The following is a 144,179-nucleotide window of genomic DNA, read 5'->3' on the forward strand; positions in this document are numbered from 1 at the left end:
AAACCAAGAAGCTTGTAGACTGCAGAATGTAGTCCATACTTTTGTCTATATTGGAGGAAATGCTCTACATAGAGTAACCAGGTTTAAATTTCTTGAAGTGACTATGACTGATGAACTGAAGTGGGCAAAAGAAGAACCCCCAGTACTGCTTCTTTCTTGGTGGTATGAGGAGACTTAGATTTCTCCAACTATTCTCATTAAAGTCTACAGGTTCACAATAGAATCCATCCTCAGCTACTTGGATCAACATCAAAAAGTAGTGCAGAGGTTGGTGATGGTGGCACTGACCTTAGAAAGACAAACGGTATTATCAGCCATCCTGCACAGTTACTTTCCTGAGTCCTTTCTTCTGCTACAGTCGATTCAGGGGACAGTTTATATGCAGAGGTCATAAACTTACTGAACAATTAACAAATACTGTATGTAGTCTTATTTATGCTGTACATTGTATGATATACATATAGTATATTTTTATTTCATGTATGTTTGTTTTTGTGTTTATGTTTGTTTTTTATTTTTTGTATTCCTTTCACTGTTGTGAGGACATGTGCAACTAAGAATTCCATCTCACTATGTACACATGACAATAAACAAACTCTTTCCATGGACTTATCTGATGCTATACTTCATTTTCGATTGCTTGTCCTTTAGCACCACCGCATATTATTTTATGCTATTCTTCTACATTCGGCTGACATCTTTCATTCAGGGAATCTTGAATTTAAAGAATATTGTATAAGGGTTTACAGAGCTGACTGTTTGAGTGAGTTGTTCATGGTAATAGAGTGAGTCATTAGCAACAACTGAGTCAGCAACGTAAGGATTTAATTTCTTAGCCACTGCACCACATTGCCGGCCTTTTTAAAAAGGAGAAGAATGATGAGAGCTCAAAACAACACAACAGATATAAATTAAAGTGTCCATTATATTCAAAAACAATTCCGAACAAACTATTCCAAGGAAACCATAAACAGATGCTGTCTGTTGGCTCAAGCAGTAAGTTGCATGAAATCCCACAACTGTAAGTCAACTGTCGATGAGATAGCAGGGTACAAGATCTGAAAATAACCAGAAGCAAGCCTAAAGGATATCTTCAGTAACAGTACAAAACAACAACTTTAATTTCCTACTTTAAAAACAAGTACAGGAATTCTTGGCATAATAGTTATACATCTACCAAGTGATAGAAATGTTTACAAAATATTAAAGCAAAAATGATTTGTTTTAATCATGAGAAATATAGTAATATTTGGTATACATTACTATGAAAGCAAGTAAGTAGAGTAGTGCTTACATAATTAGAAATGATTAGAAAAAGTTTACTATTATAATTGTATTAGTTTTATTTTATACCATGAAATGAGGGCTAATGGCTCAGGCAGTAAGTTTTAAAACACGCAGGCTCCCAAAAGGAGTCAGCTGGATTTTCTGATGCTCTTGATGAATCTTATGACTGCTGAAAAAGGCAAGTAAGACCTGCTTGTAGAACACTATAAAACTGAGGGAGAAAAGGGGTTCAAGCTCTTTGATATTATATTTATAATAAAACAACCCCATTCAGCAGTGAAAATATAACTTTTCATTCTGTACAGGATCACAGTATCTACATAATGGTAATTAAAAAGGGCATAAAGAAAATACAGTTACAATAATACATTGAAAAAAATGATACCCTAAGTATGAATAACATCAGTTAAATACAACATACAACAAAACACTTTAACAGACAAGTCCTCTGAGTTCAAAGTACCTCCTCATTGAAAGATGAAGAAATATATTGGCATAAAACCAATGGCAAAAACACAACTTAGCTGCATTTTACAATTTATTAAGTACATAAGGCATGTGTGAGACCTGCATTTCTTAGCAGATTCTGAAGGATCCCCAGGGTGTGACGTCCTTGGCACATTCCATCATTCATTTTTTTTGTTGAAAAGTGCATGAATACATGGGGCCATTTTTCTAGCACAACCAATACACTTCAGTTGTCCCAGTAGCTTTAAATGGCCCTTAAATGGCCAGGTGACCCCCAGATCTCCTTCACATAATGGCTAGCAGGGTGCCATGTAGATAAAATGCACAATGGGCTTCCCCATATCATACTGGTGGGGCTTCTTTTTTATTAATTGTTGTCTCCCACTGCTCTTGAAATAAATTCACACTCTCTTGTTGTGATTTGTGTTGTCAATAGTATACTAATAAGCAGTGCCGCTGCACTCATTCAGTTGGGTAATAAACAACTTACTTCTGCCCCAAACACCACTAAAGCACACACTTCCCAAAGTGCCAAACTGGCCTCTTTCCACAATTTTAAGTAACTTACTTAACTGGGATAAATCACTAATAGTTAAAATTATTATTAAAATGCCATCCTTTACTAAAATAAAACATTGTGTTTTTCTCATTAGCAGGCTATTTCCAGCCCTTGCAAAAATTAAATGCATTTAATATATAATTTTAAATAACATACTGCTATCAATATGAATATATTTTAAAATATGTTACAACATACTTCAAGGATACATCCATTCATCCATCCATTTTCCAACCTGCTGAATCTGAACACAGGGTCACGTGGGTCTGCTGGAACCAATCCCAGCCAACACAGGGCACAAGGCAGGAACCAATCCTGGGCAGGGTGCCAGCCCACCGCAGGACACACACAAACACACCAAGCACACACTAGGGCCAATTTAGAATCGCCAATCCACCTAACCTGCAAGTCTTTGGACTGTGGGAGGAAACTGGAGCGCCCGGAGGTCAAGGATACATATACTACAATATTGTACAGTATAAGGAAATATATCGTAAAATAATGGCATGTTTTATACAGTATATTGCAATATATTTTCCAAAATTTTAAAATATTCCTCAATACATTTTAAAATAAGTATAATACACTGTAAAACATGTATATTACAACATATTTTTAATATACTGTAAATTCTACTTATAGTATACAATATATTTTACAGTATGTAGCTGTTTCACAATAATTTAATATATGTCATTGTTGTATATTAATATTCCACTAATAGAAAATTTGCTTAGGAACAGATTGTCTAATGTTATAGAAGTAGTTATTGTTGTGGTGTGAAGTTTTGTATACAAGTTGATAAATATTTTGTATGTCTTTATTTGTAACTTAGACAAAGCATATTAGAGCAATATTAATGTTATACCTTTGATAAGAACAGCAATGGATTGATATTTAAGAACTCCAAGTCTTTAGGACTGAGTCTTTATAATTTTATGACAGGGTTGAGGCAAGTGCCTAAAAGCAGTATGGCAAGTGATTCTCTGCAGGACTCTCTCAATCAACCTCCACGGGATAGCCAAATTACCTAGCTGGCAAGCATCAGCCCAACAAATGGTTTAGGGGCAGGTGTGAAAGGTATTGTGTGCCCCCATTGGTCTTAAGTTTGGGGTTGGTTTGAATCAAAGGCCATTCTGTAGCACAATGCCCTATTGGTGTTAGGATTTGGACAAAGAATGTATAAATTCGGTTGCTTTACCCCACCCTCTCTCTCTCACACCATCATGATGAAGGAGCATCTTACACACCATGAACTGAAAAGAAGACCAACTTGACAGCCATATTGAGACAGGTATGTGGCCTGTCCTGAAGAAAGCCATAAAATGATGACTTAAAGTAACTGCAAGTCTGTGTGCCATCTGAAACTTATTTATCAGGTTGTATGATTGCCAATATTCAAATGTACTTTGCTTATTGTTATTATTTTATGAATATTACCAATAATACATTATTTAAGTTGTAACTTAACTCCTGCTTGTCTTTTTCTCTATGTAATTGCCCAAGCTTATAGATGTAGAAGGGAAGGTGGAGAGAAGTTATAAAGTACAATACCTCATAAACAGTGGTAAGTCTATGGGATTTGAGGCATTCTAACAAAGGCTACACATTAAAGAATACAAAAGGTGAAAGTAGAGTAATACAGAGCTCTACCAAGACAAAACAGTTATAGTTAAGGTTGTTAGACAAACAGTAGGTTTATTCATCTTTAGAAAATAATCCTGACGAGATACACATTTAACAAACTGCTAATTTTTTTCTTGGCATGTCGACAAATGATCCTGACAGTTGTGGCTGAAATCTCGATTGGTCTACCTGACCGTGGCCTGGTAACTACAGAACGCCTGACTTTACATTTCTTATCACAGTGTGGACACTACTGACAGGCATTTTCAGATCTCTGGATATCTTTGTATATCCTTTTACTGATTTATACAATTCAACAACCTTTTCTCAAAGGTCCTTGATAGTTGTTTGGCCTTCCCCATGGCTTAGTGTTCAGCATAGTCAGTGCAGCTCTGCATGAATTTAAATTGACTTAATTATACACAGATATTTAATTACAATCAAAGAGGTTACAGGTGTGAACACTCTCCATTAAGTACCCTTAATTTGAACCTGTCTGTGTCAACTTGTGTGAATATTATCAGCCGCAACATTCAATGGTATGTAAACTTTTGATCAGGCCCATTTTGGTGATTTCAGTTATCATTATGATTTAAAATGTGCACACACAATCTTTTGATAATAAATTGCTTCCCCTCAGTACACTCCCCAATTGAAAAGAAAGCCTTTACCATGATTACTTATATTTTCCAAACAATAGTCAAAATTTCACAAATTCTGCCTGGGTCTGTAAACTTATGAGCACAACTATATGTTTACATATATGTTTGTTACAATATATTAAGGGTAATGTATATTTGATCATATTTCAAATCTTAAAAAAATATATTTGAACTACATATTGTCACACACATGCACTTGGGAGGCAGCTGAAGGGCTCACAAAGGGATCATTTCGTGGCAGAGTGTACTGATACCTTCCTCTTTTTCATCGGCAGACCAACCACGGGAAATTTCGCCTGGACTCAGCGATGTCACTTCCAGTTCACAGCCTCGATGACGTCACTTCCATTCCAGCCTGATGATGTCTCTTCCCCTGCCCGGCTTTAAAACCACCATGTTTGCCTGTCTTTGTTGTTCTATCGTTGAACTGAAGTCTGTTGAGATCTGTTGTTCATTGAACTAAACTTTCATCTTTGGCAGCCTATTTCATGCATGTGGGCGGCTGCCCCCAAACCTTTTGCTGTGTTTGTCAAATCCTTTCACAATATATTTTACATTATATTGTTATGTGCACATAATGAAAAGATATGTCCACATTTTTTCTGTATATTGCAATATATTTCATTTCCATAAGGGAGGTAGACACATACCCAAATATTCTAACAGAAACACCACCATCACATTTCACTGACCTGATTGGTTTAAGGCTTTAAGGTACAAACTCCATAAAGACAATGACTGAATCCAATTCAATGTCAGGCTGAAGAGAGGGCAGTGGCTATGCTGGCCGCCGAGTTACTCGTCCTTCACAGAGTGTGACATTTTGTTCTTCTTTTCTTTTGTTCTTCATTTGTTCTCCCAATGCTACATGATTGACTGCAGCTTCCTTTGACCGTGTACTACAAAAAGGCAGTTGTACTAATGGTACCTGAACATAAACTGAACAAATAAAAGCAAACATTTTAAAGCACTGCAATTTCAAATAATAACTGATCTTTTAAATGTCAGGGCTAGTTAATTCACAGTCTTCTTCCTGGTTATTTTGACCAAGAGTCCTATCGGAAATGTCATAACTGTTAATATTTCCTTGTCTCACTGTGCATTCATTTTTTATTCAATATTATTTTTCAGTTACCTCTTTTTTAATGTTTTACACATTTTTAACATAATAAACAAAACTGGAAATTTAGAAGTATGCAGTAAACGGACTAGATAAATAAAAAATTGCTGATTTTTTTCAAGATGGAGTGATAAATTTGCCAAAATAAATCAAGAACTTCTTTCGCAAAAAGCTCTGAATTTTCAAACTGTTAAAAATAAATGTAAAATGTACCCGAATAAAAAGAAAATAATACTGCCACTGTAGAGACCAAAAAAAAAGAACAAAAAAAAGTATAAAACATTTCTCCATGTAAGCAAAGTGAGATTTCTGTAGCATATTTGAGTGTATGAGCTGTCCTTACTTTTGTCCTTCTAACATATCGTAGTGTAAATTTTTTTTAGTGCGGATTGTGATAGAGCTGATGGTGAAAGGTGCAATATAAAGATTGACTGATTGCATCATGATTTACAAGGGCTAAAGAGGTCATCACAGGAATAAAATGAGTTAACACTGAGCCCAACTAGAGAAATCTGATTTAAACTCTTCAGCTAAAACAGTCAGGGTGATAAAATAAATAATGTGCTCAGCATACTGAAAATGCCACAATATTGTGACTTAAATTGTTTTTTTTACTTTTCAGAGGTTTTTAGAAAAACAGGAAAAAGAAAAATAACAGCCATCTAGCAGATTTTTCTGCCAGCTGAAGCAAATAATTACCTTTAGTAAACTGTTTATTTAGTAGTGCGCTGTGACCTCAGCCTACTGAATGCTGGTTGACATTACAGATGACAAACACCAAATGTTTTTGAGTTGCAGTCCATTGACTCACACATTCTCAGTTAAGTCCCCGCATTAATTAAAACAGTAAGCTGATCAGAATTCATCTGTGTTAACCCTGTTCAGTGTTTTGTTGCACCTAGTGGGAGTTTGTAATGTGGGGCACTGCCCAAAATTTTAATAACTCTACTTAAATTAATTAGGTGATGTGAAATAATCATAAAAAACAATTAGAAATTGGTTATGACTTGTATTTGTTTAAATTCGGTGTGAACAAAAAAAAGAAATTCTGTCTGAATACCTATACTTCCAGAGTGAAGAACGCCGGCCAAATGAGAGTCAATGTAAGGTTTTGATGTTTTGGCAAGCAGGAGCTTGATGCTGCCCTTTAATTGGTTGATGTCAGATTTTTCTGGGGATGCCGCTCTCTGCACCCCAGAAACTCCCACATTTATTGGCTGCAAATTAGTATTGTTTTTGTTTTTTTTAATCTATTGTGATTGGACAAATGTCAATGCACTATTTCAAGTATGTGTCAATAGTTCACAGTTTACACCTGCCATTAATGTAACTACAGATGAGCAAGTGCGACTTTGAGAAGATGGCAACTTCAGAAATCAAAGAAAGTTTGGTTATTTCTTTAATGAAACACCCCTTCATAAATCGTTCACTTGAAGAAAAAAAGAAGATAGAGAAGCTTGGACTGGACAGACCTGACTTAAGAATTCAGTTGCAGGCATGTGATCGATGATGAGCTTACGCATAATCTTTTTCCAGCTCTTGTTATGACAGACAGAGTGGGCTAACTTTGCGAGGTGTTAATTCATGCAGAATTAAGTAATGTAGCAATGGAAGAGACACCTGTGACACTTCTTTGCAGAAACGTTCATTTTAAAAGAAATGTTTCAGACGACTTTCTGTGTAAAAACAAAGTAGTATGCACACACTGCAATGAAGAGCTGGCCATATTAACATCTGCAGAGTTTTGATAAGCATTCAAAATACATGTGACAAGTAATCACAGAAGAAATTCATTGCTGTGCTAAGTAACATTATTTATTTCATAAAATAGAAACAAAATATTAATAAACACAAACTAGAAAAATTATTTGCATACAACCGGACAATAAACTTGGGATAGTGTAATACAGGTGGTTTGTTATTCTTTGTTATTCTTACAAGCATTTCAAAATCAGTTTTTGATGTTCTTGTTACATGCTGCATTCTGCAGCTGCCTTTTTTTTTTTTTCATATTGTGCACTAAAAGAGACCTACACTAGCATCTGAAAATGTGAACAAACTTGTGTGCCTTAGCAACTGGTTGAATGTTAAGAAGGAAAAAAATGATGACAGTGGCCTTGAGCAGTGTTACAGACATGTCCAAACTATTGTGTTTTGTTTGTCATAATTTTGACAATAAACGGAATTTCTGAAATCCTCTGAGAATTATTTCCAGTATCTCATGACAGTGACATTATATTTATAGCTGATCTGATGATGAAGTAACTGTACATGTTTACATAATTCATAGTATACTGTTATACTAAACACAGTCCTGCATAATTATAAAACATGCAAAGACTCTGTCTTTTTTCTTTATATACATCATGTTTTTTTATTCCCTTAGTGTGCTTTAGTAATAGGCCTACTGTTAGTTAAGATCATGCAGGTTAAGAAGGTTGAACAGAGCGAGAGCTTGAGAGAGAGCAAAATTTTCACATGACAGTGTTGTTCACCATAGGCTATTATTGGTGCCTGTAGTTTGGATGCTATCATGCCAGTTGAATGTTTTTTTATTTGTTTTGTTTTGTATTGTTTTGTTTTTCTGCACCATTGTAAGGCCATACTTTTAGTTTTCTTCTTATAATAGTCAAGAAGGATACATTTTTATTTTTAACAGCTGGGTGTTTGAATTTGTGTGCGTGAATCTTCCAACATTGTGTGCATTACTAAGCAGGGTTTTATTACAGGATTCCCCTCCTTTGGCTGCTGATGGTAAAGTTCTAAAAACCATCTAATCTGGGTAAAATTTTATTTGCCCATCTAGTTTCATTAATGCCCACCCACCAACAAATATCTGGCTACGGTACTAGTACTACTACTACTAATAATAATTCTTTATATTTATATTTTACTTTTCTCACTACTCAAAGCACTCTGTGTGTAGACAACATTAAAATTTGTGTATGTGTTTTTTATTTTCTTTTCCCCTGAGCTATGAAGTACTGCTTCAGTTTTTCCCCTCCAAAAAATGCATACCCAATTGTTTTACACCAGGTGCCACTGATCACACCTCATCACATAGCAGGCACTACAACAACCATGCCATGTTTTAATGGTTACTGTGCCAATAATCAAATTACTTTTGGGCACATTGTCTCTTCCTTTTATTTTCACTGACTTTTGTTCAGGGCTTTTGGAAAAATTCTAAGGAAATCTTTCATCCATTTTTGAACCCTCTTAATCCAATCCAAGGTTAGAACCTCTAAAGTTTGTTCTAGGTGCAATAGTAGTCACATGTACAGACACATTAGATGTGGCAGGCATTCATGGGGCTACTTTAGATTTGCCAGTTAACCTACATTTTTTTCTGGATTTGCTAGGAAAACTGCAGTATTCAAGACAAACCCCAGCAAATCAGGGAAAATGCATAAACTGTACACAGGGACTGATGGGGCAGGAATTGACAACCAGAACTCTGGTGCTGCACATCCCACCACCCACTAAGCTATAAACATTATAATTACAGAAATTATAAAACAATTGGTAAAATGACTGGAATGAACAAGGCTGAGAGTAGCAAAACAGAGAAAGCAGGACACAATTATTTGCAGTGAGCTAACAAAGGTCCCTGAGAAATGAGTTCAATGTGGTGTAACACTAAAGATGGTTGTAAGTATGTAAGGTTGCCTTAGCATTTCCTAAAGATGTGTAAAAATTGAGATTCAGTACTGAAATAAGCCAAGGAAAAGATCAAATGTGTGACAAAGGGAGGCTGATGACTGTTTTTGCTTATTGTTAGCCTAATCCAGTATACTTTATGAATAACCTGAGTTTGAAACAGTGAAAACAATAAATTGTATTAATCCATGACTAGTTCAGATTGACCAGGATAACATTTTTCAATGCTGGATTTCTGTTCATTCTCTGAGAATGTGATTGTATGAACATACTGCTGTAATTGCTTAAAGGCCATCTGAGGATACTTGTCTTCATAAATATTAGAAATAGTCCTTTTATCAGTAAGATTATTTTGTATTAGTATCTCTATAGCAGATAATGTTCATACAGCTGGAAATTAAGTCATGTCAAATTTGTAAAGAATGGAAAAAACACTGCAGTGGCAAATAGTATTTTTCATAGACCTGCCCAAACAGTGCCAAATTCTTATTGATCTGTAATCGTCTACATGGGGTGTGATGGTTCCCAAGTGCCTAATGGGCCTAAACATAGGGATTTACAAGGGAAGGCTATAGAAGATGCCAGGGAACTCAAATATTGGTCTGCTTCCTCGACAGTTCAGTGGTCTTTGAATCCTGGCTAACTCTATCAATCTTTCTGCCTTCTGCCATTTTCACTTCTCAGTCATTTAAAAGGTTCTCAGCAAGTTCCTGAAGGTCCTCACAGGTGGCGCAGTGGTAGTGCTGCTACTTTGCAGTAAGGAGACTGTGGAAGATTGTGGGTTCGCTTCCCAGTTCCTCCCTGTGTGGATAGCGCTTTGAGTACTGAGAAAAGCGCTATATAAATGTAATGTATTATTATAACCATTAGTGAAGTGCAACACGTGTTAAACTATGTCTTTGGCAATCCAACATGGAGAATTTACATGTTGTGATGTCAATGAAACCTGCGGCCAGCAACAGACCATACAACTGGTCCAAAACTGCAGCATTAATGGAAAGGAACAATTGGAAAATTGGGCCACGATGACATCACAAATATATAAATGAAAATTAAATTAAAAATACAAATAAAAAATACAATTAAAAAATACAAAAATGGCGATGTCCATTGGGATAAAACATAACCATATACACTTACTACGATATAACAAAACAGACTTTAAATTCAGGCTCTTCATGTCTCTAAACCTGATATTCCACATATATTGTAACTGTATAAAAAATTCAGACGTGAGCATCAGTAGGCTTTGCGCCCTAGGAACCAAATTACCCGAACTATTCTATAACATTTCAGTAATTATTTACCACTCTAATGCAAATCTTTCTGATCATAAAACAGGACATTATGATAACAATTGACAAGAAGAATTCATAAGTAATTTCAGAATTACGGTATTTGAGGGTTTCTCTAGAGTGCCGCTCAAAAACTAATCAGCACATCGTCATCTCTTAACAGCCTTAAGTTTTAACTTTGGCATTTTTACATCCAGCCGTTTTAACTCTAGACTGTCCTCAAGAAACTGTGACACACAGACACACACACCCATTATGAAGATATCAATGTTTTTGGTATCAGGGGACCCTAAAACATTGAGCTCCATTGAAAACCGGAGATCAAAGTTTTTGATAAATCTAAAGCTTTATCACTCCTACTCCATAGACGAAAGGTAGGTAGATGGTAGGGTAGGGCACAAAGCAAAAATGTATAATTTCCAGAGATCATAATAGCATCCTGGCCAGAGCTTTTCCTGGCATTGTGCCTGTGGCTGATGGGATTGGGTCCTATAATCATTATTACTATCATCAGTGAGTGAATGTTGTGGTGTGTCATCCAGCAGTTGTTCCATTGCTCCCATACTGACTGGGACAATCAAGACCAACAGATTTAAATTTAGAGGCACATGACCAGCATCTACAAAAGGGGCAAAACAGAAGGTTAGAAATGAAGGTTAGAAAGACTAATGTTTGAGAGCCTTTAGAGGGATTGTATTCTGGGTCTTGCGCTTAGTGCTACCATTGTAGGCTCTGGCCCCCATGACTCTGGGATTGGGACTATTATGTTATGCTGTTATTACTTTTATCACTGTCTCAGTTATTAGTGTTATTATCGTTATTATTAATTACTGATTATAGTATGACTTTGGCATCAGTTACAATAATTAATAGATTTTTCCCTTTACAAATATGAGGAAAAAATAAATGCTTTATCTGTTTTTGCCTCATTTTGATGGTTGCCATTGCCATGTACAATGAAAGGACTATATCGTGTCAAAGTCACAAGGGAAGGCACCTACTGCTTGTGGCTATAGATGACAATCTGACATATTAGGAGAAAACATTGCAAGCTTTGCATCTTATATCCACACTTCTCTTTCTTTCCAAGTCATCTTGATATTTATCTTGTACTAAATGTGTAAGGTTATTGGGAAGCATCCATCTATCTATTTTCTACCTGTTTAGTTCAGAGTAGCAATGAGGCCAGTACTTTTAGTTTTATTTTGTAACTGATCACCATCCATGATGAAAGGCACCAGAAGGTATGTAGGACAACTCTATGAAATGTTTTACACTAGCACATTACACAATAGTTACAAAAATAAAGGAATTGTGCAAATTCCACAAAAATGTAATTCAAGGTAGGAAAATTGAAGGACTGATGAAGAGTGACCTCTTGAGGGCGCCGTTGTTTATTTTTTCAATACCTTTTAAATAGTATGTGCTTTACTGTACAGTTAGAGAGGACCTGCTATGCTGTGCCAATATTTAAAAATGGTAAAATAAAATAATACAAAAAAAGTTTGAACACTTGCTTATCTATCTATCTATCTATCTATCTATCTATCTATCTATCTATCTATCTATCTATCTATCTATCTATCTATCTATCTATCTATCTATCTATCTAATATCATAAAGTGCCTTTAATATCTATCAATGTACCTATCTATAGTACTTACAATGTCAAGAATCTGTTTTCTTGATCAATACTCTTAAGCTCTTTTACTTAAGCATGTTCTTTTTTTGTGCTCTGGTGCCATCGTGAGTATGGCAGTGGTTATCATTACTATGTTAACTAATTCAAGAGGATCATATTTGACAGTTTTATGCACACAAACAGAGAGTTCTGCAATATCATCTTGTTTCAAGCTGACATATTCAGTTTGTCTACAATGTACACCTAGAAGCAGGTGATCTTACTTTAATTCGGGGCCTTCACAGGCCCAATAAGAAATGTACTTAGTCTTTCTTTTAGCCATCTGTATTTAACACAGCAGCTCTGAAAGAACACCTTAACTTAAGCAAGTCAATATATGTTCCTGAAAATGAAATGTGTACTTTTCCCAACCTAAAAGTATGTAAAACACTGCTGCAGCTTAATAAAGAGTGACATATTAAAATATATGTAATCACCCTGTAAATTTGCAGGAATATATGGTTGCTTTGCTGACTGCCTGGCCATACAGTAGATATAACAATACAAGTAAACCATTGGCTGGTGAGTGGACACTGTGTGCAGAGTCAGAGTTTGTAACACAGTGTATACAAGTCAAATGTCCAAGGGCTTCATCATAAAGTCCTGGGAGGACTAGACCACCGTGTTCCCTGTTGGACCCTAAAATCAAAGAAGTCCCAGTATCTCCTAACTGGGATTCTCTGCTGCCAAGGGCTGGACATTCCATAAGCCCCCAACAACCTTCCTGTGCTCCCTCTATTTCTGATGTATTAACTACTGATGAAAAAATAAATAAAACAAACAAAGCAATAGATAAATAAATAAAAAAAAATTACTGCCACCACAGCAGAACCATTTTGCCTTCATTGTGCGCAGAGTTTCAATCAGGGTTCATTAGGACCCCCCATCTTACTCCTAATAAATCTCTGCCTCCTGCCCTGCCTGTCAGAATATTTTATAAAACACTTTCTGTAGGATTTACATGAAAAGACCAATGCAATGTGACAGCACAATGAATTCACCACTGCAGCCTTTTTGTTCCCCAGTAAAAACAGTCCCTTTGATTTAGGACTGAATGACCTCTACTTGGACACTAGGTTGCCTCCTGCAAATATCCTCCATACATTAAAGGTAACGCAATCACGAGGTGGGCTCTTTCAAGACGTGTGCTTATCAGTGGTAGAAAGGCAAAGGCAACTGTTTCAGTAATTTCAACCCTTTGTGTTTTTTTAAGAACTACAGTTACCTGTTCTCAGACCATTCAAATTTCTTTCAGAAACAGTAAGTACTAGTGGAGTTTATATGACACATATTTACCATTATTAAGAGGTTTTAGGATATTAATGTATTTATTGTTTGTTGTGTAAAACATAATGATTTCTTTGATTAAATATACAACCTTCAATTTTATACTGTAACTTGCTCTGCCAATATGTCAAACATTTGGGTCAGACTGAGACTTTAGCTGATACTCTCTGCAGTGACAGTTACTAAGGTAAAAGAGAATCGCTGTGTTGCCGATTGGTTGCATTACTCTGATGTTACTCTGTCCTTTTAAGTTGCCAAATAGATAGATAGATAGATACTTTATTAATAGAGTCTATCTATCTATCTATCTATCTATCTATCTATCTATCTATCTATCTATCTATCTATCTATCTATCTATCTATCTATCTATCTATCTATCTATCTATCTATCTAAATAAAGCTGTTGGAGGTTTTTTGGGTCAAGAGAGTAGCTTTGACTTACAAGTCAATTTCAACGTGTAGTTTAATCAGATTTAATTTAGGTAACAATTTGCAATGAATACATGCTGTCTTCAGAATTTGTACCCATATTGAAGCTTGAATTCCTGGAATCAGCTTATGTTCAATAAAACATTGTCACAGCAAAATTAGTTGAGACTGCAAAGCACCAGTAACAGCTATTTAAATTATTATAATTGGAGAACCCTATTTTGAAGAAAGTAATTAAAAAATGGGTCATGAATAAGAAGGAGTGCAAGGAAGGCTGAAAAAGGAAAAGGGAATGTATATAGTACCCCTCTGTGTTTAAAAACTAAATGGTCCACCTAAGACGCAATTCTAAAGGCAAATAAAACTAGTCTGTAATCTAGAAATCCAAAAAGCAAAGACAATGTCCATATATACGGTGGGTTGGCGTCCTGCCCAGGGTTTGTTTCCTGCCTTGTGCCCTGTGTTGGATGGGATTGGCTCCAGCAGACCCCCGTGACCCTGTAGTTAGGATATAGTAGATTGGATAATGGATGGATGGATGTCCATATACCAAAGAATAAGAATAAAAAGCTCTTACAAAAGCAGAATCCAAACGCTAGTCCAAAGATGAGCCGAACACCAAGTAAAGCACCGAAGCTCGCACTGATGTACGTAGGCCTGTTAGTGGACCACTGCTGCAGTGTCAGGGGGCCCCACACCCCCTTAGGCTCAGCATAAAGGCAAGGAACACAATACAAAGAACTAATATATATCTAATTCACATAATACAATACTAACAAATAATTAAATAACAATGTAGTATAAGAAAAAATACAAATAGAAAGCAATATGGTTTAGCCAGGGTTGTGTCTCTGGCTCAAGTAAAACTTTCTTTAATTTAATATTTTTGTTCTCTTTTGACTGTTACTTTGTAATGATTTATTATTAGTTTTGTCTTATAATGTTTTTTAGTTAATATTTATTTATTATTTTGCCATTCTGTATTATGGTAAAAATTGATATTTTTACTTCCTCAAAGTGGAGCCCAAGGAGGCAGGGCCACCTGATGTTGTGTCCCAACTCTTTTTGTGTATTTACTGGATTTTGACTCCCACTATTATTCAAGATGCTGCTACTGGATTTGTGTTCTTGGTTTTGCTTACCGTTAGGTTTTTGACTTAACAGCAAAAGCTTTTTTTGGCTTTTTCTTCTTTTTTTCCTGCTTGACTATTTTATTCTTTAAAATACAGGAAGTCTGCCTTGTTATTATAGGCCAGAGTTCTGATGGCGTTCCTCCTGGCTTTGTTAATACTATTTGGGACTGTTTTTTTAATTTTAAAAACCTGTGCCCCATATTTACAAAATAATGTTTAAAAAGAACAATCAGACCATGCTACTCCATAACAATAATTGGTAGATGGGAAGTAATTGAATCATCCCACCAGGCAGACAGAGGTTCGAGATCTGTATGGTTAGCATCACAATGCTGTATGGCTCTGTTTCTGCTGTTTACCATTTGCTCTCCATGTGTTCATCTGTTCCTCTTGGTTCATCTGTTAATATAGGCATCCTTTTTATAGTTTTGGTGACCTTTGTCTTAGTCTAGATGGAGAGTGCTACCATGAGTACCCTCTACTATCCAACTATCTTTACGATTTTCCATTTTTTGTCTTTCTCATTCTATTACAGTTCCTTGTGGGAATCAGAATATGTCAGATATGCAAGAATTTAACTGTACTCTGTACGTGTGACAGTTCTACCCACACTACTTCTATATATTTTGTAATTACTTGCAAAAAGAATATAAACATAGCAAAAGAAGATTTACAGTATCTGATATGAGTTGATCATTATCTTTTTCTAACAGGTTTTGGAAAGAATCAGTTATGACCCAAGATGACATTTCTAAAGCATTCGAGAAAGTTCTCCGTGACTACTTTAGAGAAGTCCTCGTGAACAGCACTTCTACCAAAGAAACACTGCACTCCATAAACATGGCTCAAGCATCTCAAGATGCAGTAGTCTACATACTGCTCTTTCTGGGAATCCTTTTCTTTTTCATTGTGGCTATGCTGGTGAGCATCATCAGATCAAAAGAAGAGGTGGATTTGGGGGATTCTTAACACAAATAGCAGGAAGTGAAAATGTGTGGTGTTCTTCACATCACCATGTTCAGGAAAGTACAGTCACTAGTCCTTTCAAAGTGTATCTTCATCTTGTCTGTATTATTAATGAAAGGGCATGTAAACAAACAAGCAGTCTACCGTTGTTTTTGATAGCACATTTACATACTGCACATCAGGGGTTCTTTATTTACAGAGAAACAGTATGACTGTCCCCATTAATTTCTAACCACCGGGGCACGATTCGGATCAGGTGACTTACTCAGTGATTCAATGGTGGGAATGGACAATCCAGTGCCTTAAGTGTCCAGACAATCTGGCTGAAGCACCGCTGGAGTCTGCCATGATTGCCACATTTTTACTACCAAACAAACATAATAAATTATTTGAAATATTTAATTCAAAATGTTCTGTGTCCTGCTTTGTGATTAAAAAGGAGGAAAAGTGTGAAACAGAAGGGAACAGTCAAATAAAAATACATTACAGTTTGGAACAATGAACCATTCACTTGTGCCCAAACTAGGCTACTGGAATTTACTGGGGCCTTTCACTTCATCATGAAAATCAGTTTTGTTAAATAAATTATTATTGGAATTGGAAAATTTTATAAAAACAATATAAATCACCTTTAAAAATATACACTGATACACTCTGCATAGGAAAATCTTTTGGAAATTGAATGAAAGGTGGAAGCTAGGTAACCCCTATGCACAACCTGTGATTAAGACTAGTATACGTGAATTCAGAAAATGAATAACTCACTGACTAAACAATTGTAATTCAAGGCAAAGCGCTCGACGGGGTACTGAATTAACTGGCCTTGCATTGCAATGAAGAAAAAGGAAACAGTTAAGCCTTTGAGTTTTCTTGGAGACGCTTTCCACACCTTCCTGATAAGACCACTACAGACAACTCAAGTGATCTTCAAAAACACAGCAAACAAGCATTTCTAAAGATTTTATTTGTTCTTCTGAATGCTTGCTGTATGTGATCATTAGGCATTTCTCATGAATGCTTCAGGCAGGCAGGCAAGGTGCCCTATGGCTTATCAGAGTCTTAAAGAGCAATGAAAGGAAAGCCGGTGCATTTATTAAAAAGTAAATGGTGCTCAGAAAGATCAGCAAAATAAGCAAAGAACGTCAAACATGGAAAGGGCACTCTGCTTTACTGATACTGTTACCATTCTAAAAAATGTATACCTTACAATTTCTTGCATTATTTTATTAAAATCAGATATTTAACACAAATGCCAAGTACACCAACAACTGCAGTGTTTCACAAGGATTATTTATGAAATCTAATTTGTTCTATGATGAGGTGCAGGTTTTCTCTTTTCAAAGTTACACATTACTTTGGGGTCTTCAATACCTGACCAGGACCACCTTCGAACTTTTGTCAGTCCTGATGTAGTACTTACATACTTTTAATGACTCCTGCACGTGTTTAGTAAAACTTTTATTGGTGCCATCACGGGCAACAATCTTTTGTACACTTACTCCTGCACTAGCATCCAATTTGAATATTAATATAAGAAATTTAATATGCAAAACGTGACAATTTAGCTCCTTAAGCTCCTTAAGTTGACAAAGACCAAATTCTTATTCAGATGTGTTTAAGACTTCAGGGTGTCTCATTCAACTACCCAAATGGTTTCTGTCTTGATCATGCTCGCCATCAGAAACATTTTTAAGTGTTCTGTTGACTATCTAGTCCAAGGGCGACCTGCGCTACTAAGCTTCTTATTTTCTTCTCTGTTGCCTGGTAATACTGCACTTTCTTGACTAAAATGTAAATGTACTGTAAATGCATTGATTTGTTGGTGGGTCACATTGGATAGAGGAGTCAACAATAATAATAATCATGATCATCATAATCATCATGTTATTGTGCTGAATCTGAAATGACCCTGGACTCATTAGAGATAGTTACAGAACAGAGGATGATGACAAAATGAGAGGCCACTGTGGCTAGCTGCTACCTACCTTCTCCATGTAACACCATGTCCTCCATGTAACACATTGTCCTGGAAAACCTTTAGTCAATGGCTCACTCCACCCTCAAACATCAGGCCTTGTCAGTTATAACAGACAGAATAACATAAGGGTTATACTTCTATAGGGACCCTAGACATTAAATGTATACTGGGCGCATCATGTGTATAGTTATGAGCTTTTCATTTATGTAATTGTTTACACTTTGTTTTTACTATTTTGTATTATGATGCATAATTTTGCTGCTGCTAGAGCAAAAAAAGAATCTATCTATCTATCTATCTATCTATCTATCTATCTATCTATCTATCTATCTATCTATCTATCTATCTATCTATCTATCTATCTATCTATCTATCTATCTATCTATCTATCTATCTATCTATCTATCTATCTTCCTGCCAACTACGCTATCTATCTGTCTGTCTGTCTAAGCTCAATGCTGTCCTTACTTATTACATTTACAGGTGCTGCTGCTTATATTTAATAATACATCTGCACCTTTTCATTTTTAAAATAAAATTTAAGCAACAGGATATCACTTCACATTATACACAATGGATTCAGAAAGGATTTAGGCTCCTTCACTTTTGGTACACTTTACTGTGTTGTAGATTTAATTTTAAATGGAGAATTTTTTTCCCATCAATCATCAATCAATAGCCCATTTTGACAAAGTGAAGACATGTTTTTAGAAAGGTTTGCAAATTTATTAAAAATCAAAAACTAAAATCTGTCATTTATGTAACTGTTCTGACCCTTTGCTGTGGCACTCCAGATTGTGCTCAGGTTCTCCCTATTTGCTTTAACTATCCTTAAGGTGGGTCTACAGCTTGATTGGAGACCACCTGTGCAAACTGAACTGAGTGGACATGGTTTAGAAAGGTGCACACACCTCTATATATAAGGTCCTACAATTCATACTGCATGTCAGGACAGAAATCAAGCCACAACATCCAAGGAACTCTCTGTAAACTCCCAAGATAAAGCTGTAGTTAGGCACTAATCAGGTCAAGGGTATAAAACATTTCTGAAGCTTTGGATGTCTCCAGGAGCGCAGTAGCCTCAATAAATGTGAAATGGAAGAGGTCTGGAACCACCAGGAAACTTTACAGAGTCATAGAGCCAAAGTGAGTAACCAGACAAGATGGGCATTGGTCAGGAAGGTGACAAGGAACCCAATCGTCACCCTAACTGAGCTTGAGAAGTCCTCTGCTGTGATGGGAGATCCTATCTGAAGGACAACCAGCCCTACATCAATTATGCTTTTATGGTAGGCGGGCTAGACAGAGTCCACTTAAGTAAAGGGCATATAAAAGACCGCTTGGAGTTTGTCATGTGGAATTTAATGGAATCTGAGAGCATTTATAAATTGATTCTGCGGTCTGATGAGACAAAAACTGAACTGTTTGGACAGAACTCCAAGCACTGTGTCTAGTAAAGACCAAGTACTGCTTATTAGTTGCCTAATACCATCCCTACTGTGAAGCATAGCGATGGCAGAATCATACTCTGGAGATGGTTCTTGGCAGCAGGGATAGTAACACTGGTTAGATCTGAGGGAATGAATATTGCAGCCAAATACAAAGAAGTCCTTGTAGTAAAATTATTATAACCCAAAGCATACAGACAACACTGGAGTGGCTTCAGAATAAGTCAATGGCTGTCCTTTAGTGGCTCAGCCAAAGCCCAGACTTAAATGCCACGGAACATATCTGGAGAGACCTGAAGATGTCAGTTTACAGATGTTTTGCATCAGTTCAAACAGAGCTACAGGGAATCTGCCATGGGTTAAACTGCCAATGGAATAAACTGCACACATCAAAGTGTGCAAAGCTCATAGAGACCTAGGAAGACATAATTGCTTCTAGGGGATTTCTACAAAGTACTGAATTAAGGGTCAGAATATTTATATAAAAAAATATTTTTGTTTTTGATTTTAATAAAATTGCAAACATTTCTGAAAACATCCACCGGGTAGTAAAATGCACATTTAGTCAACAAAGAACCTTTTGTATAATAACCTTGAGTCAGATGATAAAGAATTACAAGGAGCAGGAGTAACAATGTCCTCAACCAATGAGATTTTTAAGCAAACATACCAGCTAGATAAGTACTGACCTAGACGGTGCTGTCAGAGTGAAGCTTTAGGCTTTCAGTTCACTTTGTTAGGCGTTAATGTCTACTGGATTCTTCAATAGGACGTGAGGGGTGAGTAGCAGTGGCTTGAGACAACTATTACAGACTATAAACTTTATCTATCTATCTATCTATCTATCTATCTATCTATCTATCTATCTATCTATCTATCTATCTATCTATCTATCTATCTATCTATCTATCTATCTATCTATCTATCTATCTATCTATCTATCTATCTATCTATCTATCTATCATATTTTGCCTTTTTACTTTTATCTATCTACCTAGCGATCGTATATTGCCTTTTTATTTCTGTCTATTTATTTACCATGAAAGGCTTATTACAACCTTTCAACCTTTTTCCAAGACTCTCTTTAGCATTCTTTTTTTATTGCATATTTTATTCATGATTTGTTTTATATTGTTAGGCATTGTATTTGCAGTAAAATATAACAGCAACTCATTGTCAATATTTTTTACTCATTATTTCAAAATATACGGTATACTATAAGTGGTAATTTAGTGCATAACAAAAGCAGTTCATGTCATGTATTAGTACATATACTGTACACTGTATATGGAGAATGAGACAACAAAGGTCCTTTCAATTAAAAAACATTTTCTTTTGCATGTTACTTACCCCATGTAGTTTGTAGTGATGACTGAAAAAGAAATTTTAATCTCATGTTTTTGTAGTGAATGGCGGTAGCAACATTTGTGATAGAACGGGAGCCCAGAGTGGCCAGTGCTGGACAAAAGCAAACAATATCAATATAAACAGATAAACAATACTGTAATAACAATATAGCTAATGGAATGAAGACGTTCAATTCAAAAGTGTTATCCAGCATAAAGGGGCTTCTTGTTTATGGAATACTTTCATTTTTTGGACATATTTATTTACCAATATTTTAGCAAAAAACTAATATGTTTTACAGGTTATGAGTATACCATTTGATGACTTTATATATGGCTCAAGCAATATGAGTAATGGGAGATTTTTTCATTAATGTTTTTCATAGTGTTTGCTGTTGTCCAGCGTTGGTCAGGATTGTATTCTGTTCTATCCAGAATGTTATTTCCACTCTCCATGAAAACATGACATAAAAATTTTTCTCAGCCACCACTACCAACTACATATTGAAATTAACATACAAAAATAATATCATTTTTGATTGGAGTATTTCTTTAAACTAAATTTTTTATTGATATTTACCAAACTGGACTTATACTTGGTAGCACACTATATAAGAATACATTAAATGGAATTAAATGCATGAGATTAGTGACATTTTTTGTATGCTGTTTAACTGCATTCCAGCAAGAGATAACTACTATTATTTCAAAAATGAACACAAATAAACAGTATGCTTTTAGAGTACATGGCAAAAAATAATTGCACTGCAATAAAAAATCTGGTACAATTTGCCTGAAGACCAGCATGGAAAATCCAGCAATGTAAAGGATTAGGTCTGCATGACTGCTGTGCCTACAAATGCCATCGTCTGTACTGGAGCGAGTGATCACTGGATTTGCACATTTAGTCAAGTCCAACCTCACTGCAATCAACAGAACATTCTTGAACAACACATTGCTGGAAATTTGGAGATCATGGTGTGCAGCGCCACTGTCTATAATAGGCAGTTATTTAGGCTGCTTGATAATTGCAGTTTAACTACGTAAGACTGCTTTGTGGTGAGCCATTCACCCATTGTGCAACCTTTCCTGCAAGGCATCCTGGGTGTCATTTTCAAAAACAGATAATGCTACACACAGATGAAGGCTCCTGGGAATGTTTATATGACATCAATGTTCTTCCAAGTATGAGACAGTGTTAGACTCCAACTACAGTTTGTTCCACAATATATCAGCAACATCTGTGGGTCGCTGGAGGTGCTTTTTTGATGCATCAGATGCTGTTTGGCTTCCATAATGTTCCATATCAAAAGAAACTGCTACTTATACCACTACTCACAGGGGTTCCACCATATGCTAATGATTGCCACAGAAAGTTCAGTTCTGAACAAATAAGACATTCATATGAACTGGATCTAGAAATATTTCTTATGAAAGTCACCTATGCTGGTTTTCATGCAGATTGGACCACTCGTTGGGGATGCCACTGTTTTCTTTCGTATGACAAGTTGTCTAACTGTAAAGACAACACTTAGATTTGCATTTACAGGCTAACATAAACATGACGGAGTCAGTAAACCCAAAAGTAACCTGAGTAGTTTCCTTTTTCGTTTGACAGCACTCTTACAAAAGGCATTACTCAGCTAACCTAACACAGACTTTAGAAGATGCATGTAAGATCTTCCTTAACGGATTGAAGATATAGGAAAAAGTAAGGTGAAATGACACCTTTTATTGGCTATCTTTTTTTTAATTTAATTGATTTTATTATAATCATTCCATACAAATGGATCAATTTTTACAAAAAATAGGATTGAAAACAAATCAACCCCCATCCCGAGAAACAGAGCATGGTCAACGGAGTAAAACTTAAAGCTAGTAAAAATAAATAAGTTGATGAGTTTAATAAGCGGATAAAGATAAATGGAGAAGAAAAAGAAATTGGAAGAGAATCTGCTTCCTCTGTGCTTTAAGAGATTATTCTAAAATGTTATTGATTAGATCCTGCCAGGTTTTGAAAAAGTTCTGCACAGATCCTCTAAGTGATAATTAGATTTTTTCCAATTTCAGATAGTCAGTTACCCACTGACTTAAAAGAGGAGAGTTAGGATTCTTCCATTTTAACAAAATAAGTCTGCGTGCCAAAAGTGTAGTGAAGGCAATCACAGTTTGTTTGTCCTTCTCCACTTCAAGTCCGTCTGGAAGAACACCGAACACATCTGTTAATGGGCTAGGAGGGATTGTGACACAAAGGCTGTCTGAAAGGCACTTAAACATTTTTGTCCAGAATGATGTTAATTTGGAGCAATTTTGTACAGTTCTCATCTGCTAATAGAAGTGGGTTAAGACGCCATCTGCAAGATGAGTATGTGGGGCAAAATGATTTTAGCTCCAAAATCAGAGGGGCATGGTTGGAAATAACAATAGCATCGTAATTGCAAGATTTAATCGTAGGCAAGAAGTTATTATCTATAAAGAAATAATCAATTCTTGAGTAGCAATGATGCACTGGTGAGTAGAAAGAATATGTTCTTGAGTTTGTGTTTAGAGACCTCCAGGGGTCTGATAAGTTGTGGTCAGTTAAAAACTGTGTAATTGTCTTTGCAGTGTTAGATGTCATCACCACTGTGACAGGAGACCTATCTAAGAGTGGATTTAAAACACAATTAAAGTCCCCAGCCATTATAATTTTATGAGTGTTCACATTGGGAATGGATGTAAATACATTTTGCATGAATTCCTTATCATCGACATTGGGTGCATAAACATTTATCAAAATCATTTTACAGTTAAATAGATTGCTCATGACAATCACATATCTCCCATCAGGATCAGATACTACATTCGATGCTACAAATGAGACTGTTCTATGTATAAGGATTCCCACACCTCTAGTTTTCTTTGTAAAGCTAGAATGCTAGAATGCATGTCCTTTTGCACCTGGAACTGATCCTTGCTTAGTAAGTGGGTCTCCAGGAAAAATACTATTTTAGTGTTTAGACCTGTTAGGTGAGAGAATACTTTCTTTCTCTTTAATTCGTGATTCAGGCCTTTAACATTCCAGCTCTCAAAGTTGACTGTCCCATCATGGAGACATTGATTCTGAATTTTTGATGTCATTTTCAAGTCTTAACTGGAAGTAAGACAGCTTTAACCTTAATTTCCAATTTTCCCACGAGTTATTGCCATGCAGCCTATTGCTACGTTGGTAATTATAATTATAAGGATTAAAAGGATAGATTAGATATAGCTTGCTGTCCCCCCCCCCCCCCCCCCCCCCCTTATCCCATTGGCTAACTATTTTATTAGCCTTCCTGGGTTCCCATCTTTAAGGATCTTGGGGAGCATGTAGAAGTTTCCCACTTTTGGTTCCTCAGGGATTTGACTACTCATGTGGTCCTTGATGTTAACAGGTAAGTTGCTTAACAATTTCTTCAGTTCTTTCATGTAAACATCAGTGGGGTCCTCCTGTAGTTTGTAGTAATAAGTGGTATTATAAAAGCTGCCTCTGTGCCTCTTTTATATAATCAGATGTGTTCATGATTACTAAGGCACCCCCTTTATCGGCTGGTTTGACAATGGTCTCTGTGTTTTCCCTTAGTGAATGTATGGCTTGCTTTTCTTTAAAAAGAGAAACCTTACAGGACTTTCTCTAGTGATGGTTAGCTTATCTCTACATTTTATTAGTTCATTGTTCTCTTCTTTCAGGGTTAATTCATCTAAGGTTTATTAATTTTGCTAACATTTGAACAAAAAGGTTGTTAATTTGAAATAAAAAAATCACTTTGCTGTCCCAATATAAGCTAGAGTATTTTTCAGTTTCTTTGTTACACCTTGCCTGATGAAGAGGCCTTAGCTGCTTTGAAAGCTTGCATTTGTAATCTGTTTAGTTAGCCAATAAAAGGTGTCATTTCACCCTACTTTCTCCTGTATCAATCTACGGCTAACACGGTACAACACTCTACTGCTATGGATTGAAGATATGAAAGTCACCTGTTCTACGGTAGATGCTGGTTTTCGTGTAGATAGGACTTTGGGATGTGGCTATTTTCTGTCATAAGTTATTTTGTCAAACTGTGACAACAACATTTACAGTTGCCTTTACAGGCTAAAAGATACTTGATGGTGTGAGTGAACCCAAAAAGTAACCTGAGTGGTCTCCTTTTTCATTTAACAGAACCCTTAAAAATGTCCAACTCTGCTAATCTAACACAGATTTTGGAAGATGCATTTAAGAAGATCTTCATAAACTACATGAATGAGTGGCGCCAGAATGAAACTATTAACCAGAAATATGTGAAAAACAGACTGGCAGCCGAGAATTTCGACAATGTTATTTGGTACCTGATGGTTATGATTGGGATGTTCTCCTTTATAATTGTGGCAATTCTGGTGAGCACCGTGAAGTCAAAGCGAAGAGAACACTCTGATGACCCTTATCACAAATACATCGAGGAGGACTGGAATGCCAAGCTTAAAATCCAGATATTAAACATGGACTACATTCAGGAAAACCTTGGGGCAAAATCATATGCTGAACCCTGCTCACCATAAACAGACACATGTGGCACACTTCACTGCTGGGCCAGTGATCTTATTGTTTAAATTTGCTGAAAGCTTAAAAGAAAATGACTTAATTTTGTAAGCAAAGGCCACAATGATTAAGTAAAATAAAAAAATGGTCTGCACTTTTTTGCCTATAAAGGAGGGGATTTCAGATATACTGTTATTATCAGCGCACCATCACAATGTGGTTTACAAAGTAAATAGGAGTGCAGCCTAAAACAGAGTCTTTTCATAATGCTGTTTAATTTATGTGGCTTTGTATTGTTTACTAATGATCAGTCACTCTTTGTTTCACCCTTTCACTAAATGAATTCTTTTGCTGGCTTCATTGAAGCAAGTCAATAAAGGTGTTTGCGTCTCATCAGAAATGAACTTTCTCCACAAAGAGTGAAGAAAGTTCTTGGAAAGTCACAAAAGAAAGATTAGCTGCTTGTGCGTATTTGCTTTATTTCTCTTATAAGCCTGTGATCATAAACAATTCCTTGAAAATGATGTACTGCAGTGATTTTGAGGAACACCTCTTTCCTGCCTCAGTCATTTGCAGCTGGAGCCTATGCTGGTAGTAATGGCACAAAGTCACGCTGGGATGTGAGGCCAGGTCATCTACTTTACTTCAAACATGAGCTTCAATGTAAAGGAACTATCTGATGCAATCAAAATAACACTGGATAAATATTATATTGTTATATTATATGGGTACCAGTAATGGCGCACTGCATGATAACATGCAGTGACACTTGACTTGAGCATTTATAGTTTTCATCCTTGAGTGCCTTGAGCATGGGAAAGGTGCTATATAAATAAAATGTATTATTATTATTATATTTTTATCCTCTTTCTCTGTACGTTTAGCATTCGTTTGCTCAGAGGTTGATACACTTGCTGCTTCCTGAGCAGCTCTTCTTTTCTCCACCCTAGCGGCCCACTTCTTCTCTTCTTTTCACTTTAAAATTGATTAAGTCAGTGTTTGTGTTGCAATTACTTAGTATGTTTTCTTTAATTTTTCACTTAAGCTGGCACTTAAGTCTTCAATCTGCCTCAAGAATGATTTAAGATATGAAGAGGTAGGGGAAGAGATGGCAAAGGTGGTAGGGATGAGAACTGCACCCGTACACATGTGCCGCACAGCTGCCCTGCTGGCCGCTGCCGATAGTTGATTCTACAATAAAATAAAAATAAAAAGAGGAATAACCTTGGAGGTCAATCATCACCCCGCAAGCGAATAGTAGATGTCACGTAGTATATGTGTACTAAATTTCAGGTCAATAGGTCAAATGGTTTGTTAGCTACAGGTGATTTAAATTCCTGGACAGACAAACAGACAGCCACTGTAGCATATTATATAAGAAGATACCCAATACCAAGGCGTGGTATACAACCATTTAATTACCAAAATAAAATTACAAAAACACCCAAGAAGTCCTATCCTACTCTGACCACTCATGTTACATAATAAAATTTTGTTTAAAACTTCAAAATACAAAGACAAGCCCAGAAAATGACCAAAATGCCCATATGCCCCTGGCTTGCAAAAAAATGACAACAAAGTCCTTATAAAAATGAAGATGTACTAACAGAATGGAAAAACCTACCAAAATATTATAGAGGAAAAGAGATTTGACTAAAATACAGTCCAAAGCAAATAAGTCCCCAATACACAATCCAAAGGCTGAAAATCAAAAAGAAAGCAAATAAGCCACAATAACCAGAAAATCCTTAGAAATGGCAATACTTACAATACCCCTTACAAACTTTATATGCCACTGCTGGCGTCTTCTTTCTGGCTGACTTACATATCCAGCAGCAGTGATGTCATGGTGGTCCCATCTGCTAGAGCTCCATCCACAGAACACATGGAATGGGAGCACATTTAAAGTTACAATATACAAATAACAAATAATGAACACATCTAACAGAAATAACATAAAACCTTGAAAAATAATTAAAAATTAATAAAACAACTTAAAAACTTAAAAAATTAAGTTCAAACAAGGGTAAAGGCACAGCAGTGCAAACTATAAACAGACAACACCCATGCCGAGATCTGAATCCAGTCTTACATATCAGGCTAATCTCCATATTAAAGGTAACGCAATCATTTTCTTGAAAGAATGTAGCATTAAAAAAGCAAAGTTCATGAAATAGATAGATCATATTTTGGAAAAAAAGATATAAAATGTTCTAAATCATAATAATGAGAATAGAAAAAAATATTTGGTCAAGGTGAACATGAAAAAATCAGTAGGAGAACAAACAAATTTGGTGTAAAGCCAAACCATCAAAGCCCCAACACTTTGTATGCTGACTTGTTTCTCACGATGGGCAGCAGTTAGCACCAGCTTACTGATTGGATTCAAATCCTGGCTTGGTCAATGCCTGTATGGAGTTGCATATTTTTCTGTATCTGTCCTGATTTTAATCCTGGCACTTTGGCTTCTGCTGACATTCCAAAGATGAAAACGAGAAGTTGATTGGTGACTCTAACATGGCTCTGTAAGGATCGCTTGTTGGTGTCTCTTCTGATCCCATGTGAGTGGTATTGCCAGGACGGCCCTGCACGTATCAATACATTATGCAGGTTCAGTGACATAAGGACATGTATCTCAGAAAATCAGCAGTACTGTAATTTGTGTCCTCTTCGTTATTTTTATGAGATTTTCAACTTGACATTTCACTATAGCCATTTTTGCCGCCAAATTTATAAATTTTGGTCCAGATTTCTAAGATAATAAGTCCGATTTCTTCACAGATATTTTCAGCCTAACTGTCAAAACTTCAATATCAAATGATTCAAAAATCAAATCAAAGAGAAACTTTACCTAATATTAAACACATAAACAATACTGATTTGATGGATAGGACTGTTGCACAATGAATTAGCAAAAAATTATTGCACCCTTGTGCACCTTAGCATTTTAATTGTATCGAGTTAAGTTCAGATTCTGATTCTACAAAGTTCATAACACTGATTTTAGAAAGGTGTCTGTATGTGTGTCTTTGAAAAGTCTAAATTAATGTTCACAATTTAAGATTATTTTTGTTAAAAAACTATGTGTTTTTTTGTATTGTGAAGAGCTCCTGGATGACTACATCCTAGCAATGGTACAAAAATGTAGGACAAGGGGCTTCTGAGACATCCCTCCTGAATGCTGAAATCTATGTATAATGATAACTTCCAAAAAAAAAATCACCTTTCTTCAAATAAGCTGTAATATGTCTGTCTTTTTCCAGGCTCCAGGCTTATTGTTTCTGGTCAGATATTTACAGTATCCCTAAAGTCTTCAGAAACATTTTGGCCAATGTCAAATTGTACCTGCCATAAAAATAGTTCAGTTTAGCTGGGATTTTTGCAGTCTGCTCTATTTGGTCATGGGACCAGGCCTAGTGATTTGTGAAGGATAGCCAGCGTCCTTACCCAGCCAGGATGCCCTCAGGATGGAAGGACAGGGAGGATGACTTATACAGGGCTTTATTTCCCTCAGACAGGGGTGCCCACAGAGCATGCTGGGTATTGTAGTCCTGGAGGACAACCCTGTTGGTTCCTGTGAGGGCCGCTAGGGGGAGCTGGAGGATTGCAGAGTCCCTATATCATGGGGTTTCTGCCTCACTCAGAAGTGCTGACAGACCACGTGTGCACTTCAGGAGCATTTAAAATAATAGGAGCTGCCTGCCTCACATCAAAGAGTCTGAGTTGGAAGGAGGAGGAAAACGACAAAACTTGTGAGAGGAGCGAAGGAGGCAGTGAGAGACAGAGAGAGAAAAAGACAAAGAGTGTGTTGTGCTTGCTATATGTGTGGCTGAGGTGGTGGGAAACCCTTACAAGAGAAGTTTTTCCCAAAATAAAAGACTCCTTGCCTTTTAACCTGTGTCTGTGCCTGTTTGGGTTGGTTTGGGGAGCTGGGGTACCCCCTCTTGTCCACAACATATCACACTCAAAGAAATTTATAAGTGAAGGTAGCTGTAGTTGTGTTCGTCTGGTTTACAAAATTCCACAGCTTTTTCTTTCTAATGGGGTTAAAGTAATGAATGCGACACATGGACATGTATGCATGCAAATAATTCCACAGTTCAAGTGTCTTTGTTTTAAAAGTTTTAGTAGAAATGTAAAGCAAAACAGTTTACACAAAAAGAAAACGAAAAAATGATAATACAAAAGAAAAGTTCTTACAGAAGTTGTTTCTGTTCAAGAATTTTATGTCTTATTGTATTTCTTTGAGTTTCTCGGATAAGTTCTCTATATAACATGCAGTCGTATGTTCATACATCAAACATGCTGATGTGAAACATGAAGGGTCAGAAGCCACCTGTATGCCATCATTACTAATCGAGCAGTTTCTAGCTAGCTAAAGATTAACTAAAATTATATTATTGCAGTTCCATTACAAGGTGGCTGGAGAGTTCAAACAAAATCGTCCATTCTGTGCAGCTATAAGAAACTCCCATTCTAAACAAATTAAGCAAACACTTTAGTGCATTTTAGCATTAACATTAAACATTCTAAGACTGGCTCTTACAATAGCTGACAGCTTGTTTGCCACACCAGAGCATATCATGGATGATTAAGAGAGGATAGAACACAAATGACACACTTATATTCACAGAGACATTAAGCCACTCTATTATTGTATACAGTATATTATACAAGTTAATACACGCCCTGCGGAGGGCAAGCACCCTGTGTTGACTGGGATTGGCTCCAGCAGACCCTGTGACCCTGTAGTTAGGGTATAGTGGGTTGGATAATGAATGGATAGAAGTTAATACACTTAACTATATTTTATTGCCTAGCACAATCAGCAATATTGTATTGTAAAATCTTCCATTGAGTGATTTCCTGCGGTATCACTAAACTGTACTGTAGTGACCATTCCATACTGTTTTTTTTTTACTAGGGTTGAGCCCTTTCAGAGAAAGTAACCTCCAGCTCTTATCTCAGTAACAGAGGAAAATACAGCCATGGCCAAAGGTTTTGAAATGACACAAATATTAATTTTCACAAAGTTTGCTGATTCAGTGTTTTTACAGCTTTTTGTCAGATGTTTCTATGGTATACTGAAGTATAATTACAAGCATTTCATAAGTTTCAAAGGCTTTTATTGACAGTTACATTAAGTTTATGTAAAGAGTCAATATTTGCAGTGTTGGCCCTTCTTTTTCAAGATCTCTGAAATTCACCCTGGCATGCGGTCAATCAACTTCTGGGCCAAATCCTGATGGATGGCAGCCCATTCTTGCATAATCGATGCTTGGAGTTTGTCAGAATTTATGGGTTTTTGTTTGACCACATGAATGTCACAGGGACATGGGAGGAAACCAGAATACCCAAAGTAAAGCCATACATGCAGGAGAGCACACAAACTTCACACTAACACAGCAAAGGCTGGCAATTGAGAATGTTATTATCTTTAGTGAAAATGTATTTGAAACATCACCACCAGGTTTTAAGCTGCAACATCAATATTTGACTAAGTAGTGGAGGGTTTTACCTGCTGAATGCTGGGAATGCTTTCTGATGGCTGAAAGACTTTTCTTACATTTGGTCTTACTCTCATGCATGGCACTACTATGTTAAGGCAAGTGTGCTGATTCAGTTCCTGACATTTCTCTACAGGGTATATGACAACAATGCAGCTGGCAACCTCAGAGCTGACGGATCTGTCCAGCCAATTGAAGGAGCTTTTCTTTACTATTGTCTGCAGTAATTTCCAGGTTTAACACCTACTGTACAATACAGTAAATGAAGAGCATTTCTCCAATTACATCAGAACTGGCTAGTCAAGGTGGTTAGAAGAGGCAGTTTACATTTGGGTTGATTTGTTTCTGTAGTGGCATGTATGGTTCAGATATGTTTATTTGTAAAATCACATATAAAACACTATGGTGAGACAGTGACGAGAAGGAGTTAAAAAAATTGAAATGTCTTCCTTGGTCTAGGAGCTGGCTGCTCTCTGTAGTGACTAGAGTAAATGGAAAGATATAATTTGAATTTAAAGTGAGGCAGCAAACAAATAAGTGACACTCTGCTTTTATTTTAAATCATTATGTCATCAATGATTGACTTACCTTATTCCCTTGTACAATGTGAGGTTACCAATTTAAAGTCTCTCAATTACTGCAATCGTAAGGTCAAAGTAAAATTTGTGAGAAGCCCATTTGGTTAAATGTGTTACAATTAGATGAAAAGAAATCAGACAATAAGTGAGAAAAAATATACAGGAAGTCTCATGAAAATGGAAAACATGTTTAAAATACAGGTAGAGTCCTTTCCTGTTTTTGTTGACCTGTTTTTTTTACTATGAAACAGTCTAAATGCTGAAGGAACAAATTACCTCTTTTATCAGTTTTTTTTCTTTATAATTTTCTTCCTTATCAGTCGTTCTAAGGTGTCTGTTTATGCAGTATATTTATCTTTTTTATTTAAATAGCTTCTGTGGAAAGCCAAATTTCCCTGTGGGGACAAATAAAGTTCCATCTATCAATTTCATTTTACTCTGCATTGCAGAATTCTAGGCCTTCATAAAGTTTTAAGTAGAATTTATATTACAGAAAATGAGAAGGGTCATTAGGAAATTAAGCTTTCCTAAAAGACACTGCATTAGTATGGGAAACTTCTGAATTGTTGAATTGTCAATGCCTATATTTGAAAAATTACCACTTTTATCATAAATATTTGCCAGTGTTGTGTAGTGGCTAATTCAGAATGCTGTAACCAAAAAGACACCTGGTTAATTTAAATGTCTGACTTGCTGTGAGTCCCTGAGCAAACCACATTACCTGCTTGTGTTTCAGTGAAACAGTGGCAAGAAAAAGTATGCAAATCCTTTTGAAATAGCAACATTTATGTATAAATTGGTCTCATAATATGGTCTGATCTTCATTTAAGTTACAATTCTTCTTCTTCTTTTGGCTGCTCCTGTTAGGGGTTGCCACAGCGGATCATCTTCTTCCATATCTTCCTGTCTTCTGCATCTTGCTCTGTTACACCCATCATTTGCATGTCCTCTCTCACCAGATCCATAAACCTTCGCTTAGGCCTTCCTCTTTTCCTCTTCCCTGGCAGCTCTATCCTTAGCATCCTTCTCCCAATATACCCAGCATCTCTCCTCTGCACATGTTCAAACCAACGCAATCTCGCCTCTCTGACTTTGTCTCCCAACCGTCCAACTTGAGCTGACCCTCAAATGTGCTCATTTCTAATCCTATCCATCCTCATCATACCCAGTGCAAATCTTAACATCTTTAACTCTGCTACCTCCAGCTTTGTCTCCTGCTTTCTGGTCAGTGCCACCGTCTCCAACCCATGTAACATAGCTGGTCTCACTACTGTCTTGTAGACCTTCCCTTTCACTCTTGCTGATATCCGTCTGTCACAAATCACTTCTGACACTCTTCTCCACCCATTCCACCCTGCCTGCACTCTCTTTTTCACCTCTCTTCCACAATCCCCATTACTCTGTGGATCCCAAGTATTTAAACTCATCCACCTTCGCCAACTCTACTCCCTACATCCTCACCATTCCACTGACCTCCCGCTCATTCACACACATGTATTCTGTTTTGTTCCTACTGATCTTCATTCCTCTCCTATATAAGTTTCAATAAGTTTACATATTAATGCACATATTATTGATCTTGTACATATTGAATATATCACTCAAACATTCACAGGTGTATGCTGGTAAAGTATGTGAACTCCTAGGCTGACGATTTCAGCAAAAGCCAATTAGAGTCGAGAGTTAGCACACCTGGGCCCTAACCAATGACATGAGAGTGGAGGTGTGGTTTTCAGCTACCTTTGTACTGTGTCTTAAGTTGAGGTAGAGAGGTGGGAGTCTTGATGTGGTGGCCTGGATTACATGACAGTTAAATCACTGTTGCTTGAACAGATGTAGTTGGCACTTGTATTGTCTGAACATATTAATAACTTTAACAGTCCATTCCTATGAACATACATATAACAAACTTGTTCTGAGCCAAGTTTTCACATTTTCATAAGTTTTCCACCCTGCAAATTGTAACTGGTAATGTTATAGCAATAAGAATGACTTGCAGAATATCAAAAAAAAACTGATGTACTTTAGCAAGTCCAGAGTCTATTATTTACAAGACAAATAGTGGGTAAAAACAACTGAAGACTTTAGTTGTTCTTTTATTATGCCTGGATTAACTTGGAGAAAGTTCAGTGTCTTCAGAAGCCAAATATTGACCAGGCTAATAAAATATGCACATAAACAGAAACAGCTGTATTACAGTCCACCAAGTATTTCTGAATAATGTAAATAATCTAAAACACCAATGACCTACTTCTTTAATACTTCACAGATTCAATAGTGTGTATGTATAGTTGCAGTACAATTTCGTTCATATTCAGAAACCAATTTCTTCTACACTGGAACAGAAATATACTGTGATATAAATGAACATCTAAAACACATAATGAACAGATATAATGCTTATTAAAATAATATCTTTAAAAAAATGATTACTGCTGCCTGAAAAACTGAACTATATTTGGGTGGCAGGAGGAAGGGAGGGCGGCACAGTGGCGCAGTGGGTAGCGCTGCTGCCTCGCAGTTGGGAGACCTGGGTTCGCTTCCCGGGTCCTCCCTGCATGGAGTTTGCATGTTCTCCCCGTGTCTGCATGGGTTTCCTCCTACAGTCCAAAGACATGCAGGTTAGGTGGATTGGCGATTCTAAATTGGCCCTAGTGTGTGCTTGGTGTGTGGGTGTGTTTGTGTGTGTCCTGCGGTGGGTTGGCACCCTGCCTGGGATTGGTTCCTGCCTTGTGCCCTGTGTTGGCTGGGATTGGCTCCAGCAGACCCCCGTGACCCTGTGTTTGGATTCAGCGGGTTGGAGGATGAAGGGATGGTGGAGGGGCAATTACACTCTTCTTGTCCACTTCCTTTGTAAACATTTGTAATAATAGGGCAAAAAAATAGCAAAAAATCAAAATGACAACACTTTGAAATGGTGAGAGCACAAAATACACCGCTGATACACATCTGCCTGTGGCGTGCTCCTTGTCTTTTCTGAATGTGCAGGCAATACAACACTTTTGCTTGCACTTGCACAAATTGAATTTTTTTTGGATGCAGATTCAGAATAACAGGTTTTGGTGTAGATAGTGAACTTGGATGCAAAAATAACATAATAACTTTTAGACAGAATGATTGCAAATAGCAAAGGACTGGTCTACAGTAATGTACTAAAAGCCTGAAGTGCAAAGTAAAAGTTGCAAACACAATATAATTAATAGTACAAATCCATTAATATAAAGAGAATAATACTTACAAAAATATCATTTGGCATGTGGCAGGGCGCCTTCCCCACTGCAGACACCCATGAAACAAAAAAAGCTCTCATTTTAGACAAGCAGTGTATCCAACGATGAAGATGCCCATTGCACATCTTCTTATCTCAGCTGGCTGCCTACTTTCTATCACAAACTAACTGTCCCAAGGTTTCTACTGGCACTGTTTTATGATTGTGACCGGGAAGTGTACATTTACTATAGAAACATAATAAAAATGTTTCTTGTTCTCAAAGACTGAGAAATAAACTCCGCAACTAAATGTCACTTTAAGGGCTTAACCAGGATGGTAGTCAGTATTGAACTGCAAAGGTTTTTCACTAAGGAAAACTCACTAAATAACCAGGGTCAAAACACAAAGACAGAAAACTAGCTGGGACAAAATGAATATTGAATACTAAACTTTCTAGGAGCACCAGTTCATTTGTTAAATCTCGGACAAAGCAGGTGAAAGCACTGCATTGTAGTTTATTGGCTTGTTTCAGGAGGGTGGTCCCAAACAAAGAGGCAAGAATCTCACTGCATCTCCTTATCTGCTGGCTGCATCTTTTAATATGAGGATGTGCGGTTAGAAATAAAACAAAAAAGAATTAAGAACTTAAACCAATATATGAAATTAAAGTTCAAAAATTAAACTTCCAAATATAAAACTCTTATAAACTAAAAACAGTAAAAAAGATTTGAAAGAGACAATACAGATTTACCAGTTCTCAACAAAGGCCAATTCAATTTCTAAGTGATTTCACAGACATAGAGCTGCATGACCTTCAAACCAAACAACAGCAGGAGTAGCAACTAAATCAATATTTAAACTTTGACAAAACAATGAGCAAACAGCTGACATGTCATTAGATGTTCTTTTATAACATGGCTGTCCATGCCATCCAGTTGCTCAGTCACCTAGAAGGGAGCCCATTCTGATCATACACACATTTTAAACTCCTTTTTCATCCATTAAATGATGCTTTATCTGACTTATTTGGTCTATTTCAAGCTTGTGCACCTAGAGGTGTGCCAGCTAAGAACAGAGTGTCCTAGAATTTTATAGGCGATGTTTGTCTGAACCCCGTATAACAAAGAGGCAACAACATTTGCCCCCAAGTTCAGTCGAGAGTTGTGGCATACAATACTATACAAACACCCACAATGATATGTCAACTGGTCCAGAACTTGTGATAAATGCAATACATATCATACCATTACAGGCTTTAATGCCACTGCACAGATTGTTGGGTAGGCGGAGTAGGAGAATTCATACGTTGTAAGTGGGAAAGCATCCAACCATGACTGTGAGAGCAGGCATCCACAATATTCAGAAATTTAAAAGTTCAGGCCTTCATAAAACTGGTCAGTACTGATCACACATCTGACTGTCCTCTATGTAAAGATTGACTTTTTCTTTTAATTAACATTTAACACTGATATAAAGAGAGTCATAATACTGTAAACTTTTATAGCACAAAAGGCTCCATTTTTATCTTCCACTGTTGCTTTGGATTAAACACAACAGAATGCAATGTACCATTTAGAATGTCAATGGTAACCATCCATCCATTTACTAAATATATTTTTTTCCAATTTATGCATTAGGACCAGGTAGAAATGTCAGTTTAACTTTGTAACAGAAAACGCCTGGGAAATAAAGTCTTTATTTTAGGAAAACCAGGAGGGATCATCTGAGAACAAATACCAAAAATTAATGCAAGAAATGAAAGGGTCAAATATCAAAACAGAATTAAAAAACCATGGTTAAAAAATTCTAACATTAACTTAAAATCCTAAGCTATCACTACAGTCAAAAGTGACTGGTTTTGTTATAGATAGAAAGATAGATAGATAGATAGATACTTTATTAATAGTGATCAAAAGCTTGGATACTAGAGTGTGTATGCCAATATCTTACCTAATGGCAGAGTGAACACATCACACTTCATGCCCTCCTAATGTCAAACACCACTCTTATGTGACTGGCAGTGAACATCAGTACTATAAACAGAATACAGAAAATGTCGGTGCCCACAACAGAACCCACAGCAAAATGGCTATGAAATGACAAATTTAAAATAATGACAAAAATGATACAATGTGAAAATAATAACAAAAAAGTAATTTCAGAACTGCAAAATGTGATCATATCATCATGATAGCATACCTTCTCAACAGGCCTCTTATTATTTTATCAGCAAAACATTCTTCTGAAGTAATGGCTCTCTAGAGGTTTGGACTGAGATATCACCCCAATTGACCCTATAATGATGGAAGGTATATGTGACCTCTTTTCATCATTACAGTGGACACAACTGTCTCTTGCTGTTAAGGGGTCACTTGAAGTGCTTTACACTTGTGATGAGCAAGACTCAGTTGGAAGTGAACTGGACAAATACTTCAGGATATATCAATGACATATAACTCAGTATTAACCTCTGGGAATGTACAGTATCTACTTTTGGAAAGATAAGCTGACTTCTTGGCCTTCTTGCCACACTTAAAGGTACTTAAATGCCCACAAACTGGATGGATAGACGGATGTATTTATAATTTTTATTGCTCTTCTACATGAAGTACACACCGCACAAATCTTTTGATGATCTTCAGCAGAGTTGCTTTAGAACTGATAACCCGAGCTTGAAGAATGGTCAGAGTAACTGGTGTTCCTCTTCTTAAATGATGATTTGAAAATGTTTTGCTGTTGGTACACCCTGGAGCTCCTTATGCTGTCAAAGTGTTGTTGTAATGTGCAGCTGGGAATTGCTTTTATGAGTCCATCTTCTCCAAAGTAATACTTGATACTGTGCATATACAGTGATGGCTCCTAAATTCATTTTCTCGAGGGATCTCTTTGTTGTTTTGCCCCGAGGTAAACTGGCATTCACTACTTGATTCATCAACATGTGTGTTTACAAGAAAGGCAGGCTGCTCACTTGAGTTCTGTTGCCCATCTATGTTTTTGTTGAATTTTGTTTCATCAAAGCAGTCACTGTATATTTGTAGTGCTTCATTATTTTCATTGTCAAAGACATTGTCAAAAAGTAAAAAGAAAGTAATAACAGCGTAGCATATCAGCACAAAAAGTATGAGTAATATGGCATAGGCGTCATTTGTTGTTGCTCCCACATAAGAGACATTCTTATCTTTTGCTCTGGCCGAAAAATTTGAAAAATGTAACTGCGGGTCCATTGAATTCATTGTTATTCTGCTTTTGCTGCCTTTAAAACAAAAGTAAAAGGTATTAGTTAAGAATGCAAGGTATTACAAAGATAGATCAAAATTTACACTTAAATATACATTGCTAAACATGAGGAAAAAAAGCAAACAAATATAATAAAATGTCACCTTATAGTTTTATTTACACAACATACACATTAGGATGACTGGCATCTCTATTGCGACAGAGTGTGTGTATGATGCTGACCTGGCTAGAACTGTTTCTAATGCAGCTGCATAATCTCTGACCACAGGTTTGGACTGGCCATGGAGACTACTGAGACATTTTCTGTTGGGTCACTTTCTCTGAGGGTCATGTCATTGGGCTACAAACAGTAAGACCGAGAGAGCAAGCAAGAGAGAGAAAGAACGCTAGTGGGTCGCATTGCATCTTCAGTGCACCTCCTTAACTGAATAAAAGAGGCAAGCATGAGACATACGTGAACACAGAGATGGCGGAAATGTCTTTAAAAAAATGGAAAGGGTACTGGGCTAGCAACTAATGGAAAAAGAATTTAAAGTTTAAATCACTCCAACAAGGGGCACCAATGTGTGATTTATGAGCAAGGACCTGCAGTGGGATCAGAGTGAAGAAGTGATGAGCAGGCTGTTTACTATGACTACTTACAGTGGTGCTCAAACCGAGACAGTTATCAGTGAGAAAAAAACAACTTTTTTAAGGTGTCACTTTTCATCATTTATTAAATCCTCCACTGAGGCATTTAATTCATATAAAATAGTATTGTTTTCTGCTTTTATGTTAAAGAATATGCAAATTTGAGACAAATGTTTAAATGATTGTCACTGTGAGTGCTTTAACTCCTGCTTTCAACAAACAGAAAACAATGAAAAAATGGACCAAAGTAGACCAGATAAAGACTGACCCTGGTAATGATTCTGGCACTTGGCTGGAAGTAGCCAAGGAATAAGCTTTGGCGGAATGAGCGGCTGCTTTTTAACGCAATTCCTCTTACAGGCATTATTCAGATCAGTGCACCATAATTGAGGCCATGAGCTAAAAGTACGTTAAAAGTATGTTAAAGAAGCAGGCTGACAGCTGTCACTTCATGCCAGAATCTGTTAGGCTGTGTATGGTATTCATGGACGGTTTAAACGGAAGCATTTTATAGAGTATAAACCCATGCAACGCATCCAAATGGGGCCAAATTACAGTCGCCAGTTAGCCAAAATGGCATGTCCTTTTATTTGTGAAAGAAAAACAATAACACCCACAAAAAAATGACACAGAAATGGGAAAAATGTGGTAACACCACAGAGACAGTGAACCGAAAAGAATTTAAAGCCAGCCTCCTAAAGTAGCTAAGCACTGCACTGCCTTCCTTTAAGGATAACTGGCATTACAATACATTTTACAAAGTTCTGTAATATCTGGGCATATATTTTAGCAAATTTGTAATATCACTAGAGTTAGAGTGAGTCATGGGAGGTCCTATCCTCTGCAATCCTCTGTATGTGTTACAGTACGAATGTAGTTATTCAATTACTATTACAGTAATTAATATCTTATCATTGATAATGATACATTGCTTAAACAGGACAAGTAATTAAATAAGTGTTTTTAAGCTGTATATTTTACCTTAACTCTAAGCATCATGTCTCAACCAAACATACCTAGTCTACAAAGTAGACCACAGCATGGCTGGAATTACAATCATTAACGCAAGCAGCCGCCACAATACAGTGGCTGCTAGTATTGCCAGCAAAAGCAATATAATTAATATGTACTTTCACGAAAGAAAGAAAGCTCAATAAATATGATATATCCTTTGTTAATACCTTAATCCTGGAGCTGCCATTTTCCTCCTTCTCTATATACATGTGTATATTACTTAGCATTTTAATTTGACAGTGTTGTCTAACTATGCATAACTTAGTAATTCTTTAAGTAAGTTTTAACCAGCATCAGTGTATTCACTTTGTCTAGACATTATATTGCAAACTTCTCTGAAATTGTTAATTTAACTTCAACTGCTTTGTTGTTCAATCCTTGCGTAATGCAGCATCTTTTGCAGAGAGCACAATTGTAAACATTTTACGCTAACAGTGGGGAACAACTGGCCTAGTCCTTCAACTGGTGCTCAGGCAACCCATTGCTCAGTGAGGCAAATGTTGGATTAAAAAAGTTAAACCATGTCGAATTTTAACTCCACCACCTGCACTTCAAACTTGGAACTGCAAACGGCCACTTGACAAAAATTACAAACTGGAAAAATAAAATTATTCTTCTAGAGACATGCTATTCATTTCATCTGTTATTAAATTGTGTTTTATGGAAAACCATAAATGAGCAAAATCATTTTGATGACAAATTCTGTAATGCAATCAAGAAGTGATACTTACAAAGCAGTGTTGGAAAAGCAGTGATTCTGAGAGAGTGCTTCGGGGTAAGTGAAAAACAAACTGCTCTTGCATTAATTCTTCAATTTAAACACATTCAAGGGTTTTGTTGGCATGCATTTTTGTTCATTTGAAACCATGATTTCCTTCAGAACACCTTCAGTGTGACATAAATGTGAGAGTAATTTGATATGATGCAAAACAATTTCTTTTGTTCTTTTCTCCAAATGATATTAAGCACATACCTGGTAGGCTATGGGAATAAAATATAATTACCTAAGTTTGAACTTGAGCACACTTTCCCAGTAACTGAAATCTTCCACTACTCCCATTTGCTTTATAAAGGTCGTATGTATAGAGTTGTGCTTTCCTAACTTGCACAGTTATCTACCCTCTCCTGAAACGCCAAAGGTCTTCAGATGGTATTTCATTCACTTATCAAACCGCTACCATTCTGCACAATCCACATTGCTTATGAAGGCAAGTGAGTTATGCTTCCAAGACATCAACTGAACATTCCAGCATGGGAAGACAATGTGCCTTTTTGGCAGATAATTAAGACGACAACCTCTACCACAAATGGACTTGTGACACATAATAGTCTATGTGTACAATTAGATGTTGTTACAGTGGTTCCATTTAAACAGTAAGGATCAATTTTGGCTGAAAAGACTGCATTTTTCAAATTTACCATTCTGTGATTTGTAGCTACTGATGTAGTGTCTGACTCTAAAGGGCAATATATTATGGTACTGTGGAATCTATAAAAATCTAAATTAATTTGGGCTAATACATATACCCTCAGGCACACTTTGACACATCATAGTTCTTAAGTTCATTCCTAGATGTCCAAAACTGTCATCCCTGGCTTTAGTCTTTTGTAACCTTTGCATGTCTGATTAAATTTTTGTGTATCAAATTGATATGCCTGTTAATGACAATGTTTTTGTTAATTTCTTTCTGTGTTTAATTTTTTTTTTTGTTTAGTACTTTTCAATTATTCTGTAGTTTTCTTACCTTCCTTGATTTAGCACACATCATCGGTGATATTGACTGGGTGTGTCTGGTCATTGGATGTAAGAGATGGCCGGGATGCCCCTGAGATGGAAGGATGAGGGTAGGCAGCTTTTCTAAGACACTGCCTCCCCCAAGACGCTAGATGGCAGCTTCCCTGGATTGCAGCGGTGCCTCGGATTCCCGCACGGCACTATGGGACATGGAGTTTGGCAACAAAGCCTTGCTGGGTACAGTGGGTGCCACCAGGGGATGCTGTGGGAAGATGGTGGGAGAATAAATTCTCACCTAGCCTGGAAGTACTAGTGGATCACAAGGATGGAATCCCCAAAGTACTTGTGGGCTGAAGACAAACTCAAGTTCTCCATCTGACCTGGAAGTTCTAGCAAGTCACGTGGAAGAAGAACAGAAGCACTTCCAGGTCAAGGACTATTTAAAGGACTGCTGAAGATCCAGCAGGCGAACCAGAGTCAGGTGGAGGTGGACAAAGCTTGTTGGGAGGTGTGGAGGAGACAGAAAGACAGAATTGTGAATATTGCGTTTATTTGATTGTGTATTGTGGCTGTGGTGCTTGAAGAGCACCGTACAAAAAGAAGAAAAGAATTAAAACAACTTCTTGATGCTTTTAACCTGTGTCCTGTGTGTCTGTCTGTTGGGTTTAAGGGGCAACAACGTCCCCTAGCATCCACAGGGTGTTTCTGGTCTTTCAACATCAGACACTCAGGAGACCCAGAAGAGGGTAATCAGGCCCCGGCTTGAGTCCACGTAGCTTGTGTAGTAACGTCAGTTAAATTGGTTGCAGGTTCATTTTTGTTCATGTTGAGCCAAAGGGAATGGGGCCCCTTCAAGCTGCTGCTCTGACTGTCCTTGGCCTAATTAGAGAGATCTAGTACTGAAGCTGTCGTTCTCTTTCCATCTCTTGGATTCTGATTATTGCTTGTTTTCTTTTTTAATTCTGCTGATTTTTGGTTATGGACTTTCTGCTCATTTCAAGTCATTGTTCTTTGGATTCTCGTTTTGGATTTGGTTAAAACATCATTCTGAAACTTGAATGAAAACAAGTGCAATAATGATGATTCAGATTAATATGTTAAACATAATGGGAAAACATGAACTTAAACCATTACAATAATTAGACTTGATGCTATGTTAAGGACATTGTACGGCTTTTCATTTCTACATTGTGTTGTGACAGTCATTACTTTGATAACTCCAGAAATATCTGAAGTGAAACACAAACCAGCTGAAAAAGCATTTAGCTTATACTCATTATGGCTTAAACCTGTTTCTGGTAGCATCAAGTGGAAGGCAAGAATTAACACTAAATATGTCAGTCCATCATATAGCACACTTACACTCTCTCACAAGAACAATTTAGGGATTCCTTTTACGCTAATATTTATGAGCGGAGACAGTGCCAGCAGAAAGCTCCCATTAACACATAAAGAGAATGCAACATCCGTACAGACTGTGATTTAGCCAGGATTGGAATAAACGTTCCTGGGACTATGAAATGATAGCATTAACCACTCTGCTTGCATTGCAAAACAATGTAAATTGTTTTATAGGACAATTTTAAGAAAGATACACTAGGAATACGGTAATATCTCTTATTAAATATTTAAAATTACCATATAGAACACAATATTTCCAATAAATCCTGACACTGTTAGATATTTCCTGTAACTACTTATTTAAAAAAAACTAAAGAATTTGGCCTGAATGGACGATTTTATTAGTCATGCACATTATTCATATTTGTAGCATAGATATTAATAATTGTGGACAACTATCTGTTTTGTAAAATGAGTTCTGTGTGACTTGCAAATTTCATCCACCATTAGTTATATGAAGAAGCAGTTAACACTGTGGCTGTAGGCACCTGGTGTGAAATGGACTTGTGGGGGCCCCGGCAGATTCAGAGGGCAGCTCTACTGATGAATAGTGGCAATCTTGACTGTCTTAAAAAGAAAACAACACAAAAGTGGCTTTATTTATTTCATGATTGAGTATGAGTTGCTATAGCGACATGAAATGGATTATGCAATTCTAGGAACAGAAGTAATTCCGCAACAATTAACAAGGAAGTGAAAATTTTTACATTTTGCATTTGAAAAAAAATCTAAAACTAATATAAATGACAGCTAATGCACTGTAATCAAAAAGATTGCCAGCTATTCACTGCATATTACTTTTTGTAGTGTTAAAATTCTAGGAACAGAAGTAATTCCTTAACAATTAACAAGGAAGAAAAATTTTACATTTTGCAGTTGCAAAAAATTCTAAAACTACTACAAATGACAGCTTACGCACTGTAATCAAAACCATTCCCAGCTATTTACTGTATTTTACTTTTTGTAGTCTTAAAGATGAAGTGTGTTATGTCATATGGTATAGGTAATCTGCTGTAACTTATCTACTCTATGCCTTCAGATAGGTAGATACATTCACTAGTTCACAAATGATTGCCAAACAAAGCAAATGCCATGATTATTAAAAACCAAAAGAAAAATGAAACACCTTGTACAACCTCAGCAAAATCATTCACTTTGCTGAAACAATGATTTTACAGCCTTGATTGAATTTCTAAAGCTCTGGAGATTCACTCTCTCCTAGTTAAGGTATACCAGGATATACCAGCTAGTCCCCTTCATATGACCCAGTCAAGATGCTAGCTGCAGAATTCCATCATAAAAGGATGTCTCTCAAAGATGATTCAGGGTTTGGCCAGTCTTGGGCATCAAATAAAGAAGAAAATGTTGCCACCCTGGCTCAAATTGTAATGGGAAATTGAAGAGATAACAGACACATTAAGGATTAGTTTGGAGTCTGTCAATTCCATTCTCTAGGAACAATTAAATAAGACCAAGGGCATCCATAATGTTGACTCCTAAAAGGCCACACCACCACTTCGAATGTTCCAAGAGGAATCCCGTGTTAATGAATCAGGACTGGAAAAAAAAAATGAAACAGTATTGCATAATTGTGGATGATACATACTTTCTATCACTCAGGTCAGGTCAGGAGGCATGCACTAGTATGCACCCACCACACAACGGAACAGCTCAGGATTCACACGGTCCAGACCCACCCTCCGGAAATGACCATCTATCTGCCGCAGCCAGGTGTTATGTGGGCGTCCACTTGGCCTGGTCTAGCCACTTGGGTCCTCAACAATGAGGATCTTGTGAGCTGGATCACCCTTGGGGAATCAAGTCACATGGCCGTAGTGCTATAACTGATATTCCCTCACAGTGTAGGTTATGTGCCTCATTCAGGACACAGTCATTTTGCAAAGATATCACGTGCGCCACACACCAGAGACCTCATGAATCCCTCTACTGACTTCATAGGAAGAGTCACCAGAGACATGAATGTCACTGCCAGCGTAAGTAAACCTCTCGACAAGGTCGACACTCTCTCCGTAGACAGACACACTGCTGATGGCGGTGTCTAAGCTGTTAAAGGCCTGGATCTTGGCTTTTATCCAGGACACTCACAAGTCCAGACACTCAGACTCCTTGCTAAGTCTCTTGCCAGCCCTGATCAGAGCATCCATTGGCTCCGCATAGATCACAGCATCATCGGCAAAGTCAAGATTAGTGAGTCTTTCTTTACCAACAGATGTGCCCAACACCCAGTCCATGCAAGCATTGAACAGAGTAGGAGCAAGAACACACCTCTGACAGACCCCAGAATCAACTGAAAATCAAGTCAGTGCCAGGATGCAGTCAATGGTAGACTTCTTAGGTGTACAACCAGACTGCTCCAGTCATTGGTAGGTGAGCAAATGATCATGGATCCTATTGAGGATGACCTTAGCAAGGACCTTACCCGGCACCAAGGGCAGTGTTATCCCCCTGTAGTTGTCGCAATCCAAGCAATTCCCCTTCCCTTTCCAAATGAGGATGACAAGTCCCGTTTTCCAGTCAGTTCGGTTGATGCCTGTCTCCCAAATGGAAGCAAAAATTGCTTGCAATGCCAGAAGGACAGCCTTACCACCAGCCTGGAGAAGTTCACCCCGGATACCACAGATCCCTGCAGCCTTTCCTCCCCTCGGCTGGTTCACCACCTGTGCAATCTCAGTGAGATCGGGTGGTTCACAGCTAATTAGAGGATCAGCCTCAAAAACCATGGACCTAGAGATGTCCAACATCCTAACCGGAGGATCAGCTTTGAACAACTGCTCAAAGTAGTCAGCCCAACAGGTTACAACTGCAGTGTCATCCGTAAGGCCTATTCCATCAGCTGTCCTGACTGCGACTCTCCGAGGAGGAGATTAGAGTGTGTTTAAGCAGGCTGTGGGTCACTAGATCACAGATGGTGTGTCACTTTCTCACAGATTCCTCTAACAAACACCTCCTTATCTGCCCTCAGAACACTTGCAGTTGTCCTTCTCAGTCACTAGTACAGACCAGAGTTGCCAGTTAGTATTACTGGAGACCAAATAATAATCAAAACAATGTAACCATGGTCATTCATCGCACATAAAAGGAAATGAATGTCACTACTATTAATATTTATGGGGTTGTGCTGAAACATTAAACTTGTTTTTTCTGGTACATTTCTTCATAGGTTAGGAACAATACTTTTTTGATTATTATGTTTCTTTAGATTAACAGCTACTAATGAGCCTACATTTTGGGCCACAAAGTACTTGTGAGACAATTTTTGGTTGTAACCAGCTGGCTATAAATTGTATATATGTATTATTTGTGTTAAGATTTACACCCTTACAGGGACTCATTTTCTTCAACATCCCAGTAATGCCGGTGTTTCTGACCTCTTCATTATACAAAGTGCCAAAGCAAATAGAAATCTAAACATGATCACATAGCGTATCACAGAGTTATAGAATATATAAAGAATGTCATTACCCACGTTAAAGGAACACAATATCCTAAGAAAAAAAAAACTTTTTTGTATGGCGTCTCTGTATTATTTGACTAGTTCAGCTTGTCACTGATATGAACCTCCATGTACTTGTAGCAGTGCACCACATCCACTCTCTGACCTACAGGCTCCCTTCTTCTCATACGAAAGACTTTTCAGCTCCTTAGTAATGCAGGGTGTGCTGTTTGGAAAGATTCAAACATTTTTGAGAACAGAATGGTGTTGACACAGAACAGCACATAATTTAATACTCTCTGTGATGCAGTGATTGAGTCCTTTGATATAGTCCCCATGACTCACACATAATTTTACAGCCTGTGCTTTGAAAGATGTTATTCAGAGCCATGTCAGGCCTGTATTGTTGCCAGCTGTGTACCTAATTGCAGGTTAACAAAATAATTTTGAAATTGTGCGTGTCATTTTTTCATTAAACAAGTTAATTCAGCACTCCAATCCATGAAACAAGATAAAGACTACAAGATACAAATAAAGTGGTGATGTTTTTATGTGATATATCTTGTTACTTGCCCACAAAAAGTAAAGGTAAAGTGAAATGAAGTGTACCTCAGCAGTTCAAGATATAACAAGGAGTAATACATATGACCTTTAACAACATGCTAAATATGCAAAATCTGAACAAACAGCCGAAATATTAATCCAGAATCGACCTGTTCTTTTTTGCTGGATTGTGTTTAAATGTAATGCTGTTTTCTTTTTTAATTAAAGTGGTGCTTTGTATGAAATTAGCCATACAAAATGGAACAAGTCAAAATATATTATTACTATAACTAAAATATCATATAACTCTTAAGTCTGCTGTCCTCTACTGAAGTCTGTAATTAATTATGATGACGTCTGATAACAATCACACCTTAAAATGCCATTCTATGAGGCCAGTGCTGATACTTTACATGAAAGAAAACAGTTTAATCAGCACCCTTACAAATTACATAAGCATTTTACCTGTGTATCGTGATTGGCCGCGTAATCTAATAGCCTCTTTCACTACAATGAAACCCACCTCACTAAACACTATATATTATATATTTAACAAGTTTAAATAACAATAATAATCATGTATAGACTGCAAGAAATATAGTATTTTGGTAGACATAAGGATTAGATAGCAAAGGATCAATTCAAAAACAAAGGCACAGAAAATTAATTTCAGACAGGGACAGAAAAAGGTATTAAAATTCAAAGTAGTGCCAAATGACAGAAAGCAGTCCCAAGGTGTCATATGAGGACATGGGTCTTCAAAAAGCAACTGACTGAAACAATGATGTGTTCTGGCAGACCTATCGTGATGATTGTGGTCAGTTTTTTCACACAGTTTGTGGGAGTTCACTATAGCGACCTCTCTCAACAAGATACGAGTTGATTCAATTTTTCAGCATGGAACAGTGCTACAAATGCCGGTACAGCTTCTTCCATTAGTAACATAAAAAGCAGAATGGTATTAGCATCATGTAGAAAAGCAAAAATTTATTTATACCCATGGGCTAGATAACATTTGAAAAACATACTGTAAATAAAACAAACTAAAAGTAGCTCCAAACAGGTCAGCCTAAACTGGTGCTGGTAACCAAATTATTGTTGTCTACTTCCTAACACTATCATCATTTCTCTGCTAGACTTGTTTTTCAGAGTGACAATTTACCTAATGCTTTACACTTGATATCCACTAATGAAGGTTTAGCTTTTAAACACTCTGCAAGATTTACTTCAGGATTGGAGGACACTGTCAAAACTCAGTTGTCTATCATAAATGTTGCCATATTCTTTGGTGTGATATACTCCTGACAATAGACATAACTATTTACAATGCCAGGCCCCAGTGATGTGATGTTCCAGGGCTATCAACCTTTTTCCACCCTCTGTAGGTTCCAAGTACTTCTACACTCAATCCCACTGCTACCACCAGCAGACAGTAACAACTAGGACTGGATTCTACATTGTCCACAGTGTTAATTTTTGGTGTAATTCAGCAAAATTAAATGTGGCAAATGCGTAACACCAAATTCAGACAAAACACACAGCAAAACAAAGGTGAGTTCCCTAGATGGGAACTACTTGTTGAATGTCAGTTGATGGGCTGCCCAATCCCAGGCACAGTTTAACACCATGCACATAGTTTTTGTATATGTATTCGTATAACCTAAACTGTGGCGTCATGTTAAAGACTTATTTGAAAAAGAAAGAATTCAAACTGTATAAATAACGTAATTTGTATACCAAGGAAAAGAACAGAGATGTAAACACATGGATATTATTTTCTGTTATGTGGTGCAATAACCTGTTCTTCATAGCTGTACTTTTCATTATGTACAATGCTGTGAAAGTTTTTGTCCCTATATTATCTACTCTTGTATGTGTATGACAATGAATGACTTCAGATCGCTAGAGAAAATTACATATTAGATAAAGGAATTCAGTGTAAAGTTATTTCTAGGGTTGGGTATCATTTAGATTTTAGCAATTCCAAATCTAATTCTGTTTATTGATTCCTCTTCTTATGGATTCTTGGTTCTGATTCTAATATGGTTAAAACATGGTCAAAATATTTCAATAACAAAAAACTGTCTTTATTCTCTTTAAATAATTCAACTTTACAACAAAAGTTATTTGAAATAGTAAAACAAAAACAGGGTGTTTCAAGATTAAATAATTATAAAATAATATTTCTTCAACTTAAATATCACAAATACACAAAGTGTACAAGTAATAATATCAATAATTCTTGTTAAGAAAAATCAGCATATCAGCCTTTTCTGGTAATATGCTTAGTTTTATGAACTGTAGCTTTTTATTGCCACATCCACATTAGCAGCATTATCTAAAGTGACATCATTTACTTTATTGAAGATGCCAAATTCCTGCAGAATATCACTAATTTCTTTAGCCACCACTGGTCCTCTTTGTGCTTTATAAACTGTTTTTGTTTTAAGTATGTTCTGTATCGTTTTGCCTTCAGTAATGTAATGTGCTGTCACTGTGATATAATAATCTTGAGAAATGCTTGTCCAGCTGTCGCTGGTTAAACCTACTTTGCTAATATCACTGAGCTCTGATATTAGTTTTGACGTCTCTGCCTCATACCAAACAGTCATCGCCCTACAAATAAAAATTCAAAATAACACTAAAATTGGCTACAATTGCAATTGTCAAATTAGTTTATTACACAGGACTTTTTATTACTTATTTTTTCTGCCTACCTAAATGACAGTGATTCAACAACTGAAAAAAGAGAAGCTCTTTCACCACAAATGCCATGACTGCTCTGTGACACTCTTCAGTTCTCTCTGTAGTCATCTTTGCCTTCATCGCTAAACTGAACGGAGCATCACAGCATGGGATCCTTGTCTGCACTGGAGGTGAAGATGAAGTAGCAGAACTACAGCTCTGCTAATGATCATCTAAGAAAAATGTTATTAAATGCAAGCTAATTTGCTGTCTTGCAGTTTAAAATAGGAGTTGCTTATACCGTAACAGTTGTTATACAATGTTACCTGAGTGTTTAGTGCTAGCGCTTACTGAGGCACTTGGGCTAGAAGACCGTAAGTCACTGAAGGCAGCAAATTCTTTAAAATTAATGCCGTGCTGTAGTAAATGTTTTGATGTGCTTGTTGTACAGCCTCCCTTACAAGAAACTATCTCGCCACAACTGCTGCATTCTGCGTTATCGCTATTTTCTCTGCTGAAATATATCCACACTTTTGAGTGTTTGCTGCAATCCATAGTTCTGAGTAAAACAAATCGACATGCCATTGGTGTATGACATAGTGTGGTGGTACACAGAGAAGGTGGGGGCCTGACAGAGACAGCATGCAAGCTCTCCTCTCATCACCTGGAAACGCTCCACTTGTACTGGTCAGAAAGTGTCTGTGAGCAGCTGACGCAAGTCGAGTTTCTTATTCAGCTATAGCCACTTCTATGCCAGGGGTTAGCGACTGATAGCCGACGGTTACCATAGAGCAAATTCTTTAAGCGTAAATGCTTCATGGTGTGAGTCCACAGAATTACTTTTACAGTTGACTGAAAATCTGTGTAGAAATCAATAAGTGGATCCGTAATTCAAATGCCTTTTTGATTCCCTGCTTCTTGTAAATTTACAACCGATTCTCTAGACCCAACCCTACATGTAACACCATTTATAAATTACTGCTAAATACGTTTAAATAATTATCCAACACTTGTGCTTCCAGTTTGAAATGGTAACTGCTCCTTAGTTATTTACTCAAACAGCTGACTAAAGCTAGGCTCAGCTAACTAAACATAGTCCGATCGAATTGCTGCCATCCACACTGAATCTCGAAGTTCCCATATACCTACCGGGACCATGACACTGAAGAATTCACCACAAGGTCTCTAAAAGCACACTACACCTCAATCAAAGAAAATTCCAGAAGAGATGAGGAAAAAAGTAGTTGAAAACTTACCAATCATGAGGGGACTGCAAAGCCATTTCTAAAGAGTTATAGGGATGCCACCAGACCACAGTTAGAGCCATTATGTCCAAATGGAGAGCATTTGGAAAAGAGGTGAACCTTAACAGGAAAGCCCTGACAAAATTACCCCAAAATCCCAGTGATGACTCATTTAAGAAGTCATAGATGATTCTGGAAGAAGATCCAAAGAATTGTATGCTTCTCTAGTCTCAGAGATGGTTCATGACACCAAAATAAGAAAGAGACTGAGTGAAAATGGGATTTAAAGTATAGTAGCAAAGTGGAAATTTCTGCTATCCAAGAGTAACGAACATCAGTGCTCATCTCGCATTTGCAAAGTCACACATGGATGATCCTCAAAACTTTTAGAATAATGTTTTGTTAACAGAGAAGTCTTTGAACAACACAGGTCCCACTATGTCTGGAGTAAAACTAATACATCATTTGACAATCACAACATCAGGCCTACAGTAAAACATGAGGCTGATAGTGTGATGATATGGGGATGCTTTGCATTTTACCAGAATATTCTTAAGGAGAATGCCTGATCATGTGTCTGTGACCTGAAGCTGAAGTGTAATTGTGTTATGCTGCAGAATAACAACCCAAAACCATGCCTACAACTGAAAGACTCTAAAGAAACAAAGTTGTGAACAGGCCCAGTCAAAATCCTGAGCCAGGAACTGAAACGAGAAGTTCACACACACAAGCCTACAGATGTTGAATTAAAGCAGTTCTAAAATCTAAAAGCAATGTGATGAACTGATACCAAACTACAGGAATGGTTTAGTTGTGACTATTGTTGCTAAAGGTGTTGCAAACAAAGAATTGAAACTCTGGGTACAATTACTTTTCCACATGGGTGACAGGATAACTGTTCCTTTAATAAAGAAAACAACGATTTAAAAACCTTGCATATTCACTCAAGTTGGTGACCTCTAATTTTCATGCTGAAATTCTTATTGTGATGTCACTATGATCAAGTGTAAAATATTAAGCATATTGCCATGGGCCTTTCTCTGCTCATTATTCAAATAAGCAAACATCATGGTCTTGTTCAATCAAAAGCTTACATATTTATGCAAGAAAATAATTAGCATGAAACAAAGAAACCATACAAGTCTACATCAAAGAAAATAGTTTTTACTTTTCATTTCCTTTTTCAATTTCTTGAATGAGCTGCTGACTGGTACAACCAATACCAAATACTCCTGCATTTCATTTTGAGATGACTTCTGTGGATACATTTTTGATGTTGCTGAGTTAAACTCTACCCCAGGTACTGTGACATGGATGAGAATGCTGTTGTGAGAAATTCTCACTAGATTTTTACTAGTGGTTTTGTTGAAATACATCATAATAATAATAATTAAAAAGGACAAGGATATACTTTGCATTGCAGTATAAAACAAAACTATTCTGTGTTAATGGAACTCTTCCTGTACACAAGATGATATTGTAAAAAGTGCACTTTCTTTTTCTTTTTTTTGGCAGGTCTTACTTGACCCATTTGTGACCTCAAGTAATGCTAATCTAACATTACATTTAATAACATGGTGCTTGCTATCAATGTTCACAATATATTTGCTAGAACACATTAAACTAGAACAAGATTTAAAAAAACAATGCAATAAAAATATCAATCAACGGCAGCAGGTGTAACATAATGCCACTCAAATAAAGAAGTGGCTTATTCCATTCAGTCTCCTGTGTCTTTGGTTCTACCTAAAGTAAACTTTTCCTCTTTCTGAGCAGTTAGTTACCCTTACTAAATTAGCTCTGTAAACCTTCCTGTAGTCAGAGTTTGCATGCCAGGTTCAGCAGCAGTCACAAAAAACAAATGCTTCTTCCTCCAATGTTAGCTGAATATAAATGTTTCTGCTGGCTCTGCTTCCCATCAGCTGCCACAGATAGCATTTAAATCAGTGTTCTGTACATATAAAACAGGCAATGCACCCATACATATAGAATTTAAGTAGTGAAGGTTTATTGATTGACCCTTTAAAGATGCTCTGCCTACTGAAAATGCTATTGTAATGCATTTGTACAAACTAAGTGATTTAAATTATCATGAATGTAAATTAATCATGATTTATCTGTTTTTAAGATCATAACAGTAACTTTAACTATACATACAGTAGCACCAATTTATCAAATTTGGGGATTGGAAGAATTGGAAGTAGTGCAAGAACCAACTCTGAACAAGACATTGGTCCCTCACAAAGCGTACACACACACACATACAGATTTTTTCAGACAATCAGAACCAAATACAGTCTTTATGGAATGTTGGGGAAAGGACTGAAATACCTGGAGAAAAATCACAGATACAGTAAATATGTGCAAAACTTACACGGATATCTGGGTTAGGGTTCAATGCTAGTGTCCTAAAGTTGTGAGACAGCAACACCAACCACTGTCCCATTATGCGAGAGCAGTAGTCTGAAATCACAGTGCCAACAGGGGGAAGAAGACAGAAATTGCCTTGTAAACAAAGCAAAACTGAGACATAATTTAAAGAATTTAACTATAAATATGAGGCAAAAAATAAATCATGAAAATAATATTATAAAAAACTGAATACTGAAAAACTTTCACACAGAGTGCTATCATGAATCAAACTAAATACAGCAGTAGGTAAATGACCGAGTTGAAAAGAAAGCCAAAAAAAACAAGAGACATTAAAGTTTGAAAATCCTAGAATTAACCTAATCAGACACTTGAGATCCAAGCTGCCCATACCCACTGTACATACAGACGTAGAAGACATAATGGTAATGGTTTAAACAATTTCACATTAATACACAAGAAGGCAGCTGAAGCCTGACACACAATACTATTTGAAGGTTCTTTAGAAGGAGCTGCACAACCTAATGGCAAAAATATAACAGTACAAAAGCAATACATAAATACAACAGTAAAATACTGCATGAGCCCATAACATGTGAACAATATACTGGATGTTTATAGGGACCACAGAGGCGGCACAAAACAGCGAAAGTTTAGAGATTTTGCAACAGTTTCAGAGCAGAGAGATCAACGAAATCAAATAAGTCCTATTACTTAAAGAAGTTGAACCCAGATTTGTTTTGGCATATACATGATTTTTATTTTATATTTTAGCTTTATTCCAATGTTAAATGAAACTGTACGTGGGCATTTAAATGGATTGCCATGTAGCTTTGAAGTAGTATGTATCAAGATGTACCAATGTACAATATAGCTTTTGGGTGGCAACACCACAGGCATCAAAGAAATATTAACTGAGAGGTGTGTTACCCAGTGAAACATGAAAACAAAAATATGCTATGGTAAAAATCAGAAAAGACAGCTGAGAGACAAAATGTTTAAAAACTATGCATCTGTTTGGTAATGAAAACCTGAACTCAAATGAAGTGGACATAACACAGGTTAATCTACATATTTGGACACAACTACAACCAAAAAATATTTTTTAGAACATGAAACAAAGGGTCTGGTCTATCAATTAAAAAAGGGGTCCACAGTGAACTTTTACCTTTCCACATAAATGATGCTCGAGTAATGCAGAAGTGATTCTGAATAATGAATAAACATTTTACTCACAAAAAAGTTCAAGAATCCTAAGTGGAAGATCAATATTTACCTTTCAGATATTGGAGATAATGATTTTGACAAAAAAAAATCACAACAATACATTAATTACAGCACCTTGATCACCAACCATCTGTAAATACTGGAAACCTCAGGCAAATGCATTTAAGCTGGAAAATGGACATTACTGACACACAGCACATACAGTTGAAATTAGCATGACTAAGACAAACTGAATTACTGTCTGTGTTCTTAAATATACAAAAACCAGTAACCATGCACGGGGAATGAATACACTTGACTTGAGCATTCATAGTTTTCATACTCTTTCTCTGTATGTTTAGCATTTGTTTGCTCAGAGGTTGATGCGCTTGTTGCTTCTTCAGCAGCTCTTCTTTTCTCCACCCTAGCGGCCCACTTCTTCTCTTCTTTTGTCGCCATCTTTTTGCATTAAAACTGATTAAGTGTTTGTGCTGCAATTACTTAGTACATTTTCCTTAATTTTTCACTTAAGCTGGCACTTAAGTCTTCAATCTGCCTGAAGAATGATTTAAGATATGAAGAGGTAGGGGAAGTGACAGCGAAGTTGGTATGGATGGCTGCTGCCGAGATTTGATTCTACAATAAAATAAATTAAAAATAAAAAGAGGAATAACCTTGGAGGTCAATCATCACCCCGAAAGCCGATAGTAGACGTCACGTAGTATACAGTATGTGTACCAAATTTCAGGTCAATAGTTCAAACAGTTTGCGAGCTACAGGTGATTTAAAATCCTGGGCAAACAAATGGACAGCCACGGTAGCGTATTATATAAGAAGATAGGACAAATAGTACAAACAATTTTCTTCTATATTGTTAACTAGGGGGCTCTGCCCCCTGCTCGCCAACCCCTGGTGTTGGGAAATTACAAAGAGCGTGATGTATGAATGAGATATAGCATAGTGTGAAGGTGTAGATGACGCAGATAGGAAGCAAACAATAAAGTGTTTGGCACAGTGTAAAGGTTTATTGGAAAATTTCTTTGTAAACAACATTAGTAGTAAAGATGGTGTCTTGTCCTTGAATGAGTTTTCCTTGGCATGGAGTATTTATGATCTTAACTTTAACGTCAGATGAACGTCGAAGTTGTGAGAAGGCCACATAAAGTTGTCCATGTACAAAAACGGGCTCAGATAGGTAGATGCCAACCTTGTGCATGGTTTGTCCTTGTGATTTGTTGATGGGCATGGCAAAGGCAGGTTTAATGGGGAATTGTTTCCGTTTAAGTGTAAAAGGTAATTCCAGGTCAGAACTTGTAAGGTCAATTTTAGGAATTAGAACAGTATTGTTAGCATGTGATCCTGTAAGAACTGTTGCTTGAATAACATTGTGTGTTATGGTGTAGACGACTAAACGTGTACCATTGCATAAACCCTGTTTAGTGTTAAGGTTTCTTAATAGCATGAGTATTGTTCCGTTTTTAAGGCTAAGACTGTGTTGTGGTAATCCGGCTGGGTTAATAGTGTTCAAATATGCTAAGGGGAAATTAAGATGGTCATTGTCGTCATTAGAGTCAACTTTGTCAGAGTTTAGAAAGAGGTGTGACTCTCCAGGAAGTAATGAAATGACCTGGTTATTAATGTGATCAACAGTAATATTTTTTGGACATAATATACTTCGTTGTGTTAAAAGGGGCATTTGGTCTAATGAGACCGCTGTTCCAAATATCTCCGGAAGTAAGTCGTCGCAGATGAAGGGTTGAGGAATTGTAATAATATCTGGGTGAAGTCCATCTGTATTGGTGAGTGTACAATGTTCTAGTTGTAATAACCAATTGTTATATTCGGGATCTGGAAATCGCATGTTTTGTACCAAGTGTATCTTTAGAAAGCAATGCCAATTGTTCGCGTAACATTTTTTGTTCCGTGGTTTTAGAAGCGCGCCGAGGTGAATTTTTTTTTTTTATGCGGGTTCGTGTTTGTGGTCCCGTTACTCGAGCCGTCTAGTTTTGTATCCGTGATCGTGAATTGATGACTTGTTTGATCTTTATCGTTAGGAATATGGATAAGTAATAAGTAGGATCGAACTCACTGTTAATATGCGGACTGTTCGTTTCTTCGTATTATCACCAATCAGGTCTCGCTCCTGTATATGTACTGTAGTTCGGTCTCGTGTTGTTTATATGACATCTTCGCGTATTTTAAGGTGGACTGAATAATAGCTGAGCGCATGGCATGTGGAGCAATAGGTAAGCACTGTCTAAAATCTACTCCTAATAAAAGTACCTTTCCTCCAAAGGGAATATTATTATTCATCAACGCAATGCCAATTGTCCGCGTATTTTAAGGTGGACTGAACAATAGCTGAGCGCATTGTAAGTGGAGTAATAGTTAAGCACTGTCTAAAATCTCCTCCTAATAAAAGTACCTTTCCCGCAAAGGGAATATTATTATTCATCAACGTTTGTAGAAGTTTATCAATGGTGTTGAGTAAGTGACTGGATGCCATTGTACATTCATCTATAATTAATAGTGTGGCAAGACGGATGTCACGTGCATTGTTACTGTTCATTGTCATAGTGGATACCAATGTTTCTGTGATTGGGACTGGTATTTGGAGTAAGGAGTGACATGTGTTTTTGGAGCCGAGACATTTTTTCTTCCGCGGTTTCAGAAGCGCTTTGTAGGTGCCGACGTGATTTGTGCATATTTGCGTTCTTGATTTGTTTCAGGGTGCACTGTTCCAATGCGATGTAATATTTGTCCACATACGCGAAAGCAGTATGGGTCATTGCCTTTTGGTGACCTGATATTTACTCCGGTAGATGCAAAATCAAATGAACTATTGTAGGATGTAATGCAGTTCATAAAGTTTTTACTTTCAGGTACTTCGTTAGTTAGAAGCTTCTGTAGATATGCAGGATATGAATGTAAAGGAAGCAGTGTAATTTGACTTTTTTGACAACAACGTGTAAATTCATTACTTGTATTGCCATTTGTTTCTTCAGGGAAGTTAAGTGAATGACAATGGTTGCAAATGACATTCATTAATCCCAATGAATTTTCATGAAAAGTGGACTTATTATTGAACGCGCTGTCAGCTAACTGGCGCAATCGTTAGTGTGGTCGTGGGTCTGAATCGTCCTTTTTGTGTACGTTTCGCGTGCTTTGTCCGTAGTCTGTCCCGTTTCGTGTTCAATGGGCTTTGTGTGGCGCTCGCGGCTTGTTTTTTTTTGTGTGCTGGGGGCTTGTTGCCTGAGTTTTTATTTCTGTTAGTGGAGGGGGTGTTTGTGTGTCGTGGGGCTGAATCGTCCTTTTTGTGTGCGAACCGTTTCGTGTGCTATGTGTGCCTGCGTGTGACTCCTTTGTTTTTGGTGTCCTAGGGGCGCGTGGCCTCATTTCTTATTTCAGTTACTGGAGGGGGGCTTTGGGTGTCCTCGTCTTTGTGTGTGTCCCGTTTCGTTTGCAATGGCTTCGTGCGTTTACGTTGCATTCCATCCGGCCGGTTTCCGTTGCTTGGGGGGGGGGGGGGGGGGGGTTTGTGGGGCGCCTGCGCAGTACGTCTTTTGTGGCCACGGCCCATGGCCGGATGTCCCTGCGTCCATCCGGTTTAGCATTCTCAGTTAGTAATATGGATACTGTCGACCAAAGGCCACACGGCAAATCCTGAAGGTGTGTTCTGACGAACTTATAATATTTTCAAATCAAATGTTAATTTGCAGATAATAATTTCCAATCTTGCACCCCTTACACTATTGAAAAAAACACTGTTCAAAACTCAGAAATGTCTTATGAATACTATTTGGAATATCATTAGCCTTGTTAGAATCACTGTATTATTTTGTGTTGCACTGTACTTATTTAACAAACCTAACACAAATGACTGACTAAGCCTCACTAAAGCACCTTACTCTTCAGTTGGAGATCAAATTAATTTAATCTTTAGTGAAAACAGTGTATTTTGCTAATGTTTTTAAATAATTTACACCATATTACTCACATCTGCAATAATAAGGAAAAAAAGAAAACAAACATGCTGTAAATATCTAAATACAGAAACATTCCCTTCCAGCTTCCAAATGATCAACTGTCTTTAATTTTGAGTATAACTTGTCAAAAAATATGTTGAATTTCTGCTTTAAAGTAAAATAACAGATTCATAAACAACCTTTCTTTTTCTGTTACCAGGCATGCTGTATGAAACCAGGAAAGTACTATATATGGATTTTTAATGCAACAGTCCAAAAAGTACCTTAACCGTCTATCATTTAATACAATATGTTAAACATACTGTGCTAAAAATGACCATTTAGTTAACAGAAACCTCTTAATAAGCACATTAAAGTGATAGCAGTCACTTCTATAGAATTTAACTACTGAGCAAAGCAAATATTTACAACTGTTATTTTACACTAAAGGGTAATTCTGAAATAGTCCTGGAGTGTGCAGAATGAAGGCAACAAAATTATAACCAGGTAAGTACTTCAATGATAGCCAGGAATTCATATCTAGTTAAAAGGGGTTTTTTTTTGTTCTTTATTTCCCCTTATACAATTTCTTGTATTAGGAATTTGGTAGTTTTCGCATACCCCTTGGGGTCAGAGCGCAGGGTCAGCCATTGTACAGCGCCCCTAAAGTGAAAAATACGACATAGCAAAGACCAGTCGGACCAGGAATGAATGCCACTTCAATATGTATTACTGTAGTTTATATCATAAGTAACTTTTTCTGCTGAATGCTTAAATTGCATTCAAATGTCAATACAATACTTTCAACATGATTAGAAAAATTTATATTAAATTATAATTTGCAATATTTCATATGAACCTGGATTATTTTATTTGATGTTCATCATTTTTCTGACTTAAAATTTCTTCAATTTTTTCCATATCTGATTTTGCTGAATCATTTAGTAATTTGTTGTCAATTTCACTAATAATGTCTTCTGTTGCATTAAGTCTGGAACTCCTAGAAAACAACAAAAGGCAAATTTAATTAATTATGAATACATACAAAATTATGAACAAATTTTGAAACATTACACAGCACAATTTTGAAGTGAGTAGAACAATAGCACATCTATGTTCTGTATGAAATATATCTAGACTTTGTAGTGCACTGAAAGGAGACTCAAAACTTAAGGAACCCCAACCCTTTTGAATATGAATCACTGAAGACCAAACAAGAAGAAATGAATCATGCAGTTCTCCAGGCTTTGAAGTTAAGAAAAAAATATGAACAATATACTTAGAATTACATGAAAATATTGCACAAATTCAAGGCAAGGAGGATGAAGGTGATACTGTGCTTTAATACTTAAAAGGCGTTTGACCACTACAAAGAACACTTGTATAAATCCAGAACTATAAAATGTTTTGTGTCTTTATAATAATCCCTGAAGCCCGCTACAAACGATGCACATGGAGATGGCACATTCAATTTAATACACTTACAAGATGTAATTTTTATTTAATATAAGATTACATTCTTATTTGCTTTAGAATATGGCATCTTTTCATATTCAACATTTTAATCATTGATCAACATAAAAAAAACTGTACAATGCAAGGCTGAAGACGTGCTAAATTTAAAACCTCGAGTATTCAGTACCTAGACTTCCACTACTGGGAAGCCCCAGTTTGGCAGCATAGCTAGTAACAAAAGGAATCATCAAAAGAAGGGGATGCTCAAAGTCATAAGCTGTGAAAAGTACTAGCCCCAGTTGGGTGTTCCCTGTCAACTGTCAATTTCTCAAAGTGAATGGTATTTTCAAATGTAATGTAATATTAGATAAAAAAGAACCATGAGGATATCTATTACAGTTATACAATATGTAATGCCTCATCTGAAACAGTAATTCAATCCTATGCAAAAGCCTACATATTTTTAATAAAACGCATTCAAATATTAATTTGATGTTAAAGTGAAAGCCTTGCAAATATTAAAAAAACAGTATTCTGGAGCGTTTTATCAAAGCCGCTATTTTCTTGAGAATATGTGACATGACTTTACCAAACAAAGGTTTTATTTTCATGAGTTAAAAAAAAAATCATCATTAGACACTTTAACATATTGTTAATAACACAATGTAAAGTGCAACTAATTCAAAATGTTTTTTAATTGACTTTTAAAACAGGCAGGCATATGTGCACATAATACTGTATTAGTGTGTAGAAAAGTTCTTTCAGTTTCAAGACTCAATATAAGATAACTTTAATCACGTACCACTCAGAAAGCTTTAATTCATACAGCTCCCTTCGTTCTCTGTGCTTCCTCTCACCTAGTGTTTCGCCAGATGCCATATGCATAGCCATTATTAGTGATCCTGCTGGTACACTTCAGAAAAAAAATAAAACTTTAAGTAAACCTTAACAATAATTCACTTTATATTTTCCATCACTTTAATAGCAAGCTAAATCTAAAAATGTTTTTTTACAGAGGAAAAAACAGTGGCATTATTGTAGGTAAATTCAGACTATGTCACACATGAAAAGCAAATCAACAAATCTGAGATCTGAACATTCTAACAGATGTTAGGAAGAAGTAGGATTTTAGAAAGGAATATAATGACATTTAATATTGTAAATAAACAAAAGAAAAACTAAAAACAATAAAAATGAATTCTAGATGTTTTAGTAAACACAATAAATTTCAGGTTTTAGTAAATTCTTTGACAATCATGCACTAACAAATAATGCCATGGCAATGTTATAAACATAGGGAATGACGTTTAATACTGCCCATACCAAATATGGGTCATGGGAAAATGAATCACACATCTTAAAATAGTTTTTTATTCCTAAGCTTTCAACAACCTAGCAGGTGTCATTATCAGAGGAAAATAATTAGACATACAGGAATCAAAGGCAATATCCAGTATAGCAAATGAGGGAAATCGTGGATCAATATGGTGGGGTTCAGAGAGTGTTGGTCATAAAGTCTTTATTATTTAGGTGTCTTTCTTTTTAAACCTGCATATGCTGGGTTCATGACCAAATGTCTGTTAATGATGTTTTCATTTGACAGCCACGATTCAGCCAGCTCTCTGCCACTTTTAGTATTAGCCCTGAATTTTACTTGCACCATGTCCCAGTTAAACGTGCGTCTGGTTGAACTTGTAAGTGAATATATTACAGATCATGAGTCCCTCCTTCTGACAGTATTGCAATTTTCTTGCCTGCAAGTTGGGTGTGCACTGCAAAGATTCACATCCACTGTAATACAAAAAATACTAAAAAGAATGAAAGACGTTATCTTTCCAACCTGTCCACATCAAATGGAACATGATTCATTTTCTGACTTTGTGGATTACTAGCTACAAATATCTCTCTATTATAATAAAAAAAAATCCTACAACGAGACAAGACTTTTTGGAAGACGAGACATTTTGGAAGATTTTTTCAAGTCAAACGAGTTGAGACCTTGACGATGAGATGTTTTCAAGTCACGTCCTCCTCTCAACCAATTTCAACCACGCACACGGTAATCTCACAAAGTAGAACATCGTAAAGAGGTTCAAAAATATTGGAGCGATAACACATGCAGAGCGGGTTAGAGATTATGAAAGTAGTAAAAATCGAATGTCTCAAAAAAATGATAGTTAGATCACATTAGCGCTAACCAAAGGAAATTATTACTCGGTAAAATAACGGAAAAGCACAAAGAGATTGAATATATGGACATAGGTGATATGACAGAAGTATGTGGATATTGTTTGGCTTTAAAGTTTAAGTCGGAGCTTGTAGATTGTCTAATTCATGTTGCCATCAGGGAAAAGTAGTGTTTCTTCCCAATGAGGAAGCGTATCCACGAGAATTAAAAGATTTGTTGTTTGGTGAAAGTGAAATTCACAAACACTACAGGCAAAATATACGAATCTACAATAATCTGTTCGAGTTCGCATTAATCAATGCTCAAAACGTAGATTTACATGATTCAGGACCATACGCTATGAGAATCTGTGGTCCCGCAACAATTAAAGCTACTACAAGTTTAATTTCAAAGAAACCACAATTTGGTCAAGTTTATATTTATGATCACTGAGGAGTGATGCAAAATAGAATCAAAGACTTAAACGATCTAACATATTAGAAATCCTACAGCCAATAATGGTTACAAATCCATACGTCCAAAAGTATTGCACTTTACACAAAATTTCTCTACAAAACCCTCACATGCATTTATTGGTTACTTTGCAAAATAAATTATTAAGTCCTGATGATGTAGATCGTTTTGCCTGTGCTGAGATTCCAAACAGAGAAACGTATCCTGAATTATGGTACAAAATCATTAAACACATGTCTCACGGGCCTCATTTAAAAGATTCAGCATGTTGGGACTCAAAAGAAAAAAAGTGTTTAAATAATTTCCCTAAAGCTTTCATTAATTCAACGGATATGACTAAGGCTGGCTTTCCTGATTATTGGCGCAGAGATAATCATCACGAACAACACACTTATCACAGAAAGTTGTTAAAATTGTGATGTTCGATAATTCAAAGATTGTACCGTATAACCCGTATTTGCACAAATTATTCGATGGTCATGTTAATGTCGAGTATTGTGCATTGGTTATGAGTATATCTACAAGTACATTCATAAAGGGCACGACAGAGTATGTATGAATGTATCCAAAGAACAGTCTCAGGACAAAGTTCAAGCATATTTAGATACTCCGTACGTCAATGCAATGGAAAGCGGGTGGCATTTAATGGAATTGCCAATGCACAGTCAAAGTCATTCTGTTGAATTATTACCACTTCATTTACCAGGTCAGAATATGATTCAATTTAAAGAAAGCGAAGAAGCACAAGCTTTACAGGTAGCAAAAAAAAAAAAAAAAATAATTGGCTTATTTTGAACTTAATAAAAATTATGTAAATGCAAAAGCATATACGTTTTCTTTCAATTTATTACGTTTGACTATTTTTTACTATGGTTAATTACTCGCTGTAATGTAAAATAGTTAGTTCTATTATACATATGTAATAGTATCCATGAAAATAATCTGTTTAAATTGTACATCCGCTTATCCATACGCAACCGGCAGAGCATGAAGTGGCTGGGCCGGGGGTTGGCGAGCAAAGTGAGCGGGGGGCAGAGTCCCAAAATATATACATATACATAAAATCACGTGAATGCACATGGGAGACAACTTAAGGGCACTGGTGATTGTAATTACCCACCTAACAAGCGGTTGGCGCTGTGTTCTAATGCCATCTCTCTTCCTCCTTCTGCAGAACAGAAGATATGCAGCCATTTCACCATTGACCTCACTTACATTGTTCGCCTTTTTGGACCCGGCCCTTCCCACCTGGAACTCATATGGCCAGATGTTTGGCCTTTTTGAATTAGTTCTATTTTGAGCTCTTATCTGAAAAGAAGAATCTGCAACTTATTGTATGTTTTTCTGCTTACAATTTTTGTAATTATATGGGGTCACCAGAGTATTGCATTAATATTGGACAATATTTTATCTCCTCTTTATAATATATAGATGTTACAGGTAAAGCCCAAAAATTGGATAAACCTAACATTACCCAGGTAAAGCCCACATTATTCAGCAGACCTGGGTAAAGCTGGAATAAAATATGAGTTTCTAACTTTACCCAGATAATCTCTTTGGATAATGCAAGCTTTACCCGAGTAATGCTAGGTTTATCTAGGTCTTTTGGATAATGTGAGCTTAACCCGAGTAATTCTAGGTTTATCCAATATAGATATGACTGACACACTCATCAACAAAAACACTATTTTACATTTACTTAAAAAGCTGAAGTTTGACAGGATGGTACATCTAGACCAGGAGGTATCCACAAAAAAAGTATTTAATTGTGGGAACCAGCCTCGACAGGGACAGACACCAAGACAGCAAATGTCCAAAATATACACGTTTTATTTTCTCCTTGACAATTACAGTACACCAATCACGCACAGTCCTTCTTTTCTCTTATTCTTTTCCTGCCACCTCCACTCTCCTCTCGCAAGCTTTGTCTCATTCCCTCCCAACTCCGGCTCCTCGACTGGAATGAGCCGGCCCCTTTTATGCAGCACTCGGTTGTGCTACAGGTGCTTCTTGATGATCTTCCTGAAGCACTTCCGGGTGTGGCGGAAGTGCTGCCTGATCACCCGGAAGCACACAGGTGTCTTTGCCTCCTGGCCTAGCAGCACTCCCTGTTGTGGCGGAAGTGCTGCCAGCCATGACTCTGGGAACGTCTGGGCGGACCCTGGTGGTGGCCATGTGCTCCAACCGGGTGGAGCTTCCCAGCTCCAAACGTGTGGCCCACCTGCAAACCAGGACGGTTGCCCTCTCGTGTCCCAGGTGAGGTATTGGTCCTCTCCCGGTCCTTCCAGCTTCCAGGCATCCCGGCTGCGCAGATGCCCCAGCCGTCTGACACACACTATATCAATATTTAGGGGTAAACCAGTAAACCCCTTGTACAATATAAAAACTAAATACCCTCAAATCTCAAAAACAGTTTAATTGATTTGACTGAAATGTAGTAACATTATAAGAAAAGTAATTCTTTAAATCTCGATATTTGTCAGTAATAAAACTACAACAAGTTGTGTATTCATTGGCAGGGCATCATTTTTTTTGCCTCCGCAGTAATTGCGGAAAAAAAATGGGGCATGTAGTTCATGCAAATGAACCCGGTAAATAGAGGCCACAGTACAAGTTGAAGCTGTAATCACGCAAAAAAATGGGGCTGGCAGCAAGTGTGTAAAGGCAGCTGCCCTGTACAAGAAAAAGAGACGAGGTGGCAAGCTGCATGGAAAATGACATGGATGAAGAAAAGTTCAGAGACGCAGTGGTTACCAAGTGGCTTTCTTGGGTATATGCAGTAATTCCTCATGTTGGCTTTTTCTTTCTCCTCACAATACATACAAATTCAAGCAGTATTGAATTGTCACGTGCTCTTAGATATATAAACTTCAAAGAACAGGGGGTTGAACACAGAGGAGATGGAAACCACGATTTAGTGTATACTGCTTTGATTTAAACCTTCCAAAATTTTGTAATGGTACAAGATAACATATCAAACTCTTACATGTGAATCTGATAACCATTTTTACAGGATCTGCCACAGGGTGACATTATATTTATAAACAAAATTCCCATTATTCCTAGGAATTACCTGCTTGAATTCAAAAGAATACCGTTTCCTCTAAAATTGTGTTTCACAATGACTATTAACAAAAGCCAAGTCATGAGTAAAAGCAAAACTTGATCTATAGCAGGAATGTTTTACTCATGTGCAATTGTGTGTAGCATGTTTATGCATATGGAGCTCCGCTGAACTAATAATATTAGTACCCCCTTAAGGAAAAAATATTGTATACAGAAAAGTACTTAGTTACATACAGAGTGCTTCTGATACATCCGATTAGCCCTCAGCACTATAACTGAGGCTTGGAGTCTTAGGAACTTTCTTGAGCAAAACATAAGATCTGTTCAAATACCATATCACCAGAAAAAAATGGAAAGGTTGTATGCCCAGAATGGTCCTTAAATTGACACTTCCCTCATTTTCAACCAAAATCTATAAAAAGGTATATCTTGAGCCCAACTGATAGACTGTCAAATGCTGCTCTGCAATAAATTCATAAAGTTTTGTTTACTTCTTAGTTCCATTCACCACCACTCATTTTACTGTGATGAATAGAATGCCTCCTAAGATTTTTAAACTCTTGATTTGACAATTTGTCAGTTCTAAAAACTGCTGTGTAATTATTTTCCCTTTTAGTGTATATTTTGTGTGGAAACATGTAAATTGAATGTGATGCTCACTCCCTCAGAATTGTGCACCTTTTCAAGTCAATGAGTTCAAAACACTTCCCCCACCCCACCCCCCCTCAGACATACAGTAATCCCTCCTCCATCGCAGGGGTTGCGTTCCAGAGCCACCCGCGAAATAAGAAAATCCGCGAAGTAGAAACCATATGTTTATATGGTTATTTTTATATTGTCATGCTTGGGTCACAGATTTGCGCAGAAACACAGGAGGTTGTAGAGAGACAGGAACGTTATTCAAACACTGCAAACAAACATTTGTCTCTTTTTCAAAAGTTTAAACTGTGCTCCATGACAAGACAGAGATGACAGTTCTGTCTCACAATTAAAAGAATGCAAACATATCTTCCTCTTCAAAGGAGCAAACAAATCAATAGGGCTGTTTGGCTTTTTAAGTATGCGAAGCACCGCGGCACAAAGCTGTTGAAGGTGGCAGCTCACACCCCCTCCCGTCAGGAACAGACAGAGAGAGAGAGAGAGAGAGAGAGACAGATAAAAAAAATCAATACGTGCCCTTCGTGCTTTTAAGTATGCGAAGCACCGGGCAGCATGTCGCTTCACGAAGCAGCTGCACAGAAGGTAGCCAACGTGAAGATAATCTTTCAGCATTTTTAGACGAGCATCAGTATCGTCTAGGTGTGCGAACAGCCCCCCTGCTCAATCCCCCTACGTCAGGATCAGAAAAAGTCAGCGCAAGAGAGAGAGAGAGAGAGAAAAGTAAGCTGGGTAGCTTCTCAGCCATCTGCCAATAGTGTCCCTTGTATGAAATCAACTGGGCAAACCAACTGAGGAAGCATGTACCAGAAATTAAAAGACCCATTGTCCGCAGAAACCAGCGAAGCAGCGAAAAATCCGCGATATATATTTAAATATGCTTACATATAAAATCCGCGATGGAGTGAAGCCGCGAAAGGCGAAGCACGATATAGCGAGGGATCACTGTAAAGCATTACAAAAATTATGTACTTAGCTTGTTTTTAACTGCGGAACTATACTATGAAAAAATGTTTAAAAATCAACGGGACAATGCAGTGATATATTGAAATCAATGATATACTGTTTTACCTGCGAGGGATTTAGAGACATTTACAGGACCAGAATATAGGAATGTCATGGCTGGCATTAAGCAAGCTTTGTTTAATCAGAGAGTGTCCACTATATTATCAATTTTTGATCAATTCTCTATTTTGGAATTTCAATAACCAGGTAAGAAATATTTTCCTAAAAAATAACATAAGACTAGTCAGACTAAAACACATTTAATTTCTGTTTTTTAATAGTAGAAATACTTCCAATCTTTTTTTGAGTAAAATAAAAAAAAGGGTCTGCTATAAATCTGTGTGTACTGGAAATAACTGCTTACATTGTTCTTTCTTTTTAATCTCATTATTACTTTATCATATATAGTACCAAGCTTTAAGTGATATGCATATTGACTACATATACAGTATTAACTATTGGAAATTGATCACCTCTAGTTACAGAAAGTATAAAAGAACTACCTTCCTACTACAACAGGGTTCACAGTTAAATTCTTAAAGCACTGCTGTATATCTCCAGCTCTTACATCTATACAATGATTCTAAACTCAATGGAAGCCAATTTTACAATTGTCTATTCAACATACTCTGTAAAGTTATTACCAGTCATGCCCTGCACTTTACCTTGCAGAAGCTATATTTCAGAGCATATACCATTACAGGTGTTCCTAAAATCTTTACAATAAATTAAATTAATATAGGAGGCAGAACCACTAATTATATGAAACCAAAGCTCTTAAACAATTTTCCTAATAGTGAAAGAGAAGCTATATTGGCTTCAGTATTTAAATCAAAGGTAAAGACTCATTATTATAGCATAGCATACTCTTGTTATTGTTGTCTTTGAGCTGTTTATATTTTTTGAATAATCTCAGTGATCACTGTAAGTAGGAGTTACTTCCTATTCTCTTTATGTCTTTGTAGTCTTGTGGTTGTAACTACATGTTGTCACCGCTACTTTCACCCAGTTATCTTGCCAGCCTTGGAAATCTGGGTGGATGGAAAAAAGCATCACCTAATGTCAGACCTGTTTAATTCCACCAAAATTATACACTCTAGACTATGCTGCAGTACAAAAAGAGGCTTGACAGTCAGATAAATTTTGATTAGCTTTTTCCTAAAGACAACAGACCTCAAAAGATAGTTTTATCTGGGATGTACAGTATGTAGACATAAATTTTATTTACCTTTACTCCACTGCCTGTTGACCATGGCTGGACAGCTACATAGCTAAATAAATAACTGTGTAAACTAAACACAGCTTGGAAACTTAACACATTCTTTTGGAGATGACAGGGAAAAGCACTTCCCACTGTAGAACTGTGTTACTGATTTACATTTACATGTTCTACAATGGGCCGTTATATAATATAGGGCTTGGCTTTTCCTTACTCCTGTTATTGACTGTCAATTTCATAACTTTTTCAGACCCCTTAATGCAATTCAGGATTGTAGGCATCTGTCTCTATATGTCAGATAAGTACAGGTTTATGATATTAAATGTACAATACATATTACCCACCTGCTTTATTTTTCTTCTTACTTTCTGCTAAAGTGAAATGAATAAATCCTGTCAATTTCCTTAAAGACAAGAAAATGGTAGCTTACACTCACCTTACTTGACTCTCCTAATTTAAGGAGACGAGAAAAGCTGACACAATTGTGTACAACTGTATGCTAACAGTCACATAGTATAACTGGATACAAAGAGGAAACTAGCAGCCATTTGAAAGTCAAAATGGGCCACTATTAACAAACAGCGCTTATCAACATGTGGGATGTATAAATGTGATTGCACTGCTAGTAACTTATAATGCTGTATGTACCAAAAAATTAAACAGGCAGAAAGAAACTATTTATAACACTGCACTGTTTATGTTAGGTGTCTAGGAAATACATGAAAGACATTGTGCAACACTGATGTGATCTTAAGTTAGAAACACCAATGGATAATAATTTTCATCAGGAACCATAACACTCAGCTTAATGTTTCTTTCCTTGTGTACAGCCAATATTTCCATTTGGTTGAGTAAGTGAAAATCTGTCTTAAGCTGTTAATTGTGTTTCACTGTTTAATTTTTTTCTCATTCTTGTTAAAATCACATTATATAAAATTTAAATATTACTAATATTGACATTTATGAGTAACTAGCTGCAGCAGATGGTGTTGATCGGGTAATTAATTATAATCTATTTTGCCTCTTAGTCTGGCTTCAGTCTGTTCTAGTGGTTCACTTGCTCCAAGCCACACCAGGTGGCACTGTCCTTAAAACACATTGTATTGTGTTTTTCACTGGTTACCCATAATGTTTTGTTTATTTTTTCTGATCACTGCTATACCCAGTAATCTCATTCACAAAATCTTCAAGCACTAAAACTTATCAGCCTTAAGCAATTTTATGTGGCAAAAAAAAAATTCTTTATAGGAATACTCCACTCAAAAATGATATATTTTTATGTATGTACTTTGTAGTGATGACACAGAAAAATTTTAATCTCATTTTTTCATGCAGAATAGAGATAAAAACATTATGATATAATAGAAGTCAACAGTGACTTGTGCTGTGCAATAGAAAAAAATGAAATGTGAAAAACAGCTTTGACTTTTCGATTTGAAGATCCATCTCTTCCACTCATTCATTCGTCAGGAACCCTGTCTTCAATTTAAAAAGTCAATCCTGTGTTGCTTTAGTTTCCTGTTTATAATGTATGCCGATTATTCTGGAACTATCTATTTAACAATATTTTACAAATAAAGCATGTTTCTCAATGTTTTAAGCATATGACTGGATGAGTGAAACGTACAATAAGACATATTTCACAAAAAACTTTTTTTTTCTTTTCTCTATGGACATTTTTCACAACATTTGTTGTTACATTGCGTAGGTCACTACTGGATTCTGTTGTAGACTTTTTTATTTCTCCATTCCAGATGAAAACATGAGATTTAGCTTTTTTTCTGCTATCACTACAAACTACATGGGTGAGTAAAAATAAAAAAAATATACGTATAATTTTTTGGATGGGTATTCCTTTAACTGAAAACTCCAAAATGCATTTTTGCTAAGCATCCAGTGGCATTAATGTTTATATTTAAATAAAACTATTATGTTTTATGTATAGCCTGAAAAAAAGAGGTTCCTAAACATTAGAAAAAATTCAGAAATCTATTAAGAAAAACCAAAGCAGACATAAGTAGAACATTTAAATTACATATGGATTATAACATAGCTCATAGTCTGAACCAAAGATGCCTGATCTGTTAGGTGGCAGCCCTAACCATTGCAAAACTGTGCCTTCTATAAGACAACATAGTAATAGCAAAATATCAGTAACAGCAATATGTACATAATGAATGATCATAAATCTAATTTAAGTAAAAAATGAAAAAATAGACAAAAAATAATTTGATACTCACCCTAGAATACCACCAATTAGTGATCCTGCCACCAAACCACGTAAACCCAGATTTATTCTGAATAAGCCTCCTGTAATGGCTTTATAAAAGAGTAAGACATTAATTTATTATTTCATATTACAAATCACATTTATTGGTACTCAAGCTGTAAAATAGCAATAAAATATTGACAAATAATTAGAACAGAACTTTGTTATTATGTACTAAATAGAAACAGAAAAAACTGCAAATATATGTATAAGTGCTGTGAGTCAAATGTTAGTTATTTATTTAAAAAAAAGTGAAACACATTTCAAAATATAAAGCAAGAATCACTTGAAATTAATATTTTATTCAATTCATTTTTTCAATTAATCAAAATAAACTTCAAAAATTGTAATATTTTTAAACATATTCTACCAATTGTCATTAGAACAATTTTGATAACAGGTCAGCTCAATCCTTTTCACCTAGATTATCAAAAATAACATCATGTGATTTCAGGGGTCCCTAAAATCTTCCTTCCTGCTACACTAACTGCTGATGTATTCCATGCTATGTTTCTCCTTGCGAAGAAAAACGTTCTACCATTTGTAAAAATCTGTCTTTTACAGGTTTCCAATTGTGCTTGTTGAATAATTTACTTTTAAACGAGAGCAGGGATCCGCTGTACTAATTCTATTCATATTTAAAAAAAATAGAAATCATATCACTGCTTAATTCCTATTTTTTAAAAATGATTTCTATTCTACACATCATGCTATACAATCAAACATTCTATTAACATTCTTGATCGCTTCTCTGTATAATCTGGAAGTGGATAGTGATGAGATTACTCCTAGATTCTTCTCATAAGATAAACTTTCAAGTTTCATATCTCCCATGGTGTATTCAAATCGAATGTTTTACTTCCTATGTATAACACCTCACAATTACATATATCGAATTTCATCTGCCACAATCTACCCCAGCCCCTCTCTAATAATTTAATTGATTCTACATTATCTGCCCTTCCACATAGTTTTGTATCATCTCCATCCTGCAATGTTCTTATCCATGTTGTTTATGTTTATTTGAATTCTACAGGACACAACATTTTACACCACCTAATTCTGGAAAAATTTCTCTCACTTAAGTTCTTTGGTACTGATGATTAAGGCAATTTTGGACCCACCAACACACAGCATCCTGAATTCTGACTTCTTTTACTTTGATCTCTAATCTCTCATATGGTAACTCATCAAAAGAATTTTGAAAGTCAAGATGATATCTAATAATATGCTTTTGTTGTTTCCTTATAGAATTCCAGTATACCAGTGAAATAAGATCTGAACACATGGTGACAATTTCTAAATCACCTTTTCTTGATATGTGATGCTTGATCTTTGTTTAATAATTCCATAAGTTTTACCTGTGATGCACATTAAGCTTACTGGCCTATAGTCACTTGGTTCAGTCTAATCAAATTTTTTGTATAATGGCACATTTGATAGATACGGCCCTTATGAATTTTCTCTGTGTATAGAATTTTTTAAAAAAATGAGCCAACATTTTATATATGTACTCACTCACTTTCTTAAGCACTCTAATGTTGCAAGATACAGTGTTGTCCTTACCCAAGAAGATTTAAAAGAAGAAGGAATGGAAATATAAAGCATCAGCCAATCTGCTTTTCTAAATACGGAGAATATGTATTACACTGGGGTCAACAGTGGTGGATGAGAACTGGAGGGGGGAGTTTACTTAAGTTCCCTGCAGATTTTATGAAGGGGCTTTGCGGGACCCATCCTTGAATATTTTGCATGGAGGCAAAAATGGAAAACATGTCAGGTAAAAGTGGGTACAGCTAGAATTAAAGGATAAATTTGGCATTTGTAAAGTTATAACTCTTTACAATCATGGTATATATTATTTGCCACATAAAACTGTGTTCTAAAGTGAAGTGTTTTTTTATAAATTTTAAAAATACCTTATTTGTTCTTGTAGCTTTCAATGGGGCTTATTGTAGCCCAGGTGCAAACATGAAAAAGGGCCTACACTTAAAAATATTTAAAATTTTTTAAAGCAAGAACGTTATCAGACATTATTTTGCATCTTGAGATTGCACAAATACTGTATCATATATCCAATTAAAAAGAATTAAAAAAAGTAAAACTATTTGCTTCATCTCGCTGATTGCATCTTCCTCTACAGTTACCTTTCACCCACCTAGGGGTGTGGTTTCCCCTAGCTTGTTTTGTGAATGCTGGTCACGCCATTTTCATTTTGAGAACCTACTACTTATGGGACCATTTTCTTTCAGGATTTAGACAAGCTGCCATTTTAAAATGATTAAATATCAAAATATGAAGACAACAATAAATTTGGCATTATCGCTGAACCATATTTGTACAGGTCACAATATACTGTTGAGGAGCTCCAACAGACTAAAGTGGAAAGAACAGAACTCGAGAGACAAAAAGAGCAAAATAAGCAACTGGAAGGTAAGGCGATGCATGGTACACATGTAGAGAATTGGAAGTTAGTGGGGCATGCTGCTTCCACATCTCATAAACTTGGATGTATCTGGGAAAAACTAGCTCTGTTATGCGAGGCTGCAGTATGTATTACTGATGAAGGCAAATTTTCAGCTATTATCAATAAACGGAGTTCTGGAGACATTTTTTCCACTTTCCAAAATTAAACTGGAAGAAACAATCAAAACCTGAAGGACCAAATGGGCAAAGTTTGTTAGAGTAGGTTGGTTTTTGATCTTATCTTTGGCAGTGTTAAATGCTTACTTACTGTTGATGCATGACAAATCCAAGTGATCATGTAATGATTGATAATATTATGTATTTATTTATTTAACACTTGCCTTTATACAAGTCAACTTATATAGTAAGTTATTACAAGAATGATTGATGGCTTGTTCTCCAGTATTGGTGTATTGCATGTTGCACACAGGACAAATTCTGACACAATTTGGCAAACATACTATCTAAGCTCTTTTTTACATTTTTTTTTTTAAAAGACAGTACAGGCCCTTTTATAGTTGGTGCTTATCGATGGACACTGTGAGCAAAAGAGTGAACAGGAAATATATATACCTATACCTTAGGGAAATAGTTTCAAGAATCTGTAATAAAATTATTATTTATAGTTTCCTCTTGGTATCTAAAAGATGCCTCATAAACATGGAAGGCATTTTTTCCTTATAACAAAACCTTGGCTGCTTCAAAGTGGCCATACTTGGTCAATTTAAAACTTTTTTTTATATTTGGACCAAGGTTACCATAAGCCTCATTTTAAGTTGCAATAACTGACAAGGTATTTATAAAATTAATTTAAAAATTCCTTAACTTTAAAACACAATTTTATGTGGCAAATTAATATATACCACGATTATAAAGAAATAACTTTCACTTAAAAAATACTGAACTTATCCTTTAAGATGGGAGTTTATCATAACAGCAAATCACAAACTAAAACACCACATGTTGACCTATTGGTCAATAAGCTAATGAAGCAGTGGTGAAAGGTGACCCGGTCAGGTCCAAGGCTGAAGACAATGGAGTAATGAAAATGGGCTACCAACACTATGGATAGTTATATCACATACAGTACCTATGTAAAATATCACCTACTCTGTGGTATGTTTCCACAATCCAGTGCCAGCAGGGCAACACTGCGTGCAATGTATACCCACTGGAATGATCACGTCTTGGTGATTGCCTGGCACATTAATTAAGCACTGGAGATCAGAAATACAGCACCTGTCCTATCTGCCACAGGGAACTCTAAGCATTCGGCAATGGGAACGTCTTCATTGTCTAAATGAACACCGTAAGTACTTGTAGGGAGTTAACTGGAAGTGCTTTATGACCTAAGCTTAAAAGCCACACCCTGCAAGTGTCACATCAATTGTGCAGTTCAAGGGAGGGCAAAAGATAAACACTAAAATGATGGGAGGAATTGAGTCAGAAAGGTACAGGAGGTGAAGAAGGAGTGTGCCTAAATTTACCCTTGTGCAATGAAAATAAAGGGCATTCTATTCTATGTAGTTAATAAATTAACCATTTTTTAGGTGCCTTTGTACATAATACACAAAGCACCAATTGTGAAAATCCATATCTGTTGGTTTGTCTTCAGCATGAAACAACTCAGCACACCCTGGATCAATTTTGTTGAGATGTGGCATGTATATTTGTCAAAGAAATTTGTTGAGACTGTTAAATTTTCATTCAAATATTTCAAACAAATTACGCTGTATGAAGTTTTAAAATTTCAAATCCTCCCATTGAAAAGCTAAGCAAAATTGTGAACTAGCCAGTCTTAAAACAATCTGTGCAACTTCTATTAGGAATTAGTTTACTGATTCAATTTAACCTTGAGTGTGGTTGTATATTTTCCTCTATTACTCATCTGACAGCTGTTTAGACGCCCAATGTAAGCACAGCAACACCCTTCTTCTGCTTCTTTAAGTAACTTAATAGAGTACCAAAAAGTCACTTCTCTGGAAATAAATGGAAGGGAAAATCAATTATCTAAGCACATATAGGACTGAACTGATTGAGCAATATTATCTGCAGATTATTACTGTAAACAACTGATGTTATCAATCTACCGCTAAACGGTGTTTGAACCAATTATAACATAGGTATTGTGCAGCTGCCCTAACTGATATAAATATAGGACAGGTTTAGAACTGTACAGTGGAGTTGGGACGTGGGAGGCTTCGGTAGTTTAAGCCTCTAATGTCTACCATTCAACCCTGATCTTTCAGTTCTAGATGAACACGAGAAATTGTAGCAAGCCCCTGATCTTTTTACCCATTATGTACCATTTGTATTCCCTTTATTAAAACAAAATGAATTCCTTTCCAAGGTCTTACTTATTTATATAATTGTAACAAATTACTGTGTTTTAACAAATATTAATTACAGGATGGGGAACTTATTTTAGTTCCTTTTCTCTTTTCATAGGGTAATATTGATACTGATTTTATGGTAGTACTGGTCATTTTGTATTAAATATTATTTCAGTTCCTTATTATTGGATATTAGTCTGTTAGGTATACTTTGGAAAATGTTATGCTTAAGAAAGCTGAATAACCATTAGAGAGAGACCCTCCTCCAACACAGATCATTCAATGCCATTTTTATGTCATTTGAATTGGAATCTGATGTATGAAAGCTATTGAGCCACAATAAGCCTATTTGTGCTCCATTTTTAACTCCATTGTAAAGTGCTGTTAAAAAGCACATATTTAATGCAGACAACTAACAAATGGAATTCCATTCTACAGTATTATTGCAATGTGACTCATTGTTGCAAAACTATTTCATAAACAAAAATATAATAACTGACTCATGAATAGAGCAAATAAAAACGTGAAATGCTGAAACTTTAATATCAGTTAACTTAGTCACCAAACGAAACTGAATGTTATGCCATGCATACATTTTCTAATTTGCTATAACTTTGATATCTTTCAAGTTGATTCTCAAAACTGCTTTCTAATAGCACACATCATAACCACACTCACAGCTGAATTTAACTGTCTTTGCTACTCACTTTTTTTAAATCACATGATATTGTACTTCCTCTCTATCGCTGGATTTGTTACCTCACTTGTCAAAATACTGTTAGTAGTTTGTAGGAAATACGCAAATATGATTTTTTTTTTCTTTTATTGATTTTATTGTAATCATTCCATACAAATAGATAAATTTTTACAAAAAACAGGATTGAAAACAAATCAACCCCCACCTCTGCAAATATGAATCTTATTGAACTATTTACACAAGATACTAAAACTGACCCTCTTAATCGGTTTACTTAAGTGGAAAACATTCACCTCCTTCAATCTTTCCTCATAGACCTTACCCTGTTCTGGAATTGGTCTAGTAGCTCCTCTTTAGACTTTGGGCTGTACATTCTGCAGTCAGGTAATTTTCTTCAATATGGAGACAATACTCCACATAAGGTCACACAAGTGCACTGTAAAAATTTAACCTTCCTTGACTTGTACTTAACATAGTGTTCCAAGCATCCCAACATCCTAATAGCTTTCTTAATCATTGCAGTGTAATATCTGAATGTGCCTAGTATGAATGAACTAGAACTACCAAAACTTTCTCATAAGGTGTACTTTCAAGTTTTCAGAAACAATACTGTGTAATTGCATCATTTTTTTGTTACTATGGTAAAAACTTACTTTTACATACATTAATTGAACAGAAAAAAAGGTTCATAACATATATCAAAAACAACAGTAATAATCTAAAATAAAATATTCAGTAATTCAAATTATTGTAATAAAATTTTAAACAGGTAATTTTTTAAACATAAGAACTGTGTTCTATTACAGACATGTGTACGACTGACAATGTAGCTTTCAGCTTCAAGATTTAAAATGAAAAATGCCTTAAATATCTCCACTTTATTGTGTCACTTTTCTGAAACGTTACACTTCAAAAATATCAAGATTATGTCACCCATGTTTTGTTAAATTATAAAGAACACATCACTCTTATTTAACATCAAGGAAGACTGCATTTTTAAAATTTTTACATTTTCCAAAAAAAATTTACATGAAAGTAAATTGAAATTTTCTTACCACCAGCTGCAGCATAGTGACCAAGAATATATTTATCTCTGTATACAGACAAAGCAGTACTCCCAGCACTGAAATAAAACAAAACATTGTTTGTAACAGCAGGAAACACAACAATACACAAAGAGCTATAAAAGAGTCTTGTTAGGGTACAGCTTTGCTCTGGTGAAGTTTTTGTTGTAAAAAGCTCACCACAGCAGACCAGACTTTCCAATTCCCAGCATCTCCTGGAGAATTACCAGGCATTCCAAATATTCATTTACATCCCAGCTATGCTATACACAGCAGAGTCTGTGTGAACTGAAAGTCACAGTCAGACAATATCTCCTGCAAATAGCAAGCATACAACCCCCAGATTCTTACACAAAGTACTCTCCAAGTTATAGCTGCATCTTGGCATCCTGTCCACAACACCCATGAATGACTCACTTTCTATGACTTAAACCAACTTAATTTCAACTACGCAAACACAACTATTGAAGTTTAAATATAGGGACTGGAGGACACTGGCAAAAGGCCCTAGTATCCCATTCTCTTGCACACAAATAGCACAGAATGCATTCTTTAAGTTCGTACAAAATGCAGAAAAGGCAAATTCACACAACCCTCAAATGCTGCCACAAGGACAGAACATCTTTGTCACTACAGAGCTTTTAAATTACCACAATGATATCAATGACAGAAATGGACCCCATTCCAACATAAGCTCCCAGAGCTGCAATCTGTAAAGTGGGATTAGGGTTTGACTGACAGGTACTAGAAGGCCAAGAACACAGTAGCCGCAAGAGAAGCTTAAGTTAGTGTACATCATTGAAGTAGTTAAGTGAGAAAACTACCCAGAAAGCACTGATAAATGTAGACTTTTACTTGGGATTTTATAAAAAGATCATATAGAAATTAAATAAAAATAACTTAAAATATATATAATAAAAAAAATACAAATCTTAACATTTAAGTATCTCAAATAACAATTACAGTATTAGTAACAATCGTGTATAAACAATGTAGATCACTAACTCATTCAAAATTACTTATTTTATATGTTTGATATTCATAAACTAATATGTTTACAAAATCCAAAAAAATGTAATCCTGCATATGTTCTTTTTAAATGTATGCTTTAGTGAATAATGTTTTATAAATTAACTGGATTCATGCAACAAAATGCTTTTCCATAAATTGTAATCATTAAAGTACATATAAATTTTACTTAACCATTCAATGAGAAGCTACAGTAACTGGTGCATCCAGTATATGGATAATACTAATGAGCTGCTTCCAACCAAAAAAAGGTTATAGACATATTTTATAAACAAGAGAAGGCAAAGCTTGATATTTCATCATTTTAACATTCTTTTTATATGTTAGGATACATGATATAAGCTGTTTTCCATATATGATGTGATTAGTTACAACAATGTCTAATTATACAATGTTTTTCTTCCAAGAATAGGTCTCTGATCCTGAAAACATCTTACATTAGAAAACATTTTCTCATGAATATAAAAAACAATTAATACTGTGGAAGTTAAGGATAAAAAGGAGAAGATGTCCATCCATCCATCCTCTTCCGCTTATCCGAGATCGGGTTGCGGGGGCAGCAGCTTGAGCAGAGATGCCCAGACTTCCCTCTCCCTGGCCACTTCTACTAGCTCTTCTGGAGGAATCCCGAGGTGTTCTCAGGCCAGCCAAGACGCAAAGTCCCTCCAGCGTGTCCTGGGTCTTCCCCGGGGCCTCCTCCCGATTACACGTGCCCAGAACACCTCACCACGGAGGCGTTCAGGAGGCATCCTGATCAGATGCCCGAGCCACCTCATCTGACTCCTCTCGATGCAGAGGAGCAGTGGCTGTACTCTGAGCTCCTCCTGGATGACCGAGCTTCTCACCCTGTCTTTAAGGGAAAGCCCAGACACCCAGCAGAGGAAGTTCATTTCAGCCACTTGTATTCGCGATTTCATTCTTTCGGTCACTACCCACAGCTCATAACCATAGGTGAGGGGGTGTTAGGAACATAGCCTTCCGGCTCAGCTCCTTTTTCACCACGACAGACTGATGCAGAGCCCGCATCACTGTGGATGCCGCACCGATCTGCCTGACGATCTCCCGCTTCATTCTTTCCTCACTCATGAACAAGACCCCGAGATACCTGAACTCCTCCACTTGGGGCAGGATCTCGCTCCCAAACCTGAGACGGCAATCCACCCTTTTCTGGCTGAGGACCATGGTCTCGGATTTGGAGGTGCTGACTCCCATCCCAGCCGCTTCACACTCGGCTGCGAACAAATCCAGTGAGAGCTGAAGATCACAGCCTAAAGAAGCAAACAGGACAACATCATCTGCAAAATGCAGTGACCCAATCCTGAGCCGGACCCCCTCAACGCCCTGGCTGAGCCTAGAAATTCTGTCCATAAAAGTTATGAGCAGAATCTGTGACAAAGGGCAGCCCTGGCGGAGTCCAACTCTCACCGGAAACGGGTTTGACTTACTGCCGGCAATGCAGACCAAACTCTGATACCGGTTGTACAGGGACCGAACAGCCCTTATCAGGAGGTCCGGTACCCCATACTCCTGGAGTACCACCCACAGGATTCCCTGAGGGACACAGTCGATGCCTTTTCCAATTCCACAAAACATATGTAGACTGGTTGGCAAACTCCCATGCACCCTCCAGGACCCTGCCAAGGGTGTAGAGCTGGTCCACTGTTCCACGACTAGGACAAAAACCACACTGTTCCTCCTCAATCAGAGGTTCAACTATCTGACGAACCCTCCTCTCCAGGACCCCCAATAGAATTTTCCAGGGAGGCTGAGAAGTGTGATCCCTCTGTAGTTCGAACACACCCTCCGTTCCCCTTTCTTAAAGAGGGGGACCACCACCCTGGTCTGCCAATCCAGAGGCACTGTCCCCGATGTCCATGCGATGTTGCAGAGGCGTGTCAACCAAGACAGTCCTACAACATCCAGAGCCTTGAGGAACATCGGCGTATCTCATCCACCCCCGGGGCCTTGCCACCAAGGAGTCCTAGAGATGGGAGTCCCCAGGCTCTGCTTCCACATTGGAAGGCATGTTAGTGGGATTGAGGTGGTCTTCAAAGTATACCTACAACGTCCCGAGTTAAGGTCAGCAGCGCACCATCCCCACCATACACAGTGTTGACACTGCACTGCTTCCCCATCCTGAGACGCCGTATGGTGGACAAGAATATTTTCGAAGCCATCTGGAAGTTGTTAGGAGAAGATGTGATCTGTAAAATAAAAAAGGTAATAAAGAAAATAGAATAGTTTGAACACCACCTGTGCTGCATGTATATGAAACTTTGTCCAGATTTTCCCAAAAATCTCATCTACCAACTCAACTATCCAAATGTTCAGCTTTCCAGCAGAAACAGACCAAGCCTAAACAGATGCTTATAACACTACCACATCTAAAGTGAGTTTGCCTTCCAGATTCAAGAGATACATAAACAGCTCCTCCCATCTCTCAATATTTCAGTTTAGGTCTATCTTTCCTCATTCATGCCTAGAACAACCTGACTAACACCCATCTTTTCCATGACAAGATGATACATTGCTTGTAATAACCTTTTTAACACCAAGCCTATGCCTTCACTTCTGTGGCCATCTTATCCTGCCAGGAACTCCCTGTCAAAACTGGAGACTCTCCAGCTAAAACTGCAAGAATTCTTCTTTACCTTGAAAAATTCCCTGTTTATTATAGTGTAGATAGATAGATGGTAATATGTTATACAGTAACTGCTGCCTTCATTGTAAACCACCATGAATGAGGAAAATACCATCTCAGACCTCTGCAAAATGAACAATTTGTTGTTAAAGTATATTTTTAATCATAACAACACATTTTAGCATAATAAATCACTATTTGAAATGATCTGACTTATGTACTTTTAAGCTCCCTTTCAGAATGTTTTAACACATTTCTGTCTTTGCATCTGCATATTTGTACATAATTTGTGCATAACTGTTTGTTTTACCTTAAAGAACCAAAACAACTGCTGAATGTGTTCTTTTTTTGTAATCACAAATAGGCACACCAAGCATTGCAGAGTTATCCCTGTTCAAGCTTTGCCCTCTAAACATGATGTGATTAAGCAAGGCAGACACATAAGGCCTTTTCATGGGTATGCTACAATCTCAGATTTTCTTTCTACTTCTGAGAAATCACTTCCTACACAATTTTTTTCCCTTTCACTTCTCAATTATTTCATTGACTGTTCTTTGATATTAAGCTGCTATGTTATTATTAAATAACATTTACCTTAAAGGTAATAATTTATTTTTCTCTATTCTTACTTTGACACTCTTGTCAGCTAAACTACAGGTATTTATTTATGCTACTGAAAGATACTTTGAAAATAATACCTCCATTTAGTTAGTTACTTACTTAAAAAGAGTGACAAATGCTGCCACTCTCCAGCTCCAACGCCATCCATAACGTAAGAACCCCCGAATGGCAGCATTGTGGGCTGACCTCTGAAACAAAATAATGACTTCACCTCAGGAAAAGTAATACTTATTTATTACTAAATATACAGATAAACTACAAAAATTAGATAAATTGTGTAACAATCATTAGTTTTAGACAGGTAAAATACGTGACAAAGTGTATTCATCATTTTAAAAAGAAGAACTGAAAATTAGTTGGTAAAAGTATATTATACTTTTCTACCAAAAATTATGGGGTAGAGACAATTATGATTAATATTCATTGTCAGTGTAGTGGTTACTGCCTTTAAATCTGACATAAGACATTTTGTATTTTCGTATTTATACAGTACAAGAGACTTGGTGGCATTGTGTTTCAATAACTTTTTTACACAGAATCATATCTCCATGGATAAATAGGCCCAGAAGAGGCCTTATCCTAGCTCTTCTTCTAATTCCTTTCCAGGGTTTTGAGTTTTTGAATTGAAAATAAGACTCTTGACCAATGAATGAGGGGAGAATGAAGTGAATCTTCAGTTCAAATACTCAATCCCATGCGACTTGTGTTTGTTTATGATATGTTCCGATTTTTCCAAAAGTATCTGTTTTCCAATATTTTAGCAAACAATTCACATGTTTTGCATACGTAGAATATACACCTGGAAAAATGACATGTTGATTATATGACAGAACAGAGATTATTTTTTTCATGAACATTTTTCATATTGTACAGCATTGGTCACCTATGATTACACTTGTTAAAACATTCATGGCAGCAAATTATGAAAGATTTACAATGATTTTGCAAAGTAAGAACTGACCAACAAATTAGACAGATTTTTCTATATAATGTATACACATTATTAAGAACATTTTATTGGATAATAAATGTAGACAGTACTCATGAAAAACAGCAAAACATATATATCAAAAAATGATGTACTTAATCCATTTACTGCATATTCTTTATTACATACACTTACCACAGCCTCAATACGATGTCGATATAATTCAGCATTACTTTGCTCAATATACCTCTTTCTGGCATGTCTAGCTGCTGGAATTCCTCCATACATCATCCCAACTGCTGCAGCCATAAGTGCACTTTTTATAATGTTGGTTATTTCCTCTGAATAGGCATTCATTTCACTATAAACAAGATGACAAATATAAGTCTAGATAAAGTTTGTCCTATTCTAAATATAAAAATAACCTACAGCTGGCAACATAACACTCCATAGTCTTTAGAGGCTCTGCGTCCTTCATTGGTTCTATCACTTTCTCACTTTGTTTCTTCCTCTTTGTCAGTATGGAATAAAATGTCACTTATTTTTGCTTTGTGCCCTCCCAAACCATAACCTATCACCTATGGGGGAGAAGCAGCAAATAATTACTGAAATGTTATACAATAGTTCAGGTAACTTGGTTCCTAGGGTGCAAAGCCTACTGACGCTCTGAATTTTTTCCATTATTTTCAGGGTGATGCCATTGCAGTCCAAACTTCTTAATTTTTATTTGTAATTCACTATATGGTATCATACATATAGTTTTAACTTTCCTTTACTTTCTCTTCATTTCAGAGGGGGAGCAGAGTAGATTACTAATATGAAAATGTTTTAAAATAAACAGTAGAAATTAGCTGTTGCTCTGCAGTTACACCACGTCTCATGGTCAAAACAGCATGGGTGCTTGCAAAGCTGGAGAAGACTGATTTAGAATTATTTTTTGAACATCATATAATTAACAGTGATTTAGACAAAATTAAATGATGCTCCACACACACCATTTCAGTTTAGATAAAATAACTCCAAACAGAGAGCCACTACTCAAAATGTTCATAGACTCCCGAATTGCTTCTCTAATTACAAAAAGAGGTATTGAGTGTACTGTTGGTCCGGTTAAAACAAAAAACACTATTTTGTTTAAAGCAATGCTCCTTCAGGCCTTGCAATGGACTGATGCTATGTGTAAAGTTGTTTCTTGCCTTAAAGTTATACCAGGATAGGCTTTAGCCCTGTATGACATTAAGATGGATTGCACGGTTTTGAGAACATTATGTTCTGAACCTTGCTTGATTCTTTATTTGGCACACGAGTTACAAATAATTTTACACATCTTAGCAGTAAATAATAATTTTGATTGTTAACCAAAAGAAAACTAACCTAAAGTGTTAAAACAGAAAAATGAAGGCAAAAACAAAAGGACTAATTACTGCATTTCAAAATCAAAGCTTAGTCACCAGATTCTACCATTACCTAGTCCTTCAGGAAAGTACAGAATCACAATGCAATAAGTAGGAAGAAGTCATCAATCACTTCATCTTAGGCTGCTTGGAATGACTAACAACAGATTATATCAAAAGGCATAACAAGATAGCTACACTCACGCACTGGAAGTTCTTCAAAGAATATAATGTGAAAATAACTAATAAATAGTATGAACACCAGCCCAATACTGTTTCTAAAAATGAGGAGGTGACAACCTTATGGGACATGCCCAATCAAACAGAAAACTTAAAAGTGAAAAAGTGAGACGATATCATTAAGATGAATACAGAGAACAAATGTGTGCTAATAGATGTAGCTGCACCACCAGGAATATATACACCAGCATAATTCATTGAGAAATTGTCTAATTATAAGGCTGAATGTGAAAATGGCAAGAGACAGTACCAATGGTCGTCATAGAAACCCTCTTACTTGTAAAACACGCACTGGAAGGAAACTTATTTCAGCAGGATTCTGAGAAAGACCAGTATCTACGTACTACTGAAAATTATTTTGCTAGGAACGGCTCCTGTACTTTGTAGTGTGATATCAAAGAACTGAAAAAAGCTTCACCTTCCCATGTGGCACATAATGACCAAAGATTATGGGATGAAAAAATAAGGTGATGCACCATAAAGACATACAAAGACAATTATATTTTTATATTTATTTTAAACACACTAGTAAATCTTTTGCTGAGCGGCTAGCTGCTTAATATACCAGTGTGTTGTCATTAACTATATAATGTTTTGGGCATCTGCACCCACAGCCATCTGTTTTTATGGTGGGATACTGCTATAAAGCAGTACATATAATTATTCTAAAAGATAATACAACAATGTCTCAGTACGTGAACAGTAATGCAAGGTCTTACTTCATATTAGTATTAAGAGAAAAATCTGCCTGTAGTTCAACTAGGGCGGCACGGTGGCGCAGTGGGTAGCGCTGCTGCCTCGCAGTTGGGAGACCTGGGGACCTGGGTTTGCTTCCCGGGTCCTCCCTGCGTGGAGTTTGCATGTTCTCCCCGTGTCTGCATGGGTGTCCTCCGGGTGCTCCGGTTTCCTCCCACAGTCCAAAGACATGCTGGTTAGGTGGATTGGCAATTCCAAATTGGCCCTAGTGTGTGCTTGGTGTGTGGGTGTGTTTGTGTGTGTCCTGCGGTGGGTTGGCACCCTGCCCAGGATTGGTTCCTGCCTTGTGCCCTGTGTTGGCTGGGATTGGCTCCAGCAGACCCCCGTGACCCTGTGTTCGGATTCAGCAGGTTGGAAAATGGATGGATAGTTCAACTACAGTGACCTGTAATTAGATATTCTAATGTATGCTTTTGTCACAGAAGGAACACGTGAGAGAAGTGGCATGTGCAAGAGGGAGTCCTAGTGTACGTTTTGATTTTTTTGTATGTTTCAAATGTAATATTAAATTTTCCTACTGTTTATCCATCGTATGATGGGCAATAAGCCAGTAAATAACAAAGGAGAATGCAATGCAAATTAAAAACCAACAAAAAAAATACATTGTTTTAAATATAATGCTTTATACTGTACAAAAACAAACACATTTTATTAAAAAATATAAATACAGTAATTCAGGCAAAACACAAAGTTACAAATTCAAAACAAAAGATGAATACGACAATGTTTACTCAAATATGGAAAGTGTATACATTAAAAATTCACTCACTGTCTGTGGAAGAGTTCTTTAATACGATCCCAACCAGTGTCTGGAAATTCTAGCTTGTTTCCATGGTTTGGTAATTCTGAAGGTTTTTCTGCACATGCAGAAGCAGTGCTAGCCGCAGCAAGTCCATCTGGGAATGGCACCCACCTTCTGGTACAAGGTGACAAAAGGAACTCTTGAGCTGGCAACGTTTGTGCTAGTTGTCTTTTAGTATCCATCCCACATAATTAAAAGTAACCTCTCTGGAAAGAAATTTAAACATAGTTTTCAAAAAAACTTAAAAAATAAACCTGCTTTAAATGACAATAGAAAGGGTAAACTGGAAAGGTCAATCAGAAGTTGTACCTAAGCTTTAAATGACAATAAATAATGGTAAATTGAAAAAGCTCAATTAGGAGTTGCATCAAAAAGCAGCTATGAAAGGTTAGTGATAGTAAAGAATCTATTTAAATGTATTTCACAGTTTACCTTAAAATGCCATCAATGCCACATTTCACAGTGATATTCATATGACTGGAGTATATGGAATGCAATAGATCAGTGGTTAGAAATTAACTTAAAACTTTGTATTTTATACTGCCACCAATGGACTCTTTTTGACACCAGTAATGGCGTACTGCATGATAAAGTGCAGTGAATACATTTGACCTGAGCATTCGTAGTTTTCATCCTCTTTCTCTGTACATTTAGCATTCATTTGCTCAAAGGTTGATGTGCTTGCTGCTTCCTGAGCAGCATGTCTTTTCTCCACTCTAGTGGCCTGCTTAGTCTCTTCTTTCGCCGGCATCTTTTCACGTTAAAACTGATCAAGTCAGTGTTTGTGTTACAATTACTTAGTATGTTTTCTTTAATTTTTTGCTTAAGCTGGCACTTAAGTCTTCAATCTGCCTCAAGAATGATATAAGATATGAAGAGGTAGAGGAAGAGACGGCGAAGGCGGTAGGGATAGCCACTGCCGAGAGTTGATTTTAAAATAAAATAAAATAAAAATAAAAAGAGGAATAACCTTAGAGGTCAATCATCACTCCAAAAGCGGATAGTAGACGTCATGTAGTATATGTGTACCACATTTCAGGTCAATAGTTCAAACGGTTTGTGAGCTACAGGTGATTTAAAATCCTGGACAGACAAACTGACAGCCACAGTAGTGTATTATTTATGAAGATTTGATAGCAATGTTAAATATTGTCTGCATTTGGAAAGATAGCTTCATTATTACCAGATGAAGACACCAGGAGTCAATTACAACAAATTTCAGTCAGTCTGCAGTTGCTTACTCTGGATTAGTTTGTACTACAGTTTCTTGTGATCATCACTACCTCTAAGTTCAACTGCTACAAAAAAACAATGGATCACAGTTTGGAGTTCAGCCTAATTTGTGCTTGGTAAAGTTGCAAAGGCTTGTCACTGTTGTTTTAAAAATTAACACACATTTCTGGGAACTGTGCACCAGAACTTTTCAGTTAACCCAATTAGTAAGACAAATCAAAAGCTATGTTAATATAGAATTATAACTTTGTATCATATTTATATTTAATCTAATTGTCCTAACAAATTAATCTTACAGTTAACTTAAGAACTGCACAGTTTAAATTACGGAATGAAGGCATGCAGTAACTAAGAAGATACGCAATTGCCCTGGGTCTGAAAAGAAAGAATACAGTATTAGTGTAGCTTCATTTCCTTTGCCTGAACAAACAAACTAATGCATCATTAATACTAAACTATTATAAAAGACAACAACTAATTACAAGTAAGTTAACAATACCTTACTTCAGTTGTGTTAGCACTATTATAAAAGTACATAAGGGCACTGTATGTGCTTTTCTGTATATCTGAATTAACTTTTTTTGCATGTAACATCATTAAACAGTATATAAACTGAGGAAATGTGAGCCTCTGTTTTTATTCAAAGCAATGTACAAAAAAATCTGTAAAATAAGTATGAGTATTCATCAGGAAGCTACTAGAAAGACATATGTGAAAACAAAATTTTAAAAGTAAAGCACAACAAAAATGGTTTGATCATGGTTTGAACAGAGGCCGCAGTTAAAAATGCACCATGTGGGAAAACAGATAGGGTGTCCTTTTTTTTTTTTTTTAGAGGGGGCCCCTATTTCATTGCTTTAGGTAGGAACAGGCAGTTAAGAAACAACATACAGTACTAAGTCATTTTCTTTTTTTTCTCCCTTTAAAGATACAGCAAGAATGTAACACAGATAAACTTAACTTTTATTACGTCACCGTTTTAGGTATTGTGTCTCAAGTCAGCAGCCAACCAAGACAAAGACTGTATATGAAACTACGTCTTGGCTGATGTACCACAATGAACATTGCGGAAAATGAAAAGGCTCCTAAAAACAGAGATTTTGAAGCCCTTGTAATTATGTAGGAAATCTAGATGCATGTTTAGTTTATATTTTTATTGGTTTTTAACTTTAAAATATTTACAAATTTGATTGCTGCTTCTTTATTTTCGGATGCCAATTAACAATGCCATATACATAACAAAAACAAATTAACGAGAAAACCCAAAGCTCAACAGGTATTTTATGCACCTGTGTGTTTAATGTAAAGTTTCTGTTTCAATGAAACATTTCAACAGAAATAAACAATAAAACGTGAAGGGCCAAGAAATACTTTTTTGCTCTGGTTTACAAAACATTTGGGTGATATTTTCAGAAAAGCAAAATCTATAATATTAATTAAGTCTTGAAAGGGACAAGAAAAGTTTTAACAAAGGAATTTTAAAATTTTAACAAGGAATTAAATAACAAAAATAAGTTCTCTAATTAAGAAGCAGGTAGGAGAATAAATATCCAGTTACTTCAGCCTTCCTAGACCAAGGGTCTCATTTATAAAACTTCACATAGATTTGAGCATGAAAGTATGCATACACCAAAAAACGGGAAAACGCATATACCACAAAAATTCTGATTTATAACACCTTACTAACATTTATACACAATTTATCCTTTATAAATCACAATAATGTAAATAAGCAAATCTGAATGTTTCCAACCCTGGCCGGTTGCCACTCTGAAGCAACCATATATGGACCATATTAGTCAATCTCATACATATAAAACCACAAGGGTGCAGAACTTCATTTCATGGTAGAGCAGCATCCCTCCTGATAAATCCAGACACTGCCACCTGCATCTGAGGAATCTTATGCTGTGTTCCACAACTGCAAATGCTAGCATGCGTTTTGGGGGTCAGGGAAGGGCGTAAGGCGCCATCGTCTGAGTGAATTGCCACTACCACCTTGCACATGTAAAATAACTGTTATTAATGAATAATACAGGCCAATCCAAATACATAGTGCTCAGACAGTTACCTTACCAACATGTCAACTACCTCGTACAGTACCATCAGAAAGTCATCTGCCAAAGCGACTTTGCCTCAAAATAAATAAATCGTTGGTTGACCGAGGCCACCAAAGCACAAGAAGTGTCAGTCCCATCTTGGCATCACAGGTGACTTGAGTGTTAATGGAATATAGCTTCTTACAGATAACAAAAGCAGATTCATTCTCACCAGGTGCCTTTATTGCAAAATTAGTGCAGTCAATTGTCACGACTATGTTAGGAAAATGGGACACTGCTGTGCAAACTGCCTTTTTATGTTGGCAAAACTTTGTTTTATGTATGTGAACCCACATCTTAATGGGAAACGAATTTAACTCCTCATCAGTTGGTTGATGGATTCCAGCATGTTCTTTAGTGCAAATATGCAGGCCCTCTTAAAAGAGAACTAAAACATGCCCACAAGGTTTAATGTTTGTGACATCAACGCACATTATAATAACTGTTTAGTGATATGAATTATTATATACATGAGTTGTCATTTAGTTGGTCTGTCTGCATTTCCCAGTTTCCCTTAAAATGCTGCATATGCATGGGTCAGAACTGCAATAAATATATGAAGGTTCTCCCATTGTTTTCTTTTATAAATCCTAACTTTTGCATGGAAAATTTTTATAAACTTGATCTGAAGTCTGGGGACCTCAGTAGTAAATGCAATAGTCAGAAAGTCACACTCACATTCCCTCTACAATCTAATCAGTAGAACCCTAGTGAAACATATAGCACTCAAGCAGTCGTTTAACTGCAAATAAATCTGCCTCTTTTTTTGTTTATCATGAAAGCAAAGGACCTGCTCAGCTAACCAAAGCCAAAAAGAGTTCAACTCCAGAACATGAAAGCAATACAATAACACAGCTGCACTTTTCCAGGTGGCTTGGAAGTTAATTTGGCGGATTATGAAATTTAAGTGGTGAGGATTGCATTTTTATCACTCTTTAATTTAATATAGTTTTTTTTTTTATCAGTATGCTGCTGCTGGAGTATGTAGTAATCCCTTGGGATTAATAAAGTTACTATCTATCTATCTATCTATCTATCTATCTATCTATCTATCTATCTATCTATCTATCAGGAGCCAAGCTATTAGACAACAATGTGAGGTCAGGGTGGGGATTTAAACAGAATTTGGGTGATCTGTTTTTCCAAAAATGTCTTATAGGGAAATATTTTGAAGGAGAATCTTGTCCACGAGAAGTGGTGGGGACAGTTCTAACTAGGGAGTGTTTTCACGTTAACATCTGGTAGGATTTGCTTGTTGTGAGCCAAACAAGGTGTTTAAAATACCAAGGATTAGTTGTGCATTACCATAATAAAATACGCTTATGTTCTACTCTCATTCTTCAGCCGGGTAAAATGCTTGACGTGCGCGTAACTCTATTACAAGTGAGTAAAATAAACTTGTGTGCGTAATTAATTGAGGCTGACGACAATTTGCAATTTTTATTAATAATACATAATGAAGATGGATTATTATATACATAAATGCATTATGAGCACGACCTGAACTTTTCACTGTACGTTTCTAGCAGAATATACAACAACCAGGTTAATGAATGAATTATTCGATGGTTACGTGAAATAAACGAGATTAAATTCGTAATTCTGGTATTAAAATGAAATCTGTAATTACTACAAAGGCTCAACACCAAATACGGGTTAATAGCTGATATTCAAAATATGGGAGACTTCTGTGCTAACGCTGGCGTGTGGGTGGAGATGGAAGAAAAATTCTGAACTACCATAATGCACGCACAGTGTGAAGCAGCAGGTAAACTGTGTAGTTCTTCGACAAAAGGACGTGACCGTCACCAACCGTGATAACACTTAAAACGCAAGTAAGTTGCTGCAGTATTTTTTATTGAGCAAACTTGGTATTCATTCCGATTTTTATATGACACACATCGGTTAAATGACAACGACATTCACAAGTGCATTCTATGTATTTCTTCACGTTCATTTTTAAAAGTCCGTCCCTACCTGATCACGCCATCTCTGTGCGACTGCGCCAACGTGAATCCTGCACTAGAGCAGGCATAGTGGAGAACACCCTCGCACACCACCGTGCCGCGCCCCCTACTGGCGGGATGTCAAAGAGACAAAACCTTCCTGTCCCCGAAGAAACGCGTGAATGAACGGTTTGAAAAGAGTGACATTACAACCAGCAAATAATCAAATAGTGAAAGTAAATTTCAACATAAAATTTAGCTTAAAAATCAGAGGAAATTCTTCTATCCAACTTGCTTCTTTCACTTATTTATTTAGCTGGCAATTTTGTCTCATTAAATGATATTAAAAGAGGCCTTTAATGACTTGTTGGGCGTAACCATCAGCAGTGTGTCTGTTTGAGAAGGGAATGTCGACCTTATCAGTTGGTTTACTTACCTCAGCAGTGACATTCACGTCCCTGGTGACTTCTCCTATGAAGTCAATAAAACGGACTGGGAGAATGTGGGGGGTCATGAGGTCGCTGGAAAGGGGTGTGTTGCGCTCTTGTCATCTCTGCAAAAGGACGAAGGTCCAAGTCTTTAGAGTCCTGGTGCTTCCTGTTTTGCGAGACATGGATGCTATCTAGTGAACTGAGATGAAGACTGGACTCCGTTGGTACTATGTCTCTTTGGAGAATATTTGGGTATGGCTGGTTTGACTTTGTGTCTAACAAGCGGTTACTCACAAAGTCCTGAATGAGGCACATTACCTGCATTGTGAGGGAGCATCAGTTACGGCACTATGACCAAGTAGCGGAATTCCCCGACGGTGATCCGGCTCACAGGATCCTCATTGTTGAGGACCCGAGCTGCTGAGCCAGGCCAAAGGGACACCCATGTAACACCTGGCTGCGACAGACAGATGGTCATTTCCGGGGGGGGTGACTGTTTCATCATGTGGTGGGTGCGGCAATGTGCTGTACCAGTGCATACTACACAACCTGGCCAGACTGTTTCAAGGGGGAAACAGTATTAGCAGTGAGGACCATATATCCTTTTCCCCAGCTTCATTTGCCATCACATACTGTGGAATCCCAAGGCATTCCCAAGCCATCTGGGGGGATATAATCCTCCCACCAACCCCTGGGTCTTCCCCAGGGTGTCCTCCCAGCTGGTTGTGCCCATAAAACCTCTCCATGCAGTGGTTCAGTGGCTCTACTCTGAGCCTCTTCTGGATGTCTGCAATTTTCACCCTATCTCTAAGGGAGAGCCCAGCCACCACAAAACCCCAAGGTACTTAAACTCCTCCACTTGAGGCAGTAACTCACTTGGAGAGGTCAGTCAAACCTTTTTCCTACTGAGGACCATGGTCTTAGATTTGGAAGTGCTGGTCCTCATCCCTGCTGTTTCACATTCGGTTGCAAAGCATCCCAATGTATGCTGGAGTTCACAGTCTAATGAAGCCAACAGGACCATGTCACCTGCAACAAGCAGTGGCATGATTCTAAGGCCACCAAACTGGACTCCCTCCACGGCTGTATCCTGTCCATGTCAATCACAAACAGGACAAGAGACAAAGCACAGCCCTGGTGGAGTCCTATACCCACTGGAAATGGTTCTTTAGGTTTGCAGACACAGTTCTCTCTGTGATTATACAGGGACCAAATAGCCCTTATTAGGGGCCCAAGAAACGCATACTCTGTGAGCACCCCCCACAGAATTCCTCCAGGAACATGGTCATAGACCTTCTCTAAGTCCCCAAAACACATGTAGACTGATTGGATGTACTCCCATGCCCCCTCCAAAATCATCATGAGGGTAAAAAGCTTGTCCACCATTCCATGGCCTGGGTAAAATCCACACTGCTCCCCATGGATCTGAGGTTCCACGACTAAGTATCTATCTATCTATCTATCTATCTATCTAAGCAGAGTCTCCAGTACCCTGGCTTAAGCTTTTCCAGGGAGGCTGGGGAGTGTGATTTCCCGATAATAGGAGCACACTTTTTAAAAGTGGGTATCACCACCCCAGTCTGCCACTTCAAAGGCACAGCTCCTGATGACCATGCAACATTGAAAATTAATGTTAGCCATGACAGCCCAACAATGTCCAGAACCTTCAGCATTTCTGGGCAAATCTCATTCAACCCTGGGGCCTTGCCATTGTGGATTTGCTTAACTACCTCAGTAACCTCTCTCAGGGAAATGGGTATTGATCCCTCCTCAGCTTCTGGATCTACCTCCTACATAGACGGTGTGTCTATTGGGTTCAGCAGCTCCTCAAAGTGTCCCTTCCATCACCAGACAACACCCTTAGTCTGGGTCAGCACTTCTACACCCTTGCTGAAAATAGCCTGGGTGAATTCCTGTCTTCCCTTTCTGAGTCTCCTGATGGTTTACCAGTACCACTTTGAGCCAGATCAATAGTCGCTTACCATGGTCTCTCCAAACTTCTCCCACACCTGGGTTTTTGCTTTCCTGACTGCCAAGGCTGCAGCCTTTTTGGCCTGTCAGTACCTCTCTGCTGCTTCAGGACTCTCCCATGCTAATCATACACAGTATCCCTCACCTCTGGTTTTGTGTCCACCATTAGGTCCCTGGGTTGCCACCTTGAGAGGCACCTATGGCCTTCAGGCTGCAGCTCTTTGCAGTCACTTTCACAACGGACGCTCTGAACAAGGCTCATTTGGACATGATGTGATATGGTGGGATATGGGAAAAGCTCTTTGCGGGATTGGAGTTAAAAGTGTTCTGGACAGGGCCCAACCCTTAACATTCCCAGTCCACCCTTACTATTTGTATGTGCTTTCCAGGTCAGTCCAGGCACTTTCACCAACATCTGACCCAACACACCACTAGGTGGTGATCAGTTGACAGCTCTGCCCCTCTCTTCACCCTAGTGTCCAGAAAACACGGCTGTAAATCTAATGATGCAATTATGAAATCGATCATAGACCTTTTGCCTAAGGTGTTCTGGTACCAAGTCCACTTATGAGCCACCTTATGAACAAACCATGCCCAAGCACGTGCAGAAGGAACTCTGAGTCCAGCTCAGGGTGGTGAAGGAGCCGTACAGGAGAAAACTGGAGCAAAAGTTGCAGAATAACAGCATGAAGGAAGTGTAGGATGGGATGAAGATCATCACTGGCTGCAGCTCGAAGCAGGGTGCCTCCATCGAGAGAGACAGGGAGAAAGCAAACCTGATGAACAACTTTTTTAGCAAGTTTGACCACCCTAACCCACTCTCACTCTCACCTCAGAGTACTGCATCCTCCACCCATCCTTCTGCTGATACCAGCACAGGAGAGAGTTTTCCCCCACCCACAATTACAGCAGCCCAGGTAAGCAGAGAGCGAGGAGACTTTGTGCCAGCAAAGCAGTGGGTCCAGATGGAGTATCGCCATGACTGTTGAAAGCCTGTGCATTGGAGCCGGGGAGTCCTCTACAGCGCATCTTCAACCTGAGCTTGGAACAGGGGAGAGTCCCGAGGCTTTGGAAAATATCTTGCATCACCTCAGTCCCAAAGGTATCCTGTCCTGACATCACATGTGATGAAGACCATGGAGCGGCTCCTGCTTCACCAGCTGAGGCCACAGGTCTGCCACGCCCTTGACCCTCTGCAGTTTGCATACCAGGAGAAGGTGGGAACAGAGGATGCCATCATCTACATGCTACACCGATCACTCTCCCACTTGGCCAGAGGCAGTGGTGCAGTAAGAATTATGTTTCTGGACTTCTCTAGTGTCTTCAACACCATCCAACCTCTGCTGCTTAGGGACAAGCTGACAGAGATGGGAGTAGATTCATACCTGGTGGCATGGATTGTGATCTTACAGACAGACCTCAGTATGTGCGTCTCGGGAACTGCAGGTCTGACATTGTGGTCAGCAGCACAGGAGCGCCGCAGGGGACTGTACTTTCTCCGGTCCTGTTCAGCCTATATACATCGGACTTCCAATACAACTCGGAGTCCTGCCACGTTCAAAAATTCGCTGATGACACTGCTATCGTGGGCTGCATCAGGAGTGGGCAGGAGGAGGAGTATAGGAACCTAATCAAGGAATTTGTTAAATGGTGCGACTCAAGCCACCTACAACTGAACACCAGCAAAACCAAAGAGCTGGTGGTGGATTTTAGGAGGCCCAGACCCCTCACGGACCCCGTGATTATCAGAGGTGACTGTGTGCAGATGGTACAGACCTATAAATACCTGGGAGTGCAGCTGGATGATAAATTGGACTGGACTGCCAATACTGATTCTCTGTGTAAGAGAGGACAGAGCCGACTATATTTCCTTAGAAAGCTGGCGTTCTTCAACATCTGCAATAAGATGCTGCAGATGTTCTATCAGACGGTTGTGGCGAGTGCCCTCTTCTACGTGGTGGTGTGCTGGGGAAGCCTCACGCCTGGACAAACTGGTGAGGAAGGCAGGCTCTATTGTAGGCATGGAGCTGGACAGTTTGACATCTGTGGCAGAGCGACGGGCACTGAACAGGCTCCTGTCAATCATGGAGAATCCACTGCATCCACTGAACAGTATCATCTCCAGACAGAGGAGCAGCTTCAGTGACAGATTGTTGTCACCGTCCTGCTCCACTGACAGAATGAGGAGATCGTTCCTCCCCCACACTATGTGACTCTTCAATTCCCCTGGGGGGTATATGGCAAACGATAACATTATACAATGTTATTGACTGTTATACCTGCCTTGCACTCTCCACCTTGCATGTACTGTATGTATGTATGTATTTGTCTATCTAGTACAGAAGTCCAATAACAAAACACTGCTTGGGTTTAGATCAGGGAGGTCATTCCTCCCAATCACTCCTCTCCAGGTGTATCCTTTATTACCCACATGGGTGTTGAAGTCTCCCAGTAGAACTATGGATTCCCCAGCTTTGACCCTTTCCATGATCCTCTCCATTAAGTTCAAGAAAGCCTAGTACTCCAAACTAACATTTGGTGCATAGACACATACCTGTATGTCAGTCAGAGTCCTCCTCTCCGCAACTTTCAGCCACACAGAGGCAGCCCTCTCGTTCTCCCGGACAAACTCCAACATGGCATCGTCCATGCAGGGACTCAATAAGAACCCTACTGCCACCCAATGCCTTTCCTCCTGGGCAACTCCAGAGTTAAACAGAGTCCAGCCTCTTTCAAAGGGTTTGGTTCCAGAACCAAGTGAGTGGGTGGAGGCGGGTCTATATCTAGTTGATACCTCTCCCGCCTCATCCACAAACTTTGTCTCCTCCCCCCCAAAGACAGATGACATTCCACATCCCAAAGGTCCGTTTATGTGTCTGAGTTGCAGTCTGCCAAGGCATCTGCCTTTGACTGCCACCTCAGGTCACATTGCCCCTAGCTTCTATGGTACTGCCATGGTACTAGCTGCCAGGAAAACATGTTTAACACTGGTTTATTGACTAACTATGAGATCCATAAGTGGATATTTTCATCCAAAAATTAGTTTTGCACTAAAGGGTTGGGAACATGGGCAAAGTTTGACATTTAGGCTTGGGGGAGCTCTAACCAGGAACCATAAAACATAATGCCATATTTTTGAGTCACAACTGCACTACTACATATTTACAACAAATCCAAATTGAAATATTGTAAATTGTTTTTAGTATAAGTACAATAAATCACAATATGAAGTTAATATGAAATCTTTCTTTCAAATTACAAAAAAATACACAAATACCATTAGCAATATATGAAAGAAAACCTTACTTCTTTAAGTTTGTCTACTTATTGTAATTATTGCAAAATAACCACTTTTTTAATAAGTTAGAAAATGTTTGTATGGAGTAAAATCCTGATGCAAAGTTGGATTGTTTCAGTCATTTATTTGCTTCATGAAAGTGACAGATATTACTTTTTCTTTTTTTTTGTAATATTTTGTCACTGGGGTATGTGTGACGTGTAATAGATTTCCTCTGACCGCTGCACCAGTTTCCACAGAAAGGCACAAGCATTCAGCACATACAATGCATCCGGAAAGTATTCACAGCGTATCACTTTTTCCACATTTTGTTATGTTACAGCTTTATTCCAAAATGGATGAAATTCATTTTTTTCCTCAGAATTCTACGCACAACACCCCATAATGACAACGTGAAAAAAGTTTACTTGAGGTTTTTGCAAATTTATTAAAAATAAAAAAACTGAGAAATCCCATGTACATACATAAGTATTCACAGCCTTTGCTCAATACTTTGTCGATGCACCTTTGGCAGCAATTACAGCCTCAAGTCTTGTTGAATATGATGCCACAAGCTTGGCACACCTATCCTTGGCCAGTTTCGCCCATTCCTCTTTGCAGCACCTCTCAAGCTCCATCAGGTTGGATGGGAAGCGTCGGTGCACAGCCATTTTAAGATCTCTCCAGAGATGTTCAATCGGATTTAAGACAGGTCTCTGGCTGGGCCACTCAAGGACATTCACAGAGTTGTCCTGAAGCCACTCCTTTGATATCTTGGCTGTGTGCTTAGGGTCGTCGTCCTGCTGAAAGATGAACCGTCGCCCCAGTCTGAGGTCAAGAGCGCTCTGGAGCAGGTTTTCATCCAGGATGTCTCTGTACATTGCTGCAGTCATCTTTCCCTTTATCCTGACTAGTCTCCCAGTTCCTGCCACTGAAAAACATCCCCACAGCATGATGCTGCCACCACCATGCTTCACTGTAGGGATGGTGCCAGGTTTCCCCCAAATGTGATGCCTGGCATTCACACCAAAGAGTTCAATTTTTGTCTCATCAGACCAGAGAATTTTCTTTCTCATGGTCTGAGAGTCCTTCAGGTGCCTTTTGGCAAACTCCAGGCGGGCTGCAATGTGCCTTTTACTAAGGAGTGGCTTCTGTCTGGCCACTCTACCATACAGGCCTGATTGGTGGATTGCTGCAGAGATGGTTGTCCTTCTGGAAGGTTCTCCTCTCTCCACAGAGGACCTCTGGAGCTCTGACATAGTGACCATCAGGTTCTTGGTCACCTCCCTGACTAAGGCCCTTCTCCCCCAATCTCTCAGTTTAGATGGCCGGCCAGCTCTAGGACTAAGGCCCTGGTGAGTCCTGGTGGTTTCGAACTTCTTACACTTATGGATGATGGAGGCTACTGTGCTCATTGGGACCTTCAGAGCAGCAGAAATTTTTCTGTAACCTTCCCCAGATTTGTGCCTCGAGACAATCCTGTCTCAGAGGTCTACAGACAATTCCTTTGACTTCATGCTTGGTTTGTGCTCTGATATGAACTGTCAACTGTGGGACCTTATATAGACAGGTGTGTGCCTTTCCAAATCAAGTCCAATCAACTGAATTTACCACAGGTGGACTCCAATTAAGCTGCAGAAACATCTCAAGGATGATCAGGGGAAACAGGATGCACCAGAGCTCAATTTCGAGCTTCATGGCAAAGGCTGTGAATACTTATGTACATGTGCTTTCTCAATTTTTTTATTTTTAATAAATTTGCAAAACTCTCAACTAAACTTTTTTCACGTTGTCATTATGGGGTGTTGTGTGTAGAATTCTGAGGAAAAAAATGAATTTAATCCATTTTGGAATAAGGCTGTAACATAACAAAATGTGGAAAAAGTGATGCGCTGTGAATACTTTACGGATGCACTGTATGCACTACAGTTTAAAACATGCATGCTGACTACTGAGGATCTGTTTTGCCGACAGGTGCAGCTATTGCACTGTAGTCAAAATATACAAGGTAAAATAATATAACCCCTCTCAATCTAAATCTGAAACAGAAAATGAATCTGTAAATGAAACTGTACAAAATGTTTCTCTGTCTGTTTTAAAGATGGTTATGCACAAGAAGGAGTTGCTTGCGGCAGAACAAGTTATTGCATGTATTGATCCATCCATTTTTTAAAAATTGTTTCATATAGTAGGGTCACGAGGCAGCTGGAACAACTCCTGGACAGGGTGCCTGCCAATCAAAGGGTGAACACACAGACCAATTAAGAATCACCAGTTCACCTAACCTGCATGTCTCTGGACAGGAGCAAATCCATGAGGACCCACATGCAGACTACATGCAATGAGCACATGAGACATGAACCCTGGACTAAAAGGTAGAAGAACTAACACTCTGCCATACTATGTATGTATTGATATTTAAATTATTTGTGGCTTTGATGAAAATTTCGATGAAAGAATTACCCTTTATTTATTTGAGACTTAGTTTAAAAACATAGTACATCTGCTGGGAGTGGGCTCAAAGACAAGAGCCACTCCTAAACAACACACAAGTCCATCACAATGGCACACTGCCAATATAAAGTTCATCAATTACCTTAATGGCAGGTCATTGAACTGTTGGAGAAAACTCTTTGAAACACGGGAAGATGAAATTTTAACAGGCATTGTTCTTAAGCCAAATGCAAAGTCAAAATAGTACCACAGTGTTTGAACGCAAAAACCGAACCAGCCATCTTAAAAGATGTTGTAGTTCTTTAGCTAGACTGGTTATAATCTGTGGGGGAAGCACAACTCAGTTTGTATGTAGACGGTATATGCTCACTATACAAACTCCACACAGAAGGCACCATAGCTGGAGATTAGAATCAGGGATCGAGTCCCACTTTGTTTATTTTGTCCATCCATTTTCAAATGTTTCCAATTTAGAACTGCAGGGACTCCAATTGCTAATAGAATAATAACATAATCCTTAAATTATCCTTAAAACTCTGTGATGTAAACAACCCTGGGTTTACATTCGTCACAAAGTGCTGTGAGCTGTGTCCATAGCAAGAACATGGGCATCTTTAGAGAGCAGACACATAGATATGCCGATGTGCATATGCCAACTGGTAAAAAAAAAAAATGACACAAGTTGAAAAGTTCAGAGCTATATAAAGTACAAGGGAAATGAGAATTACTCAAATTCTAGCCTGTGTCACCATCCATTCTTAGGCCCTGGGTTTTTAACCTGCTCCCTATATGTCCCACAGTTGGCACTGGCACAACTACCAGTCCCTTATTTGTATTCTATGACCATCACACTTAATTGTGCACCCAACTCAACAAAGTGAATGATGTCAGCATGTGATGAGTGAGAGTTGATACATTTGACATGAGTGTGTGGTGTGGAGGCTTTTTTGCAGATGCTCCAGTTATCTTCAAATAGACTTCCCAAAGTCTTCCTAAAGGATTTCCAGGTTACATTAATTGCGTGCGTGACTATATCCCATGATGGACTGCATGCCCATTAGGGGCTGGCTATCTAAAACTAGGATAGGTAATGGCCAATGCTGCCCTGAACCAGGTGCAATTACGGGTTAACGAAGCTGTTAAATGGTACAGTAAGTCTCATCTCATCTTACATATATATATATTGTATATATTCTTTGTGTGTGTGTATGTATATATATATATATATATATATATATATATATGTATTTCCTTGCAAAGGTGTCCCATCCCTTTGAATGATATTTCAGTCTTGTGTAGTTGCATCACCACACTGTTACTTACTGATACTTTCTACGGTGCAGTGATAAAAGCCCAGCAGTGCCCACCTGGGCACTTCAGGCGATGGAGCGCCTCTTTTGTTTTTTTTTTTTTTTTACAAATAGACAAAAGGAGATTGTGTCAACCTCCACAATAGCTCCATTGATGCTGATACAGTAAGTCAGTACCATTAATCTCATGTTTCACTGTAAGTTCTTGGCCATTATTAACACTGCATAGACAACTGTTTTCAAATCCCAGGCCTGGTGGACTCCTGTGGCAGAAGGCATTTGTTCTAACCAGATTCTTATTCAGTAAGTTGTTTCATCATGAACTGAACTCATTTTTAATTAGCTGGTCTTTTTTTCTTCTTGCATTTGGAATTTAGAAAAGGAAAGTAGTGTGAGCTTTACATTTGTAACAAATTGAGAATTATTCCTATTTTTGTCATAGTTTTAAGTTAACTCTCTTTTATTGTTTTCTTATTAATCAATCTATTTTCTGTGGAATTTGGTCCTTTACTGACCGTTAATGACAAATGAAGTAGACACCACAGTAAATGACTACTCTTTTGTCATACTCACTAACTTGATCACTAGGAAACAACAGCTTAAAGGAATACTCCACCCAAAAATTATATTATTCTGTTATTTACCCCCATGTAGTTTGTAGTGATGTCTGACAAAAATGTTTAATCTCATGTTTTCATGTAGCACAAGAGAACAGAGTTTGATATAATAGAAGACAATACTGACCAGTACTATACAATGGCAAACAATGTGGACAAATCCAATTAGAAAAGAAAAAATTCTCATCTTACTTGTGTCACATAATCCACGTCTGTTGTTTAGTTGTATGCTCAAAACATGCAAAATACATACATTTTTTTGCCAAAATATTAATAGATACTTTCAGAAAAATCATTATACAACATAAACAGTAAAGCAATTCCCACAATACTGTGCTTTGGATATGAAGATAGGACTCTTGACCAATGAATGAGAGGGGAAGAGGACATGTGGATTATGCAAAGGCAGAATTCCCTTTGGTTTTTCCATAGACGTTTTTTATATTATTTGCCGTTGTATTGCCCTGGTCATGGTCACCACTTGGTTCTGTGATATCATTATCTATTTCTTTCGTTCAGCATTAAAACATAAGATTAAAGATTTTTTTTGGTCATCGCTATGAATAAATGGGGTAAATAACATTTAAACAATATTTTCTAGTAGAATATTCCTATAAAGAACCAGAACGTGGAATGAAAATGATGGAAAAAAAAAAAGAGCCCAGATAAAACACAAAATCTCAGTGTAAATACTTGATACATTCGAATAAAATTTCTGGTACCGCGCCTTTCATCATTCTGGGTAATTTGTCCTGGTGGCTACTTCATTCATTGCGAATTGCCATTATTAGGATACATTTAAGGGATCAAACTCATAAGAAAAAAGGTGAATTAATAGGAAAATGACTAAGAGGAGAGTCAAGAACTTAAAGCTATGACAAAAAGATCTATAAATTTCCTACAAATGTAAATTTCACAGTACTGCTTTTTCAGAATGCAGAATAATAGAAAAAAATAAGACTGGTTAATTACATGAGATTGCAAAACTGGTTGAAACAAAAACCTGCAGCAAAATTCATAAAGCATAATGTACACAATTTTTTGCATTTTTTTTATTACAAACTATTAAAAAAAAATAAAAAAAAACTCCTTTATAATAGTAAACATTATGGTACATTTTTGATCTGTCTTAAATTACAACTCTTTATTCTCTTGAATAAATCTATACAACATGTTTACAGAATAACATCAATGATTTTAAGTTTAAAATCTATGACTGCTTCTCTTTCTATTATTTTAACCTTTTGAAACTATTCCCATAAAACATCTTTCCGGACTTGCATTTCACTTAGAAAAATACCCATTTCTATTTGGGATTTTAAGTAGGAAAATATGGAATACCATTTCATCATGAAGTTACTGAAGCACTAATATTCTTTAAACTGCTAAGAAGTCTCGACTAGTGAGGTAGAAATGTGATGAGCAGTTATTTAGAAAAGACTTTGTTTACTCATTTTCCGAGACATTATTGTAAGATTTTTGTGAAATAAAATGTTATTATCTATAAAATTTCTGAGAGAATGAAAAAAAATGAAAAAATATCCAACAGCAGCACCAAAATGCCTTCCTGTATTGCAGACCCTGTGCAATGTTGCATATTCACATGATTATTCCCTTCTTTTGAGAATACCATACTGACAAAAAATGATGCAGTGGTGATTTTAATAATCACAGTTCCATTTTGATGTTTTTAGTTTTGATCTCACTGTAATTTTTCTTCTTTTCTGGGTGATAAGTGAGAAGTTTAGAATATTCAATCAGGAGTTTCTCCCAGTAACAGGATACATCTTCCATCCGCAGGTTTTCTAAAACGAACTGTTGCCCCCTGTTTATATAAAAACAACAAAAAAAACTGTTTAAAAAAAATCAATGCACTTACCAAACACCTCAACATATACGGAGTAATATATATGAACGTAGTACTATATAGACCAGAAACACTAGTGAAGGATTGTCTAAGGACCTGTCAAGCCAGGGCCATTTCTACCCATTAAGGGGGCCTATTTTTGGGCACCCACCCCTATTCAATTCTCTCTTATGTGAATGCCCTCCCATTTATTACTTAGCTTCCATGCCTGGAAGCTGCCCTGTAAGACATCTGTTTGCTCAACATTAAATCGCCTTTCATCATCATCAGCACTTTCTTAAACAATGACCAATTCATTTTTTTAGTCCGATTATCCAAAAGAAGTGCATTTCTTAACATCAAATGTCTCTGAGACCAAGCCTGCAACCAGCAGTAGCTAACAAGTTTAGATTACCATACTTTCAGTTGTGAATCATAAAAGGCATTATTGGGTGCAGTCATGCTGAAAAAATGTGTGATACAAAAGATGAACTGTTCAGCAATCTCAAATAAACAAACTTGTAGTTTAGATTATCAGCTGTACAGTTCAAGGTCGTACAAACGCTGCCAAAAAATTAAAAGGGCTAGTTACGGAAAACAAATCAACCCCAAAATGACTGACAATATGTTTACACATATCCTTCCATCCATTTTCCAACCCGCTCAATCCGAACACAGGGTCACGGGGGTCTGCTGGAGCCAATCCCAGCCAACACAGGGCACAAGGCAGGACCCAATCCCGGGCAGGGTGCCAACCCACCGCAGACACTTCATATCCTGTTTAATAAATATTACACTAGCCAATGATACAAACCAAAAGTGTAGCTGTGACAATGGTGCCCACACCTTACAGAAGCACCCCTTTTCTAGTTAGCTTTTTAACTCGCTTTGGAATTTATCATATCTGATAACAACCCTAGGCTATACTGGGTAAACCTGAAATAATTTCAAGTCTGTTCAGGCAACCATCTTTTTCCTGAAGTGGCTTTTCTTTCATTTATAAAGACATTAGGAATAATGAGCTCTAAGCTGAAATATATTAATTTTGGAACTTCAACCCCAAATTATGATCCTCACAGTAAGTAAAAGACATCTGATAGAAGAATAGGAAGAAGATTAATTTAAAAGTTTGACATTTTATTTTGTTGTGGGGGTTTTTAAGGAATACAGATTTCAGAATTATAAATACTACTGTCAGAATTACATCAGCATTCATAAGATTTTTCTGCAGTTTAACTCACACATCCCAATAACACCCAAGTTAGCTTAACTAGGCTCATTCTTACCTGGATAAAGCTGGAAGCACTGTGTGGATTAGGTTTTTTGATTTCTTTAGTGCCTTCAAAACCACCCAGCCATCCCTGTTAAGGGCTAAGCTCAGAGATACACATTTGGATGAGCCTATGCTGAGCTTGATAATGGACTATCAGTCGGGCAGACCGCAAGTTTCTGAAACTCAAGGACTGTGTTTCTGATATAGATGTGAGCAACACTTGAGCCCCACAAGGAACAGACCTGTCTTGTTACTCTTCAATCTGTACACCTCAGACTATACATATAATATCAAGTCATGTAACCTGCAGAAATTCTCAGATACACACTTACAGGGTGTTATTGATAAGGGGGATGAAACTGAGTATAGGAGCGAGGTGGAGGACTCTGTTTGTTGGTGCAGAAAGTATTGACTACAACTAAACATTGCTGCACCAAACAGGCTCTATGTTTAGTTACTGTTCAGGGAGTGGATGTAGCGGAGATGTTCTCCTACAGGTACTTGGGGGTCCACATCAGTGACTGGTTGGACCGGTCTTGTAACACAGAGAAATTATATAAGAAAGGGCACAGAAGGCTCTTCTTTTTAGGAGACTGCGTTTCTTCAATGTGGGTAGTGACATCCTTCACATCTTCTATAACTCTGATGGCCGGTGCGATTTTCTACACTGTGGTATGCTGGGCTGGTAACATTATTTCAAAAGAAGCTCACAGAATCAACAAGCTAATTAAAAGGGCAGGCTCAGTTATGGGATACATTATGGACCCCTTGGAGGTAGCAGAAGAGGGGAGACTTAAAACAAAACTGATATCCATTATAAACAATGCTACACATCCTCTCTCAGACACATTAACACTGAGGACTTTCAGCCAATGAATTATTCAGCAGAAGTGTGTCAAGAAAAGCTACTGGGTCTCCTTTATACCAATAGCAATACGCCTGTATAATCTCTTACTGTGACTATGACTGTCAATTCAGAAGTTTTTCTTTCTTTTTAATTTTTTTCCTTTTTAGTCATTATGGTGTGTGATCAGAGTATACTTTGTGTATATACATATGGTTATCTATTTATTTATTTATTTTGAGAGCTTTTGTAAAAAGCCAAATTTCACCTAGGGACAAATAAAGTCCAACCCCTCTGTCTATTCCAAATTGACCCTATACAAGCAAGTGTCAGTGTGTGCATGTGTGTGCTCTGTGAAGGACGTGCACCCTTGTCCTGGATTAAACAAGTGTGAAAATGCTAAATTATATCTACTGTAATAAAAGTGCATTGTTACTCTAATCTGAAATGAAAGGTTGAATTACACAGTAATTGTAAAGACTTATATTCAAAACCCATGTTATTTAATTGTCAATGTATCCTGTCTTAATTCTCAGAATCTGGTAATCTTATTTATAGTATAGTAATATATAGGTATATAGCTGGATTTAGTGAATCCTATTGGATAGTCATATAATGCAAAAAAGTAACAAAAATACATTATATAAATTCCAGCAAGAAATAGTACTTTAAGCTACCAATAAAATAAATACAACTGTATTAATAGAACAATCTGGAAATTGATCATTTATGCACTGTATCAATCACAAGCCAACATCTGGTGTCAGTAAGTAAAGTCCTATTGTTAATTCTTACATAAAATCAAAACTGAAAAAATATCTATAAAGTAGAAATATTCTTGGTACTTTACTGTCTTGGGATCAGTAACCAATGTAATGTACATGAGGCAATACTTTCATTTCAAATGTTTACCCAGATCTGACCTTTTGTGCATTTGTTAAAACACTCATAAGACCCTTTGTTTAGAGCTTACAAAAAAACTACCAAGTGCTTTGTGCAACGACAGAAACACTTCCAAAAAAGACTTCAATAGAGTTACCTTTTTGCAATTTCATGTGCAAGCTTGTCATTTTCTTTTACAAACTTTAGAAGATCTCTGAAGAGAACAAAAAGTAAAATTAAAAATTAAAACAATATACTGTGAAAATCAACACTGCATGCTGAAAAATGTAAGTAATCTGGCTGTATTGTGCTCTGCATGATTATGAGATTGTGTTTTACGAATATCTAGTTGAACTTTTACTTTAAGACTACACAACAAGCAGCAGTACATTAAAATGTTTAACACTTATATTCAAGGTACAGTATATGGATTGGACATTACTAAATGTTTACATTATAAGATAAAAAAAAACAAGGCAGATCACATCTAAATATTTTTGCTGACAAACTTTAGTTAAAAGTTACCTTAAATCAGACAGATCTGGTTTTACTGGTATATAATGGACCCATGGTGCCATTGAGGGGTAGAAATATTCAAGCCATTCTTCACCCACGTGGAAGACCAATGACCCACAAAGAAACAAGTGTTTAAACCTGAAGCTGGCTGCCACTCCACGGAAGTTAAAAAGGTACCTAATAAACAGAAAGACTTGATACTAAGAAATATCCGGACCAATTCTGTGCTGCATCATTCACTATGTTATAGAGGGTGCTGTCTGGGAAGGTGCCACTTGGTCTTGTAGATATCATAATTGTGAGTGACTAGTACTGTATATCAGACAAGCTAACATTAACATCTTTTCTGGTAATGAGTGTGTAAATTTTAACATTTTAACTTGTAGGTCAAATAAAAGAGTTAAAGCTAGAAGAATATACCTACATCAACTTTGACAAAATAACATTCTCTGCTTCTAGCACATTGCTCAAGTATTCTTTTGTTGCCATGTCTAAACGATCCACATCTTTCCAAAAACCAACAGAGCAAGGCTTTAATATTTAGAATGAATATGTTAGAAATTCAACATTGTGGAGACTGCAGTTAACTTCTGATCTCAGTATGTGATTAACTATGCTATAAAAGAAACCTGGTTATGTAAAATACTGGCATTCCAAAAATCATATCAACATGTAGATGTTTTTTCTCAGGATGGTTTAGTAGTATTGTTTATTACATATTTACATATGACTTAGCAGTATAATTCAGTTTTAAAGGACCTTCATAACTTGTATCAGTTCTCTGTCCTTTACATAATTTGACCGGATAGTATATGTGATCTATTGATAATTACATTTTGCTTGTCTTAATGTTGTCTCCACATAAAAATAAAGCATTTTTTATTAATCATCTATTACATTCCATGAAAACAAAATGAATGGTAAAAAGTTTATTCTTATTGACATAACTATTGTGACAAAAACCCTACTCAAATTAGAAAATATCTCATGTTTTGACAAAATTCTATTCTAATCTTGCCACTGTTAAAACACTGGAATTTAGTAAATATTAGCTTAGCAAGAGAAAGCCACATTTTCTTACTTGTATTTGCAGTGGTCTACTAATGGTATTTCTTTTGCGGGAGTTCTTCCAAGAGTGTCCTGAAAAAATCAATCAACTGGTTAGTCAGTCACTTGTTCTCATAGTCAGCACGCTTTGTTATTAAAAATCAAATAACAAAACCTTGGAGAAAGTTTAGCAAATTTAAAACAGAAAAATTATAAACAAACAACATCAAGGAACTTTACTCATACTTGTTAAATTCCCATAAAATGAATAAACTCTACTGAGAATTTTTTGATTGAACAAAACTAGTACTGAGCACCCCGACAGCAGGCTGATATCATACTATTGTATAAATTTAGGGTTAAGGATGGAGTAAGGAAAGAAAGGTGGCCTAGCAAGCTGTGATCATTATTTACTTTTCTTTAACTTTGGAAAGACAGAGACAGTCTCAAGTGCTATGATAAAACAGGTAGGGCGATCAGTTTTCTGGGCCCATGTCTGCTCACATCGATTTGCTGATTGGATATGCAGTGATGGCTACATGCACTAGGAGATAACTGTTTGGTGTTTTAGAAAGATATGCTGGTACTAGGGCTCACTAACAAAAACAGAATGAGACCACCTTTGGAAATAATTATATGGAAAAGAGAAGACATGGAAATACTTTGTGAATCACCAAGTTAAAGAAATGTAGTCTTGCTGCATTGAGGATGATGTTTTTCTCCATTATTTGTACAATACTGTTGTGTTTCCTTCCTGTCTTCTTGAAGTGAATAGTGAGCCATGCCTCCAGAAGAAAATAAGGTTCTTTTTCATGTTGTCAGTACAAAAGGTTAAAGGTGTATAATGTCTGAAATACCAGGTACAGTGGAACCTTGGTTCACGACCATAATTCGTTCCAAAACTCTGGTTGTAAACTGATTTGGTCGTGAACCAAAGCAATTTCCCCCATAGGACTGTATGTAAATACAATTAATCCGTTCCAGACCATACGAACTGTATGTAAATATATATAGTTTTTAAGCACAAATATAGTTAATTAAACCATAGAATGCACAGCGTAATAGTAAACTAAATGTAAAAACATTGAATAACACTGAGAAAACCTTGAACAACAGAGAAAACTAACATTGCAAGAGTTTGCGCTATACTGTAGCCTTACGACCCGATCGATGTAAACATTTTTTTTTTTTTTTGAGTTTTAAGCACAGGGAAAAAAAGGAACATTTGAACAAATCCGAACTTTATTTAAAAGCCAACCATAAGCAACCAAGAAAGTAACATTGCAGGAGTTCACGCTAATAGCATTACAACCCGATTGCTGTACACACTCTTTTTAAATGAGTTTTAAGCACAGGGGGAAAAAAGGAACATTTGAACAAATCCGTACTTTATTTAAAAGCCAACCATAAGCAACCAAGAAAGTAACATTGCAGGAGTTCACGCTAATAGCATTACAACCCGATCGCTGTACACACTCTTTTTAAATGAGTTTTAAGCACAGGGAAAAAAATGAACATTTGAAAAAAGAGAAAAGTCACATTGCAACAATTCACGCTACGAACCGAAAAATGAACATTTGAAAAATCCGTAATACAAAAACTAACCATAAACCACCAAGAAATCTAACCTTGCATGAGTCGAGTTCTGGCATGAAGTGAAGAGAAACTGGGTGGAGAACAATCCAGTCTTGTTGCAGTTGAAGACTTGCGGGATGTAGCCTTCGTCCTCCACTAATTTTGTGAAATTTTTCACGAATTCTTTCGCAGCTTCAGCGTCGGAACTAGCAGCCTCTCCATGCCTTACCACACTATGAATGCTACTTCTCTTGCGAAACTTTTCAAACCATCCTCTACTAGCTTTAAATTCCTCACTTTCGCCACTCGTAGAAGGATAGTTTTGCAGCAAATCGCCATGAATCTTCCTGGCTTTCTCGCATAACATCGCCTCGCTTACGCTATCCCTTGCAAGTTGCTTCTCGTTCAGCCACACTAGCAACAGTTTTTCCACCTCTTCCAGCACTTGAGGCCTCTGCCTGGTTAACGCTGTAACTCCTTTTGCAACATTAGCTGCTTTAATAGATTCTGCTTTAGAACAGTCGAAATCGTAGATTTTGACTTCTTGTACTCGGTGGCAAGATCAGTAACACGAATGCCACGCTCATACTTTTCAATAATTTCTTTCTTTACTTCAATTTCAATTTTCTGCAAAACTTTCTTCTCACCACTCTTCACTTGCTTAGAAGCCATGGTTAACTGCAAAAGCACATGAAATACTGTAGAGCATAAAGAGTTCACAGGTAAAGCACACACGTCTGACTGAGAACAATGAACAGGGAGAGGCTGAACACGTGCTTAAATACAGTAATCGGCACGTACGAACCGGAAGGGAAATGAAATAGAGCACAAAGAGTTCACAGCGAAAGCACGCACGTCTGACCGAGAACAATGCAACACGTGGCACATCATCGGCACGCACAAACCGAAAGGGAAACTGGCTTGTTCATATACCGAGTGTGTGGTCGTGAACCGAGGCAAAAGTTTGGCGAACTTTTTGGTCGTAAACCGATTTGTACATGTACCAAAACGTTCATGAACCGAGGTTCCACTGTAACTAACAATACAAAATGCTATTAAAGTACCTTTTCAGATTTCCATGCCTGATTTTTAGTATATTCGGCATCTACAAGCTCAGGATCTTCCCTTGACAGCAAAATCAGAGGATCCCTCTCTGAACTGGTCCTAAAAAAGAAATTAAAAAAAAAATCAAAAAGCTATAGCATATAATCTAAAAGTGACAATTACATAATACACTTTGCTATGTTCTATGTGAAACACTATGAAATTAGTTTGCAGGTCATGCAAAAAATAATATTCTAGCTGTTTAAATGTAAACAAAGAAATGTAAACATGTCAAGTCTTATTTTTTTAAAGTATATTAGTATGTAATTGTTTTAGTATTCATTTTTTAGGTTCTGTCCATCACCAGACAGACACACACTGGGCCAATTTATAGTCACCATTCAAACTAACGTACACTTTGGAGGAAACTGCAGTACCTGAGAAAACCTATGTGAACATATATCTGGACATGGATTTGAACCTTTGGCATTAAGCTGCAAGAGAGCAGCACTAACCATCATGCCACCAAGCTACAACACCACGGTTTACAATCATTTTCTGCAAATGGACTATTAAGTAATTTAGTTAGTGTCAGCATTGGGGACTGAATTTTTCTGTACCCATTATTTTTATGTTATGTCTTTAGGCTGTATGTTTTGTATATAAACCCTTATTAAAGTCTACGTGTTTGCATGATAGACTAATCAATGTGCTCCTTTGGTTTTATTGTCAGAAAGGTAAAAAAAAACAATCTAACTACAACATTGAATGAAGATAACCCAAGTAATGGGACACAAATGCAAGAAAATCTAGATTGCTTTATTATTACTGAGTAAAGCACATTTATTTACTGTAACTGAAATTAAATTAAATGCTGGTAGAACCCAGATTTTTGTTAAAAATGTTGGTACGTCTCTTCCATCTGCTTCAAGGGATTTTTCCCCCCATTTTCCTTTACAGTGCTGCTTCACATCTGTCAGCTGTCTTAAATGAATACTCTCCTTCTGGCCTTTCCATAACATTTATATTGAGTTTAGAGGAGAACTTCCCTTACCCATTCCTAAAATAAAATATTTCTTTCTTTTAAAGCATTCTTTTGTATATTTCTTTGAATACTTAGGGTCACTGTCGTGCTAGAGGATCAGGGCCGCCGAGAGAAAATCCGGGCCCTGGTGCAAAGAAAGTGTGTGGGCCCTTATACAAATTCTACACACATGTATGTGTGTATATTATTATTTATTTCTAACAATCGTAGATTACATTGATACATTTAGATAAATATGTATAGGTATAAATGTAATAATAAAGTAATATATTTATAATAGTAAAAGACGTTTCTAATAGCATTTATTGTCTGCTGAACAAAGGTGCTTTCCTGGCGAAACTCTGAATTACATAATCTAAATTAATCAGTTTTGCTAGATCAAACTCAATACTGAGTCTTGCCAAATCTACTAGTTGCGCTTGTGACATAGTGGATCTTAGAAAATTTTTTACCAGCTTTAGCTTGCTGAATGAGCGCTCTGCAGAGGCAACAGTGGCAGGAATTGTCACCAGAATACACAGACCAACGCATACATATGGAAAGAGCCCTTCCAGTTTGTACTTTTTCAAGCAATTCAGCAGCTCCAATGGGCTCTGTTGATTCTCTCCAAAATTTGATTGGGATTCAGCGGGAAAGCAAGGAGGAGTAATCTGAGCAATAACTTTGAAGATAGGAATGAACACGTGAGAACACTCGTTGATAGTCGCTTTCACAAGTTTTTGTTCGTTGAATCTTGAATGCACTGTATTATGTCACTCAAAAGTATTTTATTGTCACGGCCTTCTATTGCTTCGTGCTCACTCAATGCTTGCAATCTTGTATGCCAAAGTTCTCGCGCCATTCTTTGTCTTAGTTTGTAAGGACGTCCTCTTCTCGAGATAACAACACGTTTCGTGATGTTTCTTTGTATTATGCTCTTTCGGCACTTGTTTAGTTTCTCGACTGTTCACAACAGTTCACTTAGTCTGCTTTCACGAATTCGCGGTGTCTCAGAACGTGGCGACTACATGACGTACTTGTTTGTCGGCTGATGACTTTTTTCTCACTGCACCCGGAACCCCCTCCTCCTCGTCACTTCCCACCAAGTGGGGAATACCCTTGTAGACCACATGACTTCTCTCCCATGGCGGCCTTCATGAATATCTCTTACGTTGTAAACTGTTGACCGCTGCTAAGTACCCTGTGACCCACGCGCCTTTTTAATTCTGAAATTAAACAGACTTGCGAAATTTAACAAAATACAATAAAAATTAAATGAATTAAATAAATAAATGTTCAAATTTCAATAAAAATTATGGGACGCATTGGACTTCATGGGTCCCCTTGAGCTTCATAGGCCCTGGAGCGATGTACCGGCTGCACCCCCCTCTCCTCGGGCCTGTAGAGGATTCACGTTCATCTCACAGATACAGGGCTGGACATTTTCCACAAAAATATTTTAGTAATGGATGGGTTCATTAAAGAAGTAAGTCATCCAGGTTCATGAACAGAAAATTAGTCCCAAACCATGATATTTGCATCACCATGCTTGAAAGTGGGAATAAACTGTGGTGGACTATGTTAGGTTTTCACCAAATGTGGAATTTTTTTGATGATCTTTCAATATATGGTTTTGCATATGTAAGTGTTCTCCATGCTGTAAATGGCATTACCGGCTGGATATAATGGAAAAAACTGGAATTTTGCATTACAGGAACCAAGGTATAAAATAATTTACCTGACATATACTGCTTTATAGGAAGAGTTAACCATGGAATCAAAAGAATATCTAAATAGAGTGCAGAAGGCTCAGAAATAGTATTGTGATCAGATGTTAAAGCTGTGCAAATTTTAAAACAAGGTTGTAAAGTAACAGTGTTCAGTTGCACACAAAGTCTTTGGAACACTCCTGCCACATTAGACAAAAGCAATGAACTGTAAATTACAAAGTATACAGATAATGTAATTAAATCTGTTCATCCATGCATCTTCTTTTTACACCTTTACTGCATTATCAAGTGTAAAATCATGTCCCAACAGCTTCTTTTTTTACTTTTTTAAAACCACAAGCATGGGAAATAGTTATCAAAGACTCAGAAAAACTAAAGCTTCTATGGTCTGTTTGGTAAACTTATTCTGACTGAAAGAGCAGTTTGTGTTTTATAACTGCTTATGTATCTTCTTGTTTAGGTTGGGAAAACCATATTTTTTTGTTGATCAAGAACTGGATTCTCTCCTTAACACCCTTAAACCTATGACTTACTGTGTGATATGGCATTTAAATTAGATTAAATATTCATTTGCTTATCTGATGTATTTACTCAGAATGAGCCATTAGAAATAGAACTATATGTTTGAAGAACATATAACCTTGATCCTCTGAAAAACCCCTTCGAAATCTTCTTCTCCCAGGGCCACTGAAGTGAAGACCTATTATGAAACACAAAAACATAATCTGTCAGTTTAAATCAACCAAACTGTAATTAACTATAGAAGGTTACTTTTCAGAGTATTATTTTATTCCAGATTGTAAAATGTGATTACATATTGATTAACTGCATTTTCTGCAAATGAGCATCATGGTGTACTTTTTCATGCAAGTCTGGTTAGGAATAAAAACTTTTCAAAGTACCGCACTAACCAATTTGAAGAGCCCACAAGAAAAAGCACAGAACAGTTCTTTCTAAAAACTGTCCTGGGAGAATCCTGTACTCTCTTAACATTTTCTGCCTTTAATTTTTATTCATTCAACTAAGTTTTGCCATAAACGGGATTCCTTAACTGTGATTTTTTTTACTAGCAGAGATATACTAGATATTTTTCTCATCCATTTCCAAGTAAATATATTTTTTTAAAGCAACTACTACAAACTGCACTGAACGGAGTTGATTCAGTTTAGATATGCTGGTACTTTGGTCAGTGTTTGATCTGCTGCCAATGCCAGCATAAATTATTGGGGCATAGGAGGTTAGGGAGTAAACTCTTAACAAGTTCCATCTGTTCATTCTTTATTCATTTTTTAACTCATGTATCCAGTTCAGGGTCACTTAGGGCCAGTTTCTATCCCTAGATCACTGGCCAGTAGACAGATGCCAACCTTAGATCTGACACCAATCTAACCACAGTGTAAACTGAAGCTCACAAACACTCAGAATGAGACCAGAATAATTTAGAGTGACAAAATAACCTAAGAACTCATCTTTACAATGTAGAAGTAAAACCATTGTTCACAGAGAAATAGTCATATGAAAAAGTTTGGGAACCCCTCTTAATTCTTTGGATTTTTGTTTATCGTTGGCTGAGCTTTCAAAGTAGCAACTTCCTTTTAATATATGACATGCTTTATGGAAACAGTAGTATTTCAGCAGTGACATTAAGTTTATTGGATTAACATTCAGCATCTAGACACCTCCTAGCCTTTGATGAGTGCCTGGATTCCGGATGGAGATATTTTTGACCATTCTTCCATACAAAATCCCTCCAGTTCAGTTAAATTTGATGGCTGCTGAGCATGGACAGCCTGCTTCAAATCATCCCATAGATTTTCAATGATATTCAAGTCAGGGGACTGTGATGGCCATTCCAGAACATTGTACTTCTCCCTCTGCATGAATGCCTTTGTAGATTTTGAACTGTGTTTTGGGTCATTGTCTTTTTGGAATATCCAACCCCTGTGTAACTTCAATTTTGTGACTGATGCTTGAACATTATCCTGAAGAATTTGTTGATATTGGGTTGAATTCATCCGACCCTTGACTTTAACAAGAGCCCCAGTCCCTGAACTAGCCACACAGCCCCACAGCATGATGAAACCTCCACCAAATTTGACAGTAGGTAGCAGGTGTTTTTCTGGGAATGCGGTGTTCTTCTTCCGCCATGCAAAGCACTTTTTATTATGACCAAATAACTCAATTTTTGTCTCATCAGTCCAAAGCACTTTGTTCCAAAATGAATCTGGCTTGTCTAAATGAGCATTTACATACAACAAGCGACTCTGTTTGTGGCGAGAGTGCAGAAAGGGCTTCTTTCTCATCACCCTGCCATACAGATGTTCTTTGTGCAAATTGCGCTGAATTGTAGAACGATGTACAGATACACCATCTGCAGCAAGATGTTCTCGCAGGTCGTTGGAGGTGATCAGTGGGTTGTTTGTTACCATTCCCACAATCCTGTGCATATGCCGCTCCTGTATTTTTCTTGGCCTGTAAGACCTGGGTTTAACAGCAACTGTGCCTGTGGCCTTCCATTTCCTGATTACATTCCTCTGAGATAGCTTTTTGTAGCCTTCCCCTAAACCATGATACTGAACAATCTTTGTTTTCAGATCTTTTGAGAGTTGCTTTGAGGATCCCATGCTGTCAATCTTCAGATGAGAGTCAAAGGGAAACACAAGTTGCAATTGACCACCTTAAATACCTTTTGTCATGATAGGACACACCTGTCTATGAAGTTCAAGGCTTAACGAGCTAATCCAACCAATTTGGTGTTGCAAGTAATCAGTATTGAGCAGTTACATTCATTCAAATCAGCAAAATTACAAGGGTACCCACATTTTTGCACAGCCAAGTTTTCACATTTAATTGAATTTTATACAACTAAATACTGCTTCACTAAAAATCTTTGTTCGGAAAACACTCCAGTACTCAGATGTTCCTAGGAAATGAAAGACATACCAATGTTATCTTTTTTGTTGAAAGTAGAGTAACTTATTATACAGGCTGAGAGGGGTTCCCACACAAAAAGTGAGAATGTTCAGATTCTACAAAGATAGTGCCAGCATGGTAAAGTATTCTTTTCTGTATGGTACTTTTCCATTGACTTAAAACAGAAACAGACCAACACCTCTGAGAAGAGTAACCGACTTTCAAAATGGAAGATCACTTGCTGAACAAGTCTTTAGACTCTGTAACTTTACAGAACAGTGCCAGGAGTTCCAGAAGCCTCTTGCAGTTATTTACATTAATTTAAAATGATTTTGTCAGCATCCATTATGATTCACTGTATAAGATTGTGAAGCTGAACTATGTACCAGACAAATTCATGTGTATTTTTAAATCTCCTTATCAACACTCCAAACATTGAGTAAAACCAAAAGGATGGAATCACAGAAATGTTCAGCATTGTGTGTGGTGTGTGTCAAGAGTGTATCCGGTCACCTTTCTTGTTTCTTATTTCATTGATTTCATAATAAAGAATTTTATGAAAAGTGAGCAGAATGGTATCCCATGCTGGGGTATAAGACTGCACAATTTGGACTTTGCAAACGACACAGCAATACTTATCCTAACAACTGAAAATGGCACATCTCCATGCCTACAGAAAAGATGCAAAACATGTGCCCACATCTATGATACAGACCGTATAGTTATACCACACTGCCGACTTGAACATCACATCAAGGGATCATTTTCCTGCAGATCATCTAATGTAGTCTACCTAATTTTCTGCATGAAATGTCCTGACACTGCACTCTATGTGGGAGAAACTGGACAAACACTCCGCCAGAGAATGAATTTACACAGGTTCCACATTAAACATGGCCACACAGATGTTCCTGTGGCGGCCCACTTCAACAGCCATGGCCACTGTGAGAAGGACTTTAAAGTTACAGTGCTTATGGGCAACTTCAAAACACAGCAAGAGAGAAAAGAATGGGAAGTTAAACTCATGCTAAAATTTAATACTTTACAACATGGATTGAATAAAGACAAGAGTTTTATGGCCAGATATGAGGATTGTTTACATCTCTCAGAATGACAGACAACCTGTCTACAGACCCACATTGTTTTGAAAAAACTCATTACAAACTTCAAAAGACTTTGTTGGACAGTTATCTTATCCAGAGATCTTGACAATACATTGTTCTTTTCTCTCTTGTTAAATTAACCCTAGCCTGAATGAATCTATTAATTTTTTACATTCAAAATCTCTCATTTAAATATGTCCTAGAGTGTGTATATAAACATAGGAAACTTCAGTTTCTGTATTACATCTTGCCTGAAGAAGGGGCCTGAGTTGCCTCGAAAGCTTGCATATTGTAATCTTTTTAGTTAGCCAATAAAAGGTGTCATTTTGCTTGGCTTTTCTCTACATTCATAATGGCTAACACGGTACAACACCCTAGTACTATCCTAACAACTGAAATTCTAAAGAAGATGGCAAATACTTTAAATTGCAATGCAGAAAGCTGGTCTATGTACCATCTACAAAAAGACTATGGCAGTTAGTAGACTAAAAGACTCCTACTTTACAATATGTCCTCTCCAATGATGGCATCTCAGAAACTGATGCTCAATTATGGCCCAGCAACAAAGCTGATGCTGCTGCTGCTTTTCAATGACTCTACCCAATCCGGTCCAACAGAACCATCAGCGATGCTATTATGTTCTACCTCTATACGTTAGTCATAGTAATTGCAGAGTTCTATGAGGACAAAGCAATTTGTTTCAAGCACCACATGTGTTCATGGGTGGTTTCCTTGACATTAAGATATTGTTTCTCCTACATATGAAAAAAAAAAAAAACGTCATCTTATGTATCAAAACTTTACATCTGATGTCAACTGGCCATAATTCAACATTTAATTAATGGACAGATATTGTTGGTTTCCATTTATGTTAATCCACTGCTACTTTCTTTGTGTGTTTTAACAAATCTGTTTCTTTATATGTAATAATTGTGAATTTAGTAATTTGTAAAATATATATTGCATTTTTCCTGAGAACTGGTGAACACTGTCATAGAGCACTTTTTCCATTGTGTCAACTGCTTCAGTGATGTCACACTCTCAAACCTTAATGGAATATATATATTTATTTGTTTTTATTATTTTTGTATCATACGCTAAATTTGTACAACTCACTTTATCTTACTTGGCTTGAAAAATCCTAACCTATCTTACCATCATGCAATGAAAAAACAGATATGCTACTTTAACATTAAACGGATAACCTGAAATTCAGTTATACAGTATTAATGTTGTCCTTAACTAAGCATGATGAACCTCTAAATTTGACTTGAATGTAATACAGTATCTCATTACTTCATTAACTGTAATTTATAAAACCAATAAAAAAGACAGATGCACTTGGCACAGCACTCAGCAAACGCACTCAGTGAAGAGACTTATACATAAACCAACTGAATGGAATTTGATGGTGTGCCAAGATTCTGTTACTTAGTCCTTTAACACCATCACTGAAATCGGTTTGAACATTCTCATTCCTGATGTTGTTTGGATTGCAAATGCTTGTCATAGTGAAAAGGAAAACTGATAACCAAGAGCATATTCGATAATTAAGTTTGTTCTATCTTTAGTTTGTTTTTCTTACCTGCCTTTTTTGGTCTGTGCTACTTGGATCACAAGTCTATCATGACATGTAACATGCACAAAACACACACAGCCCTGGATAAGATGCCAGCCTATAGTCTTATGGAAGCAAACCAATTCTCAAAAAGACACAAGAACATGCATACTACGCATAGAAGGAGCTCCCTAGAATTAAGAAGTAGTAACCTAGAATTAAGAAATAGTAAAACTGCTATACCTCCTTTAAAAATATACAAAATAAAGGTTATAGTCACTATAAGTGCGTTGAAATTATAAGGAAAAATGACCTCAGATATATTTTTATATGCATCAATTTTATGATTAAACAGAATGTGCACTCTTTTATTAGTGATAAGGCATCTATGCATTTTAAATAACCAGAATTACAATGTGCAAAATGAGTGATAAAAATCTTACTGTTCTAAATCCTTTCTCATAACATCCCATCGTCCCAAGCCAGTAGGATAGATGGGCCACACAGCTGGGCCACCTTCCCAAAATGTCCATGCTGGATACATGATATCCTGATACTCAGAAGTCTGTCAAGAAAAATGTGAAGCAAATCCAGGTGACATTACTCTTAATAATTATGGCAAACACTACATTTTATTAATACAGGTAGATAAAAATGGTTTCTTATGTAATACTGCGCTATGACATAATATACAGTACATCCTGCTCAGTATAAGAGGAAAGTTAATGTAACAGATTAGACAAAAGTACAGTTAAGTGCTGAAATGATTTAAGCTTAAGGTTTCATAAGAAATTAAAATACAGGTACACTGATTGAATACTTGATGGGTCTACTTTAGAAGTAATAACAGTTAATTTGTTATGGGTTTTAAGCATTGTTACATTATATAAATTACAACATTGCTTTCACCTCTTTAATTGTCATTTATTTAAATTAATTCCTGCTTTTTCTTATTCAGATGCCTGCCTGTAGTGGAAATGCAATTTAGTATGTCAGAAATCATATCAATTGGTATGAAACTGATCAATATTCCACATGAAAGCTGACACTCACTGCATCTGTGCGGACCTTTCTCCATTACTTACTACTTACCTTACTGAATGAAAATACAGGCTGCGTAGGGTTCATCCATTTTGGAACTTGTGGATAATCACGAACATTAATTACCAGCTCGGTATCTGGAATCTTGTCAATCACCTCCAGAATGAAGTGCTCTACCCCACTGCATCTGGACAAAGACGCATCAAAAATTGTTTTTTGTTTTGTGTTGACATTTCACTTAGTTAAGTAAACTGTAAAGTCTTTTTTAGATCTTAAATGAATAATTGAAATGTGTTCTTTTTAAAAAGTTTAGGAATAGCAAGAATAAATTCTTAAATATTAGGAGTACAAGTATGCTGCTATTTTTGATTATTATTTCTCTTTGACTTCACTTCTATCACCAACATTATGACTAAATAACTAAACATAAGGACATATGCTTCTTTTTAACTACGTTGCCTTAAAATATAATTGAATCAGTCCTCTTTCTATCCAGGATTCTAGAATACACACAGCAAGATCATTTTCTTTTTTCTTAGTATTTCCTTAGCTGTTAAAATTAACAACAAACTGAAATAACCAGTAAAATAAAGCTTGGCTGCCATCTACTGGCTAAACTAAGCACTGCAATTCACTATCTGGTAGTGGAAGAGACTAACCAGAAAGTGAGCTGGCCATAGTAGGCAATATGGCAGAAATGAAACAACACGTAAATCTCCATTTCTTGAGTGTTCTTCTTGCACATTCAATTGGAATTACCTTTATTATGTAATTTCAAGCAACAATTACTGTTACACATAAAGCAAGGAGGCAAGGACAAAATGTGACGACAACAGTATGTCAGTGTTTACTGTACATTTCAACTGCTGTTTATTTGTGAAGAAACTCCAAGCCTTTGTGTCTACCATGATTTTTTATTGCATTTTTATTTAAGTCAACTGAAGTTCGTGAAATGTAATGAGAAATGAAACACCTACTTTGGGTAGTACCTAGACAATACAAGGGAGAGTAATAATATTTAGTTACCATTTTAAGTCATCATGTGCCACAAAATTTGAATTCACAATATGGAAAAGCCTCCTCCAAACATATTGGTAAGCGACTTTATGAAAAACAATTTAAGCTCACAAAAACCTCTTCTTATACTCAAAGTGTTTGCCTTTAGAAACCAAACCATGTCAATCGAACAGCAAATGTGACAAAAATCTATTTCTGAGATGCCACATAATCACAAAAAGATTAACTTCTCTATTTGGCTGTTGTTTCTTACATCATTAGGTGGCTGGGTTTTGGCCTCTGCTTACACTTCTAATTATCCCTTATGTTAAACTTCACCATTTGGTTCATTTTAAAAGCTGATCAGAAAAGTGCTATTACTTTCATGATATAAATTACACATGTAACTTGCTATAACATCATATGTGCTAAAATCCAGTTTTAGGAAATGATGAACGGTTATATTTTAACTGAAGTAATTACTTAATAATGTGGATAAAACCGAGCCATCTTCAGCTTTCACATTTCAAACTGCTTTTTTAAAAAGTATTCTAATTTCAGTATGGGACATACTGTGCTATCGTCTCACATTAAATGTTCCTGTATTTGCTTTTACCTTGCTGGAAACATACAGTTCTGCTCCCTGTAGAGTTTGTTCCTGATTATCTGGTAGTGTGTTCCAACACCACGATTTACTGCTGATGAAAGTAACTCAAAAGAGATCCCATCTTGGAAAGGCAACAGGTCATTTTCTAGAACACTAATACAAACAGACATGTTTGTGCTCAGTTAAAAATTCAAATGCTAAAACAAAAGTACAAGTCAAATATTTGCAACATTCAAACATGAAAGTTATATGTTAAATAATTCAAAAGTAGCTGAATTGTGCTCTTTCATTTCTGATTTAGATAACTATGTAACAAGCATGATACTTTCATTTTTCATTAAACAGCCTACAGCTACTGTAGCTACCATATATCACAGATGAATCCTGACAAAACAATTCAGAATTCATGAGCTATGTCTATTCATACATTAATCCATCGATTTTCTGACCTGCATAAATTATCCATTTTTGGTCACAGGAAAGCAGTACCTGTCCTGACATTATTGGACACAAGGTGGGAACCAACATGAAACAGTGTTGTTTGTAACTTCATATCATTCTAAAAGCAATGAGAAAATGGAAGGACTAGACAGAAAGTGACAAACCAACTGAGCAAGCATCTCACAGCTTGGCAAAATTTAATAATATACGTACTGTAATATGAAATAAATGTGAGATATAAAACAATTGAAATGAATGCAAATAACACATATGAAAAATAAGTTTTACAAAATATTTTCATCTTATACAAACATGAAAACAAATTTTTAAAAACAAAATTTATATTTAACAATTTGTTTAAAAAAATTTATCACACATTTATGAAAAGCCCGATTTTTTTTTTAATCTTTCTTTATATCATGTAACATCTAAAATAAAAGAGCATACCAAATGTTTACAAAGATTTATCGATTAAAACACACAGATACTGTAGCTTCTATTTGAGCTCACATCACTACAAATTATTTAAGAACTACTCTGTGTCTTATTTTTTTTAGTTTAATAATTCAATTGATTAGGTATAATTTTCCTTTTTTGCTATCCATTTTCTGGATTTGTAGCCAGAATATGTGGCTATTTACCATAGTTCTACAGTGAATGTTTCATTACTCAAATTCACGAAGTACTCTGCAAAATGCATGCTGCAATAACCTGTCCTGCCCAAACAACAACAACAACATTTATTTATATAGCACATTTTCATACAAAAAGTAGCTCAAAGTGCTTTACATAATGAAGAAAAATATAAGACAAAATAAGAAATTAAAATAAGACAACATTAGTTAACATAGAAAAAGAGTAAGGTCTGATGGCCAGGGTGGACAGAAAAAACAAAAAAAAAAACTCCAGAAGGCTGGAGAAAAAAATAAAATCTGTAGGGGTTCTAGGCCACGAGACCACCCAGTCCCCTCTGGGCATTCTACCTAACACGTAAGAGCAGCTTAGGATGCAAATGTAGACGGTCACGCCACACTCTCAAACAGTCCCACTGCTGTGCCCTTCACACCAGCTCACACGTACAAACTGCCCCGGCCGGGTTTCTCAGTTGCTTGGCAGCTTTGCTAGCCATGTGATTGAAATGGGGTGTGTACTCTGAAGCTTAGCTTTGTTCAGTTTTCTGTCATAAAGTTCCTGGCATGTTATATGCTGTTGAAGTGCTTATATCACATGCCACACTTTCTTTGTATTGCTTTCTAGTTTTTGAGCTTAATTTCTGTTTTGACAATACTTTTTGCTTGTGTCTCTAACTGCCCTAAACCTGTTATAAACATCATAACTAACATCCTCTATTGTCTACCATTCTTAATGCAACAAATGCTGGCATGCTGTGCATACTTTTCAGAAAGTTGCTTTTTCAGAAGGGAGACAGACATAAGAGCTGAAAAGATTCTGCCATGAAAATGATGATTAAATCCAGCAGTCAGATATTTAATGCAGTTCACTTTTAAATTCAACATTGTAAAAAATGACATATAATCTCATGACAAATATTAAACAAAAAAGATACAAATTATTTCTGTCTATAGTACAGAAAAACAAAGAGCATTTCACTTTCTTCCTCCTCACATAGTGTCCCAGATTAAAAATGATTAAGCTTTGCTTCTACCATTTAATTGAAAAATCCTATTTCTCTATAGCCAAATGCAACACACATACAGTGCTATTCTTCTCTGTCTGTTATACACAGTCTTTTAATTAAACTAAAATCATAAGTTCTCCAATAAACTGCTATATTTATGAGAAGAATTTGACCAAAAATTGTCTTTACCCTTCAAAATAAAAACATAATTTTATACATAAACCATTCCTCCTCCACTTGCAGTACTTGGCTTCCCCAATTTGTTAATATCTAAAAATACTTTAAATAGTAAAGGCCATGTTTCTTCAAGGTGTTTTATATTTAGCCAGTAAATGCACCATCACTGTTATTAATGTGGAAATCTGCCATCCATGCCCCAAATATGGTTATCAAGTTTGCGGATGATATGACCGTGGCGAGTCTCATATCAGACAATGATGAGACTCATTACAGAGAAGAGATACAACACCTAGCACTATGGTGCTCAGCCAACAACCTTATCTTGAACACCAGCAAGACCAAAGAGATCATTGTGGACTATAGGAGGTCCAGAAGAACAGAACATGCTCCTATATTCATACATGAGGAGGCTGTAATGTGTGTGGACAATATGAAGTTCTTGGGTATCCATATCACATCGGATCTGACCTGGTCTTTGAACACATCTCACCTGGTAAAGAAGGCCCAACAAAGACTCTTCTTCCTCAGGAAGATGAGACATGCTGGATTCCCCTCTTGGCTACTCACAAACTTCTACAGATCTGCTATAGAAAGCATTCTCTGTCACAGCATGACAGTGTGGTACAGCAGCTACACAGCACAGGACAGGAACGACTTGACACAGGTGGTGAGAACAGCACAGGGGATTGTGGGAAGTCCTCTCCTAGACCTGGACTCTGTATATGCTGGAAGGGTGCAGAAGAGGGCCAAATGTATAGCTGCGGATCTCACCCATCAGGGAAATGGACTGTTTGTACCACTGCCTTCGGGAAAGTGGTACAGAAACATAAAAACACGTACCAGCAGACTGAATGACAGCTTTTTCCCCAGAACTGTGAAGTCCATCTGCCCCTGCTGATACACACACATACATCTACCCCTAACCTGCCCCCCATTAAATTACTCTGGGCAGGCTGAATGTGCAGCTGTAATGCAAACAATATTAAAGTCTCAGTAGCTTCAGCACTATCTACAACACAGCAGAGTAAATGTCAGTAAAAAAGGAAGTGACATTTTTAATTGTAATTTTTAAAGTTTGGAAAAGTAATGAGCAATGAAAAGTAATGGAGTGTTATACTAAAGCTGTATAATAAATCTGAAAGGACTTATCTGTAATGATGTGTGCAGTCGTGATCTTCATATTGGAAATGACACTACAGCATTTAAATGAAATAGCCGTCTATACACGGCTGAATGAATGAGCACAAAGTTAACAAAAAAGTAAATTCAAAAACTATGATGAAATGATTACAGCAAAAGTCTGCTATTTCTTTAAAATAAGTTCTTTGGTGATAAAAATAGTAAAACAAAAACCTAGCAAAGAGTAAAATTGACACAGAGAATTGTAAATCAGTTGGAACAGATGCCTAGAGTAGGAATGAACCTGGTAAGTCAGGCAACTGAAATTCCTGATTTGTTTTCTAAGCTGTTCATAAATTAAGCAATAACTGAATGTTGATAGGCCCCAAGTGCAGATGCTTTCCTTTAATAATGGCAGATATAGCTTTCCTTAATATAACAGGTCCTGCAGGAATTTAATTAAAGGTTTTTACAACATGTTGAGAATGTGCACTGCAAAACATTTCTACAATTCCCTTAATAAATAACATAAGGCAAATCTTAATAATGCAAAAACACTAAATCACCTTTGATAGCAGCTGCAGTTGTGCTGCTTACAGGGTGTGTAATTCTTCACAGCCTCAAATACTTCTGTCTCATATTTCTTGCTTTTCACAGCTACAATATGGTTAAAAAAAAAAAAAGTTAGCAAGAAAATGTTAATAAATTAATGGTTTGTTCAGTTACTCCCGTTACCCTATCTGTGGGACCTTCTTTCATTTGAATCAGAGCAGTTTTGGCATCAAATGCTAATCTTCATTGTATGCCTTTCAAGTGAAGAATGACAGCTCTTATTACCTTTAACAGTAATTTACATGATGGTGTTTTCTTTCAACAGAATCATGTTCATGAAGATCCTTCGTTCACAGCTTACAGATCCAAAATAAAACCTGCCTCGTCTTTGGAATAAAAGGGTGAAACTCTCAACACTCAATAATTCTGTTATATAAGTTTTGTTTATCCTTGTCTTTAATACGCGCTTCTTTAACATATTGTTTGCATTTCAATACATTTAATTTCGATCTGTAATACTATTAAGTACTTTTGCTATATTACTCTGCAACAAGAAATCGTACGATTATACTTGGAGCGTAAGACTGCGAACGCTAACACACTTAAGTTTACCATTTAAAACACTCCAGTCCATTAATCAAAGAAAAAGTAATTGAAAGTGCAAAGGTGGGTTTTGAAAATTATCACCATGCTGTTTCGGATGTCTGATTAACCCCACAAATATATTTTTAAGAATGAAGTTGTTCTGTTATTCAGAGCAGAGATTATATGTAATTTTGTATTCAGATTTGATTTTTGAAAAGAAGTATAACGGACTTCTCTGCCTGAGTTTTTCAGTTGATCTACACTGAAAAGCGTACAACACGAAGTAGTTTCGGGAAATATGGATTATATTTTTATAGATACTTTTCGGATGTAACTAAGGTAAGAAATTCAAATCTGTAAACGTAATGTGAGTTTATACAAACTACACTAAGGTGCCATGCATGCCCATTCTCCAAGCTGCACAATGAATGGATGTGATTTGATGAATACACAAACCGCGATGGCTTACAACTGAGTATAAAGCACCATGGTAAGTCTATTCTAGACATTTAATCATTGAGGAATAGTGCGTTTGTTTACCAGGTTCCTCTTGATTGCACTGAATACTGCGAAACTCGTGTAGAAAGACAAACGCAAAACACAGTAGCCATGCCGCATCCATCGTTCGGTGCTCTCTTGCTTACGTCTGTAGCAGCCGTTAATGATCGATGGCAGTAGTGATGTTTGGAAAACTACTTCCGGTCTGAGATCGCTTACACTTGACGTATTGGTTGAGTTCGGCTAGTCTGCTTGTGTTAAGTCCTGCTTGTGTAAAATTTGTGAAGATACAGGATGGAGTCATAGATTAAAGAATTCATTTCGATTCAATCTGCAATTGCTTTCTGTACCATAAATCCCCGCTTTTTGCTGTTAGAGGTACTTTTACATTCCGCAGTACGCGTTAATTTTTATTGTGAAGAGAAAGGCAATAGAATCTACGTAAACCGCGTGGATAAAGAATTGGATTGATGCTTCTTAATGGTATCGTGGCAGCCTGCTTAAAGTCCGTGAAATCATTTCAGGCACTGTGATTTGTGTTATTGCGCATACCAGTTTTTCTTCTCTGTGGAAAATTAATATTTTGGAATTCTAATGTGTTACATTATGAAATCAATATTCAGTTAATTAGGATTTTATTCAGCTGAATAAAATGTGTCAATTTTTAATCAGATCCTTCCAAATTAATAGGTATAATAAAATACATTAAATTGAATGGTTTGGAATCTGTTCCATAGCCTGGTAGTGCTGGCATGGAGGCTCCCACCCGTTGCTTAAAAGAGTAACCAGATCGTGGCTGGCATGAGAGGGGTCCTCCATGATGCTACATACCTTTCGCAGACAGTTTGCACTTGAGGTCCACAATAGCAGTTACCAAACCACCAGAGATGTACTAGGTAGTTTTCACCACCTGCTCCAGAGACTTCCCATGAACTGAAGTGGGCATAACATATTTTGTCTTTTGTCAAAAAGGCTGGTGGTGGCTGTACTTCCTCAGACATCTGAGCACAGTTCTCCAGTAAATTCAGGAACAGTGTCTACCCTCAGATCATAAGGTTGCTGAACAGGCAATAATAAGAAGTATTGTAACATACAGTCGTCGCCAGAAGTTTTGAGAATGACGCAAATATTAATTTTCACAAAGTTTGCTGCCTTGTTTTTTATGATGGCAATTTGCATATACTCCAGAATGTTATAAAGAGTGATCAGATGAATTGCATAAGTTTGCCATGAAAATGAACTTAATCCCAAAAAAAAACCATTTCCACTACATTTAAGCCCTGCCACAAAAGCTGCTGCTGATATCATTTCAGTGATCCTCTCATTAACACAGGTGAGAATGCTGACGAGGACAAGGCTGGAGAGCACTCTGTCGTGCTGATTGAGTAGAATAGAGAGGTTCAATTTCTGTGAAAAAGGCTTCCAGGCACCCAAGAGAGTCCAGCAAGCACCAGGACCATCTCCAAAAGTTGATTCAGTGGTGAGACTGGGGCACCACCAGTGCAGAGCTTGCTCAGGAGTGGCAACAGGCAGGTGTGAGAGCATCTGCATATACAGTGAGGTGAAGACTTTTAGAGGACAGCCTGGTGTCAAAAAGGGCAGCAAAGAAGCCACTTCTCTCCAAGAAAAATATCAGGGACAGACTGGTTTTCTGCAAAAGGTCCAGGAATTGGACTGTTGAGGATTGGGGTGAAGTAATTTTCTCTGATGAATACCCTTTCTGGTTGTTTGGGACATCCAGAAAAAAGATTGTCCAGAGAAGAAAAGGTGAGCGCTACCATCAGTCCTGTGTCATGCCAACAGTAAAGCATCCTGTGACCATTCATGTGTGGGGTTGCTTCTCAGCCAAGGGAGTGGGCTCACTCACAGTTTGCCTAAGAACACAGCCATGAATAAAGAATGGTACCAGAATATCCTCCAAGAGCAACTTCTCCTAACCATCCAAGAACAATTTGTTTAACCCATTGAGAAGTTGATTGACCGCATGCCAGGGCGAATTGCTGAGGTCTTGAAAATGAAGGGCCAACACTGCAAATATTGACTCTTTGCATAAACCTAATGTAATTGTGAATAAAAGCCTTTGAAACTTATGAAATGCTTGTAATTACACTTCAGTATACAATAGAAACATCTGACAAAAAGATCTAAAAGCACTGAAGCAGCAAACTTTGTGAAAACCAATACTTGTGTCATTCCCAAAACATTTGGCCACAACTGTAATAGTGTATATACAATGTATAATGTACAGTATACACATATAATACTCAAATACATTTATATGTATTTATGTATATTACATATTTATATGTTTATATATATATATATATATATATATATATATATATATATATATATATATATATATATATATATATATATATATATATATATATATGTTTAACTGGGATACAGTGAAAGTAAAATTCAGGGGCAATACTAAGAGTGCCAGGGAGCTGGCTGAAACGTGGCTGTCTAATGAAAACACCATTAACAAACACTTGGACTTGAACCCAGCATATGCAAGCTTAAAAAGAAGAACATCCAAATAATAAAAATAGACTTCATGACCAACACCTTCTTAACCCCCCCCCCTTACAACCTCCCCCTTCAACCCCACCGTTCACCTGCTAAATATTGCCTTTGATTCCTGTATGTCTAATCATTTTCCTCTGATGATGACAGGTTGTCAAAAGCTTAGAAATAAAAAAATATTACAAGATATGTGACTTAATTTCTCCCTTTGTGGATCTCTAGCTACAAACATGCAAACCATATCTCTTCACTATATATATATATATATATATATATATATATATATATATATATATATATATATATATATATATATATATACTAAATATATATATATTGTCACACATGTGTGTATGGGAGGCAGCTAAAGGGCTTGAATAAAGGCAATTCCAAATCAGACCTGGATATGGCAGAGTGCACTGATTCTTTTTCTCACTTTCCTGCAGACCATTCACGGGAGATTCCACCTGGCCCTGTTGATGTCACTTCCGGGTCCGTGCCTATGGAGGAAGACCTTGCCGGCTCCGGCCCCTTTGATGTCACGTCCAGGCTCAAGCCTATGGCTGAAGACCCTTACGATCCCGACCCCTTTGACTTCACTTCCTGTCTCTCCCTTTAAAAGCCTCCACCTTTTACCTATTCCCTCAGTTCTGTTTTGGACTATTTTGTGCACATCAGTGCTGTTATACTTTTGCAACCTTGCAGCCAGGATACCAATGTACAGGTGGCTGCCCCAAACCTTGCTATGGCTCTCTGTGGAGTTTGTGACTATATATATATATATATATATTGTGGCAGGCGTCCGGCATCCATGCCCAGCTGGGATGCCCCTCCACTATATTCAGGGGGAGCAGCCCTGGACACTGCAAAACCTCCCCCTGGACGCTAGTTGACCGCCCCCCCTAGGGTGGAGCAGTGCCTCGGTTTCCCACAGGGCTCCCTGGGAATTGGAGTTGGGTGCAGCCCTGTTGGGTCCCACAGGCACCACCAGGAGGTGCTGTGTTTGGGACTCCTGAGCCCATATGGGCAGCATATTCATCACACCCGGAAGTGCAGCCGGAACTCGGTGATCAAGCACCTGGAGCACTTCCGGGTGAACTATAAAAGGAGCCAGCAACCACCACTCAGTGGCCAGAGTCAGGTGGAGGAGGACAAGGTTGCCTGCGAGGAGTGGTGGTGCCAGTGAGAAAGAAGAAGAAGAGTGCTTGGTGTGCTTTATTTGGGACTGTGTTGTGTCTGTGGGTACGAGGAAGGCGTAGCCCACAGACGAAGAAAATAAAAAGTATTTCTTTTATTTTACACGTGCCTCCTGTGTCCAATCTGTGTCGGGTCAGGCGCTATATAGCTTCTTCTTACAATATATATAAAAAAAATCCTGGGAGGGAGACTAGGAGACGAGACGTGATCTTCTCGGAAGACAATTTGACGTCCCGCGAGAGATACTTTAACGTCACACGAGACTGCTGCAGTTACCACAGTGCAAATCTGCAAACTGAGATGGCTTGTTATATGAGTCCACAGCACTACACCTGGACAGTATAGCAAGGGAAAAAAAACTCAAAAACCCCGGTCACCCCCCATTCTCTTACATAAAGTCTTTCTGTCTGCTAATTTATTTATTTACGAGGGAAACTGCATTCCACCCACTTCCAAAGTTGATGAAGCCGAAACACCTAGAGTGCCACCTCTTCTTTTATTCCAGTTCAAGCAGTGTATGGGGCTTGTCTTTCATAAGTTCTTACTAGCTTTTCACAAAGTTCAGATAGTTGCTTAATGCAAGTAGCTATATTATATATCATGACTACACTATTGTCCAGGGTCATATCGCATGTGCATTACATATTCAACTACCATGCAGCACTATAGCAACCACACAACACAAATGAAATTTAGAAAGACAAATTGGCAGCTCCCATGAAAAAGGAAAAAGACAAAATGAAGACATGAAGATGATACTGTAATAAAAACAAGCAATACTAAAAACAAAACTAATATAACATTAAAAAAATAAATGTATTGCAACAAAAATGGTTCCAATGAATTCTTAACAATAACAAAGAAAAGTTTTCTTCAGCCAAAGTGACTTCCCAGAAACCATATTTTTAAATCTGAAGCACAGTGTGAAGACAGCCGGTGAAAAGCTGCCTGTACCTTATTTCATAATTTGATCCATAATTGGGTACATGCAGACTGAAAAAGGAATGATTGGCCAGATAACGACTGATTCCTAGAAGAAGAAGAATCAACAAAAACACGGCCTAAGCCCAAGTTAGTCTAGATATTGACAGGGCTATGTGAAACCATAACTGAGTAAACAGAAGGAGAGCAAACACTTTGCAATGTATTTGCAGAAACTTTCTTGAGTATTTCACACATTGCGTGTGAATCTGTGCTTTGTACTTTATCATGTTTAATATTAATATTTTATTAAGTGCTCTGTACTAAATTAAGCCAAAAAATGTACCTCACTCAAAGGTCATACTAATTAAACTACTGTATAAAATTGTAGATGTTTATTGCTCTCAAGGTCTGAAAATGACATTTTGTGCTGTGTTTGCCATTCTTCTTATTAGATTGTTTTGATATTTTTGGTGCTCTTCTTTCATTGTTATTTATTTGTTTTATTTTTCTTTGTAAATTGTTCATTTTTGTTAATGAAATTTGTGTTTATTTATTTTTTTAGTATTTATTTTCATAAATTGTCTTCCTTTTTGTTAATCATATTGCTATTTTGTTTTAGTTTGCCTGTTGCCATCTTTTTTGTTGAGAGCAAGGGGACAGGACCTCCTGTATTTGTAGGTGGGCTGCCAACACAGCTCCTATTTAAGTTTTTTGTCAACCCAGTCTAATGGCTAGGTGATGTGACTTAAAAGCTCAAAAATGGGCTGAATACTAAGGCCTAACATCTCCAAAGAGAAAGGGGAGCCACCAAAATGCCTGATGTTATGAGCAGTACATTTAAAATAAATAGTTATTGTGAGTTCAATTTTCTATAAAAAAGTATAACATGGTTTAAGGATTTTTGAAATTCCCAAAAACATTTCTGACTTCTCAATATGATTTATTCATATGTCTATAAATTAGTATTAATTATTTTGTTATTATTTTTGGGTTATATGCTCCTCGTCGCTGGGGTGTGGTTTCAGACATCACCATATCTGATGTCATGAGCTCGGCATATCAAGTACTGGCACAGCGAATTATTCGGTATCTGTGATTATGGATATAAACAAAGAGCTCTGTGTGCATTTCTTTTTGAATTCTGGTTTTGAAATCTCCTATCTTGGGTTTCCTCCGGGTGCTCCGGTTTCCTCCCACAGTACAAAGACATGCGGTTAGGTGGATTGGCGATTCTAAATTGGCCTTGGTGTGTGGGTGTGTTTGTGTGTGTCCTGCGGTGGGTTGGCACCCTGCCTGGGATTGGTTCCTGCCTTGTGCCCTGTGTTGGCTGGGATTGGCTCCAGCAGACCCCCGTGACCCTGTGTTTTGGATTCAGCGGGTTGGAAAATGGATGGATGGAAATCTCCTATCTTTCCTCTTTGACTTTGACTTTTGGTTTCTGTTTGGCTTTGGAAATAGAATGAATGTCCTTTTGGTATTAAACTATTTCTCGTTTTGACTATGGTTTATCTCCTGGTCATTTAAATATTCTTTTCATCCTTTTTTCAGCCATCAGGCAGAATGCCAGACCCCAGTAAACAAAACTTTTACATTTAATTTCAATTTGTTTTAATGACCAAATTCAAAATAATCCAAAAATACACAATAATGATACTAAATACAAAACCAGGGAAATCCAATTACATGCAAAACCAAATTAATTACATCAAGAATTAAATCCAAGTACAAGACCAAGAAGTCAAAAGTCAGAAAAATACAGCATAAAAATGGTCAAAAGAGCCCCACAGGGTAGCACAAATAGGGCCCAAACTCCAAGGAGTGGCTAATACCTCATCAACCTTCCTGGAGACAGGTAAGCCTTTAAGAAGGGGCCTGTGGTTGAGGCTCAGTTGGCTACTCACATGCAGCTCCAGAGTGGCCCTGCTTCCCTGGGCTCAACGTAAAAGAGAAAAGGAGGAAAACAAGAGAAAGAGTAAATACAAAAACGGAAAAAGATTACATTATTGTAAAATGAAAACAGAAAATGTAATAAAAAACAATTACATAAATAAAGGAGATAATTAACAAACATTTCATTAACAAAATTAAAAAATCAATTTGCAAAAAATAACACGATAAACAAGTTTTAGAAAATAATAATCAGGGACAAAGTCCCAGCAAAACCATGACACTAGGGCACTGGGTTTTACAGTTTCTCTTTGATTCCCTTCTGTGGAGTTTTCAACCTCTTTTGTATGGATATTTAATAATAAACTCTGGGGTTATTTAAATATTGAGAGTATTTATTTATAGTTTTTCCCATGTTTTGAAGTGGCTTTATTGTTTGTTTTTTTTTGTTTTTCCCAGTTGACCTTCTCTTCTGATTAGTTATTGTTTATTAAGACTTTGCTTTAGCCATTTGTGTAAGAGCTTTTCCCCCATTTTGGAATGACCTTTTTGTTTTTTGTGGGCCTTTTCTTCTGGTTACTTATTTTTTATTTGAAATTTGGTTTTGAGAATTTCTCCCTTTTTGTAACAATATTAATTATTAACTTTTCATATTCCTTTATTTAAGAGGTTTTCTTTTTATATCTTTGAAAACTTAAAGAATCTTTTTTTTGTGTTAATTATTTTATTTATCCTGTCACTGTTATCTTCAGTAATGTAATTTTGTTATATCATTTAGTTTTTTCAGGGCTCATAACCTTTCCCTTTTACCTTTAAGGACAAATCTTAACTCTAATATATACTTAGTGCACTGTTTTGTCATGGGTTTCATTCCTGTCCATACATGATGTCCTGATCACCACATGATAGCTGGTGGCCAGCTGAGACTGTAAGAAGAGAAATTCTGTCAGTTTGTGAGAAGAGGTTAAGGGGAATTTTTTGCTTTCTTCAGTTGCTACATCCTAATTAGGAAAATGGATCAAATTCTAGTTTTAAATATTTTGGTTTTGACCTTGACGTGGATTCTTTGCTTGTTTCTAATTGGCTGTTTTGGTTTAACAGATATCATGATTTTAACCTAGTCTTAATCTTGAGAATGACTTTGCCTTTACTTAACATTTGTCTGATGAAAAACAAGTATAATTGATACTACTTCTCCAAGTCTGTGTATGTGTGAGCTCAAAACTAGAAAATTTCCAGTTTTAGCCCACAACATTTTACAGCGAAAGGAAAGGCCAATACTTATGTGGGTATACTAATATAAGTGACTCTGGTATAACTTATTAAAGCCCACAACTTCCTGATGGTTTTCCAGAATTTTATTTGATTAGTTGCTTTCTATGCTGTGCCTTTGGAAGTTTCTGGCAAAAAGATTCATTCTGCAATAAGGCTCATCTCCTTCCAAGACAAGGGGAACTTACTTAATCCAGATAACATCAGTCATGGCTGTGTGCCATCCACTTCACAGTCACTCTAGCAGAAAGGGGAACAGTAGGCTTTGGTGGTATTGAAGCTTTTCTGTGCATTAACATTTAACATTTTTTCTTTCTTAACAAATATGAAAAACTTCAGATATCTATAGTGGCTGACTTTTTGGATACTGTTCAGGATCCCAACCCTCTTACATTACTGTGATCTGAGAAATTCCCACAGGCAGTTTCCTAACATGCAGAAATGAGTACACCTATTAAAATAAAATTTCACAGATTGTACAGTTGAATTGTGCAATAGAACAGTTATGAGAGGTCACCAGAGAACTAACACTATAAGGCTTTGTAACAAGAATTAAAACTGTTAACAATATTTTATCTTTTTCTGAAAACCAGTATTTTAAAAGAGTACATTCTAAAATGAAGAAATTCATGTAAGGATTTCTTTTTTAATGTGTTTTAAGGGAAGTACAAGAGATTTAGTAATTCATGCACGTATAAAGTTTTCTGCATCTATAAAGGATTCTAATGTTTATAAAGGATTAAAAATGTTTGATGCAGCCATTGTTGAAAAGATTTTTTGCATTTTAATAAAAGCTTCAAAAGATGAGACTGAATGAATCAAGAAACAACATCTTTTTATTATAGATTTCCACATGCACATTCTCAGCTGTTATAATACTAAATTTTATTTATAAGGGACATACCACATTAGATCTGGCAAGATGCAGCTTGGTGTCAGAACTGTAACAAAGAAAAAAAAATTGATGCTGGATCCATTAATATGGCAAGAAACATTGAAGGAAATTAACAGATAATTAACATATTTTGTTTAAAAGTAAATCCATATCTGAGAAAAATAGTTTATGATAAGTGCAGTGAAAGGGTTACGGCATATGTATGGATGAAATATTGAAAGAAGACTGTATCTTTGAATCTGAAAGAACAAAAAACACTGGCTCCTTTAGTATGTGTGTCCTCATGCTGCCTCTCAGTAAGCTGTGAAGAACAAACTCAATGAAGAGAGTCACTGCACATGTGTTAGTCGCCAGTGTCTGAGAAGCAATGAGAAACGTCCAAAGGAAAGGTAAACTGTGAAGCTGGTTTCTTCAGCATCATTGAAATTAAGGCAATTTTAAATGCTTTGTGATAGAAAGGCAATTTTAAGAGAGGGTGCTCAGACTTGTCAGTCATTCTGATTTCTAATGGAGAGTTTGTATGGTGCAGGGAGTTGTGATGTGACAATAAAGCTGGAACATAAAGTAAAACTGGAAAGGACTAAGATGAGAATAATCAGGTGCATGTGAGGAGTTTAACTGAGGCCACAGAGGATGAGTGCTAAGTTAAAAGGGAGAACTGAAGTGGAGGTGAGGAGAAGCTGGCCGAGATGGTTTGGGCACTTGGAATGAAAGGCAAAGTATAAATGCATAAATATGTGTGACGTGAGGGAGGTGAATGGGGATGATGCCATGACTAAGACCATAGACCACAAAGGGAGGAAATTTCTAGCACAAACAACCAAACTGGAAAAAGCTTGGATAATTGATACTAAGCCATTTAGCATTGTTTTTGTAGGACGTTGTTTAAAATTTGAGAAGTAGCTGAATGGTCAAAAAAATAACCTTCTTTAATGGCATCTGTGCACAAAATGAGAATTCTTTTTTATTGTGATATATAAAACCTTTATATTTGGTTTAGTTTGTAGTTTATTTCTTTGGTGTATCTGTAAAAAGCATCAGTTAGTATTTTTAAATTATTTTTACTTTTAGAAATGCATAATGCAAGCTGTGCTTAAAGGTTGGAAAATGTGTATTCAAAATGATAGAGAAATGTTTTATCTACTATATGCAGTTTGTTTTTGATATAGTTAACAAAGTGATTCTTCTTTCTGCTTACATGTTTTACTAATGTAAGAGAAGCGTATCTTATAACAGTTGGACATAGCATTGCGTAATGTTACTTTGTTAGCTATGAAATGAAATGAGAAAGCACTGGCAAAACTTCTATGAAACGTTCAAATTTGTGCTGTATAAAGTTAATTCAACAAGGAATGCATCCAAATATATATAATACTACTTTTTTGCATTGGCTTAGTTACTTGAAGTTTAACGCAAAGAAACTTTGATTTCCTAGTGTAAGAATGACTCCAAATATTAATACTTTCTTGCATTTACTTATTTACTTAAAGTTTAACTTAAAGAAACTTAGTATTTACTAGTACATTTCCGTATGTTTGCAAATATTAACATGAGTTATTTACACTTTGAGTCATTCGAGGGATAGCCCTTATGACATTATATAGCAACATTTCATAGTGAACACCCTGCCAATTCACTTTACAGTTGTTGCATAGTTACTTCTACATTCAAACCATTTACTAACAAAGAGAGGTGGAGTGTTGTACAGATACTCAGCACTGGACTTTGAAATAGCAACCTTGTGGTTATAATCCACGTCATAGTCACTGGGCTACATTGCATGGGCAGCTTTATTTATGTCAGCCACCTTCCTTTGAAGTGCGGGAAAAACTTCCAGACAAGGTGCCTTTTGAGTATTTGTTACAAAGTCACATTTCTAAAAAATGTAAAGTATAGCATTGGTATGTTTAAGGGCAGCATGGTGGCAAATCACGGCCTCACAGAGTTTGTCCCCTGGTTCAACTTCAATGTAGGGGCTTTCTAAGCATAGTTTGTGTGTTGTATTTGTGTTTGCATGCATTTATTATATCCACTGATATTTATTACTATTAAAGCTAACCTGCCATTGAATAACATAGGGTTTAAACCAAAGGTTTGCAGTGGGGACTCAAACCATTAAAGGTAGACCTTGCTTGTCAGTGTGTGGCTCTGACTGCTGAAGAGACCTTAAAGGCTCAGCAGAGGAGATGTTGTTTTAGAAGGACATACTGAACAAATCCTGACTGTAATTTTATTCTTGAATTTTGGTGGCAGATGTTGTTGCCCCATATCCTGAAAGTGCTATAGTCAAATCCAGGGCCGTCTTAACGCATGGGCACGCTCGGCAGTTGCCCGGGGGCCCCACAAGCATAGGGCCCCCATGCTGATCTATGTATGTTGTGACTTGCTGAGGGGTTGTGTAGGTAGGGGCCCCAGTGCACTGCTTTGCCCAAGGGCCTATAATGCTGTTAAGACGGCCCTGGTCAAATCCCAACATGAGCATTGTCTCTGTGTGTCTGGGTTATTCTCCTTCCTGGTATTCCTTTTTGCCTCCCACCTGTTAATTTAATTGACTGAATGTGAGAGCACTCTGTGATGGACTGACATCTTGACCATGGTTGTTTCATGCCTTGCACCACCTCATGATCCTTAACTGAATTAAGTGGATTTAGAAAGTGATGACTGCATAAACAAATGCATATACCTTTATTTTATATAACTTGACACAACATTGTTTACAAATTAAGTTTTTTTTTCCATATTTACCTTTGGAATGTTCTGCAAACCACTTAAAATTAAAATGTATTTTAATAAAAGGTATACTACTGTATATGGTTTGTTGCAATGAGTAAAAAGAGCAAATATTTCTTTGGAACAAAATACTCTAAAAAGGTCAGCTTCCATTTGACCTGTTTTATTTATAAGTTTCTTTAAAGGACCACATGCCTTGTGTGCACATTTATTAGTGGCAACAAACCAAATGCAGCCTAATGGACAGATCCCTAGGGTTCACGGGGTCAAAGAGCAAAGCTGAATCAGCAGATGAGTACACTGGGGGCAGCATCAAGCAGCTGCCGTGGTCTGACAATTCAACAGAGATCTTGTAGCCCAATAGGTGGTCTTTAAGGCACTGAAGGCAGAACTTCAGACAAGCACAGATGTGAAACATTTCCATTTTATCTGTTATGCTGAACTTTTCAAACATTATGTCATTGATGGCTTTTACGTAATATTCATTTTCTGCTTGGGCATAAATACAACAGTTAGAAAATTCTCAACTTTTCTTCTGCATATTAAAGAATAGTCAGTCAGTCAGTCATTGTCCAACCTGCTATACCCGAACACAGGGTCACGGTGGTCTGCTGGAGCCAATCCCAGCCAGCACAGGGCACAAGGCAGGTTCAAACCCTGGGCAGGACGCCAGCCCACCACAGGGCACACACACACACACACACACACACACACACCAAGGAAAATTTAGGATCGCCAATGCACCTAACCTGCATGTCTTTGGACTGTGGGAGGAAACCGGAGCACCCAGAGGAAACCCACACAGACACGGGGAAAACATGCAAACTCAATGCAGGGAGGACCTGGAAAGCGAACCTGGGTCTCCTTACTGAGAGGCAGCAGTGTTACCACTGTGCCACCATGCTGCCCTTAAAGAATTGTGACTGTATTTATCAATCTGTTTCCTGAATCCATATTTTTCATTCGTAGAGCCTTAGGGATTCTGAACCTTCTCAATGGTATAAGGTGCAAAGCTGGAACCTACACTGAATGGGATACTCATCCTTCATCATTAGCATTTATTTTGCATTTATTTGACAATACCATGTGTGTGCAGCATAGTGTTCATTAATTAGTAAACATTATGTTCAATATTTTACATCCATTTATCCATCCATCTTCATAACCTACTTATCCCGGGTAGGGTCATGGGGAAGCTGGAGCCTATCCCAGTAATCATCAGGTGAAGGCAGGAACAACCCCTGAACAATGCGCAAGTACATCACATTTGTTAAATACATTATTATAAATAATAATAATTCTTTACATTTGTATAGTGTTTTTCTCACTAGTCATGTGCTTTACATATGCAGCATCAGGTCAGGTCAGGTCAGGTTGGGGAGCATGCGCTGGTATGGCATGTTGCTGCATCCACCACATGATGAAACAGCTTGGGATCCTGGTTGGCAACCCCCCAGGCAGACACCCTCCCCCCCAAGAGAAATGACAGCATCCACCTGGATGTTATGACGGCAGCTATTTTGCACAGGCATACTCACCGCAAATTAACTATTAGTTGGTTAAGGGCTGAGAGCGATAATTAGCCAATAAGTGACAAAGGATGATTAGGTGGCCAGAATGACTAGACCATGGAGAGTAATTTAGCCAGGACATCGGGATACACCCTGCTCTTTACGATTGATGACCACAGAGACTTGGGGGATGGGAGCATGCCACACCCACCGCACCACCTGGATTGGGACCCAAGTGCAATGGGTAACACCTCAGCACCACACTGGAACAGTGTGAGGATTTTACAGTGGCTGGAGTGCCAGTCCTGCCTCCAACCCCAACTCAGGACCTTAGTTTTACTTTCTCATTTGTAGGACAGCGTCATTTTTTACAGCACAGTGACTTAGTCACTGCACTGGAGCAGTGGGATCCACACACAGATCACAGAATAAGCTCCCCTTGTTCTGTTGGCCTCTCCAACACCTCTTCCTGCAGCAGCCCAAGCTTTCTGGTGGGGTCCAAACATGTTTTTCAGATGGAAAAAGTACATTTTTTTAAATAACTAAGTAATACAGTGTATACAGTACATTATATTGTGTGAAATGTTTACCCCTGTGACCTGGAGTTAATGTAAGGTCACCAGCCATAAAAGATATTTTGCTCCTGGGTGGACTTGGAGAATGGCCATTAGACTGGCATGAGAGAGATATATTGTATGAAAGATTACACAAACAGAATTGAATAGGAAAATGTAACTTACTTAATAACATACACTTTGGTGTGAATAGGGTGGACCAGTGGTTAGCTCTTCTGGCTTCACATCTCTGCAGCCTTGGCTTGCATCCCAGGTCTGGGCAGTGACTGTGTGGAGTTTGCTCATTCTTCCCACTTTCATAAGGGTTTTTCTCTGAGTACTTTGGCTTTCTCCCCACATCACCATAATGTGCATCTTATGTTAATTGGCAACTCTAAATTGACCTTGTATGACTGAATGTGAGCGTGCTCTCTGAAGGAATTCTACTACGTCCACCTGTTCCTGCCATATGTGCAAAACTGCCAGGAAAGGCATTTGCTTCTCTGGATTCTGAACTCGATAAGCAGGTTAGAAAATGAATGCATGGATGAAAGCTTAATATTTTACAACATAATATATTGTGAGACATGCCCAGACACCACCAGACTGAGACGACATCTTTCTCAAAACACACGTTTATTTTTCTTCTTACACAGTCCCGCACAGTACACTGTGCTCCCAGTACCAATCACCCCTACTCCGGGCTTTTCTTTAAATGTCCGTGGGCCGCCTTTCCTCTCTCCACGGGAGCCTCATCCTGCTCCCACTCCCGACTGTAGCTCCCCGATTATAGGGAGGCGGCTCCTTTTATTCTCACCCAGATGTGCTCCAGGTGCCTGATGACATTCTTCTGGCAGCACCTCCTGGTGTGGCGAAAGTGCTGCCCTTGCACCCGGAAGCACTCCGGGCGTCCCTGGAAGGCTCCTTATCCATCTTCCCGGGTGTGGCGGAAGTGAATGCCTCCCGGGCTCACTGAGGCTCAGGGCACCTCCTGGCAGTGGCCACGGACCCCAACGGGCTTGAGCCTCCTTGCTCCTCTCCCATGGTCCTCTCCCGATCCAGGGCAGTTGCCCCCTTGTGGCCCGGAGGACGAACATGCCACCTCCCGGTCCTTCCAGGCGTACCGGCTGCTTGTGACACTATACATACATACATACATACATGCAGATTACATTTCTAATAATGCAGTCAGTATCCTAAAACCTATGTAAAGTGACACAGTTGGTGACTCTAAGTAAGCCACTTGAACCATTTCTGCTCCAAATATAAAAAATAAGTACAATTGTACTTCATCTTTGCAATTGTAAAATGCTTTGGGATTGTGTTCCATGTAGAAAACTAATATATAAAATAAAGTTTGCTTCCTTTTTTTAATCTATAGCTTTCAATGAGACAACCACTGGTTTTGTGAAAAATGCATAGTAAGTGCAAAAGTAGTCGCTGTGTCACAAAGTACATCCTAAGCTGTAAATTAATCAGAAAATGAGTAACATTTAAAATAATAATAGTGTCAGGTGCGTGTGACAGCAACACATACCTATTCAGATACAATGATTTGTACAGCCATCTGTGATGTACCTCTAACCACAAAACAGTAGCATCACAGTGATATAATGGTTAGTGCAGCTGACTGATAGCTCTGGCCGCCATGGTTTCATTTCTTAACAGACATTAGATACTGTATATACAGTTCACACGTTCTCCCTGTGTTCATGTCTGGATAATCTGGTTTAGTTGCACGCTTAGATACTTACATTTATATAGGACTTTTCTAGACACTTAAAGCATTTTACATAGATAATGTGATGGCAGCCATTTTTGCATCACACATTTGCCATTAGAGGGTGAAGAGGTGAAAGAGATAATTAGCCAACTAGAGACAAGGGATAATTAGGTGGCAGAATAAAAAGAATCTGTGATGGGCAGTTTATCCTGGACATCCTACTGCATATTTTTGAGAGATGCCTAGTAATCTTGTATGATAACACAGAGTCAGGACCTCTGTTTTAGGTCTCATCCCAAAGATGGGGACACAGTGATGTAAAACTGGTCCTGTCACTGCACTGGAGCTTTGGTATCCAAACACAGAGCACAGGGCATGCGCCCCCGACTGGCCTTACTTGCACCTCTTCCAGCAGCAACCTAATGCTAAGGTGATATGGCTGCTAGCCCCAAAGACATAGCTGTCTTATTTCTGTCTCAAACGATGAAGTATGACAGCTGACTACCTACCTACCTAAATTTTCCTCTTCTCGGTCAGAATCAAGAAAGTACAATAATAATAGTGGACTAAGGAATGCTAATCATAGACACTGAAGAACTTGGAAAAGATCATTTGCTCTTGTGAATCTGATCTATGAAAACTGAAGGAACAGGATATGACTGAAATCCTGTAAGTCCATGGATTCCTCCCATTGGATATCAACAATGCAGGCTGGTGTTGGTATACTGTAGGTGTTATGGTATGGAGTGTCTTTCTCTGCACACATTAATTCCATTTAATATGAGTCTGAATACCACAGAATATCTGAAGTCATTGTTGATTCATGACATCAATATGTTTGTCAGAACATATTTTTTTTCAGTACTTTAATAAAATAAGCCCATGACGGCCAATCTAAGGTAGGCTCTTATAGTGTGAGATGAGAGTAGAGAGCCATCTCCAGCAAAAACAGCTGAATATGTCTGTCAGCTTGTCATATCTAGTTTCATATCTACAGTATTACTCAGTAATGAATTCAAAGATGAAACGCTACATTAACAGTCTGAGAAAAATACCTGTCTACCAATACACTTAAGACAAAGGAAATTACACTAGTGTGCTTATACGGGATGTGTTTCCAATGGAAAACTCTGCAAAGAATAAATGATGTAATGCTCAGCCACAGTAGTGGTAGAATGTATTCTTCCAAGTTGTAATGTGAAATGTGGAAAAGCAAATTTGTTTTCTTAGTAGTTGAACTCTCTAACACAAAGTTTAACCTGATCAGATATTGCATAATCCAACATTTAAAGCCCCCATAGCACCAGCCAGCATGACTCCAATGATGTCTGGCAGTCCAAAAGAACACATAAAATCACACCTAATAAAGATGAAGTGGGAGTATCTTCCAAAATGCAAAGGTAGGTGTGAAAGGAATGGACAGGAAGCTAGTTTACAGCTATTAAGGAGTGCTACCATGTGAACCCCAGGCCTTAGTAGTCACAGAGCCACTTAAATAAAAGCAGTGGAGGACCTTCACTAAAATACTGGGTGTCCCCCTGCCCAGTAGAGGAAAGAGACAGTGGGATCCTTTCACAGTGTCTATGGGCTCCTCAACAGTTTTGGGGAGGACAGCCTTTCTGAAGCTCTCCTGTTCTAAGGTGGTAAAGGCACATAAGTGCTTGAGTACATGAGGATGCTGGGGAGAGTTCTAAGTTTACAGTCTCAGGACTTCTGTATGTACCAGGGATGCCAAGAGTGATTCCCGTGGTGTGTCCAGAAGTAGTTGCTGGCCAGGGTTTAAAAGCCCCTTCTGCAGGTGCACTTGGAGTCAGGAGGTAAGAGGTAAGAAGGGTGAAGTCTCAACTGGTGGAAAGTATAGCGACCATTGTGTGGAAAATGAGTAAGGGTGAGTTACATGAAGGAATATAAGCAGGGAGTGTCTTGAAGTACTTGATCACAAAGTGGGTCAGGCAGCCCACCGTGGAGCACTAGGTCATTATTGTTTGTCTTTTCTTCTTTTTTTTTGTATTTCACTGATCACACCACCCTTGTCTTAGAGTGAATCTGTTTGTGTGTTTTAAATTTTGGTCTCTTTGTTGGTCACTTAGGTTCAGGAATGGTGTAAATGTTCCTCCCTCTGTGGTCCACACTGGGCTAAATTTATTGCACATTTATCCGTCCATCCATTTTTGAACCTGTTTAATTCATTTCAAAGAGCTGCAAAATAGCTGCAATCATCTGAGATCAAAGCATTGTATATTTATATAAAATCAAAACTTAAGAGAAATAAAATTTATTTTGTTACGTGTAATTGAAATGTTATTGTAATAGATTCAGCACTTTGCTTTAATTACATTTTAGATTCTGCATCTTGTAATCCGGGTGGCACGGTGGCGCAGTGGGTAGCGCTGCTGCCTTACAGTTGGGAGACCTGGGGACCTGGGTTCGCTTCCCGGGTCCTCCCTGTGTGGAGTTTGCATGTTCTCCCCATGTCTGCGTGGGTTTCCTCCCACAGTCCAAAGACATGCAGGTTAGGTGGATTGGCGATTCTAAATTGGCCCTAGTGTGTGGGTGTGTTTGTGTGTGTCCTGCGGTGGGTTGGCACCCTGCCCGGGATTGGTTCCTGCCATGTGCCCTGTGTGGGCTGGGATTGGCTCCAGCAGACCCCCGTGACCCTGTGTTTGGATTCAGCGGGTTGGAAAATGGATGGATCTTGTAATCCTGAAAGCTCTAATGTAATCATAAAATATCTTTTTTTTTTTTTTGTTACTTTCATAAACTGCGTCCGCTTTGTAGAACAATAGAAAGCACTTTCCCTTTAAGAGTCTGCTTTGTTTGTAATGTTCACTAGAAATACTTGCCATGCGCTCTTTGACCCCCTCTAGTAATGTGACTAGCAGTGGGACTGAAGCCAACATCCTGTCAGGTGCAGTGCATGCATTTGTTGGCAGCCGACAGCTTAAGTTTAAATATTAATCCTTTTATAGTTTGTGAGTTGGACACAGAGGTGATGGCAAAGGCTTTGGACTTGAAACTCTGAAGCAGGGGGTTCAGATCCCACTACTGACACGGTGTGAC

General features: G+C 37.3%; 3 protein-coding genes across 6 annotated transcripts; 1 reads left to right on the forward strand and 2 right to left on the reverse strand.

Moving 5' to 3' along the window:
• Positions 1-24,976: 24,976 nt before the first annotated feature.
• Positions 24,977-25,501, forward strand: LOC114651450 (potassium voltage-gated channel subfamily E member 2-like). The gene has a single exon (XM_028801324.2). The coding sequence runs from the start codon at positions 25,136-25,138 to the stop codon at positions 25,499-25,501; it is 366 nt and encodes a 121-aa protein (XP_028657157.1). The 5' UTR covers positions 24,977-25,135.
• Positions 25,502-36,824: 11,323 nt separating this feature from the next.
• timmdc1 (translocase of inner mitochondrial membrane domain containing 1) lies at positions 36,825-90,890 on the reverse strand. Of its 4 annotated transcripts, XM_051926289.1 has the most exons (9): positions 90,509-90,703; positions 85,511-85,749; positions 82,547-82,712; positions 81,523-81,611; positions 77,124-77,191; positions 70,544-70,622; positions 60,518-60,628; positions 59,120-59,260; positions 36,825-38,029 (listed from the first exon to the last, which is right to left on the reverse strand). In XM_051926289.1, the coding sequence occupies exons 2-8, from the start codon at positions 85,723-85,725 to the stop codon at positions 59,125-59,127; spliced, it is 864 nt and encodes a 287-aa protein (XP_051782249.1). In that variant the 5' UTR covers positions 85,726-85,749; positions 90,509-90,703; the 3' UTR covers positions 36,825-38,029; positions 59,120-59,124. The 4 variants fall into 4 exon arrangements, with proteins under 4 accessions (XP_051782249.1, XP_028656542.1, XP_028656545.1 ...); XM_028800709.2 differs by lacking the exons at positions 36,825-38,029; positions 90,509-90,703 and adding an exon at positions 90,853-90,890 and having other exon boundaries at positions 58,359-59,260; XM_028800712.2 differs by lacking the exon at positions 36,825-38,029 and having other exon boundaries at positions 58,359-59,260.
• Positions 90,891-101,965: 11,075 nt separating this feature from the next.
• Positions 101,966-126,058, reverse strand: poglut1 (protein O-glucosyltransferase 1). Its single transcript, XM_028800714.2, has 11 exons — positions 125,937-126,058; positions 124,826-124,916; positions 120,890-121,033; positions 119,329-119,464; positions 118,680-118,801; positions 113,303-113,362; positions 109,929-110,028; positions 107,324-107,382; positions 106,252-106,419; positions 105,884-105,940; positions 101,966-102,706 (listed from the first exon to the last, which is right to left on the reverse strand). The coding sequence occupies exons 1-11, from the start codon at positions 126,016-126,018 to the stop codon at positions 102,550-102,552; spliced, it is 1,176 nt and encodes a 391-aa protein (XP_028656547.1). The 5' UTR covers positions 126,019-126,058; the 3' UTR covers positions 101,966-102,549.
• Between the last annotated feature and the right edge of the window lie 18,121 nt (positions 126,059-144,179).

This window comes from Erpetoichthys calabaricus, chromosome 4, assembly GCF_900747795.2.
Source record: "Erpetoichthys calabaricus chromosome 4, fErpCal1.3, whole genome shotgun sequence".
Taxonomy (NCBI): domain Eukaryota; kingdom Metazoa; phylum Chordata; class Cladistia; order Polypteriformes; family Polypteridae; genus Erpetoichthys; species Erpetoichthys calabaricus.

Coding starts and splice junctions, on each gene's coding strand:
- LOC114651450 (XM_028801324.2), top strand. CDS start 25,136: ATGTCCAACTCTGCTAATCTAACACAGATTTTGGAAGATGCATTTAAG.
- timmdc1 (XM_051926289.1), bottom strand. CDS start 85,725: ATGGATACTAAAAGACAACTAGCACAAACGTTGCCAGCTCAAGAGTTC. Junction 82,713..85,510: donor AAAGAACTCTTCCACAGACA/GTGAGTGAATTT, acceptor TCTTGTTTATAG/TGAAATGAATGCCTATTCAG. Junction 60,629..70,543: donor CTAATTGGTGGTATTCTAGG/GTGAGTATCAAA, acceptor TTTTTTCTGAAG/TGTACCAGCAGGATCACTAA.
- poglut1 (XM_028800714.2), bottom strand. CDS start 126,018: ATGGATGCGGCATGGCTACTGTGTTTTGCGTTTGTCTTTCTACACGAG. Junction 124,917..125,936: donor GTGCAATCAAGAGGAACCTG/GTAAACAAACGC, acceptor ACCATATTGTAG/CTGTGAAAAGCAAGAAATAT. Junction 118,802..119,328: donor CTGTATTTTCATTCAGTAAG/GTAAGTAGTAAG, acceptor TTTTCTTGACAG/ACTTCTGAGTATCAGGATAT.